This window comes from Protopterus annectens, chromosome 1.part2 (assembly GCF_019279795.1).
Source record: "Protopterus annectens isolate FY-2018-M chromosome 1.part2, PAN1.0, whole genome shotgun sequence".
In the NCBI taxonomy this organism is placed as follows: domain Eukaryota; kingdom Metazoa; phylum Chordata; order Ceratodontiformes; family Protopteridae; genus Protopterus; species Protopterus annectens.
This window is the reverse complement of record NC_056727.1, coordinates 498,083,674-498,227,852: the sequence shown is the minus strand read 5'-3', so window position 1 is coordinate 498,227,852 and position 144,179 is coordinate 498,083,674.

Sequence of the window (144,179 nt, the reverse complement as noted above, 5' to 3'; positions counted from 1 at the left end):
GGTTGAGGTTTAGATGAAATGACAAATATTCCTCAAGCCACTCTAGCCCTATGTTGTGCGGTATAGAATTAAACAAGTCTTTCACATCTGTTGTTATGAAAACAGGATTGAATGCCAAATCTAAATCCCTACATTTTGTTAAAAAGTCCCAGGAATCTTTGCAAAGATAAAATATAGCCATTATATATTTTTTGAGAAGGTGATCTATTGTTCTAGCTATGCAATAGGTTTTAGAATTGCCAGCACTGACAATCGGTCTAAGAGGAGGGTCAGATAAATTCTTATGAATTCTGGGCACACCGAATATCTTAGGTATCCTTAGAGTTTCAGTGTGCATGAATTTGTACTGACTGGAAGTTATCTGGCCCGGCATGGGCATATCATACAAGATAACATCAATTTTATGATATGCTATATTGATCTCATTGATGGAAGCCTCAGAGTATGAGCCATCATATAGTATGTTCCTTAACCATTGTTCATAGTCCAATTGGTCAATGGTGACCAGGCCTCCCCTTTATCAGGTTGTATTACTCTCAAGTTGGCAGTTGTCATAATTTCATTCAGTAATGACCATGGTTACGGTCCACATTGTAATGCATATCTTTATGATGCTTTAAAAGGTATTGAATGTCAAGTTCACAAATCCCCTCAAATGTAACTAAAAATGGGATGTAGTTCTGGGTTCATAATAATCAGATCCCGGAAACCCACCTGTGACTGAATCTGGATATGTTCATTGAACAATAACCTTAAATTCAGATTACGTGTAAGTAATTTCAATTCAGTAACTACTTTTGTGATATCAACCCACTTGGTGGGGACAAGGGAATGTCCCTCACTCAATAATGCAGCATGTTCACTAGTAAAAATAAAGGTACTTTAGTTGCAGATGTGAAAGTCATGTGAACTGTTAGAAATAATACTGAAGGTACCTGTATGATTCAGAGCATCTACCATAACTGACCTTTCTGTCTCCCTCTGTATGATTTCTTCCTCCAATGTTGATGTTCCCTCCAATTGGAGTTTGGGTAGGGGTTGTAGCTGTTCTGTCTTTTGTTGCAAAGATGCTCCAATCTTCTGGGTTCTAAAGTGGGATCCCTCACCTCATGTGCATCTTTCCCTTCCTGATGAACATCCATATGGAAATCATTACTATTTCCAGCATGGGAGAAAGTGCTTTGCTGACTTTGCAGATGGGTTGGATTAGCTACACCCTTAGTGTAATCAGTTTGATCCCTTTGCAATTTATTGGATTTTCACTGGAGGATTACACTATAAGTTTTATCTATATTGAGGAAGATGAACTGGTATCTGTTTTTGAAATCCTGAAAAAAATTATCTTGTAAAGTATTATTATCCAGTTGCTTGATCTCATTGTATAAAGAATCCATCTCTTTGTGGTTATGTTTGACCAGCAATTCCATCATCTCACAACCATGCCAGTCAAACATTGCCAGAAACTCCTGATGTAAAAGAGAATATTGGACTAACCCATATGGGTACTCCTGACATCTAAGGCCCTTTGGTACTTGATGGAATTTTATACACTCAAAGTACAAGTTCTCAATCTGCTGTTTTTGGTATTTGAGAAGCTTCTGCTGGAACATGGTACCTGGTTGACTTGTTTGTGGCCTGGGTAGGTCCATCTTAGCTTACTGAGGAATTTATCTGTTATATTAATATAACTATACATCAATCTGAACAAGTCATCTCATCAAAGATCTACAGGAAGCCATCCTATTCTAATGTTTTTTTTAAATTTCAGCAGTATCCACCCTTATCACCATAAGTGAGTAGTGATCAAAGGGCAGATGGTAAGGGTGGCAAGGATGGTTTTCAGGTGGGATGACTTCATAGAGGAATTCTTTATATTGAAGGACATGTTCCTCAACAGGGGATACCCTACAACCATGGTTTTATCTGTCATGGAGGAGGTTATAAACAAGCAAAATTCCCAGTTTTACATACCACTGCTGGGACCTAAACAATCAGTGTTGGGCCCCATTAATTCCAAGGTCAATGGACCATTATTGATTGTTGCATTGAAATCCACTGATCTCTCTCAGTCCCTTATTCATGCAGATGTTACAATAAATCCAAGACATTCTTTCATCACCACATATAATGCAGATAGCAAACAGATAGCTACTATTTATTATTATTTATTTATTTACATTTGTTGACCGGGAGTGACCGACTGGACGTAGGGCCATTTTCAGCAGAAGCCTGGGGAGAAAAGCTCCACAGTTAAAATAAACAGACAGTAGTTGCATTGGATTACATAGCAATTAACAATTTAACATAGCAATTAATTACAAACATATTTACAGATGAAGAACATAGTACATCAGTAGACAACTAGAATCTTTATCTGCGAAGTACATAACAGACATTAACAAATGTTACAATAAGAAGTTCCTACTGTATAACAAGTACTAGGCTTATGAGCATCTGAGCTTGCTATAGTCAAGGTAGTTAGTGGGGTGGAAAGAAAGGTAGTGGTTGGATGAGAGAGGTGATATTAGAGTGGGAGTTGCAAGGGCTTAGCCAGCATGTTTTTAGGTGTGCTTTTAGTAAAGTTTTGAAGTGGGTGCATGATGGTATGGAGGTAATTGTGGGTGGGATGGAGTTCCATAATTTGGCTATGGCGCAAGAGAATAGTGCTTCGCCAGCAGAGTTACTGGCTTTAGTGATCTGCAAGTGATTTTTGTTGCTGGATCTTAGTGGTCTGGTGGTGCGATAGGGTTGGAGTAGATTCTGGAGGGATGGGACATTTAGTGGATGGTTTACTAGTTTGTGGGTGAGTGATAGTTGATACCATTGAAGGAGGTGAGGGAATTCAAGCCAGCCCAGTTCAGCAAGTGAGAGACAGGGTTAATATAGTAGGATGCCCCTGTGGCGAATTTGGCGATTTTGTTGTAGCAGGTCTCTAGCTTGTTTAGATTGCATTGCCTTAGGTTGGTATATATTGGAGAGGCATAAATTAGGGTGGATATAAGGTGGGAATTTGCTATTGAAATCTTTGCTGCTTTGGAGAGAAGTTGCTTATTTCTGTATAACGCTCCTAGTTTTTTGTGGACTTTTTTATGGTTATGGATATGTGAATGTCAAATTTTACTTTATTGTCTATTTCCACTCCTAGCAATTTGGTGTGTTCAGTTGGGTATATAGTATAGGTGGTTTCAAATTGTTTTATCATGGTGTGGATGGGAGGAGAAATGGCGTAGGCATTATCCTGAAGGAACAGTATGCTAAGAGTGTTTTGGAGGTGAAAAGAGTGTCAGATAGAGTGATGTTTATGAAGCTGGAAATTGATGGTGTAATGATGAATGTTGTTAGTGCATATGCTCCACAAGTTGGGTGTGCGATAGATGAGAAAGAAAAATTTTGGAGTGAGTTGGATAAAGTGGTGATGACTGTACCCAAGGGTGAGAGAGCGGTGATTGGAGCAGATTTCAATGGGCATGTTGGTGAAGGGAACAGAGAGGATGAGGAAGTGATGGGTAGGTATGGTGTTAAGAAATGGAATGCAGAAGGTCAGATGGTAGTGGATTTTGTGAAAAGAATGGACATGGCTGTGATGAATACGTATTTTAACAAGAGGAAGGAGCATAGGGTGACATACAAGAGTGGAGGAAGATGCACACAGGTGGATTATATCTTATGTAGAAGGGCCAGTCTGAAGGAGATTTGAGACTGTAAAGTGGTGGCAGGGGAAAGTGTAGTTAGGCATCATAGGATGGTGGTTTGTAGGATGAAATTGGTGATCAAGAAGAGGAGGATGAGTGTGAGGGCAGCACCAAGGATCAAATGGTGGAAATTGAAAAAGGGTAATTGTGAGGTGATGTTCAGGGAAGAGTTAAGACAGGCACTGGGTGGCAGTGAAGAGTTACCGAATAGCTGGGTAACTACAGCAGAACTAGTAAGAGAGATGGCTAGAAAGGTGCTTGGTGTGACATCTGGAAAGAGGAAGGAGGACAAGGAGACATGGTGGTGGAATGAAGAAGTCTAAGAGAGTATACAGAGAAAGAGGTTGGCGAAGAAGAAGTGGGATTGTCAACGAGATGAAGAAAGTAGACAAGAGTATCAGGATATGAGGTGCATGACAAAGAGAGAGGTGGTGAAGGCTAAGGATACAGTGTATGAAGAGTTGTATAAAAGGTTGAACACTAAGGACGGAGAAAATTACATGTACCGATTGGCTAGACAGAGGGACCGAGCTAGTAAAGATGTGCAGCAGGTAAGGGTGATAAAGGATAATGAGGGAAACATACTCACAAGCAAGGAGAGTATGTTGAGCAGATGGAAAGAGTACTTTGAGGGGTTGATGAATGAAGAGAATGAGAGGGAGAGAAGGTTGGATGATGTGCAGATAGTGAATCATGAAGTGCAGTGGATTAGCAAGGAGGAAGTAAGGATAGCTATGAAGAGGATGAAGAACAGAAAGGCTGTTGGTCCAGATGACATACCTGTGGAAGCATGGAGGTGTTTAGGTGAAATGGCAGTGGAGTTTTTAACTAGATTGTTTAATGAAATCTTGGAAAGTGAGAGGATGCCTGAGGAATGGAGAAAAAGTGTTTTGGTACCGATTTTTAAGAATAAGGGTGATGTGCAGAGCTGTAGTAACTACAGAGGGATTAAACTGATCAGTCACAGAATGAAGTTATGGGAAAAAGTAGTGGAAGCTAGGTTAAGAAGGGAGGTGATGATTAGTGATCAGCAGTGTGATTTCATGCCAGGAAAGAGCACTACAGATGCGATGTTTGCTCTGAGAGTGTTGATGGAGAAGTACAGAGAAGGTCAGAAGAAGTTGCATTGTGTCTTTGTGGATTTAGAGAAAGCATATGACAGGGTGCCTAGAGAGGAGTTGTGGTATTGTATGAGGAAGTCGGGAGTGTCAGAGAAGTATGTAAGTGTGGTACAGGATATGTACGAGGGTAGTGTGACAGCGGTGAGGTCTGCGGTGGGAATGACAGATGCATTTAAGGTGGAGGTGGGATTACATCAAGGATCAGCTCTGAGCCCTTTCATATTTGCAATGGTGATGGACAAGTTGACAGATGAGATCAGACAGGAGTCCCCGTGGACTATGATGTTTGCAGATGACATTGTGATCTGAAGTGAGAGTAGGGAACAGGTGGAGGAGACCCTGGAGAGGTGGAGATATGCTCTAGAGAGAAGAGGAATGAAGGTCAGCAGGACTAAGACAGAATATATGTGTGTGAATGAGAGGGAGGACAGAGGAATGGGGAGGATGCAGGGAGTAGAGGTGGCGAAGGTGGATGAGTTTAAGTACTTGGGATTAACAGTTCAGAGTAATGGTGAATGTGGAAGAGAGGTGAAGAAGAGAGTACAGGCAGGATGGAGTGGGTGGAGAAGAGAGTCAGGAGTGATTTGTGACAAAGGAGTACCAGTAAGAGTGAAAGGGAAGGTCTACAAGAGGGTAGTGAGACCAGCTATGTTATATGGGTTGGAGACAGTGGCATTGACAAAAAGGCAGGAGTCAGAGCTTGACGTGGCAGAGTTGAAGATGTTGTGACGAGGATGGACAGGATTAGGAATAAGTATATTAGAGGCTCAGCCCAGGTTGGAAGGTTTGGAGACAAAGCCAGAGAGGCAAGATTACGTTGGTTTGGACATGTGCTGAGTAGGGATGCAGAGTATATTGGGAAAAATATGCTAAGGATGAAGCTGCCAGGTACAGGAAAAGAGGGAGGTCTAAGATAAGGTTTATGGATGTGGTGAGAGAGGACATGCAGGTGGTTGGTGTGACAGAGCAAGATGCAGAGGACAGGAAGAAATGGAAACAGTTAATCTGCTGTGGTGACCCCTGATGGGAGCAGCTGAAAGAAGAAGAAGAAGTTGGGTATATAGTGGTGTTGTCTTTTACTGTGATGTTAAAGTGAGAATTGTTTTGAGTATGTTTGGTGGGTTGGAAGATGAGCAGTTTAGTTTTGTTTGGGTTGAGTATTAATTGGGCATTGGATAACCAAGTTTTAACAGAGGAAAAGGCTTCCTGTGTGACTTTTTGCAGTTTGGGTAGGGACTGGGCTGAGTAGATGATGGTTGAGTCATCTGCGTATTGTATGAGTGTTCCATGTTTGGTGGCAGAGGCTAGATTATTGATGAAAACAGAGAAGAGTAGGGGTCCAAGGATGGATCCTTGGGGAACCCCTATGGAGACAGATAGTTGGGGAGATATGTCATTCTGCCATATAACGGATTGTTGATGGTCAGACAGGTAACTCTGAAACCAGTTGGTGACTGATTGAGAGAAGGATAGGTTATTGAGGACAGAGATGAGTTGTTTGTGTGGGACCATGTCAAATGCTTTAGATAGGTCTAGGAAAGTAGCAGAAGACAGATAGCCATTGTTTTTATGCTATCATATCAAAGAACTAGGAATTAGTCTCTCACAAGAAAGATGTCTATGAAAAACTAGGAGCATGTTCTAAAATAATTTATAAATGTGGGAGATCATTTAAAAACCACTTTGATAGTCATTTAAAAACTACTTTGATATTATGTCCAGTGGCAATGGTGGTATGCTAGGTAAAATGGTCAAGTGCGGTACATACAGTATACACATTGTCATATAATCTGGCAAGGGGATGATATCAAGGTGAATAATAAGATCATTAGACTTAAGGGGCATTATAATTGTCATATGCAGGGTGTTGTTTATATTGCTCATTGTAACCAACACCTTGCATTTTTTGTGGGCAAAATGGAGCATAAATTAAAACAGAGCATTTATGATCAATATTATGAAATAAAGAAACAAAAGCCCACTGATGCATTATAGAAACATTTAGCAAAATTTTGTGATCATAACTTTGGGTTTTCCATCCTGGAACAAGTTGAACATCATCCCAGAGTGGCCCATGCTCAATTATCATGGAGAAAAGGGAGTTACGGTAGCAGATTTTTTTTAAATGCCTCTGTTCCACACGGTTTGAATGAAGTCATTAGTATTAACAGCCTGCTAAAATTGAAGTTTATGAAAAATGATCAGAGTATTCTATCCAAATATATTTTTATCTTTTTCTTCATTACTACATTTACATGATTTTTGTTTGTCCATATTCCTATTAACTCATTTTATTTTAATCTATTGTGGTTTTTAAGTGTTTATTTTCCTATATATTATTGTGTAGCATTGAGTATATGCACTAACTATAGATGCTGTCACTTTAATTTTTAAATATTGATTGTATTGTGTGATTTGCAGAGAGTTTATAGCTGATTAACCACCTCCTTAAGCCTGGGAAAGCCTTCACCCTTACTCCTTCCACATCTAATTCCTCTGAGCCCTTAGCTTCACAGTTCAACTCTCACTTTATCAACTCAATCACATCCCTCCTAGACAACAAACAAGACCTACTCCTCTCAGTCCCCATCCCTACCACTGAGAACACAAACTCTTTCTCCTTTAAACCTATTCAAACATCTTACATAAAAAACTCCTAAGTAAACCAAAACCCTGCTGTCTTGCTGCCAATGAATTTCTAAAAGTAGACGCTCCTTCCATTCCCTATCCCATATCCATTCTAATCTGTATCTCAGAATAGTATATATCTCATCTCTGGAAGATTTCTCACATCATACCTCTCCATAAGGGAGGCCCCTCTAAAGATATTTCAAACTACCGATCCATTGCCATCCTCTCTCCCATAGCAAAAATCCTAGAAAAATGTATACACCAACAACTCATGTTCCATCTCACCACTAACAATTTACTATTCATTTCTTAGCATGGTTTCAGACCTAAACATAGCAATAACACAGCTCTAATAACCTTTACTGATAGTGTTCATTACCTGAAGAATGAAGGCCAGCTAGTCTCTGCAATTTTCCTGGACATGTCAAAAGCCTTTGACACCATATCCCACCAACTGCTACTCAACAAACTTGCAACTTATAATCTAAGTTCATTATCCCTTACATGGTTGCACAGCTATTTGTCTAACTGAAAACAAGCTACAAAATGGGAGAACAAACTCTCCCTTCTACTACCAGTAACCACTGGAGTACCCCAAGGTTCCATACTTGGTTCCCTCCTTTTTGTCTTATTTCCAACAACCTACATTCTGCCACCCAGCTTGCCACCGTCATCCAATGTGCAGATGATTTTTCTCTTATCTGCTCAGCCTTTTTCATGCAATAATTTCAACAATAAATGCAAAAAGCTTTCCTAGATATTGAAAATTACCTCTGCAACCATCAACTCATTTTAAATCCAAACAAAACTAAATTAATGATTTTCACAAACAAATCATCCAAGCACAGCTCTCCACCTCTCTATATTCCCTCCTCTAATTGCACTAAGATTGGACCTACAAATGAGACCAAGATCCTAGGAGTTACTATAGATAACAGACTAAAATTTTACAAACACATCTCGCTATCAATCAAGAACTTTCACACAAAACGTGGAGCTCTATATAGGACCAAACCATACAAACCAAGCCAGACTAACCACAGCTAGATCTCATTTACTTTCTAGCCTACTCTACTGCTCACAAATTTTCACCAATCTATGTAAGACTGACATTAATCACCTAAAGTTCTGCTATAACAAAATAGCTAAGTTTGCCACTGATCAACCCCCATAAAACTTATCATTGTTTTGTTCTTCATCTACTTAACTGGTTGGAATTACCAAACCTATTAAAACTAAACCAACTTACTTTTGCCCACAAAGTAATACATTACCCAAGCAATTGCCCTGCACTCTCATGCCTGGTTCAGCCAAACTTTAACCGTAGATCTTTTAGATCTTCTGACAGACTAATGCTAAAAGTTACCCAGTCTCATAACTATCATGGCAACTCCCTCTACAGCCATAAAATAGCTAAGGACTGGGATGCTCTTCATCAGCACATCCAAAACAAACCCAACATATCCTAATTTAAAAAATGCCTAAGAGTTTATCTCAATAGCAAATGGCTCTACACCTGTAATGCTCCTAGCTAGTTGGCTTTCTCCTACTACTTCCCATCCCTCTTTCCCGCATACCACTTTTCTCATTTAAGCATCTAGTGCTTACAAACCCTTGTTGTTTTCCTTTTTCAGATGGACACAGTTCTTTCTCTGCTAGAGCTTGCACACTTCTATATTGTTATTAATATGTGCCTAAATGACTATTGCTCCCATATGTAACTATGTTTCATCTTTTTAATTACTGCCAATTTTTTGTACTTTATGATTACTTGTTCCATCTTATTTAACTTTGTTAAATTTTGTTTGTAAATGTTAACTATTTGCACTGTTCTGGAGAGTTTCTCCCTGGGTCTCTGCTGAAAATGGGGTACTTGCCCAGTCGGACACTACCCACTTAACAAATGTAAATAACTAACTAACTAAATAAATAAATAAATCACATGACCATGGTTTATTGTCTGAAGAAGTCTATCATTAAGTGGACAAAAGCTCTCACCATTTGTTATTTTTATCATTTTTACCAGTGTTTCTTGTGCCATTAAATATTTTCTGGACATCAGCCTGCCTGTTTGCTAGTCTTAGTAGTTTGCCATATTAAATTATCATTTATGTAATATCACTAGCTGTCAATACTATTCTGAATAATAAACTACTGACCATTAATGATATTATATCTCATTGGATTTAATGATGATGGACAGGATTAAGAAATTTCTTAAAACTGGCAAGCAGCCTTGCATACAAAAACCTAGGATGGTATCTCATCTGACTAAAAAGTTTATGATGCAGATGGCAGATGAGAGAGGTAAAACAGTGGTAAGATGGAAGGACAGGATCCGACACATTTCTTATCCAGCATAGAACAGCTCAGAGGAATGTTTTCATAAGGGATAGCAAAAATAAGTAAGCTTTGACAGCTAGACCTTTGCTTACAAAAGTTTGTGTAATAGGCAGAAAATTATTAAATTTTGCCACTTGGTATAGTCACAGACAAGATTTTTAGAATGGTATTTTTGTCAAGGGAGAAGAAAATATGCAGCTGTAAATTCCTGAGTTCAAAGATTTTCTTTTACAAAAACTTTGAGTTCACATTTTTTTCTTTTTCTTATAACATTTTCTTTTGCAGAAGCTGTTTTTTATTGAATTCATATTTTTTCTTGTCATAAGATGGATATCACTGGTAAACTGACAGCAGTAGTAGATTAAGTTGATCAATAGTACAAGAGGGACATTTTTTCCTATTATGGTTATTTTCCAATATGCTTTCACAGGGTGAAGCGATAAAGATAAGAGAGGCAGATTTTGCAGAGTCATGTAAAAAGTAATCACACACAAACTATAAGAAATGCTTCAGTGTTCCCTGAGTGAAGTGAAAAAGTCATGGACTGACACATAATACTGACAAAAAGCTAAAAGGTTATCACTGTTTCAGATTCTAGCCAAAGTTAAGTCATGTTAAACAGATCCATAGTGACTGAGGAAAAAAGAAGGTTATAGTAGGAGGAAATTTCTATTGCTTCTGTTATATGATAGTTTAAAGTTAAGGTCATTACCAGATAAAGTGAACCTTGGCCCCAGGCTGTTTTCAAACCATGGGTCCCCCTGCACACATTTTTTAGGACCATGCATAAATGTATGTGTTCTTTGATTCACTTTCCTGATTGTTTTAAATTATATTTTTGTTTAATACAGCAGCACCTGTTTGAGTGTGTTTTAAATTTGTTTTTTTGAACTTTTTTCCAGTAAACAGTAAAACAAAATGTATGAACCAATAATGGAAAAATACCCATTTCAAAACATTTAACCATAAAAATCCACTCAAACTGCTTTCATTATAATCCATTAATAAATGTTGCTTTACACAAATGCACACTAGTCCTGCAAAGACAGACTAATGACCTTTTCACTCTATCACCCAGCAAAGTCAGTCATTTTTATATGCAGACATCCAAAAAAACCAGCAATTATAGCTACATTGTTGTCTGCATACTTCTCAAATGTTGGTGTCAAAAAATTAATAACAATAATAATGACCAAAGTCACAAATTTCAATTTCTCTCTCACTCTCTCACACAAACACACACATACACATGGACACTAGTCTTGCAAAGCCAGATTAAAGACTATTCAGAAATGACCAGATGATAAAAGCATAAAGTACTTCCATCCACAAATAGCCCCAACCAGCAGCTCAGGCCACTTTAACTGCCTACAACCCTTATTCTTATGAAGAAATATTTACATGTATTTTATGTTTGCTCCCCCACATCATCCTAGTTGCATTTGTACCTAGTCTCCCATGTCCATGCCGGGTCTACCAGCTACTACTAACCTCCTGGACTTGGTTAATATCCAGCTGGGGTTGGTTGTGGAACTTAAGGACATCCTAGTGGTCTCAAGCATCCTCATTCTATTTGGGGGCATTTTTATTGTTATGCCCTACTCACTTTTCCTCCCCCTTCTCTGTATTCACTGACTTTTGTACAAGGGCTACTCCTCTCATTGGACCATGCCTCCCCTTAGGGAGCATCATCAGTTAACACCCTTCCTCTCTGGGTGGGCCTGTGCATCACTTCCCACTAGGACCTCAGTTGCCTGAGATGCTAATCAGACATGGGCCTCCTTGACCATAGTTTGGGATTCATCTATGCTATGCCATGGTGCTGGAAATTGCATGTATTTTGTTGGTAGCTTTGGATGAACTACATGAAATTGTATAAAGATCACTAGCATCATACCACGAGACCCAGAAATGTGCATCACAGTTTAAACAGAAGAGTATTTAAGAGAAAATAAGAAATATTAATGCAGTCAATATGCACATTCTCTGCAGAAGTAAAAGTCATCTGAATAATTCCACATTAAAGAGAACTATTAATAATGCAGAGGTTGCTGTTGGCAAACAACTTTGAATTTTAGTGCTTCATCTATGAAAACGGTGCCTTCTGGCATTGGAGAATGTATTGGCTATATTACATTAAAAAAGCAGTGTACTGTTGTTATTGCCATAACATTCCCTGAACTAGATCAGCTATGGAATGAGGACTGGTTTGCAAATAACTATAACAGGTTCATAGCTGCTAGGCGTGCAGTCAAGAAGACCATTAAAGAGCCTAGTAAAATTCTCAGTTGCTCCAAAGCACTGTCTAGCTAAGTGAATTGCTTATTGTCATACAGTAGGTAAATGAGGGTGAAAACTTTCAAACCCTCTACCCTTGTTACAGGAATCAGCTCATCAAGAAGTTAGAGCTTTAGTCATCTGATCTTACACCCAGAGTAACAGCTTTTTAAATAAATGCAGAAATCCTTTACAATCTGATCTTGTAGCAAAGACTGTAACATTAATAAGAAATAATAACTACATAATGGATGCTCAAGATCAGATCGATCTGATCATCACTCCAAGTAATGTAGACTGTATGACAAATGTTAATCCCTTTGCAGTTGCTGGAGGCTGTAAAGAAGGTACTGCAAAAATATATTATTGAAATGTAGGATGTTTAGACTACTAAACTACATGTTTAGAATATGTTACACAGTCCAGGCTTATTAATTAATTCATTCATTCTTTAGTGCAATGAATAAAGCAAAACAATTAAAGATGCTATAAATGCTGCAGCAACTTTTGTTCAACAACCCCAAAGTCATATAAAAATCAGAAATATTACTGCCTAGAACATTCTGTTTGTTTGGGGACCAAAGGTTACATGTTTGCAGAATATATATAATACATATATTGATCTCTCTGTCTTCTCTGTCATCAAGAGTACCTATCCCCTCTGACATTATTTAGTACAGATCTGACTTACATGAAAAACTGATAAGGCTGTATTGTTGCAGCATTCATCTCCAGAGTTAACAAAGCTGGCTTATGGACAAATGGTGTCCTTTGCAAGGTAGTGAATCATGCCCCTGGCAACCATACCAATATACCATTATTTGACTGTTCCCAGTTACCATAAATGCTGTTCAAACTTGACAAAATGTCAGTGTATATACTATTTTCTTTTACAATTATCACAGAGATTTGGATTTCTTTTAAAACTTTTAATTCAAATTTTACAAAAAAAAAAAAAAACACTGATAGCCATTTTCTAAACAAAACATTCTCACATTGAAAACAGACTTAGTATGAGAAACAATAAACTTCTCTTCAGTTGAAACTCACATTTAGTGAAAATGCATATGGCAACCCATTAAACTGCAAGCAATGTGCTGGAATTTATACTCAAATAGCAGATAATAAAGTACTAATTATCAACAACGTGAAGGGCAGAGGAAATCAAAAAAAATTGTAGCGCATTTTTTAACAGCCTGGGAAAGTCCACTGGACACAAGTGTCCCTTTTCAAGAGCAGTCCAGCAGTACTGTCTGGTGAAACAACTTGGTCAGAATCACATAGAAGACAAATGAAGGCTGAGGAAATCCAACCATGTACTACAGGAAGCAGTTTAACAGTTCATCTGCAATAAGTGCAAGATAAAGTGTTGTAACCCAAATACAGTTGATTTCACACTTGTATCCACGAATAAACAAGCTAAATTAAAATGTATTAATAATTAACATATTAAATTTAATTCATAGACTTCAACCTGTCCAATTTATTCATAGCAAAATGATAAACACACTGCCAACATTCAACAGAACAAGGAAACCAAGGATCACATCCAAAGAACATGGCTCCTATGATGATGCTCCTATTTACTACAATCAATTTCCTTTCTTTACACTTTATTAGTGTCAGTGACTCAACAGGTAGTACCCTTACCTTTCAGAATGGAAGACTGTGGGTTCTATTCCCACACCAGGTACTTGATACTGACATTGTAGTGCAGCTTAAGGGGGTTGCTGTCCTTCAGATTATATGTGTAAACCGAAGTCCTATATACCTAAGTTGGTGGTAGCTTAGGTAGATATAAAAGATCCCACAGCACTTACCGGAAAAACAAAATAAACAAAAAAAAAAATGGGGAAGTGCACCGTCCAAATTTTGCTTAGTCAGTATGACTACCACCTCAGGTGTCCCTTGAAAATAAATGCTATTAAGGTACAATCAAGATAATGTTAGAATTCTATCAAAAGAAAATAGCTATTTTAATGCTCAGTATGATATAATTACATTTATCAGACAGTTTTTACAGTGTGCACATTAAAAGTATATGAATATGTATATGAATATGTATATGATTTTCACAGTATGTACAACATGTTCATGTAAGTAAGCATGTTTTCCAGTACAGCATTACAAGTGATACTATTGAAGCATTTCATCGCAAAGTGGTGTGATATGTATATTGTGACATTTTGGTCAAAATTAATTGTATGACTACCTGAAAAATAAGCAGTAAAGTTATTTAATGAAAATCAAGATATCATAAATAAGGCTTCAAGACTGTGAGGTTTTTAATAGTCAATGATCTTGGAATATGGGAGATAAAAGGAAAGTAACAGGGCATTTTGCTTAGAGAAACAGTTACAAAATACATGATTTTAATACGTCAGGACAAAAAGAGGGGAAAAATATAAGCTGTGGATTGTCTTGTGAAAGTGCAATGAGAGCAGTGAATGTGTGTGGGGTAAATACAAAATGGCTGTTATATGCAGCATAATTCATGAAGGTAAAAACCTGACCATTGAGCCATAAAGTTAAACAGACAGGTATTCCAGAAATTGGCACAGGTAAATGTGAGATGTATATATTCTCAATGAAAAAAACAGAGAATGTGTAATGTACAAATACTGCACAGTCATTCCCAATAGTAAAATGAAGTTAAAATAATTTGGGTACACCTTATCACCTTTATATGCCGAAGGAGCCGAAAGCTCACCATGGGCAGGGATACTGAATGTGATTCCAGGTTGGGGAAGAAGAAAAGGGTCTCAGTAGCATTTTAATATATGTTGTGTGTCGGACATTAATGCTAAAAAAGAACAAAACAGGTACTAAGGAATTAATGATAAACATAGATTATGTATGAATATAAATGCTTAGAGTGCTATCATTCAAACACCCATGCCTATGGGTGAAGTTTCTTAGTGTTCATTTTTCCTGCACCTCATGTCTATCCTACTGAGTTATTTCTTAGTACAAATCTGAAGATAAACTAATCACATGGTTATCTGATATAGCGCAGTAGATTAAAGTTTAATTAATGTATTAATGAACTAATTAAAGAGCAAATTGTTAATATATTGAAGTACCAAAATAAAAAGTATCAGAATAGGTTTTCTGAATTATTTCAGACATTGCGGTAGTCAAAATGGATTTATGCAGGTTAGATATAGCTTCTGAGCAAGCTAGGCCAGAATATGTTTCTGTTCTGTATATACTACAGCTACATGTTGCAGGTTTAGATAAGCAGACCAGCTCTGTTTTGTTATAGGCAAAGAAATACTATGGAACATTGTTTACCTAGGAGAAGCAGTTAGAAACATGGACAAACTGAATTCTAATTCGACCTTACTTTTATTAGAAGTTCTATGCAGCATTGTTTGTGTAAAAGCAAATTGCAGGTGCAGAGTATGAGAGCATTTTAAAATGTAATTGTCTGATTTAGCGCTAAATGATTCTATTATTTTACTTTCAGTTTAGAGAGTGAGAATTATGATCAGAAAGAATATTCCAGAAGGTGCCATGTAAACCAGTCAGTGTTTGTTTCATGTACTTGTTAGTCTTTGCAGTTTGCCATATTAGATTTGCCTATGTGTGATCTCAGTAGCTTGAAATCCTAAACATACATCGTGCCTTCATTGTGTTAATACAGCAAGCACTAGCGTCATTTCCTTTTTCATTCTATACTGTTCCAATGAAATGTGTTACTTCTGAAAGCGTTCACTTCCTTTGACTGTGAAGAAGTTGCCTAATTATAGTGGGCCATAGTTACTATAGACTTCATCTGGTTGCATTCAGAGACATAAAATGAGCCATAGCAGTGATCATTTAATAGTGATCATGCAAATGCCCTTTGCTTTTACACATAGTTGTTCCCCAAAAAGAGAGAGATAGAGGCTTTCTGTGTGCTTACGATGCCTCACTCTAAAGAAAGCGAAAGACTTAATGGCCATGGTAAAGTAATTAAGTCGTTGTTCTCACAGATGTGCACACGTGCTGCCTTCCAAAAAGCCAGTAATCATTTAACAGTGATCGTGTAACTGACCCTTGTTTTTTTATTCACAGCTGCCTCTGAAAAAGGTAGCCACTTTGTATGCTTCTAATGTCACATTATGAAGCAAATGAAAAGCATAATGGCCACAGATACATAAACATATACTGTCCATTGCTTCTAATACATAACACATCTCCTCATCCCAACTCATGAACATAGACACCTTCTATGTACATTACAGAATCAAACAAATGATGTAAGTGAAATAAAGAATTGTGGCAGGGCAGTAATTGAAATGCAAACAAGGCTGAGCAACCATGTTAATGCAACATTTAGACACTTTAACCTGAACTTAAAAGTTTCAAAATATTTTAAAATCACTCACCAGTTATAATCAATACAAAGTAAACACAGCAGATTTCAAATGGTTTTGAAAGTGACTGTTTTTGAATCTATAAAACATCACTTGCTTTTATCACAGACCCTAGTTTTCTTTCATTAAGTCTTGTTGCCAATGTCAGTTTACTCGATTTTCAAAAGTGTTATGTATACCAAGAAATTCTAGGGACAATTACTTAAAGTTACATGACAGCAAATCTGATAAATAAAAAATACATTTTAAAGTATGGCATCAAAAGGAAAGGATTTCTAGTCACAGGTTTGCAAAAGCAATGTATCCATGCTGATGAGAAGAAAGAAAATGTAATCTCCAAATATGACAAACATTCTTTGCTTCAAGTGTACAGAACTGTGATTAGAAGTCTTACTAGAATATTGGCACCATACATCTCTTATTATTCTTTTTACTGTATCATTACATTTGCTGAAACCACCATTCTAATTTAAGTTTATTACTGCATGGGAATATTATCCTGTCAGCTAGCACAAGAACAAGTTAAAAAGGAATGAACCCTTAACCAGGACATATGTAGTAATAGCTGCCAATATTATTCACACAGAATTCATACCCTCTGAATGATCACGGTCTGAACCTACCAGCTGAAAAAGATGATGTAAATAAAAATTGTCTCAGGCATCAATAAATGCATAAAAGAGATTTTCTTTGATAGTCTGAGTGCAAAAAAAAAATCCTTATCGTTTTCAGATCTCCTCATCCTGTACCTGCAAGCTACTCTGTCAGATAACAGTAACAATTTTTTCTCTGAGCGACTACTACATCTGACAGCCTTAGTATTCTGGCCCCATAACAATATTATTTTAAATCAATACACCACAGCATCAGTAATGACAACAGACATATTTACCTTGTTTCGGATGTATATCACTGTTATTGGCTGTTCAAGAAATACATGCGTGCATAGTAGGATTTATCAGCTGCTTGAGTTCAACAGCTGCAAAGGAAAAAAAGATAAATTACAGAAAATGTGGTTGGACTGCAGCCCTGCAGGTGAGTTAGACAAACTTCTGTCACACAGTTCTGTAAATTCATATCAGATTCAGGAGATAGCAACAATGTGCTTCTATAACAAAATGCCACATAAGGTGAAATTAATTCAGAAACAAGAGATACAGTACAGGTGAGATATGCACCTTAGCTTTACAATAATGCAGACAAAAATAATAAAAACAGAACAGGTGCTGTGACTGTAATCGAACATAAACAAGGCCCAATTTCTGAAAGTTATATTTCACCTTGTCATACTTCCTATGGTTGAAATTATAAGGTTGTGAATACTTCTTGGTTACATATAATATGATCAAGTAGCCAGGTGGCAGTTTTTATACTTTATTTAAACTTCTGTAATAGCTTTAAGGGTTGATTAGCCCCTGGCTTAAGTGGTTTACTTAACATCAAGTGTCTCCTTTAATACAAATTGTTTTATTAACATTTATTATTAATTAATTGTGTTTTTTATTGATTGAATATTTCTATTGGATTGTTCATTAACATTTTTAATATATATTAAGATGTGTTTTTCGTGTTGTCTTATTCTGAAGAAGTTTGTTGTATTAAATGAACAAAAGGGCTTAACTTTATTATTTTCATGTGTAGATTTTGAGAATCCTAGCATTTTTTGCTTTTTATAGTTCTTTCTGTGTACCTTAAATGTTTTGTTACTCATAGTTTTCAAAGTAAGTTAAAATTTGCTTCAGAGCCCACTATTAAGTCTAAAGAGATGCACAAATGCTATGATTGTAACTATTGCAAATACTGAAAAATCGGGGAAAGACTGATTTTTATACTAGGTTGTTTTCATGCAAATCATGGTATGTTGTTTATGCAGCCCTTTATACACAATGCCCTGAATTTTATATAGCCAAAACTATAAGAGCATTATAGGATTTATGAGCACATGTATGTCACAGATATCAAGGATTCTTGGAAAGCCTTAGCAGAGCCCCCCTACCCACCTTGGTAATGGGTGTTAACCCCAGCACTAACCGTATACCTTACCTTAAAAAGAAAAAATAAACTTTCCATAATACTACCACTCTTGAGACAAAATGGAGGCTATTGTTATGAGGAGGTTTAGTGTGAAGATAAGGAAAGGAGATATTTTTACTTTCTCAATCCTTTGCAGATTCAGTGTTTAGGGTGTTTGATATTATGTTTATTTGAACTTCTTAGCAATGCTATTTTATGCATGACATTAAGTAAGTTTGGTCATACATAATGGAAGTGTGTGTGTGTGTGCGGGTGGCCACAGTGGTGCAGCAGTTAACATTTCCTCCGGGTGCTCTGGTTTCCTCCTACATCCCAAAGACATCCTGTAGGTGGATTGGACACTCTAATTTGGCCCTAGGCATGCGTGCGTGTGCCTGCTGTGGAAGGTTGGGTGCCAGGCAGGCAACTCGACACTGTAAAACTCCACTGCCAGTCATGAATGGACAGGTTATCTGCTGTGGTGACCCCTAGCCGGGAAAAGCCGAAAGAAGAAGAATATATACATATCATCATCTTCTTTCAGCTGATTCCCATTAGGGGTTGCCACAGCAGATCACCTGTTTCCATTTCTTCCTGTCCTCTGCATCTTGCTCTGTCACACCAACCATCTGCATGTCCTGTCTCACCACATCCATAAACCTTATCTTAGGCCTTCCTCTTTTCCTGTTACCTGGTAGCTTCATCCTTAGCATTTTTTTCCCAATATACTCAGCATCCCTCCTCAGCACATTTCCAAACCAACGTAATCGTGCCTCTCTGGCTTTGTCTCCAAACCTTCCAACCTGGGCTGACCCTCTAATATACTTATTCCTAATCCTGTCCACCCTCATCACACCCAGTGCAAATCTTAACATCTTTAATTCTGCCACATCCAGCTCAAACTCCTGCCTTTTGTTAATGCCACTGTCTCCAACCCATATAACATAGCTGGTCTCACTAACCTCTTGTAGACCTTCCCTTTCACTCTTACAGGTACTCGTCTGTCACAAATCACTCCTGACACTCTTCTCCACCCACTCCATCCTGCCTGTACTCTCTTCTTCATCTCTCTTCCACACTCACCATTACTCTGAACTATTGACCCCAAGTATTTAAACTCATCCACCTTTGCCACCTCTACTCCTTGCATCCTCACCATTCCTCTATCCTCTCTCTCATTCACACACATATATTCTGTCTTAGTCCTGCTGACCTTCATTCCTCTTCTCTCTAGAGCATATCTCCATCTCTCCAGGGTCTCTTCCACCTGTTCCCTACTCTCACTACAGATCACAATGTCATCTGCAAACATCATAGTCCACGGGGACTCCTGTCTGATCTCGTCTGTCAACCTGTCCATCACCATTGCAAATAAGAAAGGGCTCAGAGCTGATCCTTGATGTAACCCCACCTCCACCTTAAACGCATCCATCACTCCCACCGCAGACCTCATCGCTGTCACACTACCCTCGTACATATCCTGTACCACTCTTACATACTTTTCTGACATGCCTGACTTCCTCATACAATACCACAACTCCTCTCTAGGCACCCTGTCATATGCTTTCTCTAAGTCTATAAACACACAATGCAACTCCTTCTGACATTCTCTGTACTTCTCCATCAACACTCTCAGAGCAAAGATCACATCTGTAGTGCTCTTTCCCGGCATGAAACCATACTGCTGATCACTAATCATCACGTCCCTTCTTAACCTAGCTTCCACTACTCTTTCCCATAACTTCATGCTGTGACTGATCAATTTAATCCCTCTGTAGTTACTACAGCTCTGCACATCACCCTTATTCTTAAAAATCGGTACCAAAACACTTTTTCTCCATTCCTCAGGCATCCTCTCACTTTCCAAGATTTCATTAAACAATCTGGTTTAAAACTCCACTGCCATGTCACCTAGACACCTCCATGCTTCCACAGGTATATCATCTGGGCCAACAGCCTTTCCATTCTTCATTCTCTTCATAGCTATCCTTACTTCCTCCTTGCTAATACATTGCACTTCATGATTCACTATCCCTGCATCATCCAACCTTCTCTCCCTCTCATTCTCTTCATTCATCAACCCCTCAAAGTACTCTTTCCATCTCCTCAACACACACTCCTCGCTTGTGAGTATGTTTCCCTCATTATCCTTTATCACCTTTGCCTGCTGCACATCTTTCCTAGCTTGGTCCGTCTGGCTAGCCAATCGGTACAGGTCCTTTTCTCCATCCTTAGTGTCCAACCTTTCATACAACTCTTCATATGCCTTATCCTTAGCCTTCACCACCTCTCTCTTTGCCATGCACCTCATCTCCTTATACTCCTGTCTACTTTCTTCATCTCTCTGACATTCCCACTTCTTCTTTGCCAACCTCTTTCTCTGTATACGCTCCTGTACTTCCTCATTCCACCACTATGTCTCCTTGTTATCCTTCCTCTGTCCAGATGTGATACCAAGCACCTTTCTATCCGTCTCCCTTACTAGCTCTGCTGTAGTTACCCAGCTATTTGGTAACTCATCACTGTCACCCAGTGCCTGCCTTAGCTCATCCCTGAACTCCACCTCACAGTTACCCTTTTTCAATTTCCACCATTTGATCCTTGGTGCTGCCCTCACACTCCTCCTCCTCTTCTTGATCACCAACGTCATCCTACAAATCACCATCCTATGCTGCCTAACTAACACTTTCTCTGTTCACAACTTTACAGTCTCCACTCTCCTTCAAACTGGCCCTCCTACATAAGATATAATCCACCTGTGTGCATCTTCCTTCACTCTTGTATGTCACCCTATGCTCCTCCCTCTTGTTAAAATACGTATTCAACACAGCCATGTCCATCCTTTTCGCAAAATCCACTACCATCTGACCTTCTGTATTCTTTTGTTTAGCACCATACCTACCCATCACTTCCTCAATCCCTCTGTTCCTTTCACCAACATGCCCATTGAAATCTGCTCCAATCACCACTCTCTCACCCTTGGGTACAGTCATCACCACTTCATCCAATTCACTCCAAAATTTTTCTTTCTCATCCATTGCACACCCAACTTGTGGAGCATATGCACTAACAACATTCATCATTACACCATCAATTTCCATCTTCATAAACATCACTCTATCCGACACTCTTTTCACCTCCAAAACACTTTTCGCATACTGTTCCTTCAGAATAACTCCTACGCCATTTCTCCTCCCATCCACACCATGATAAAACAATATGAACCCACCATCGATACACCTAGCCTTACTCCCCTTCCATCTTGTCTCTTGCATACACAATGTACCAACCTTCCTTCTGTCCATCATATCAGCTTGCTCTCTCCCAATACCAGTCATACTACCAACATTCAAAGTTCCGACCCTCACTACCACAGTCCTAGACTTTCTCCTCTCTTCCTGCCTTCGGCCATGCCTTCCACCTCTTCTCCTCCTTCGGCTAACAGTAGCCCAATTTCTGCCAGCACCCTGTTGGCTAACAGTACTGGTGGCGGTTGTTGTTAACCCGGGCCTCGACTGATCCGGTATGTAAATAGTAACTGGTGACTGCTTGGCGAAGTTTTACACCGGATGCCCTTCCTGACGCAACCCTCTCCATTTATCCAGGGGATGCACTGGCTTGTGCATCCCCAGTGGCTGGGTTAAGAAGAATATATACATATATATATATATATATATATATATATATATATATATATATATATATATATAAGTCTACATCACTATATAAAAATACCAAATCCTTGAATTTTAATTTGAGACCAGTTTAACTAAACCAAACTATATCAAAATCTCAAATCAAGAAGTCAAATTTCATGGAATCTACTATCGAAATCATACAGGACGCTGCAGTCAGAGCACCACCTCAACTGACAAACATAATTTAACAAAAAAAACTATAGCTGTGTCAACAGTTATGCATGCAGGCAAGCCCCCCCCATTTGGGAGACTATACCCCACACACCCCCTGTATATTTTATATACTAACTCAGACATCACACTACAATGGGGTAAGGGTAAATTTCCCAATCCCACTGTACCGTGATCTCCATTCTAAATGTTAAACAGTAATAACATTTTTCTTACATACTGTTTTGCAGTTCAGAAGCTGCTCTTATAACTGCAGTGCGATCATCCATAACTGACTAACATAAAAGGCACAGTAGCGATGCAGGCAGTAAACACAGCACTAACCAAAATGCAGGAAACAAAGCTGAAAAAAACGCTGCTTCAAGAACTTTAAAATTTGGATTTATTGTTACACAAACAGAAGACGTGGTAAGTGCTTTCACCTGGATAGGCTTCTTCAGACCAAAAGAACCCCCTCTAGTACACTCTTAATATATCAAAAAGGCGCCAAAAACAGGTAAACCATTAAAGGCAAAGTACAACCATCATGGTATACAACATAAATGAAATGCTTACTCTAAAACACATTAACCATAATAAAATAAGAACACCTACAACACTCATAAGACATAAATAAAGATATACAAAAGCATGACTAACTACATCAATTCATACTACTACACAATGCTAACAATAAATCCTCTCATAAAAATGTGCTTATCCATATATAAAAACCCAATTATGCGTATCACTTCAATCTCCTGGACTTCAGGAAAGGTCTTAGTGGTACTTTCTCATTCAGTCCATAACTGACTGCTATAGTGCCAGTAATGAAACTGTAAGTAAAGTTACGTCTTTTTGACTACTACCTATTTATTTGCACAATCCTTTCTGAGAACATCTGCAAGAATAGTTTGATGAAATGGGACATGATGATTTGCTTTGTTGATATAGTGGGGTTTCAATGAACTGGTCTTGATGACTTAAAATTCGATGATGTGGTGTTTCAATATAGTGATGTAGACCCATATATATATATATATATATATATATATATATTTATATATATATCTATATCTATATATATATATCCATGTGTGTGTGTGTGCATGTGTGTGTGTGTGTGTGTGTGGGTGTATATATATATATATATATATATATATATATATATATATATATATATATATATATACACACATACATACACTTACACAAAACACACAGACGCACGCACACAACACACAAAGCACACACACACACACACACACACACACACACACACACACACACACACACACACACACACACACACACATGTACATGGTTGTAATTCAAAGAGCTGAATACTCTGATTGAAAGCTTTTCTGATGCATGTAAAATGTCTGAAATATACTTTGTGTGAATCATATATGGTTGAATTTAGTTTTGTATAGTGCAGGAGAGTAGGTGTGTGCAGGTTAATTAATGTTTGAAAGAAAAAGTGGGGGTTGTGAAGAAGCAACAGACTGTGTTATAGCGGTTGGTGTGTGTATAAAGTGTTCACGGGTTAGAGTCAGAGTGAGAGTTAGGTAAAAGGATATATTCAGTGTTTTGCACATAAGATGCAGTGTGTATTCTGTGCCTTTTGATTTGTGTAGTGGTGCTGTTAAGGTAAAGGCTTTTTTGTAACGTGTAGGGTTAGGGTTAGCATACGTGAGTAAATTGGTGTAAGAGTGTGAAGACAAAGTTTTTTGTTAAAAACATGTGAAGTTTGTGTAAAACATAACTGCCTACATAGAGGGAGCAACTGCATTCTTCAGATGTACACAGGTAGTTTAGGTGAATATAGTTCATGAATCTATGCTTGTTTTCAGAGATGTTTCAACCACTGAGCCCAAGTTACCAAATAGGTGTTTGTTAAAACATTGGGACAGGCCCTTCACACAGCACAAGCCCCCTAATCTAATATAACTAACTCCTGGTTTGTAAAGCCTTTGGCAACCTAAACATATTTTAGCAACTTCCAATTTGATTTATTGGACTGGTTCATTCAGATGAAGTTGAAAAGCAATTGAAAAGACATGGTATTATCTGCTGATTAGCAAGGATTACTGCAAAGATCCCCTTTTTTTTGTTTCCATCACATGCTCATCCAAAACAGAGCAGATTAGAAAGTGATAAAATGGAATTTGCAAATTTAGCTTACAAGTTGGGCATAGTGTGTGTGTGTGTGTGTGTGTGTGTGTGTTGAAAGTTGTACAAACTGCAGACAAATTGGATATGCAATTTTCCAGTGACTCTGTTTGATCTCTAGCCTATTTTGTTTTCTGTTTTGATACTTCTTCCTCACTATTGTAATTTCTTTCACCACTTCTGAAGGAGAAAACCATGGTCTTCCTCTTGATTTTCACTTTTGGTGTCAAAATAAAACTTGATACTTCTTCCTCACTATTATAATTTCTTTCACCACTTCCAAAGGTGAAAACCCTAGTCTTCCTCTTGATTTTCACTTCTGGTGTCAAAAATAAGACTTGAGGTCTATCCTTTCACCTCTGATTCCATTTCATCTGAGGATATCTCACTGATATTCACATTTAGTGGCTTCTTTTGCTGTGGTGAGGCTATAACCTCTACTACTGTTGAATGACTCCTGCCATACTTTTCAACCTTTTAGCTTATGAAATCTGGACAAAGCCTGACATCACTGGGGGACAAAGGCCCAAAAATAAGGACAGATTTTAAATATTGCTCTTATAAATTTAGAAAGTTGATAGAATAAGAGGATTTGGAGTAAGATGCATTTTTCTGGAGAATATGTAGTCTGAAACTCAAATGTATGTTATTATTTACTGACTTTAGTCCTCAGATTATCCAAATGATTTACCAGAAAACCACAGATTTTATGAGAAACAGACCAAAAACATGAGGCAAAAATCTGGACATTCTAAGAAAACCTGGACAGTTGAGAGGTACAACTCATGTCTATACCATGTTTAAGGTTTATAAAGCTGTGCATGTAGCCATCAGTTTACAAAAAGTCCTTTCTGTGCTTTCTAGGGTAGTCATCATTCCTACACCCATCTGGGAATCTTATATCAAAGTGGGGAATACATATACAGCTGAACAGCATTATGCTGAATAAAAATTGCTGAAACTCCAGAAAGCCAAAAAACATGACAAACTTTCTGTGTAAAGGGACTTGTTTCCCTACACCCACATGGGGGGGGGGGTGCTGCACCCTCATTACCCCTGTTAATTAAATATACTAACTCCAGATTGCACTACAGCAGGGAAAGGGCAAATTCCATGACCCTTGCACAGTACTCTCATTGAGTTTCCTGTTGTCAGTGTTTTCTGTTTGGTGCAAGGCTGTTTAGAGTTTTGGTCATTCTGAATCATAAATGTCTCCCCATAGTGGTATGCAGGCTCACTTGTTTTGTACCCAAGCAGTTTATTTTGGAAGATAGTCACTTGACTTTATCAACTACACAGCCATTGGCCATATGGTTTATCATCTGGGACTTACTTAAAGGAATTGGTTTATATACAGTATCTATGGATTTTGCATTTGGCTGTCAGTTAAAGGCTTTGGTTTAGAAACTGGAAATATGGATTGATCATTTGGCACTCAGATTACGATTTTGATTCAGATACTGGTCATATGGGTTTATCATTTAACACTCAGTTAAAGGCTTTGGTTCAGATGCTGTACATGTAGATTTATCACTGGGCACTCAGTTAAAGGTTTTGATTGAAATAGTGGTCATATGGGTTTATCATTTAACACTCAGTTAAAAGCTTTGGTTGAGATGCTGGACATGTAGATTTATCACTGGGCACTCAGTTAAAGACTTTGGTTCAGATGCTGGACATGCAGATTTATCATTGGGCACTCAGTTAAAGGTTTTGATTGAAATACTGGTCATATGGGTTTATCATTTAACACTCAGTTAAAGGTTTTGATTCAGATACTGGTCATATGGGTTTATCATTTAACACTCAGTTAAAGGTTTTGATTCAGATACTGGTCATATGGGTTGATCATTTGGCTGCCTGTTATAGGCTTTGGGTCAGGTAGTGAGTCCATGTTATTTTTAGCATCCTGACTTGTTGCTTCATTACTTGTTCTGTTATTACCTGGATGCCTCTTTTCTAGGGGGCTTAACTCACCTTTTTAAGATGAAAGAAGATTTCTGCTGCTGATCTTGCATTTTTGCATGCAGCTTGCACCCAGGACTTTCCTTCTTTAGTAGCTCTTTAAATCTGTTTTTCCAGACCATCTCCATATCCCGGTCATGCTGACAGTCTTTACCTTTGGTGAGTGCTGAACATGTAGTTGCATCTTCAATCCTTTCCAAGATCACTGTATCATGGCACACATTTAATGACACAGTTTATTCCTGCAGTGTTCAACTTTCTGGATGTAATTACTGGTGCTTTTGTAGCCCTTTTTGCTGTTTGCTGCACTCTGTCTCCATATGCATGTCTGGCCTTATCTTTTCTTGAGACACTGCATCACTTAGCAGAACGGTATAATATTTTCTCTACCTTTTCAGCCTTAAAAGGTTATCTACATATTATCTGCTGCTTTCTGTCATGCCACATGTGAATAACATAATTTTATTATGTAATCTATTTCCGTTATTTCAATACCCACAGTCTATTAAGCTGTCAAATTAATTTTATTGGTTACTGTACAAATTCTCAGTGTTTTAACTTGTGTACTGCATACATCTGTGCTGTATGTTATATGTATTACATTGTCATATTGTACTGTTCATGTTCCCTGGTTCTCTCTGAAAATGGGTTATACCCAGTATAGTTAACCTGGTAAACAAAATGTAAATAAATAAAATAAAATGACATAAAATAAAATAAAATAAATAAATGTTTGCCCTTTCTCACCCTCAGGTAATACAATATCCTGTACAGTATACAGTGTCTCTTTTTGAAGAGATGCACACCGTGTGTTGTGCTTACTGTAGCTTCATTATACATTGCTTTTGTGAATTCAGTGTGAATGGCAAAGACTGAAAATTCCTTATTGTCATAGACAGCTGTATTTTTTTTACTGGCATTACAGCTAACTTTAGTATCATCATTTTCTATGTGAGCAGCTAGCATTACCAGAAACTTTTAAGGGGTCTGTTTCAAGCATCATACTAACTATACCTTTCTGATTTAGCACGTGTTCTGGTATGCTCTCAAAACAACTTCACTTTACAGTGTTATATTTGTATTTGATGTTATAGTATGCTGAAACATTCACTTATATTCTCAAATCACTTCATTATCAGTTTTATTTTTGCTATTACAACTCATACTGCCATTAGAACTCACAGCTTCAAATAATTTCAGATCATTATCCATTTTGCAATTAGAACTCTACATTTGGGCTTAAAGATTCTACTTTTAAAGGTGCCACTTAAGTTTAAAAATTTTGTTTTTCATTACATTTTCTTGAGACATGTCTTGCAATATTGTTGTTACGCTTCAAAAGTTATTGAGACAGACTCTATATTTCTAAACGTTGTTCCACATTACAGATTGTTAAGACAGACTTCAGAATGCTAAATTCTGGGTCTCCTTTGACATTTATAGACCACACATATTTGTTGATAAGTCAAGAGGTGACACAAAATAAGACAAAAAACAGAATGTCCACAGACTGTAAAAGAACATTGGTTCATTCTCCCATACCCGCTTAATCCTGTTTAGGGTTATGGAAGAGCCCTATCCTCTCCTCTCCCCACAACCAATGGGTATAAGGCAGAGAATCATTCTTGGATGAGATGCTAATCCATAGCAGGATGCATACATACATGCTCTCTCTAACATACTGCATGCATACTACATGCAGTTTAGAATTCACCTGTTAGCAGGATCTGGGAAGAAACAGAAAACCCATGTTTAAACAGGCAGTCTATGCAAACTGTGCAGAGAAGTCACCTAAACAAGGCACTGAAAAGGTGAGCCCCCCAAAAAATACAAATCCATTTATGTGTGTGTGTGTGTGTGTGTGTGTGTGTGTGTGTGTGTGTGTGTGTGTGTGTGTTTCTGTGCATGCGTCTGTGTATATTCAACATCTATGGAAAGAATTTCAGAACAGCAGCAGGGACCAGGGCCTGTCATACTATAGAAGTACGACAACTTGATTATGCCCCACTTGTTTGATATAATCAATGGGAGAAGCATGACCGTGTCCATCTACGAGCAGCCTGCAAATATCAAACCTTAAAAGTGCCTGTGAGGTACATACCCTTTGTCTCCAGATGGACCGCCAGAAAGCACAAATCCCAAATTCATCTGTAAGAGATGAGAGCTGACCTAAAGTTACTTCATGTATTACAGTCTGGCTGGCCTTCTAGCACAGATACAGCTAAATGAATCTGAATTATTCACTGCCTACTCTTCTGTGATATAGGGGTGGCTAAAATCTATAATTGAATCTGATTTATACACAAGTGACTGCAAAAAAGTATGCAGATATCTGCTTACCATTACCTTATACTCAACATGCTGATGTTAGAGGTTCCAAGGAAAATGCTATCATGTCATGTGAGTAGGTGCGAGGGATATGTTTCAGGTGTGATCAATACATTTTTGAACTGATCAGCTGATGTCTGTTAGTGTTTGTTCATTAGTGCAACATTAAAATGTGTTGCTTATATACAGATCCCTGCTAACATTAAACTGATAGAAGATAGAGAAAAACATATATTGGAGGTCGAGGCTGTACTAGTTATCCTTTTACCAGCTCCTTGTTTGGGATCCATTTTATTGCTTATGTTTGTGTTTTTTCCCCTATTGGCATTATTTGCTGTTTATCAGATTAGACACTTTGGTTCCTTATATGCCTTAAGGTATTTCTAAGTATTAGTAATAGCAAGAAAAGAGACACTCAGGAAAGCATGGAGTCACCTTCGTTGACTGCTGCATGCATAAGACAGCAGTCTCAGATACTGCATAATACTGCATCACTAGAAGAGAAGTTCCTTAATATGCCATTTCTTGTCTAGTTCAGTTCTAATACTAATAGCTGTTGCAAATGATTTTTCCCTTTTTTCTGATTAATAGCCATGGTCATTTTTTTAACAAAGTGTTAAATTTCAGGATACCTCTTGTTTATATAGACATCACCTTGTGAACTGTATAAGGTAATAATGGGCTTCTTCACAAAACATTCTGACCATGTTTGGAAGAAACAGCTAGTGCACTTTTAGAACGGATTTATTTTTGAGACATTCTCAGTACAGCACTCAAGAAAGTCCATTCATACGAAGGCATGCTGATATCTTTATAATCACCTTTCCCCTTCAGCAATGTCTTCTTTGTGTTCTAATCCCATGCAGAGACGTCTGAAAGGTTTTAAGCATATAAATATAATTTCATAATAATTTCATAATATTTAACTCTATTGATACATATGCATTTCTTGGTTCCTCTACAGCTAAATGAAATAACATAATGCTAGAAAATGTTTTCCTTTATCAAATAAGGTTCCTGTTAAAAATATTTATTTCTTATAGAAGCTGTTCACATCATTTTGTTACTTGGTTCTGTTTTGCCATTGGCTGTGATATTCAGGTTTGAAATAAAGCATTTTAAATGCTACATTGAATGTAAAACATGCAATTGCCTGACTACAACTAAATGAAAACATACAACTACTGTAAATAGTTTATAAAAAAGAAAGTATGTAAAGCTAAATCCTTACATTAAGGAAAAACACAGCATATGTAATTCTACCAGAATCTTACTCATCAGATTTCTGATGAATAGCCTTCAAGGGAAATTAGTATCATAAATGCACATACTTGCAGAAGTGTCCATATGAAATTGAATTAGATGATTAATTGCTATATTGTGATCTGATAGAAATGCCTTAGCCACCTGCATGAGTCAAATAAAAGAGTTTTGGACTGAATTCAGTCTAAACTCTCGAAAGCAAAATGTTCTTTGAAGGATGAGTCACAAGAAAGTGATGAGCAAACTTTGCAGGATACTGCTGTCTGTTAACAGGTAGGGAAACTACAAAGCACAATGAGGTAACACCTGTGTGTTTACATGTTAGTGCAGGTGGGTTGTCACTGTGTTAGGGGGAAAAATGACCTTCGGTTCACCTGCTGTGTCGCAGAACCTTAGTATTTTCAATCTGATTTGGAATGAGCATGACAGTGAAACATTGCAAGTGAGAAGTTATACTTTCTGTGAAGTCACGCTACTTTCAAAGCAGGAAAGTGAACCACTTTCAGTTCCACTGTGCAGCAATGAGAAAGAATAAGCAGCTTACCCCAATCATGTTTTTCTGAGTTTTGTGGATTTGTGTTTTGGTTGCCAGTCTCTTTTGACTAAAAAGGCTTTTTCTTGTTAAATGAGGTTTGGAACAGACCAATTTGTCCAGGGACATCTTCAAGTGGGTCTAGATATGTAGAGTAGCAGGAATTAAGAGGATGGGGGGAGGATAGGGTTAAATAGGAATGAGGGATGATTAGGAGGAAATGAGGTAAGGGTAGGGAGGGGCTTAAAGGCTTTTAGGCAAGCGTAACTGGAGTAGGAGTCACATTTTTGGCATGAACTTGCTAAGGCAAGTTACGCCCGTGAGGACTTGTAGGTATTCCAGGAGAAAAGGCATGCCTCGGGGCACTGGTTGGTGGCAAGTGGTACGTAACATATATATATTAGTATAAGTTAGATATGTATATATACAATTTTTTTCTTTTTCTCTTTCTTGGAGAATTTGGGTATAGGCAGGGGGTATTTGTGCTATACTTAGCGGTCTGGTTTTCACAATGATCATGTTACCCCAGTACCCTATAGGTTACATCTCTGTTCAGTTTTGGACTTATAGCAGACTATGTATCATTGGCTGGGAAACAACAAGTGTTTAGTTTAGCAGTATTAAGGAGAAGGTCGTGGAGGATATGCTGGAGTGAGATTGGATGCTCAGTTGGGTTGGTTTAGGCTGTAGGTTGCCTTAGAATCATTGATGGTGTTTGTGGTCCTTCACCTCATGGACAATTGTTTCATGGGGTTTTTGGATGGCATTTAGGCAGTTCATGTGCAGAGCTTGCTCGTTGGCTGGCTACTTCCCTTGCTTTGTAACTGGGCTGAAAAGCCCTGCTGACTAGATTATTGTGTTGTCCATCATAGGATTATTAGCTTTTAGTCTATGGTTGCCTTTGGTGGTTCCTGCTTTGTCTCCACACACTGGGCACTACCTGTGGGTAGAGGAGTATTGGCTTTGCAGCAGCAGTGGTCGTGCATGCGTGTGGCATGTTAGACAGCCCATGGGGAGCACTGCTTTTGTTTTGTTGCCAGCACATAGCTCGGAATAATGTGGTTTATGGATCTTACTAAGTTTCTGCTGCCCGGTAGATTGCTCTGGACCAAGCTGCTAAATAATGATATGCTTGAGTTTTGGACTCACTAGTGATTAGGGACTTACTAAGTTTCTAAGCACAATACTTAAGATCTGTCATTATGTAGGCTTTTGTCCAACCCCCTCCTCCCCTACTTTATGTTCCCTCAGATTTCCTGCATTAAGAGGTGATCCATATTATAGTCTGCTTATTTAATGGAGAAAATAAAAGGCTGTTGTGGGAATCAGTTATGTTACTTGAGAAATGGATGGATATATTTAGCAGCCATGGGGAGAAAAGGTTGCAGCTACTGTTCGGGGGCTTTAAGGCCCAAGAGTAACGATTGTGACTGCATATGTGAGGGCGGGCTAAGGGAAGCATTTCACTTATCCGCAGTACTTTGACATTGTTTTAGTGGGATGTTGTAGCTAGAGTGCTGCGAAGGTCCTTATTATGCTGAATGTCTGGATTTGCAGAGGCAGGCAAGGTGCCTCACAGAACTTGGACTGTCTAGTTTAACCTCACTTTCCAAGCTACAAGACAAAAATGTAAGATGTCCTCATTTGAGGTTTTTGTTTCTCTATTTTGTCTCACTGAAGGGTTGCGAGGCATGATCAGTTATCTCATACAATTGTGGTTTTCTGAAATTGTTGGCAAATCATTGAGGGTGAATTCCCCAGTTAGCACTTGGCAGTCAATAAATAATTAGACGGTTCATTGTGAAAGTCAGGGGAGCAAGTCAGTGCTTATGTTGCGTTGTTTGATGATGCTGGAGGTGGACACGGGGCAGTTACACTTCCATGAACTACCCTATTTGGGAAGCTGGGTTATGAAACTGGCTTTGGTTTATATGGGACACTTCCCCCTCTGTGAAGCTATTATGTGCAGCTGGTAGACAGTTGTATTGGGAGTTGTGTACTATTGCTATTTTATTCTAGGTGCTGACTAATGCTACCGTCCCTTTGGATTGGTGAAAGTTCAGAGCAGTTTTGTGTTTGATACAATGAGGTTGTTAGACACTTATACAGCCAGCAGTTCATTTGTGAGGAATAGCCATTTTGGACCATACCACATTACAGGGGTAGTGCTTTAATGTGTGTTTTTCTTTTCTTTTTTTTTTTTTATGCCAGCGTAGGTATGATTGTATACTGTCATTAGGGTATACTCCTTGTTAAATAATGACAATGACTACAGTTTTAGATCTGTTTTTTACCACAGACTGTATATTACTTTACATTACTTTATCCTGTTGGTATTTTTAAGTTACCAGTATTAAGGGCTGGAGGTGTCACTGTTTGTTCCTGATTATTTCTGGAGTTGCCCTTGATTTTGAGGTTTGTCCCTGTTTATTTGAGAACTAGTTTGTGGTGTTTACCTTTGCCAATACAAGAATGCAGAATTAACTTTAATGTTAGCAACTGCTTTATCTTGTGTTCCAAATAATAGCGAGATGGGGGAATCTTCAGAAAGGTATGCAAAACATGTTTCAAGTTATCAGCAAACAAGGTGGAGTTACAACTTGCAATATTGTACAAAGGATGCCTTTCAGTTGTACTAGTTCATTCCTCGTGGGTGCTTTGCGTGCTTTGTGGTGTCCATTCCAGTCTAACTGTGGCTGGTTTTCTCAGGCTGTAGGTGGTTGGTCGGAGGGTCTCATTGTATGTGTGGGGTAGATTTTAAGGTTGTTGAAGGGGGGGGCAGAGTTTGCCCATAAGGTTGGGATTTCATAAATGGTTTGTTCTAGCAAATTGGTGCAGGCATGGAGGAACGACATTTGAAAGTGATGGCTTTCACTTGTGTTTCAGACTTCATGCCATTTGGGATTTCATGTTCACACCTAATTTTTCTGTTGGAGTCAAGTTTTTGGGAGCCATTTGAAGGTGGTTGTTTCAGGTGGACAGTCTGCGGGATTGTGATTTTGTCTGGATTCTTGCTCTAAGAGGTTAGGAAGTATGTGCCGATCATCCAGAAATTTGTCTCATATTCGGTTCTTTTTCTCTGCTGGAATATTGGCACATCTTTAAAGCCTGAAATTAGGTGGGTATAATGGGAGTTTGAGTTTCAGACTTCCTATCCTTCAGAAATTCATATTAATTTGTTTTTCTTTTACAGATTGTGGAAATATGGAATTTCAGTGCACATCGGTCGGAGCTGAAGGAAGCAGGCTCAAAAGGTGATGGAGAGTGTTTCATAGGATGTCCCGGTTGCTAGAGTGGTATGTAACGAGGCCAGATGTGGGACCGCAGAGTGTACAATGGTCCTGGCATGACGGAAATGGATTTGAAAGGTAATGGATTCAGCTGGGGTGGATGTTTCTGGTTGCTTGTGTGGTGCACAATGAGGGCGCAGGTAATTTTACTTTATTCAGTATTCATTAAGGAACGCTGGATTTGGAGCAGTTTGGGGTAATGTAGGGGAAGGGAGGCAAGTGAGACGGAGATAGGTTGGGGGTGGGGTAAAGCAGGGTTGGGGATTGCTTAAGGAGAGTTTAGGGGTTCCCCAGGTGGGGTAGGTTCAAAACATCCTAGGTGCATAGTAAGTTATTAGGCTAAGGGTTCTAGGGCTCTTACAAGTTAGCCAAATTCGACCCTTATTTTCAGGTGCAGCACAGTGTCCTTAATGAAGGACATGGGTGGAACCTTAGTGGTGAATTTACAGTTACCTATCCAGTTAATCAAATGGTGTTGGAAGAGGGCCTATGAGGTGTTCTGTGTTGGAGTTTGTTCCAAGAGTCCTATGAGGTGTTCTGTGTTGGAGTTTGTTCCAAGAGTATGGTATCTTCTGGGAAACAAATCTGTCTTTCAAGCAGGTTCTAATGTCACATACCAGATTAAGATTGTTAGAGCGAATAACACGTGTACCCTTTGACTGTCACCTTGGCCTGGTAGGAGGTGGTTTGTTATAGGTATGACTTTTAAGAGTAGGTAGGGTGAGGGAGCATGGTAGGTATGTGGGGTTTTAGGGGATAAGTGATTAACTAGATGTTTCGCTGGCTATGCAGAAGTTAGAAGGCTTAAGCAAGGCATTGCTATGGGCTTCCTTGCAGGTATAGGACATGTTTTATTACTTACCAGATGCAAAGTTAACATATAGCTGAGGACAACCAGCAGATTAAGTATGTTCACCTTTTTGGGCTGTTGAAGTTGTATGTCGTCCAGTTTACATGAGCTGTTTTGGATGGGGGTTAATAAGTTGGTGCATGGTTTTATCATTGTAGTGCTTTTGGCACATTTCATTGGGATGGCCTTTTGGCAAATGGCTAGGGTTGTCATGGGGATTTGCATTTGTTTATGAAGGTGGCAGGTTTTGGGCTTGGGGGCATAATTTGGGGGGGTTGGTTTGTTGGATGGAAGGACAACTGGTGGATGTTGAATGAGTCCAAATTAATCTGGCATAGTCCAAATTAATCAGGTGCAGGTGGTTTAGTGAGAAGTTGTTGGGGATTAGGATTCAATTTCATCTGTTTAATATGGCAGTGCATGGGTTCTGTTAGTGTTAGATGAGGTTTATCAGGTTGTGTTAGGGTACAGGCCCACTGTAGGAGTTGGAGGAACCTCTTATAAGGAAGGCATATGGTGGGGCATTGCCAGATTGGTTATATTTGTCTTCCAGCTGCCTGTGGAAAAGATTTTCATGGGAAAAACTTAGTTGTTTGTCAGGCTTGGGAACAAGGTAAGGCAGTTCAGTGGGGCAAGGAGGATTTAGCTGCGAGTAATAGTTGTATGGGTGACAAGGCTATGTGAACTTACAGAATCTTGGTTGGTGGTTCATTGGCTTGAGGGATTGCGGTAGGCTTGATAGTGTTAAGATTGATAGACGCTGGCTATTGTAAAGATAGGTTTGTTGTGTGGGTTGGTGTTGGTAGATGGAGGTTCATTGGGTACCTCCATGTGGCATTTATTTTATGGATGTATTGAAGTTATTCAGAAGGTGGTTTGTTGACTAGCAAATGCTATGCCATTAAATGTTTTCTTGTTAAGGTTGGAACTTGTGGTGATAACAGTATTACTATTAATATGATTTTGGAAAGGAAATCTCAGGTTGGCCATTGTGTAGACAGGGCAGTTAAATAGGGCTTCAGTTAGGCATGAGGGTATGCAATTGCCCTTGCATGGTTTTTGCATGGCATTAGGCCTAGTGTTGGTTGTACATTTGGTAGGTAATAAACTGGGAATCAGTATGAAGTTACTATTGGTAGTTAGGATAAGGGAGAATTTAGTCAGTATACAGAGATTCTACAAGGTTATTGGTTATTTAGCACTGCGGAGTGATTATTGGTTTAATTTGAGTCATTTTAGTTGATTTGCTGCTTTGGGTACTTATATTATATGTCTTTGAGAGTTTGACAGGGATCCAGTTTGGTTTAGAGAGGATGGAGTACATTGAATGATGCCACTTTATGAGGTTATGGTTTGTTAAGTTAGTACTGGAGAGGGATCAGTGGTTTGCTTTCACCTTTTAGGCATCTGGCTAATTTTGTTATTTATGGGATAAGGATTTGAGAGGTGAAGGCATGGACACAGTTTAGTTAGGCAGGATGGGGTACACTAAATGATGTTTGGCCTAACACACACACACACACACACACACACACACACACACACACACACACACACACACACACACACACACACACACACACTCACACACATGAATGCACACAGTTTTATTGGCCATTTTGGGTTAATTCTAAACTCCTTGATCTGTCTCTCTTAAAACCAGGCTGCCTCGTGGTTTTGGCGTCTTTTCAGGCTTGCTAGTTGTTGCTGAAGCACCTACCAAGGGGAGAAAACGCTGAGAGAAGAAAAGAAGCCACTTTTGTGATTTTAAGTATTTTCTTCTGATTTTTTGTTAAGTTTTACTGCTTTGCCACCTACTTTTTGGCATTTTCCGGCTTGCTAAAGTTTATATCTGTAACAGTAACAGTACTTGGAACACATCTAGAGCCTGGTTACTGCATTTCCTGTGTTGCACTTAATTTAAAATCGTTTTTTTCTTTAAAAACTGCATTTTACCTGGTTTTGGCCTAGCAGTCAAGTGTGGGGTCATTTATTGCACTGTTGTGATTATTTTGCTGCTTGTGTATCTCTGCTACCTTTAAACTACAACAAAAAGAAAAAAAACAAAAAATCTTGCTTTTTTCCCACTTTCTGAAAGTTAAAGTTCAGTTACAGATTTGCTGTTCTGAACTGTTTGGAAGTTTCTAGAAGGCCAGTGCTTGCTTGGGCTAAAGGGAAGTCTCTGTGTTCACCAGTGGGAGTGGTTAACACTGAACAGCCTGCCTGTCCCTGGAGGAGTGGTTACTACCTAGAAGCTGTAGTTTTATTTGCCATTTTGGGTCAATTCTAAACTCTTTGATCTGTCTATCTTAAAACCAGGCTGCCTCGTGGTTTTGGCGTCTTTTCAGACTTGCTAGTTGTTGCTGAATCACCTACCAAGGGGAGAAAATGCTGAGAGAAGAAAAGGAGCCACTTTTGTGATTTTAAGTATTTTCTTCTGATTTTTTGTTAAGTTTTACTGCTTTGCTGTCTACTTTTATGGCATTTTTCTGTCTTGCTAAAGTTTATATCTGTAACAGTAACAGTACCTGGAACACATCTAGAGCCTGTTTACTGCATTTCCTGTGTTGCACTTAATTTAAAATTGTTTTTTTCTCTAAAAACTGCATTTTACCTGATTTTGGCCTAGCACTCAAGTGTGGGGTCATTTATTGCACTGTTGTGATTATTTTGCTGCTTGTGTATCTCTGCTACCTTTAAACTACAACAAAAAGAAAAAAAAAAAAAAACAAACAAATCTTGCTTTTTTCCCACTTTCTGAAAGTTAAGAAAGTTCAGTTACAGATTTGTTGTTCTGAACTGTTTGGAAGTTTCTAGAAGGCCGATGCTTGCTTGGGCTAAAGGAAAGTCTCTGTGTTCACCAGTGGGAGTGGTTAACACTGAACAGCCTGCCTGTCCCTGGAGGAGTGGTTACTACCTAGAAGCTGTAGTTTTATTGGCCATTTTGGGTCAATTCTAAACGCCTTGATCTCTCTCTCTTAAAACCCTACAACTCTCTTTTTGTGCGGTTTTGCTCACTGAGCAGCGTCGGGCAGCGCCGCCTAAACAGGTTTAAACTATTCCAGGCTCCACAAAGTCTGCTCTTCACTTTTTCCCTTAGAACTGTTCAAACTCTCAAAGTAATCACTCTATTCTCTTTCTAAAGCCCTGCACTTGCTCAGCTCTTATAAGGAAACACTAACTAACTAAAGCACTACACCCTCCTTGACTTCTCATAAGTATTAGGCTCTCGATTGGTCCTTCCTGATCAAGTGAAAAATCAGTTCCCTTCCCTAATCTGATCAGTAAAAAAACAGTTCCCTATACTAATCTGGTATGTCCAAGGGTCAGTTTCAAGGTTACTCTCCAGTCCAGCTGGTGAATCTGGGAATTTTGAGGCAATGTTACAATTGCCTTATGTACACAGACAACCCTCTCCTCCTTCCAACAAACTCTAATACATGTGAGAGATGCAGTTACACAGACAAACTGGAGGCAGAGCTCTCTCAACCCAAGACTGGCACAGTCAGTCAGGAGGAAAAGGTAACCACCCACACCACAAATCCAGTCTCACACAGACCTATTGCATTTGCATACCCAACACATAAACACACAAAAACATACTCAGAGGCTCTAAATAAAAATCTGCCTAAACAGCAAAGACCTCCTAAGTAGATATCCAAGCAACAGCCACCCCTCAACAATACCCACGAATCACATATCTCACAAAATCAGTGTGCCTCACAGTCACAGCCCTTAAGGCCAAACAACACACCAAATACACTTGTTATAGGGGACTCTATTATCTGGCACACTGACGTCCCGCTCACCAGACTGAACAAGGAGAAGGTCACTATAAGCTGCCTGTCGGGTGCCAGGATCCGCCACATAATGCAAGCACTCAGGTCACTCCAAAGCAAGTACAAGTATGACTCCATCATTGTCCATGCTGGTGTGAATGACCTGAGACATACCTCCCTGGACTACATGAAAAGAGACATAGAGGAGCTCTCTGACCATGTAGCCCAGGCTGGTATGACCCTGACCTTGACTAGCATCTTGCCCTCACCAAGAATGATGCCACAGTATAAAGACAAAATGATCAGTTTCAACAATTGGCTAAAGTATTGGTGTCATTCAAAGGGGATCCAGTGTCTGTCAGCCTGGGATGACATGCTCGACAAGCCATGTTGCTTCGCTAGGGACGGCTTGCACCTGTCACCCTTAGGCTTTCGTATACTGGCCATGGCTCTTGCCACCCCCATAGTGCTTTAGGCAAGGCTCAAAGGACAAACCCACCTCTATAGACAACCCAAGGATAAAAAAACTAAAGGTAATGCTACTCAATGCCAGAAGTCTAAACCTCAAGATGCACGCACTCGAGGCTCTCCTCAGTATGGAGAAAATCGATGTCTGTGCAGTAACAGAAACCTGGTTCAAGGCTCCTGAGAGCACCCCAGCACTACCAGGTTATAACTCATACCATGCGTTTCGGCCCCAAAACTCGGACCGAAGCACAAAAGGAGGGGGAGTATCTATATTCATCAAAGATACCTACACCTCCAGGTTAGTGGCACTGCACGAAGCATCAGAAAAAAACATGCATGTGCAACTAACAGCAGGCAAAACTGCCTTTCAGTTTGTAGCCTGCTACAGAACACCCTCCCTATTACAGGAACCCCACTTGGCATTCCTGAGAACACTGGAGAATATGAAGGTCTCTCCAAACACTATGTTATTGGGTGACTTCAACTACCCAAACATTGACTGGGAAAACTACTCAAGCCCATTGAATTTATAAACTCTAACACAATGGAACAACTGGTCACCACTCCCACAAGAGGGAACAACATATTGGACCTGGTCATCACCAACATGGGGACTCTATGTTCCACACCAGAGGTAAACCACTCATTGGTAACATCAGACCATAAACAAATTTCCCTGGACATCCATATCCCATCCCCACCCCCAGCCAAGGAAATCACTCTAAAGTATTTCTCAAAAGCCAACTTTGCACTTCTCAAGACTGAGGTGGAATCCTTCAAAGCCCCTGGGCCCCCAAGGTGGTTGGTCGGAGGGTCTCATTGTATGTGTGGGGTAGATTTTAAGGTTGTTGAAGGGGGGGGCAGAGTTTGCCCATAAGGTTGGGATTTCATAAATGGTTTGTTCTAGCAAATTGGTGCAGGCATGGAGGAACGACATTTGAAAGTGATGGCTTTCACTTGTGTTTCAGACTTCATTCCATTTGGGATTTCATGTTCACACCTAATTTTTCTGTTGGAGTCAAGTTTTTGGGAGCCATTTGAAGGTGGTTGTTTCAGGTGGACAGTCAGCGGGATTGTGATTTTGTCTGGATTCTTGCTCTAAGAGGTTAGGAAGTATGTGCCGATCATTCAGAAATTTGTCTCATATTCGGTTCTTTTTCTCTGCTGGAATATTGGCACATCTTTAAAGCCTGAAATTAGGTGGGTATAATGGGAGTTTGAGTTTTAGGCTTCCTATCCTTCAGAAATTCATATTAATTTGTTTTTCTTTTTTTCTTTTACAGATTGTGGAAATATGGAATTTCAGTGCACATCGGTCGGAGCTGAAGGAAGCAGGCTCAAAAGGTGATGGAGAGTGTTTCATAGGATGTCCCGGTTGCTAGAGTGGTATGTAACGAGGCCAGATGTGGGACCGCAGAGTGTACAATGGTCCTGGCATGACGGAAATGGATTTGAAAGGTAATGGATTCAGCTGGGGTGGATGTTTCTGGTTGCTTGTGTGGCGCACAATGAGGGTGCAGGTAATTTTACTTTATTCAGTATTTATTAAAAAACACTGGATTTGCAGCAGTTTGGGGTAATGTAGGGGAAGGGAGGCAAGTGAGGCGGAGATAGGTTGGGGGTGGGGTAAAGCAGGGTTGGGGATTGCTTAAGGATAGTTTAGGGATTCCCCAGGTGGGGTAGGGTCAAAACATCCTAGGTGCATAGTAAGTTATTAGGCTAAGGGTTCTAGGGCTCTTACAAGTTAGCCAAATTCGACCCTTATTTTCAGGTGCAGCACAGTGTCCTTAATGAAGGAGATGGGTGGAACCTTAGTGGTGAATTTACAGTTACCTATCCAGTTAATCAAATGGTGTTGGAAGAGGGCCTATGAGGTGTTCTGTGTTGGAGTTTGTTCCAAGAGTCCTATGAGGTGTTCTGTGTTGAGTTGTTCAGAGTAGCGGTATCTTCTGGGAAAACAAATCTGTCTTTCAAGCAGGTTCTAATGTCATATACCAGATTAAGATTGTTAGAGCGGTCAACACGCAATCTTTGACTGTCAAATTTTGGCCTGGTAGGAGGTGGTTTGTTATAGGTATGGACCTTTAAGAGAGGAAGAGGGAGGTGGTAGGTATGTGGGTCGAGATAAGTTGGATTAACTAGATGTTTCATTATTATGCAGAAGAAGGCTTAAGCACACTGCTATGTATTTGCAGTATAGGACATGTTTTATTACTACCAGATGCAAGTTAACATATAGTATTGAGGACAACCAGTAGATTGCTATGTTCACCTTGGGCTGTCAGTTGTGGCGTCATTCCAGCTTACATGAGCTGTTTTGATGAAGAATAAGTTGCGCATGGTTTTATCATTGTAGTGCTTTTGGTACATTTCATTGGGATGGCCTTTTGGCAATGGCTAGGGTTTGCCGCGCGGATTTGCATTGTTTATGAAGGTGGCAGGGCTTTGGCTTGGGGGTACAATTTGGGGGGGACTGGTTTGCCGGATGAAGGACAACTGGTGGATGCTGAATGAGTCCAAATTAATCTGCATAGTCCAAATTAATCAGGTGCAGTGGTGGTCAGTGAGAAGTTGTTGGGATTAGGATCCAATTTCATCTGTTTAATATGGTGTAATGGGTCTAAGAAAAGTTAGATGAGGCTTTATCAGGGTTGTGTTAGGCAATAGCCCACTGTAGGGAAAGCTGAGGAACTCTTTATATGAAGGCATGGTGGGCATTGCCAGACTTGGTTATATTTGTCTTCCAGCTGCCTGTGAAAAAGATTTCGGAAAACTTAGTTGCTCTGTCAGGTCGGGAATGCAAGGCAGTTCAGTGGGGCAAGGAGGATTTAGCTGCGAGTAATAGTTGTATGGGTGACAAGGCTATGTGAACTTACCGAATCTTGGTTGGTGGTTCATTGGCTTGAGGGATTGGGGTAGGCTTGATAGTGTTAAGATTGATAGACGCTGGCTATTGTAAAGATAGGTTTATTGTGTGGGTTGGTGTTGGTAGATGGAGGTTCATTGGGTACCTCCATGTGGCATTTATTTTATGGATGTATTGAAGTTATTCAGAAGGTGGTTTGTTGACTAGCAAATGCTATGCCATTAAATGTTTTCTTGTTAAGGTTGGAACTTGTGGTGATAACAGTATTACTATTAATATGATTGGAAGGAAATCTCAGTGGCCATTGTGTAGACAGGGCAGTTAAATAGGGCCAGTTAGCAAGGAGTATAAGCGCTTGCCGGGCTGGATTAGGCCTAGTGTTGGTTGTAATTTTAGCTAAGTCTGGGAACAGTATGAATTACTGGTAGTTAGGAAGAGAATTTGTCAGTACAGAATTCTACAGGTTATTGGTATCTCCACAGGGTATATTGGTTATTGAGTCAGTGATTTGCTGCTTGGTATTAAGTGCATAGTCATCCCTTTGGGAAAAACAAAGTGCCCACAAATTACCACATAGGTGGTAATCCATTAAGTACGGAAGAAGTAATTAGAGATTTGGGGACCAACGTAGATAGTAATCTCTCCTTTGATAATCACGTTGCCAAAGTGGTTAGAAAGGCCTTCTATATGGCCCACCTTATCATGAAAGAGTTCGCATCTAGATCAAGAGAGGTCATTGTGCCCCTCTACTCATCACTCAGCAGGCCCATAATTGAATACAATGCCCCTTTTGGGATGTACCTTACCTGACACCTGCAGCAACTGGAGAGACCCCAAAAGTACCTCACCAAGAGGATCATGGGCTACAAACAGATGTCCTATGCAGCTCGACTAAAGAAACTCCAGCTCTACTCAGTTGCTTACCGCCTACTCAGAGGCGATCTATGCCTGACGTAGAAAGCCATGTCAAACCCAGAATTAATGGACATGCTCCACCTCAAAAAATCCAAGTCCCTTAGGGCTACACACTCCAGGGACCTAAACCTCAGCACAAAAATAAATAGGACATGCTGGAGGGACAGATTCATTTCCCAGAAGCTCCCCTCACTCTGGAATAGAATCCCAATTCATGTTAGACATAGCCCCTCACTGACCCTCTTCAAGTGAAATTTGGATGCGTGAATGGGAAATCACAAATTCACCCCTGGGATCTCTCCTGTGTCCCTGCTAGACAGAGGCACAGTAAACTAATCTTAAAAGAGTACCTTCTGTGACCTACTTTACAGGGGCACAGTAGGCTAATCTAATAGGGAGGCGGAAGCCAAATACACTCTGGCTAGGCTTATAAATGCCCTAGGGCAGATAGCTTAGTATCTATCTATGAACCTATGAACCTATACATGCATACACACACACGAGTGCATGCATACATGCATAGACACATACACACACATACACATACACAGAAAAATGTGCACATATATGCGCACACACACACACACACACACACACACACACACACACACACACACACACACACACACACACACACACACACACACACACACACACACACAGGCAATTTAGGGGAGCCAACATGTGTTATGGATGTATAAAGACCCTGTGTTTCTAAAATATAGCCAAACAATCCACTTATGCTGTGCTGATGAAGTCATAAGAAGGACAAAACATGCATGTCAACAGCTAGTGGGGTTTGGCTTTATTGGCCTGAATATATCCACACAGACTTAAAAAGAAAGAGTAAACAGTTATGGGTATTCAAAAGCCATATAGCTGAAACACTTGATGTCCTAAAAGGGTCATTTGCATATACCCCATGGACCTCTATTACAGGAGGTTTAAGGTAACACACAGTGAAAACTCTAGCTTGGCTAGGAATTTCTTGTAGATTTTACTAACTGGTTTGGCTGTGTGACCTTTCCACTCTTTAATCATGCTAAAATAATGCAAACATCACTATATACAAGATCACACTAACATAAACAGAATCTTGTATGCATTGTCCCAAAAAGGGGAGGAGAGCTTTTTTGCTATAGCCTGAGTGTTTTACAGTGAGTTTTAACTATAGTTTAACTAACTGTCTGACTGCCAACAATCTTTTGTATGGCAGAATGACATATCTCCCCAACTACCTGTCTCCATAGGGGTTCCCCAAGGATCCATCCTTGGACCCCTACTCTTCTCTGTTTTTACTGATAATCTAGCCTCTGCCACCAAACATGGCACACTCATACAATACACAGATGACTCAACCATCATCTGCTCAGCCCAGTCTCTACCCAAACTGCAAAAAGTCACACAGGAAGCCTTTTCCTCTGTTAAAACTTGGTTATCCAATGCCCAATTAATACTCAACCCAAACAAAACTAAACTACTCATCTTCCAACCCACCAAACATACTCAAAACAACTCTCACTTTAACATCACAGCAAAAGACAATGCCACTATATACCCAACTGAAAGACAATGCCACTATATACCCAACTGAACACACCAAAATCAACCTCCATAAAAAACAAAAATGGAAAAAAATAAGGGTAATGCTGCTCAACGCCAGAAGTCTAAATCTCAAGATGCAGGCACTCGAAGCACTTCTCAGTATGGAGAACATCGATGTCTGTGCAGTAACTGAAACCTGGTTCAAGGCTCCTGAGAGCACTCAAGCGCTACCAGGCTATACCTCATATCATGCTTTTCGGCCTCAAGTTCCAGGCCGAACCACAAAGGGAGGGGGAGTGTCCATTTTCATAAAGGACACCTACACCTCTCGATTGGTGGCTACCCATGAAGCATCAGAAACCATACAAGTTTTACTCACCATAGGCAAAACTGCCATACAACTGGTCGCATGTTATAGGACACCCTCCCAATCCCAGGAATCCCATCAAGCATTCCTGAAAACACTGGAGGATATGAATGTCACACCAAACACCATCATATTGGGTGACTTCAACTACCCCAACATAGACTGGGCCCACTATTCTAGCCCTAACACCCTAGCCCAAAGATTCCTGGAATTCATTAACTCAAATGCTATGGAGCAACTGGTCACTTCTCCTATGAGGAGAGATAATATACTTGACCTGATTATCACAAACATGGGGTCCAAATGCTCCACACCGGATATAAACCCCTCACTAGTAAGATCTGATCATAAACTGATCACGTTGGATGTACATATCCCACCCCCACCCCCAGAACAAAAGACTACAGTGAAAAACTTTTCAAAAGCTGACTTTGCACCCCTTAAGTCAGAAATGATATCCTTTAAGCCTACTGGGTTAATGGAAACCACATCCCAAAATGCTGAATCCTTCACAAAAGCCTTCTACGGACATCTCCAAGAATGCATGGATCAAGCAATCCCAACTAAAACCAAGACCCTTTCCACCAAGGGAAAACGCCCAGTTTGGTGGACCCCAGCTATAAACAAACTGTACAACAAAAGAAGGAAGCTACTGCAGGACAAAGCCAAATCCCACAAGGGAAAGGCTTCCCTGATCAGCACAAGTAAAAAACTACGTTCTCTCATAAAAACATCTAAAGCAAACTTTGAGAGAAAGATTGCCAAGGATACCAAAGACAATCACAAGGCCTTCTTCAATTATGTCAGAACCTTGGGAGGAAATTCTCAGATATGCTCTGAGTTAGTACACAACGACAAAAAATTCACTGACCCTACCGACATTGCCAATATTCTGGCAGATAGGTTCAGTGCAAATTTCTCCCCTCCCTCACCCCTAAAGATGAAGTAATTATCCCTGCTGAATGTAACCTACCTGTCATCACAGACATACAGGTGAAATCAGCACTCAACAAAGCAAAAAACACAGCATCTATGGGACCCGATGGTATCGGTTGCGTGTTACGTGGACTTCAAGATGAACTAAACCCGCACCTAAGAACGCTATTCAATCTTAGCCTCACTACAGGATATGTACCTGAACACTGGCGCACAGCAACAGTGGTCCCACTCCACAAAGGGGGAAATTCTACTGACCCTGGTAACTACCACCCCATAAGTCTGACCAGCCTGGTCTGCAAGGCTATGGAAAGAATCATCATGGAACTCATAAATGGCGACATTGGGGATCTGCAGACCCTTGATCCCACCCAGTTCGGTTTTGTAAAAGGCAGATCCTGCCTCTTAAACCTGGTTGACTTTTTCGAGACAGTCACTAGTGCCATCGATGAGGGCAAGGCTGTCCACACTGCCTACTTGGACTTGGCTAAAGCCTTTGACACGATACCACACCCTGGCATCATAGACAAGCTCAGCAGCCTAAATGTAAATCCATATGTCACAAGATGGGTAGCAAACTGGCTAAAAAACAGAACCCATAAGGTCAAAATTGCTGGAGCCATGTCAGACTCAAAACCAGTCACGAGTGGTGTCCCACAGGGCTCAGTCTTGGGACCACTCTTATTCGGCATTTACTTCTCAGATGTGAAATCAAATATGGGAGGATTATGGCTGACAAAGTTTGCAGATGACTGCAAACTGGGTGCCATAGTTGATTCACCTGCTGACACACACATCCTACAGAAAGGCCTCACTGAAACGGACAACTGGTGCCGAAATCATGGCCTCAAACTTAACGCCAAAAAATGTATAGTCATCCCCTTTGGGAAAAACAAAGTACCCACAAATTATAGACAATAACCCACTGAGTACGGAAGAAGTAATCAGAGACCTGGGGACTCAAGTCGATAGTGACCTCTCCTTTGACAACCATGTTGCCAAAGTGGTCAGAAAGACATTCTACCTTGCCCATCTCATCATGAAGGGATTCTCATCCAGATCAAAGGAGGTCATTGTACCTCTATATTCCTCCCTTGTCAGGCCCATGATTGAATATAATGCTCCATTTGGGATGTATCTCACCCGGCACATGCAACAACTGGAAAGACCCCAGAAGTACCTCACCAAGAGGATCATAGATCTCAAACATGTGCCTTATCCAGCTAGATTAAAGAAACTCCAGCTCTATTCAGTAGCATACCGCCTGCTCAGAGGTGATTTTTGCCTAACATATAGGGCCATGTCCAACCAAGAACTGATGGACATGCTCCATCTCAAAAAATCCAAATCCACCAGAACCACGCAAGCTAAAGATTTCAACCTCTGCACAAATATGAATAGGACATGCTGGAGGGATAGATTCATAACACAAAGGTTACCCGTACTCTGGAACAAAATCCCAGTTCATGTGAGACAGAGCCCTTCATTGGCACTGTTCAAGAAAAATCTCGATGCATGGATGGGAGATCGCAAGTTTACAGTCACCTCAGTGTCACTACTAGACAGAGGTATAGTTTACTAAATAATGGGGTCCCACATGTGTCACTACTAGAGAGGCGCAACTATATAATACGGGGTGGCGGAAGCCACATCACTGTTGGCTAGGCTTATAAATGCCCCCGGGCAGATAGCCTAGTACACTACTATGAAACTATGAAACTATGAATTGCTAGGAGTGGAAATAGACAGTAAACTAAAATTTGACATTCACATATGCATGACCATAAAAAAGTCCACAAAAAACTAGGAGCATTATACAGAAATAAGCAACTTCTCACCAAAGCAGCAAAGATTTCAATAGCAAATTCCCACCTTATCTCCACCCTACTTTATGCCTCTCCAATATATACCAACCTAAGGCAATGCAATCTAAACAAGCTAGAGACCTGCTACAACAAAATCACCAAATTCGCCACAGGGGCATCCTACTGTAGTCACCACTGTCTCTCTCTTGCTGAGCTGGGCTGGCTTGAACTCCCTCACCTCCTTCAATGGTATCAACTGTCACTCACCCACAAACTAGTAAACCATCCACTAAATGTCCCATCCCTCCAGAATCTACTCCCTACCCTATCGCACCACCAGACCACTAAGATCCAGCAACAAAAATCACTTGCATATCACTAAAGCCAATAACTCTGCTGGTGAAGCACTATTCTCTTGCGCCATAGCCAAATTATGGAACTCCCTCCCACCCACAATTACCTCCATACCATCATGCACCCACTTCAAAACTTTACTAAAAGCGCACCTAAAAACATGATGGCTATGCCCTTGCAACTCCCACTCTAATATCACCCACCCCATCCAACCACTACCTTTCTTTCCACTCCTCTAATTACCTTGATTATAGCAAGCTCAGATGCTCATAAGCCTAGTACTTATTATACAGCAGGAACTTCTTATTGTAATTTGTTAATGTCTGTTATGTGCTTCACAGATAAAGATTCTAGTTGTCTACTGATGTACTATGTTCTGTAAATATGTTGTAAGTAATTGCTATGTAAATTGTTAATCACTATGTAATCCAATGTAACTACTGCCTGTTTATTTTAACTGTGGAGCTTTTCTCCCCGGGCCTCTGCTGAAAATGGACCTATGTCCAGTTGGACACTTCCGGTCAACAAATATAAATAAATAAATAAATAAACTAAGAGGATGGTAACTTCAAGGAGAAATAATTTTAGTGCTTTTTCTTTTTGGATGCTTTTTACACTAGTAAATAGTATGGGTTGTGGAGAAGATTAGGACCCATGCAGTAAATCTGAAGATGAGGTATACTGATAAGAGATGAGGGAACATGAAGCAAAAGAAACAGATGAAAGAAAATGACCAAAATGTTAAACTGATTGAATAGCAGTAGATAAAGTAGATCTAATTTAAGACTAAGGTGTATAGTTTAGGATAGTTTATTCTCAGAGAGTTCAGTCTTCAGTGGAAGAAGATGAGATGTACAGGCATGAATTACTTGAAAAGACATGAAGAGAAAGATCATTGATAACCAGCTTTAGAGCTACTAGTATCATAGTTACATTACTAATTGGTGAACAGATGGAAAAAGTGACTTTTCTTAAAATGAGCTTTCAGACTGAATTGACATAGTGATAGAAATAGTTTCTTCCACAGTGTATCTTAAAATAAGCTTTTAGACTGAATTTATACAGTGATAGAAATAGTTTCTTCCACAGTTTTGAAGCTGCCACCAGGAATATCTGTCTTTGGCTTCAAATTTTTTGTACAGGTTCACAGTCTTACTTGCCTATAAGTCTTGTTTTGTGGCACTTAATGTTTTTTCTGAGCCCTACAGATGTGACCTTTTTGGTTGAGTGTACAAACAACACTAATATTTCTGATTGTTGAACAGACTGTATTGTCTCCACAGTATATCATTTCAGGATGCCACTCAGCAGTATTCATTGTTTTCCTGGGAACTATAGATGTGACCTTTAGGGGCATTTGCAGTGTTAGTGGCACAACAGATAGCACACTTACCTTTGGCGCAGAAATATGTGGTTTCTATTCTCACACCAGGTAGATGGATTAATAATACTGCAGTGTACTGCATAAGGGGGCGCTGCACTCCCTAGTGTGTCATCTTTTGGATGACATGCTCAATCAAGATCCCATCTGCTTGAGTTGGCAGTAGCTCAGGGGAATATGAAATATCCCACAGCACCTATTGAAAAGAGTAGGGTTTTTTTATTTATACAAAGAAGGCATTATTTACAACAGTTTTACATATTTAGAAATGTTTACACATTTACAAAATTACAATTCTCCGCCGCCCTTTTATGCTATACATTCATACTTTGTTGTGTCAACTTTTTACTGTTACTAGACCCACATACTTTTTTCTATAAAAGGCATCTGATTGTACTCAACATCACTGCCAAAATAATTTCATTTATCACATCATTCCATATAATCCATATAGCATAACACATTTTATCTATGCTTTTGACATATTCTTTGTTTCTATTCTTATAATATCCACATTTAATCATGTCCATATTTATCTTTTCCACTTTTTATATATTTAAAGACATTTTCCTTACATAACTTTCTCATAATTTCACTACTCTTTTACATGTCAAAAACACATGTTCAGTACTTTCCTGATTCCCTCACAATGTAGACATATTATTTCACTTTTCTTTTTATATGGCATGTTTGCTTTCACTAGTAATTTATCTGTTAACAATCTCCATAAAAAATCTTGGCATTCTACTTTTTTATTGCACCATTTATTACACCATTTATTTCTTATTTTATAGCTATAATTTTACCACCTGCTAGCTTTTCCAGTGGTTTGACACAATAATATTGTATTATTATATTCTTATACCACAGGTTTCTCTCATTTTCTAGTCAATTTTTATTTTAAACATTAATATTTTTCCAGATAACATTTTATTTCTTCATTTATGATTTCTTTTTTCTTTTACTCCTTTTTTTGCTGTATCCTAAAATTTGTCATACTTACATTTAAACATTTTTACAACTAATCTTTCATCTTTTTCATTTATCCACTTTAACAGTTTAAATAAATTTAGTAATGCAACATATACCACTGGGTTAATTGACCCTAAGCCTCCTTCTTCTTTATTTACATATACATTTCATTTTAATGCTTTTATTCTAGAACTCCATATAAATTAAAATATATTTACAATAATGATTTTTCAAATACTGTTGGCAACATAAATATACTTGCTAAATATGCTATTTTTACCATTACAGCTGAATTTATCTAATGAAACTTTTTCCTAAATGATAATCTATGCTTTTCAGAAAAAAAAATCTTCTATTATTTTCCCCATTGAAACCTACTTACATTCTTTTTCCTAAATTTTATACCTAAGTCAGAGATTTCATTCATTGTAAAATATATTGCCCTATCTTAATTACATCTCCTAATTCTTTATTTTTCTCTTTGTTTAAATACATCCCTATTGTTTCTAAACATTCATTTAAATAAAATATTACTTCTTTTATACACATCCTACCATGTGCTATTGTGATACCTGTAATATAAACTTTTTTACTTCCTATATTGTTTTCAATTTATTTTTTCTTTAAAAATGTCCTGTACATATTCTATTACATTCATAATCAATTCCTGCATTCTTTCTCTTTTTCCTTTTGTGTTTTTCATTTCTCTCATTACACTAGCTTCTTATTTTACTAGTCTACTTAAGTATGCCGATACTTCTTCCCTTTTTCCTAGTAAAAAAATACATTTGTTCAAATAATGCCTCTTTAAATTTTCTTTTGATTTTTTCTATATAATTATTTTTCTTTATCAAAATACTATCATTATTTTGATAGAGATAGATCATTATTTGATCTCTTAGAGCTAAACAGCACCCAAGTTCAACTTTGTAAATATTGTAAATAGCTTCTTATTTTACATGAGCACAAGTAAAGTGTTATCACTATTACTAATATGCATGTATGTTAAGGTGTTTTTCAAGTTTATAGAGCTAAGTATATTTTCTGTGTTATTCTGTATTATAGAGCTAAATTGTCTGCTTGATATCTGTGTCTTACTGCTCTGCAAATCTATAGAAAACAGTATATATATTTTTTATAATTTGCACATTCCTTACATCTGTGTTGAAACTGCCCCCACCCCCTCATTTCCTGCCTTGTCTTTCAGCTGATATAATTTAGCTAGTGCTGTGTCTCCTTTTAATTAACAACCTGTATTCAAACTGGAACCTTAGTTTGAGAGACAGCCTTACAGAACTATATTCAAGTTTATAGAGCTAAGTATATTTTCTGTGTTATTCTGTATTATAGAGCTAAATTGTCTGCTTGATATCTGTGTCTTACTGCTCTGCAAATCTATAGAAAACAGTATATATATTTTTTATAATTTGCACATTCCTTACATCTGTGTTGAAACTGTCCCCCACCCCCCTCATTTCCTGCCTTGTCTTTCAGCTGATATAATTTAGCTAGTGCTGTGTCTCCTTTTAATTAACAACCTGTATTCAAACTGGAACCTTAGTTTGAGAGACAGCCTTACAGAACTATATTCAAGTTTATAGAGCTAAGTATATTTTCTGTGTTATTCTGTATTATAGAGCTAAATTGTCTGCTTGATATCTGTGTCTTACTGCTCTGCAAATCTATAGAAAACAGTATATATATTTTTTATAATTTGCACATTCCTTACATCTGTGTTGAAACTGCCCCCACCCCCTCATTTCCTGCCTTGTCTTTCAGCTGATATAATTTAGCTAGTGCTGTGTCTCCTTTTAATTAACAACCTGTATTCAAACTGGAACCTTAGTTTGAGAGACAGCCTTACAGAACTATATTCAAGTTTATAGAGCTAAGTATATTTTCTGTGTTATTCTGTATTATAGAGCTAAATTGTCTGCTTGATATCTGTGTCTTACTGCTCTGCAAATCTATAGAAAACAGTATATATATTTTTTATAATTTGCACATTCCTTACATCTGTGTTGAAACTGCCCCCACCCCTCATTTCCTGCCTTGTCTTTCAGCTGATATAATTTAGCTAGTGCTGTGTCTCCTTTTAATTAACAACCTGTATTCAAACTGGAACCTTAGTTTGAGAGACAGCCTTACAGAACTATATTCAAGTTTATAGAGCTAAGTATATTTTCTGTGTTATTCTGTATTATAGAGCTAAATTGTCTGCTTGATATCTGTGTCTTACTGCTCTGCAAATCTATAGAAAACAGTATATATATTTTTTATAATTTGCACATTCCTTACATCTGTGTTGAAACTGCCCCCACCCCCTCATTTCCTGCCTTGTCTTTCAGCTGATATAATTTAGCTAGTGCTGTGTCTCCTTTTAATTAACAACCTGTATTCAAACTGGAACCTTAGTTTGAGAGACAGCCTTACAGAACTATATTCAAGTTTATAGAGCTAAGTATATTTTCTGTGTTATTCTGTATTATAGAGCTAAATTGTCTGCTTGATATCTGTGTCTTACTGCTCTGCAAATCTATAGAAAACAGTATATATATTTTTTATAATTTGCACATTCCTTACATCTGTGTTGAAACTGCCCCCACCCCCTCATTTCCTGCCTTGTCTTTCAGCTGATATAATTTAGCTAGTGCTGTGTCTCCTTTTAATTAACAACCTGTATTCAAACTGGAACCTTAGTTTGAGAGACAGCCTTACAGAACTATATTCAAGTTTATAGAGCTAAGTATATTTTCTGTGTTATTCTGTATTATAGAGCTAAATTGTCTGCTTGATATCTGTGTCTTACTGCTCTGCAAATCTATAGAAAACAGTATATATATTTTTTATAATTTGCACATTCCTTACATCTGTGTTGAAACTGCCCCCACCCCCTCATTTCCTGCCTTGTCTTTCAGCTGATATAATTTAGCTAGTGCTGTGTCTCCTTTTAATTAACAACCTGTATTCAAACTGGAACCTTAGTTTGAGAGACAGCCTTACAGAACTATATTCAAGTTTATAGAGCTAAGTATATTTTCTGTGTTATTCTGTATTATAGAGCTAAATTGTCTGCTTGATATCTGTGTCTTACTGCTCTGCAAATCTATAGAAAACAGTATATATATTTTTTATAATTTGCACATTCCTTACATCTGTGTTGAAACTGCCCCCTCATTTCCTGCCTTGTCTTTCAGCTGATATAATTTAGCTAGTGCTGTGTCTCCTTTTAATTAACAACCTGTATTCAAACTGGAACCTTAGTTTGAGAGACAGCCTTACAGAACTATATTCAAGTTTATAGAGCTAAGTATATTTTCTGTGTTATTCTGTATTATAGAGCTAAATTGTCTGCTTGATATCTGTGTCTTACTGCTCTGCAAATCTATAGAAAACAGTATATATATTTTTTATAATTTGCACATTCCTTACATCTGTGTTGAAACTGCCCCCACCCCTCATTTCCTGCCTTGTCTTTCAGCTGATATAATTTAGCTAGTGCTGTGTCTCCTTTTAATTAACAACCTGTATTCAAACTGGAACCTTAGTTTGAGAGACAGCCTTACAGAACTATATTCAAGTTTATAGAGCTAAGTATATTTTCTGTGTTATTCTGTATTATAGAGCTAAATTGTCTGCTTGATATCTGTGTCTTACTGCTCTGCAAATCTATAGAAAACAGTATATATATTTTTTATAATTTGCACATTCCTTACATCTGTGTTGAAACTGCCCCCACCCCCTCATTTCCTGCCTTGTCTTTCAGCTGATATAATTTAGCTAGTGCTGTGTCTCCTTTTAATTAACAACCTGTATTCAAACTGGAACCTTAGTTTGAGAGACAGCCTTACAGAACTATATTCAAGTTTATAGAGCTAAGTATATTTTCTGTGTTATTCTGTATTATAGAGCTAAATTGTCTGCTTGATATCTGTGTCTTACTGCTCTGCAAATCTATAGAAAACAGTATATATATTTTTATAATTTGCACATTCCTTACATCTGTGTTGAAACTGCCCCCACCCCCTCATTTCCTGCCTTGTCTTTCAGCTGATATAATTTAGCTAGTGCTGTGTCTCCTTTTAATTAACAACCTGTATTCAAACTGGAACCTTAGTTTGAGAGACAGCCTTACAGAACTATATTCAAGTTTATAGAGCTAAGTATATTTTCTGTGTTATTCTGTATTATAGAGCTAAATTGTCTGCTTGATATCTGTGTCTTACTGCTCTGCAAATCTATAGAAAACAGTATATATATTTTTTATAATTTGCACATTCCTTACATCTGTGTTGAAACTGCCCCCACCCCCTCATTTCCTGCCTTGTCTTTCAGCTGATATAATTTAGCTAGTGCTGTGTCTCCTTTTAATTAACAACCTGTATTCAAACTGGAACCTTAGTTTGAGAGACAGCCTTACAGAACTATATTCAAGTTTATAGAGCTAAGTATATTTTCTGTGTTATTCTGTATTATAGAGCTAAATTGTCTGCTTGATATCTGTGTCTTACTGCTCTGCAAATCTATAGAAAACAGTATATATATTTTTTTATAATTTGCACATTCCTTACATCTGTGTTGAAACTGCCCCCTCATTTCCTGCCTTGTCTTTCAGCTGATATAATTTAGCTAGTGCTGTGTCTCCTTTTAATTAACAACCTGTATTCAAACTGGAACCTTAGTTTGAGAGACAGCCTTACAGAACTATATTCAAGTTTATAGAGCTAAGTATATTTTCTGTGTTATTCTGTATTATAGAGCTAAATTGTCTGCTTGATATCTGTGTCTTACTGCTCTGCAAATCTATAGAAAACAGTATATATATTTTTTTATAATTTGCACATTCCTTACATCTGTGTTGAAACTGCCCCCTCATTTCCTGCCTTGTCTTTCAGCTGATATAATTTAGCTAGTGCTGTGTCTCCTTTTAATTAACAACCTGTATTCAAACTGGAACCTTAGTTTGAGAGACAGCCTTACAGAACTATATTCAAGTTTATAGAGCTAAGTATATTTTCTGTGTTATTCTGTATTATAGAGCTAAATTGTCTGCTTGATATCTGTGTCTTACTGCTCTGCAAATCTATAGAAAACAGTATATATATTTTTTATAATTTGCACATTCCTTACATCTGTGTTGAAACTGCCCCCACCCCTCATTTCCTGCCTTGTCTTTCAGCTGATATAATTTAGCTAGTGCTGTGTCTCCTTTTAATTAACAACCTGTATTCAAACTGGAACCTTAGTTTGAGAGACAGCCTTACAGAACTATATTCAAGTTTATAGAGCTAAGTATATTTTCTGTGTTATTCTGTATTATAGAGCTAAATTGTCTGCTTGATATCTGTGTCTTACTGCTCTGCAAATCTATAGAAAACAGTATATATATTTTTTATAATTTGCACATTCCTTACATCTGTGTTGAAACTGCCCCCACCCCCTCATTTCCTGCCTTGTCTTTCAGCTGATATAATTTAGCTAGTGCTGTGTCTCCTTTTAATTAACAACCTGTATTCAAACTGGAACCTTAGTTTGAGAGACAGCCTTACAGAACTATATTCAAGTTTATAGAGCTAAGTATATTTTCTGTGTTATTCTGTATTATAGAGCTAAATTGTCTGCTTGATATCTGTGTCTTACTGCTCTGCAAATCTATAGAAAACAGTATATATATTTTTTATAATTTGCACATTCCTTACATCTGTGTTGAAACTGCCCCCTCATTTCCTGCCTTGTCTTTCAGCTGATATAATTTAGCTAGTGCTGTGTCTCCTTTTAATTAACAACCTGTATTCAAACTGGAACCTTAGTTTGAGAGACAGCCTTACAGAACTATATTCAAGTTTATAGAGCTAAGTATATTTTCTGTGTTATTCTGTATTATAGAGCTAAATTGTCTGCTTGATATCTGTGTCTTACTGCTCTGCAAATCTATAGAAAACAGTATATATATTTTTTATAATTTGCACATTCCTTACATCTGTGTTGAAACTGCCCCCACCCCTCATTTCCTGCCTTGTCTTTCAGCTGATATAATTTAGCTAGTGCTGTGTCTCCTTTTAATTAACAACCTGTATTCAAACTGGAACCTTAGTTTGAGAGACAGCCTTACAGAACTATATTCAAGTTTATAGAGCTAAGTATATTTTCTGTGTTATTCTGTATTATAGAGCTAAATTGTCTGCTTGATATCTGTGTCTTACTGCTCTGCAAATCTATAGAAAACAGTATATATATTTTTTATAATTTGCACATTCCTTACATCTGTGTTGAAACTGCCCCCACCCCCTCATTTCCTGCCTTGTCTTTCAGCTGATATAATTTAGCTAGTGCTGTGTCTCCTTTTAATTAACAACCTGTATTCAAACTGGAACCTTAGTTTGAGAGACAGCCTTACAGAACTATATTCAAGTTTATAGAGCTAAGTATATTTTCTGTGTTATTCTGTATTATAGAGCTAAATTGTCTGCTTGATATCTGTGTCTTACTGCTCTGCAAATCTATAGAAAACAGTATATATATTTTTTATAATTTGCACATTCCTTACATCTGTGTTGAAACTGCCCCCACCCCCTCATTTCCTGCCTTGTCTTTCAGCTGATATAATTTAGCTAGTGCTGTGTCTCCTTTTAATTAACAACCTGTATTCAAACTGGAACCTTAGTTTGAGAGACAGCCTTACAGAACTATATTCAAGTTTATAGAGCTAAGTATATTTTCTGTGTTATTCTGTATTATAGAGCTAAATTGTCTGCTTGATATCTGTGTCTTACTGCTCTGCAAATCTATAGAAAACAGTATATATATTTTTTATAATTTGCACATTCCTTACATCTGTGTTGAAACTGCCCCCACCCCCTCATTTCCTGCCTTGTCTTTCAGCTGATATAATTTAGCTAGTGCTGTGTCTCCTTTTAATTAACAACCTGTATTCAAACTGGAACCTTAGTTTGAGAGACAGCCTTACAGAACTATATTCAAGTTTATAGAGCTAAGTATATTTTCTGTGTTATTCTGTATTATAGAGCTAAATTGTCTGCTTGATATCTGTGTCTTACTGCTCTGCAAATCTATAGAAAACAGTATATATATTTTTTATAATTTGCACATTCCTTACATCTGTGTTGAAACTGTCCCCCACCCCCCTCATTTCCTGCCTTGTCTTTCAGCTGATATAATTTAGCTAGTGCTGTGTCTCCTTTTAATTAACAACCTGTATTCAAACTGGAACCTTAGTTTGAGAGACAGCCTTACAGAACTATATTCAAGTTTATAGAGCTAAGTATATTTTCTGTGTTATTCTGTATTATAGAGCTAAATTGTCTGCTTGATATCTGTGTCTTACTGCTCTGCAAATCTATAGAAAACAGTATATATATTTTTTATAATTTGCACATTCCTTACATCTGTGTTGAAACTGCCCCCACCCCCTCATTTCCTGCCTTGTCTTTCAGCTGATATAATTTAGCTAGTGCTGTGTCTCCTTTTAATTAACAACCTGTATTCAAACTGGAACCTTAGTTTGAGAGACAGCCTTACAGAACTATATTCAAGTTTATAGAGCTAAGTATATTTTCTGTGTTATTCTGTATTATAGAGCTAAATTGTCTGCTTGATATCTGTGTCTTACTGCTCTGCAAATCTATAGAAAACAGTATATATATTTTTTATAATTTGCACATTCCTTACATCTGTGTTGAAACTGCCCCCACCCCCTCATTTCCTGCCTTGTCTTTCAGCTGATATAATTTAGCTAGTGCTGTGTCTCCTTTTAATTAACAACCTGTATTCAAACTGGAACCTTAGTTTGAGAGACAGCCTTACAGAACTATATTCAAGTTTATAGAGCTAAGTATATTTTCTGTGTTATTCTGTATTATAGAGCTAAATTGTCTGCTTGATATCTGTGTCTTACTGCTCTGCAAATCTATAGAAAACAGTATATATATTTTTTATAATTTGCACATTCCTTACATCTGTGTTGAAACTGCCCCACCCCCTCATTTCCTGCCTTGTCTTTCAGCTGATATAATTTAGCTAGTGCTGTGTCTCCTTTTAATTAACAACCTGTATTCAAACTGGAACCTTAGTTTGAGAGACAGCCTTACAGAACTATATTCAAGTTTATAGAGCTAAGTATATTTTCTGTGTTATTCTGTATTATAGAGCTAAATTGTCTGCTTGATATCTGTGTCTTACTGCTCTGCAAATCTATAGAAAACAGTATATATATTTTTTATAATTTGCACATTCCTTACATCTGTGTTGAAACTGCCCCCACCCCCTCATTTCCTGCCTTGTCTTTCAGCTGATATAATTTAGCTAGTGCTGTGTCTCCTTTTAATTAACAACCTGTATTCAAACTGGAACCTTAGTTTGAGAGACAGCCTTACAGAACTATATTCAAGTTTATAGAGCTAAGTATATTTTCTGTGTTATTCTGTATTATAGAGCTAAATTGTCTGCTTGATATCTGTGTCTTACTGCTCTGCAAATCTATAGAAAACAGTATATATATTTTTTATAATTTGCACATTCCTTACATCTGTGTTGAAACTGTTCCCCCCCCCTCCCTATTCTTGGTTGTAGTTTAAATTTGGTGGCTTTTGCAGTGCCCGCCCACTGTAGATTTGATCTAAGACACTCCCCTAGGACATCTCTTTACCGCATTCTACCTAATAAACCCTTTCTGCACTTGCTTTTAGTCCTTTTTAATTTAATTACATTTTTTCAAACTGTGTGTGGACGAATATTGCTACATATTCAAGTGTGCCAGCTTGCACTGCATGAGAATTGTATTTACTACTTTACTACTGCTTTTGCTACTTTTCTAAAAAAAAAAAAATTTCTTCTGCTTTTACTGTACTTGTGTTTCTTCCTACTTTATTTTGCTTTTGCGTCATCTTAAACGTTCTCAATTGTATTTATTACTGCTTGGTGTAACTCATTCTAAGCCTTTTAGTTTAAACACTTGGGCTTCAGACCAGTTTTACATTGAGAGGGTTTGTGGTCTGCACTGTAGTGGCAGAACAGGTAGCTTACATCCTTCTAAGTTGGGAACTGCTGATTGAGGGCTCAGTGTCTGTTATTCTAAAAGTGTATTAATTCTGGTTTAAGCACTTGGGCTTTCAGGCCAGTTATTTTACATTAAGAGGGTTCGTGGTCTGCACTCTTGTGGGAGGAGAGGCTGGACTCTGCCCTTCTGAGCTGGGAATTTCTGGTTAAAGGCTTATAGTGCATGTATATCTGAACTGCTTCTTACTGAAATTGGTACACCTTGTTTGCTGTAGCATAGACTAGATCCAGGCCTGCTGAATCTAGCTTTGTTTGTATAACTTGAGCACTAATCCAGGCATTATTTAAAGTATTCAGTTGTATTTATTACTGCTTGGTAGTAACTTGGTTAAAGTGTAGCTATCATTCTAAGTCTTTTGGATTAAGCACTTGGGCTTCAGACCAGTTGTTCTACATTAGGAAGGTTTGTGGCATGCACTGTGGTGGCAGGACAGGTAGCTTTCATCCTTCTAAGTTGGGAACTGCTGATTGAGAGCTCAGTGTCTGTTATTCTTAAAGTGTATTAGCTCTGGTTTAAGCACTTGGGCTTCAGGCCAGTTATTTTACATTAAGAAGGTTTGTGGTCTGCACTCTTGTGGGAGGAGAGGCTGGACTCTGCCCTTCTGAGCTGGGAATTTCTGGTTAAAGGTTTATAGTGCCTGAATATTTGAACTGTATCTTACTGAAATTGGTACACCTTGTTTGCTGTAGCATAGACTAGATCCAGGCCTGCTGAATCTAGCTTTGTTTGTATGCTTGTTATTTCCCTGGAACGCTAATTCCACCTAAAACGCGGCTTCTCAGCGCTTCTGTGGATCCCTAGTGATATCTGCATTGCTTACTGTACTTATTTCCTTGCTTCGCTTGAAAGAAAGTTACTGTTTGTCGTTTTGCATTTAAGTTACCTGTAACACATTGCACTTGTTACCTGGCACTTGCTCACTAAAGCAATTATAAGTCAGCACTAAAAATTAAAAGCACTACACCCTCGCTCCCCATTGGCCCTTGTTTTCAATTATAAAGGAATTCCCAATATTATTCTAGCATGTCCAAAGGTCAGTTGTCAATCTCCTCTCTGGTCCAGCTGGTGAATATGGGAATCTTGAGGCAATGTTACAACTGCCTCATGTACACAGACAACCCTCTCCTCCTCCCAACAAATTCCAACACATGTGAGAGATGCAACCATATAGCCAAACTGGAGGCTAAGCTCTCTCAACTCAGTACTGGCAAAACCAGTCAGGAGGAGAAGGAAACCACACTCACTACAATTCCAGTCTCACATAGACCTACCATGACAGCAAACCAAACACATAATCACACAAAACATACTCGGAGGCTCTAAATAAAGATCTGCCTAAGCAGCAGAGACCTCCAAAGCAGACACCCAAGCAACCGCTACCCCAAAAAAAACACGTGCAACACATATCTCACAAAGCCAGTGTGGCCAACAGTCACAGCCCTTAAGGCTAAACAACACATCTGATACACTTGTAATACGTGACTCTATCATCAGGCACACTGACGCCCGCTCACCAGGCTGAACAAGGAGAAGGTCACGGTGAGCAGCCTGTCTGGCGCTAGGATCCGCCACATAACACAAGCACTCAGGTCACTCCAAGGCAAGTACAAATATGACTCAGTCATTGTCCATGCTGGTGTGAATGACCTGAGACGTACCTCCCTGGACTACATGAAAAGAGACATAGAGGAGCTCTCTGAGCATGTAGCCCAGGCTGGTATGACCCTGACCTTGAGTAGCATCTTACCCTCACCAAGAATGATGCCACAGTATGAAGACAAGATGATCAATTTCAACAATTGGCTTAAGTATTGGTGTCATTCAAAGGGGATCCAATGCCTATCAGCTTGGGATGATATGCACGACAAGCCACGATGCTTTGCTAGGGACGGCTTGCACCTGTCACCCCTGGGCTTTCGGATATTGGCAAAGGCTCTTGCTACCCGCATAGTGCCTTTTTTAGGCAAGGCTCAAAAGACAAACCCACCTCCATAGGTATCACAAGAGATAAGAAACTAAGAGTAATGCTACTCAACGCTAGAAGTCTAAACCTCAAGATGCACGCACTTAAAACTCTCCTTAGCATGGAGAACATCGATATCTGTGCAGTAACAGAAACCTGGTTCAGGGGTCCCGAGAGCACCCCAGCACTACCAGGTTATACCTCATACCATGCTTTTCGGCCCCAAAACTTGGACCGAACCACAAAAGGAGGGGGAGTATCGATATTCATCAAAGATACCCACACCTCCAGGTTGGTGGCAAAGCATGAAGCATCAGAGACTATCCATGTGCAACTAACAGTGGGTAAAACTGCCTTCCAGTTTATAGCCTGCTACAGACCACCCTCCCAAACCCAGGAACCCCACTCGGCCTTCCTGAGAACACTGGAAAATATGAAGGTCTCTCTGAACACCATTATATTGGGCGACTTCAACTACCCAAACATAGATTGGGAGCATTACTCTAGCTCCAACACCCTTGCCCAAAGGTTCCTAGAATTCATAAACTCAAATGCTATGGAACAACTTGTTACCACTCCCACAAGAGGGGAAAACATACTGGACCTGATCATCACCAACATGGGGACTCTATGCTCCAGACCAGAAGTGTATCCCTCACTGGTAAGATCAGACCATAAACTGATCTCACTGGATATTCACATCCCGACCCCACCCCCTGCCCAGAAAACCACAGTGAAAAACTTCTCTAAAGCAAATTTCACACTCCTCAAAACCGAGGTGGAATCCTTCAAAGCCCCGGCCTGTGGAAAATACGCCCAGACCGCAGAATCCTTTATAAATGCATTCTATGAACACCTTCAGGACTGCATGGATCATGCAATCCCAAATAAAACCAAGACCCAATCCTCCAAAGGCAGACGACCTGTCTGGTGGACCCCAGCCATAAACAAACTATACAATAGAAGGAGGAAGCTACTACATGATAGAGCAAAATCCCAAAAGGGAAGGCATCTCTGATCAGTATTAGCAAAAAACTAAGGGCACTCATAAAATCGTCAAAGGCCAGCTTCGAGAGAAAAATTGCACAGGACACTAAGGATAATCACAAGGCTTTCTTTAGTTATGTTAGGAACCTGGGTGGGAATTCCCAGATATGCTCAGAATTAGTCCAAAATGACAAAAATACACTGATCCCACAGACATTGCCAACATCCTAGCTGACAGGATCAGCGCAAACTTCTCCCTCCCCACCAAAAGGGCAAATATCTATCCCAGCAGAGTGCTGCCCCTGACATCTCAGATGCTCAGGTGGGAGCCGCCCTCCAAAGCAAAAACACAGCATCAATGGGACCAGACGGTGTCCCAGGCTGCGCCTACATGAACTCCAAGAAGAGCTAAACCCAAACATAAAACTACTGTTCAATCTCAGCCTTACTACAGGATATGTACCCAAAGAGTGGCGTACAGCAACAGTGGTCCCTCTCCACAAAGGTGGTGCCTCAACGGACCCTGGAAACTATCGCCCCATAAGCCTGACTAGCTTGGTCTGCAAAGCTATGGAAAGGATCATCATGGACCTCATAAATAAAGATATTGGGGACCTACAGACACTGGATCCTACCCAGTTTGGCTTTGTTAAGGGCAGATCCTGCCTCTTAAACCTGGTTGACTTCTTTGAAACAGTCACCAAGGCCATTGACGAAGGGAAGGTGGTCCACACAGCCTATCTGGACCTCGCAAAAGCCTTCGATACAATACCCCACTCAGGCATTATAGATAAGCTCACCAGCTTAAATATAAACCCCTATGTCACTAGATGGGTTGCAAACTGGCTCAAGGACAGAACCCACATGGTTAGAATTGCTGGAGCCATGTCAGACTCCAAACCAGTTACAAGTGGCATCCCACAAGGCTCAGTCCTGGGACCTCTCTTGTTTGGTATATATTTCTCGGAGGTACAGGCCAACACGGAAGGACTGTGGCTGACCAAGTTCGCAGATGACTGCAAACTGGGAGCCATAATTGACTCTCCAGCCGACACAAGCATCCTCCAAAAGGGCCTCACAGAAACAGACAACTGGTGCCAGAGCCATGGCCTCAAGCTAAACGCCAAAAGTGTATAGTCATCCCTTTGGAAAAACAAAGTGCCCACAAATTACCACATAGGTGGTAATCCATTAAGTACAGAAGAAGTAATTAGGGACCTGGGGACCCAAGTTGATAGCAATCTCTCATTTGACAACCACGTGGCCAAAGTGGTTAGAAAAACATTTTATATAGCCCACCTAATCATGAAGGGATTCACATCTAGATTAGGGGAGGTCATCGTGCCTCTTTACTCATCCCTCATCAGGCCCATAATTGAGTACAATGCCCCTTTTGGGATGTACCTTACCAAACACCTGCAGCAACTGGAAAGACCCCAAAAGTACCTCACCAAGAGGATCAAAGGGCTCAAACAGATGCCATATGCTGCCCGGTTAAAGAAACTCCAGCTCTACTCAGTGGCATACCGCCTGCTCAGAGGTGACCTGTGCCTGACATATAAGGCCATGTCCAACCCGGAATTAAGGGACATGCTGCACCTCAAAAAATCCAAATCCCATCGAGCTACACGCTCGAGAGACTTGAACCTCAGCTGGAGGGACAGATTCATAACCCAGAGGCTCCCTTCACTCTGGAATAAAATCCCAGTCCAGGTTATGCAGAGTCCCTCATTGACTCTTTTCAAGAGGAATCTTGATGAGTGGATGGGAGATCATAGGTTTACCCGGGTATCACTTCTCTGTCACTGTTAGACAGAGGCACAGTATACTAACCTCGAAAAAGGGCATAGCAAAATTAATTTAAAATGGGTGGCGAAAGCCAAACATACTCTGGCTAGGCTTATAAATGCCCTAGGGCAGATAGCCTAGTATGAACCTATGAACCTATGAACCTATGAACCACAACACAAGTGGTTTACTCAAATGGAAACTTATTGCAAAATTCATTAATAACAATTCACATTGATTCCTGAATAATATGCCTAACACTGAATGTACATAAGTTGTAACCTATACAATTTGATTCCTGCTGAATATGCATGGCACTGAATGTACATAATTGTAACCTATTACTATACAATGTTTCTTGTATACTACTACTTTATTTGTATTTGCTTGTTTTTGTATATTCTTTCTTTTTTTTGCATTTCTTTATCCTGGAGCTTTTCTCCATGGGCCTTCACTGAAAATGGGTCTTCTGGACCCAGTGAACTTCCCCGGTAATCAAACTAGAAATAAAATAAATAAATAAATACATTTTCTAAGTATTTCAATACATCTTTATGTGCTCTCTTATACTATTGTTTATCCACTTTTCTTAAATGATACTGCCATTGTAAATAAAATTTTTTACATTTCATCTTAAAAAAAACATCCACCACTCAGGCCAATTTTTATATAATGTTCTCATTGTTATATGATCCCTCCATAGCTGCATTATTATTTTCCTAGTTCATCCCATGTTTTTCACATTTATCTCTTTCATTTACCCTTTTATTCCTTTGCCTATTTTTACATATTCCTTATAGATGATCTGAAAAAAAAAAACAGTTTCAAATGGTTCCCCCTCCCGTGTATTTAATCTTTTTGATATTATGAAATAATATATTTTGGTTGTGTAAATACCCCTTCTGAAAGTCCATTAATTTTTATTCCAAAGTATAGATTTACCATATCTCATAACTTCTAACATTTCTCTTACATTGTTTCCTTTCTTTTCACGTTTTCCTCTTAAATTACAATTAAAATCTCCTGTCACTATAATATTTATATTTAACACTACATAATCTAAAATCTGGTTAAATAAACTTTTCTTTCTTTACAAGTAACATAAGTATATAATGCTGTAATTGTATGTATTTGTTTTTTTTTCATTTTAAATCCACAGTAGTTAATCTACCCAGTCTTACTAAAGTTATATCTAATATTTGTACTGTATTTTTACAAAATATTCCTATTCCAAAACACTGATCATTTCCCAAATTCCAAATTATCTTAAACCCCAATAATTTTTACGTTTGTAATCTTTCTTCAATTGTTAAGAATTGTGTATCTTCTAAAACAATTACATGGCCATCACATTTATTACACCATTCCAAAACTCTTATTCTTCTTAGTATATTCTTAATACTGTTCATGTTCACAGAAAGTACTCTAAAGTGATTTCTTTCCCTTTTCCTTAATGTTCTAGAGAGTATAATCTTATTTTATTTTTCATCCATTTCTTTTCATTTTTTGTTTATACCTATCCCTTTAAAATTTACTTTCCTACCTTTTGCACTTTTATCAATAGAATTATTTTATTTTCCTTTTACTACTTTCAAATTGATATCTTCTTCATTGCTTACTTCAGAACTTCCTCCATTACTTCTTTTTTCTCCTTCTTTGTCTTCTTTATCTTCTATTTCCCATACTTCTAATGTTTCTTCTCTTTGTTCTTTTTTGTCTTTTTTTTCTCCACTCTCATTATTATTATTTTCAATAATCCATCCATAAATTCCCAATTTTGTTACATTTATAACATTTCATTTCACATTTTCTTGCATCATAACCCAGTTCCCCACATATATAAAATTCTCTTTGTCACATTTATCAAGTGTCCTTCTTTAAAAAAAAAAAAGAAAAACAAAAGGGTCTTATAGAAACAGATAACTGGTGCCAGAGCCATGGCCTCAAGCTAAACGCCAAAAAGTGTATAGTCATCTCCTTTGGCAAAAACAAAGTTCCCACAAATTACCACATAGGTAGTAATCCATTAAGTACGGAAGAAGTAATTAGAGACCTGGGGACCCAAGTTGATAGCAATCTCTCATTTGACAACCACGTGGCCAAAGTGGTTAGAAAAACCTTCGATATAGCCCACCTAATCATGAAGGGATTCACATCTAGAGCAAGGGAGGTCATTGTGCCTCTTTACTCATCCCTCATCAGGCCCATAATTGAATACAATGCCCCTTTTGGGATGTACCTTACCCGACACCTGCAGCAACTGGAAAGACCCCAAAAGTACCTCACCAAGAGGATCAAAGGGCTCAAACAGATGCCATATGCTGCTCGGTTAAAGAAACTCCAGCTCTAATCGGTTGCATACCGCCTGCTTAGAGGCGATCTGTGCCTGACGTATAAAGCCATGTCCAACCCAGAATTAATGTACATGCTGCACCTCAGAAAATCCAAATCCCATCAAGCTACGTGCTTGAGAGACTTGAACCTCAGCACTGAAATAAATAGGACATGCTGGAGGGAACAATTCATAACCCAGAGGCTCCCTTCACTCTGGAATAGAATCCCAGTCCAAGTTAGGCAGAGTCCCTCACTGACTCTCTTCAAAAGAAATCTTGATGAGTGGATGGGAGATTGTAGGTTTACCCCGGGTATCACTTCTGTGTCACTGCTAAACAGAGGCACAGTAAACTAACCTCGAAAAAGGGCATAGTAAAACATTTAAAATGGGTGGCGAAAGCCAAACACACTCTGGCTAGGCTTACAAATGCCCTAGGGCAGATAGCCTAGTATGAACCTATGAACCTATGAACCTATGTTTTGGGTTATCCCCAGTATTTTACTACACCCTTATTTCCTTCCACATTTATCGTACTTGGAATATGTATAATGTTGTCCTTTTCTATCTTTAGCACAACATTACATTCACATCTACCAGTTCATCAATCCCTTTTGTCATAAACCTTTGCAATGTCCAGTACTTCTTTGCATAAGCAATTCAAACTTTTTTTTAAAGTCTCTCTTTCTACTTCTGTTCAAAATTGTACATGAATCTTTTTTTTGTTTCCTTGTTAAATGCTTTTATTACATATAAGTTCCAAGGATTACAGTTCTTTTTTCATATTCCCCAAGGAAAGTTTCCATTGAAAAAACAGTCTTTAATATAATGTCACAAAATGTCTCTTTGTTTATAAGAATTAAAGCACTTACCTCTTAGGCTTTAACACCCAAAGGAACTATTAAGTTTTCCCAAATGTGTGTCTGTCCAGTACTTTTTGTTCTTTATTTTCAATCCTCACCATGTACTTCTGCCTCACATTCTCTTCTGTTTTTTTTTTTTTTTGTACTCTTAGGACCTTCTTTCACTTTCTCTGCATAGAACATTATTTCCTTTTCACCATCATTTTTCAGGATAGACTCTGCTTCATCTTTTTGTATTTTATCCATAATGTCACCCCAGGAAACATCTCCTTCATTTTCTGGCTCACTCTACATCTGCATCTCTTTCAACATATCATCCTGCAATCCTCTGGACTGGTGGGTTGTAATAACACAAGACACTTATCGACTCCTCTTTTTCAGATTCAGCAAACAAGTTTTGCTGAAAAATGACTTCAGAATCCTTCACAATTTTACTGGCACTCTCCACAGCACTGGTGTTTGCCTCCATGCCTTCTACCATCTTTTCCACATTACTCACCATCCTTCCAGCTGCCATTGCACTAGGAATGGGAAGTTCATGCTTACTCATTGCCTCCAGAGTTATGAGTAGGGGTCCTTTATTATATATAAAAATAACTGTTATTTACAAAATATTTACATATTTACGAATATTTGCATATGTACAAACACATATTCATAGTTGCCTATTCAGTCATGCTAACTTTTCATCCATATTAGACCCCCCCACGTTTTTCCATAACCACCATCTGATTTTCCCTAATATTGTTGCTAAAATTCCTTTACTATAAACATAATTTCATTTATTCTTTCATTCCATATAACCCATATAACATAAAACAACATTTTGGTTATTCTTTTAACATATTCTTTACTGCTGTTCTTATAATATCCATATTTAATCATATGCATGTTTATTTTATCCACTTCTTTTATATCTTCAAAAAATCTCGTTTACATAGTTTCCTCATAACTTTTTTATTCTTTTGCATTTCAAAAACACATTTTCCATAGCTTCTACTTCCTGACAATGTAAATATATTCTATCACTTTTCTTTTTATATGGCATAATTCCATTGACTATGTATCTATTACCAGTCTCCACAAAAAAATATCTTGATATTCTGCTTTCTGATTACACCATTTGCTTCTTATTTTTATAGCTTAATTTTTTTTCATCTTTTAGATTTTCCCATGGTTTTACATAGCAATGTTTTATCATTACATACTTATAGCACACTTTTCTTTTTCTATATCATCAATTTTTATTTACCACAAAAATATTTTTCTTGGTAACATTTTATATCTTCATTTATATACACTTTTTCTGTTTTACTCTTTTTTTACCATACCCCAAAATTTATCATACTTACATTTATACAGTTTTACTACTAATCTCTCATCTTTTTCATTTATCCACTTTAACACTTTGTACAAAATTAATGAAGCAGTGTATACCACTGGGTTAATTAACCCTAAGCCTCCTTCTTCTTTATTTGCAAACAAAACTCCTTATTTTACTAGGATTTAATGTAGAACCCCATATAAATGCAAGAATTATCTGCAATAATTCCTTTTCAATACTGTTGTGAACATAAATACACTTGCTAAGTATGCTTTTTTCCCCATCAGTACTGAATGTATCAAATAAGCCTTTTTTCTGAATGACTTCTGTAATTTATTTCACATATGTTCTCCAGGGAAACACATTTACTTTATATTCTTCTGTTGTTTTCCCCATTGAATTCTAGTTATATCTTTATTCCCAAATGTAATACCTATCACAGACATTTCATTCATTGTAAAATATAGTTGCTGATCCTTATGACATCACCTAAACCTTTACTTTTCTCTTCGTTTTAAGCCATGTCTATCATCTCTAAACACCCATTTGTGCAAATTATTGCTTCTTTTATCCAGATTATGTTTTTCTTTGCAAATATTATAATATGATTTGCATACATTCCAGAAGAACTGGAATTCTTAACACTTCAAGTGTTATATACCCACCTCCTTCATTTTGTAATTTATTTCACATACTATGACATTCATAATTAATGCAAAGAGTATGCAACTTATTGGGCATCCCTGTCTTACACCACTCTTCATATGTACCTCTTGGCTTAACCAGACATTTATAAGTATTTTTAATTTATTATTACTACGGCCTGACATACATAACTTTCTCACTCATATTATATTCTTTCATTAATACCCATAACATTTCATGTCCAATCGTTTCAACTGCCTTATTAAGGTCTCCTATCATGATTTTTGCTTCTTCTTTTCTGTTCATAATATCATCCACAATTTCTCTATCATTAATAATTCTTGACAATCCTTCCCCTTTATATTATATATGCTATCTTCCATAATACTTCCCATTTTAATTTCAAATCAGATCTTATAATCATTATTATTCAGTACTATCGGTCTCCATTTTTTATTTCTCTTATATCTTCCTTCTTGCATATGAATTTAAGTATTCCACTACATAATTCTTTATATATTTATTTATTTGTTTATTTATTTATTGGCATTTCTTTACTAGGATAGTCCACTGGGCCAAGAAGAGCCCATTTTCAGTGGAGGCCAAGTGAGAAAAGCTTTACAAAAACAAGATTAGAATATACAAAGCACAAAGGTAACATATTACAAAGTAGCACATTTAGAATATGTAAAGCACAAAGTATAAACTTATTACAAACTAGTTCAAAAATAGTTGATATAGAAGTATGGGTTAGCATTGTATCAAATGCTTAGCAGGCATATTATAGTAGAGGTATAAGCTTCAACTACATTAAGAGATCACTAGCAGCCAAGCTAAGGGGAGTAATGGAGTATAAAAAAGAAAAGTGGGGATGATGTAATGGGCATAAGGTGAGGAATTAATACTAATTGTAGTAAGGATGATAAGGTGAGAGTAATAAAGAACTAGAGATGGAGGACAGGGGAGAGAGTTGTTAAATAGTAAAGGAAAAAGATAGTGAGAGTGAGTAGTGGGTAGTATCATTCTAATGAGCAGAGAGTGGGATGTAGTAAAGTGGAAGATATGGAGAGGATAGGAGGGTGCTAAAGAGCTAGTTTGTGAGAGGGAGTGGCTTAGTACAATTACAGATCCAGGTAGAGTGGAAGTAGTTATGCAGAGCTGTTTTGAAGGAATCAGTCCTTTGGATGGTGTGAATGGCTAGAGGAAGGTTGTTTCAGGTTTTAGTTGTTGTCCAGGAGTATAGTAGTTGGCCAGCACACAGTTTAGGTTTATGAATTTGGAGGAGATGATTGCAGGGATCTGACATGATTGTAGTAGGAGAATAAGGAATTTAGGGCAGGGCAATCCTGGGATTTTGTAAGTAATTTGTGTGTGGTGGTTAGTTGAAGATAGGTGAGGTTGTTGGGGAATTTGAGCCAGTTTAATGCTTTTAGGGGTGTACAATGATGGGTGGAATGGCGGTGTTTGTTGCAAATTTAGCCAGGAAACATATTTCTAATTTAGTTTTGAGTGAGGATACGAGGTTAGTTAGTAATGGAGAACCATAGAGAAACAAAGGAAGTAGATAGATGGAAACAAGTACTTGTCTTATAAGAGGAGAAAGGAAATGTTTATATCTGTAAAGAAGTCCAGGTTTTTTGTGAGTCTTACTGTTGTTAATTTAAATGTGTAGGTCGAATTTTAAGCTTTCATCAGTTATGACACCCACCAGTTTAGTATGGGTAACTAATTCAATTTTAGTGTGGTTCAGAGACAGTATGTTAATTTGAAATTTATTGACTGGAGTATTTTTCTTTGGAGTGAATATTATGATTTTGATTTTATTTAAGCTTAGAGACAGATGGTTGTTGTGGAGCCATGTGTCTATGCAGATTGAGTGATGTGTTGTAGCTGAGTTGAATTTTCAGCAGTGAAGATGATAGTGGAGTTATCCGGGTATTGAACAAGAGATCCTTGATGAAATGATAAGTGAAGGTTATTAATAAAAATATTAAATAGTAGAGGTCCTAATATGGAGCCCTCAGGGACACTGGTGGGGTTGTGTATATATGGGGATTTTGAGTGTTGCCATTTTACAGTATGTTCTCTGTCACATAGGTAGCTTTTGAACCAGTTGAGAGATGGAGTAGATAGTCTATTATTAGAAAGCTGGGAAAGAAGGAGTGAGTGAGAGATAGTATGAAAGGTTTTGTATAAGTCTAGAAATAGAGTCGAGACAATCTTCCCGGAGTAACTGGCTTTATTAACTAGGTCCATAAAGGATATTAGGGCAGTAAAAGTACTGTGGCCTGGTCTGAAACCATGTTGGGTTTGTGAAAGGATTTGATTGTTCAGAAGGAATGGTAGAAGTTGCATGTGCACACATTTTTCTAGGTATTTGGATATGCGGGATAGAATAGTTATGGGGCAAAAGTTGGAAATATTGGTAGAGGTACCCCTTTGTGGAGAGGTAGAATGTATGTTTTTTTCCAATGGCTGGGAATTAATGCTTTTCAGGATGTTGTCAAATATGTGTGGGTTGAAGTTGGATAGGTTCCTGACATATTTAAGTAATGTGTTTTTACTATAGGAGTTCAAGTAACAAAGGCAGGAAGGTGATCACTTAATGTGCTGGGAAGGGTACCAGGTGAAGAGATTTTTGTGAGGTCAGAGACTAGGATCTGATCTAAGATGGCTTCTTCATTAATTCTATTATTATACCTGGTGGGGGTGGAGATAAGTTGGGTGTAGTGAAACAGGTTAATGTTGTTGTCTGGGGTTTTGAACTAAGGTTTGACTATAAAACCTTAATTTAACCATTCATTCAAAATCTTTAAAAAAATATTTGATTTGCCAATCCCTTAAATTTTTATACATTTCATATCTTTTTACTTTTTTACTTTCCACATTTTTTCACTACCTTCTTTTTGTTCTTTAAACATTTCTTGCACATATTGTACTACATCATTCATAATCTTTTCCTGATTTTTTTCTATTTCTCATTTTACATTTTTATTTCTCTAATTACACTACCATCTTCCTTTTCTAATCTGCTTAAGTAACTTGATACTTCTCTTTTTACTTGTAAAAAATATATTTGCTTATATAACAATTTTTGTATTGTTTTATTTCTTTCATATAATTCTTTTTGTCAAAGTACTTTTTATCATTATGTTCTAAATCTTCTAATGCATTGCTATATGCTCTTTTATATTTTTCTTTCTCCACTTTTCTCACATCATATTGCCACTGTAAAAAAAAAAACATTTTTTTCTATTTTCCTTAAATATCACCCACCATTCAAACCATTTTTATGAAATGTTCTCATAGTAATATATTTCCATGAGTGTATTACTGATCTCTTTCCTTCTTCATTCATTGCTTTCTCATTTATCTTTTTTATTCCTTTGCCTATTTAATATATTCCTTGTTTTCTTTTATATCTAGCCATTTTGCAAGATGATCAGAAAATTCTGTTTCAACTACCTCCCCCTTCTCCTATAAGTAAACATTCAGATACTGTAAAATAATCTATTTCAATGCCCCTTTTGTAGGTCCATGAATTTTTGTCCCAAAGTTTTAACTTACCACATATTATAATGTCTAACACTCTTCCTATATCATTTCCTTTCTTTTTATGCTTGCCTCTTAAATCACAAAGTTTCCTGTTATTATAATATTCATATTTATCACTACATAGTCTAAAATCTGATTAAATGAGCTTTCCCTTTCTTTACAGTTAGTATAGGCATACAACGTAATAATTCTGTAGACTTGTTCTTTCCATTTTAAATCTACAATTGTTAATCTTCCCATTTTTGCTAAAGTTACATTTAAATCATTACTGTATTTCTACAGAATACATCTATTCCAGTTAGTATAGGCATACAACGTAATAATTCTGTAGACTTGTTCTTTCTATTTTAATTCTACAATTGTTAATCTTCCCATTTTTGCTAAAGTTACATTTAAAAAATTACTGTATTTCTACAGAATACATCTATTCCAGAATATCTCTCATTCCCCAAGTTCCATATTATCTTTCTCCCCATAGTTTCTCTGTTTGTAATCCTTCTTCATTTGTTAAAATCATGTCTTATAATATAATTACATCTATATCACATGTATTACACCACTCCAAAATTCCTGTATTTTTTACTATATTCTTAATACTCTTCACATTTACAGAAAGCACTCAAAAATTTTCATTTTCCTTTTATGGATGGTCTCATAAATTCACAGCTAATTACTGATCTAGCTTTCTTAATAGACCATTCTAGGCCTAATAAATTTCCTTCCCAAATGTGGGGATCAAATACTGTATTTCGTGTCTATAAGTCAAGCACCTTAACCATTATACCAGGCCCCAATCTTTAGGTGGTTATATAACTTTTCATCAATTTCCTTTCTTTTTCTTTTGTACTTATCCAAATTTTCTTTTTCTGTATATACCTTTTTACCCATAGAATTCCTTTTTCCTGTTTACTACCTCTCGGTTTGTCTTCTTCATCAGTTATTTCAGAACCTTCTTCTAGTCCTCTTTATTATTTTTTTCTCATCCAATATTTCTTCTATTTCTATTACTGCTAAAATTTCTTCTCTTTGTTTAATTTAGTTCATTTTCTTTTTCCTTACTGTTACTTTCATTTTTTAAATCCATCCATAAATGACCAATTTTGTTACATTTATAACAGTTCAATTCACAATTTTGCACTGTCTCCCATTTACCTATAAATACAACATTTTCTTTTGTCACAGTAACTTAGCAAATATCCTTCTTTTCAACAAAAAACATGTTTTGGGTTGTCCCCAGTATTTTACAACACACCTATTCCCCTCTACATTTATCATGCTTGGTATATGTATATTTTTCTCTTTCTATTTTTAACACAATATGACAATCCCAGCCACCAGTCCATAAACCCCTTTTTGTCATAAACTTTTGCAGTGTCTAGTACTTCTTTACATAAAGCTTTAAAATGTCCTTTCAAATTCTCTCTTTCTACCTCTGAAATTGTACACAGATTTTCTTTTTTCTTTCCCTGTTAAATGTTTTTATCACATAAAGATTCCATGGGTAACAGTTTTTTATTTTTTTTTATTATTCTCCAAGAAAATTTTCCATTGATAAAACAGTCTCAAATATAATGTCACAAAATGTCTCTTTGTTAATAAGAATAAATGCATTTTCCTGATGTACTTTTACACCCAAAGGAGCTATTAAATTTTCACACTCTTCATACCTGTTCATTTCTTTGTCTTCTTTACTTTGAATCCTTAAAGCGTTCTTCTGTTTTTCATTTTCTTCTGTCTTTATTTCTGCTATTCAACCTTTGCCTTCTTTTACTTTCTCTGCATATGTTTTGTTTTCCATCTCACTACAATTCTTCAGGATTGCCTCTGCATCCTCGTTTTGTATTTTCTCCATATTGTCCCCTAGGAAACATCTCCTTCATTTTTGTCTCACTCTGCACCACCATTTCTTTATGTAAATCATCTGTAACCCTCCTGACTAGAGGGTTGTAATTATATATCCATCATTTGCTGAGTCATCTCCATCAAACAGGTTTCTTTGAAGCATTTCCTCAGAATCATGCACACATTATTCAATGTCAATATTTGTTTTCTGCTTCATTTCGTTCATTATTCAACTATCCTGCCTAGCCTGCCTGAGGAACCTATCAGCCACCTTATCAATACCCAGCCCTAGTCTCCACGGAGTGACTGTGTATTACCTGGAGCTGCTACAGAGCAATCCATCTCAACTAAAGACTCCAGCCAACAAAACGCCATCTATAAAACAAGGTTAATAGTAGTACTTTTATTTTTCCCTGTAAGCCCACCTGAAGGCAGGTGGCAGGTATAGTTTCCACCCTCACCCTCCCTAATTAAAGCAAACCTAATCTGTATTTATCTATAGGTCTTACAATTTAAACGTATCCTCTCAGGCCATTTTTCCTACCTTTGTTACTACACCTATGGAATCTACAAAAAGATCCTGTCTACAGTGAGGCTTAAGCTGCTGAAATAAAAATAGCCCTAGCTGAAGATATAAACTGCTACAGAACAGGAAAACTAATCATAAGTTATATTTAAGCTAGAAAAGAACAAAACCTTGTAACATAATCAACTTACTCTTGTGCTCAGTTCTAACTGATAGTTTTTTGTGGACTTACCTGCCAGCTTAGTTGCCCCCACTCCATTCGCCCTTGCTACGCTCGGGCTCACTCCGCTCCCCTACCCTACCCCCAATTCCCACCCACTCCCACATCAACTACATTTATACCTATCCAATTCCCACCCCCTTTCAACCTACACCCAATCTACATCCTTCCCGCCTCTTGCAATTCCAGAAACCAGTCACATTCCTAACTAGCCCTACACATTCAGTCACACCACCCATACATATTCCTGGCAATTAACTATCCCCTTTAACTATGAAAAACTTCCTCCAGCAAATGCTCCTACTACTCTTCCTAGCATTTACCTACCATGCCACTTCCTACAACTACTCTGTACAAAACAACCCCCTCACCCATAAATCCACATCCATTATCACACCCATCCCACTCAGTTACCCCCTAACAATAAGCCATACCCTATTCATTACTACAGCCATAAGCCATACCCTTCTGAAACACATCAACACCTACCCAAAATCAACTGCAACCAACAAATACATAATAATACTACAAATAGTAGTGAAACTATTGCAAACAAACCAACAACAACTATTAAAGGATGGTGATATCCACCCCAAACCCAGGCCCCTGTGATACAAATCCCCTAAGTAAAACACAACAGCTTCCTAAACTCACCCAAATTAACATCAGGCCAGCAAATAGTCTACTCCTCCTAAATCTAAACATCAGGAGCTTAAACAATAAAATACACAAACTTCATAGTCTAATCACACAATATCACCCTGAAATAATCTGTTTAACAGAAACATGGCTAAAACCAACTACCAAAGATACCGAAATCCTGTCACCTGGATACAGTATCCTTAGACAAGATAGACTGAAAAAGAAGGGTGGTGGCATTGCCCTGCTTTACAAAAATACACTAACAATAGCTAAAACTGAGTTACCAATACCCCCCTTGGACAAAGCAGAAATACTATTAACTAATCTCAAGATAGGCAACAACAAAACTATCAACTTAGTAATGGGTTATATTCCCCCCAGGCAATAATATCCCTATCATGGAAAGTTTATTACAATGGCTATCACAATCTTTTCCACAGGTGACTATTGTATTAGTGGGCTTTAATATTGACTGGCTCACATGCTCTTCCCAAGCTCCCACTAATCATATCAACCTAGTTTCCTTCTCTCAACTAATCAAAGAACCCACTAGAGTAAACAACAACAGAAAAAAATAAACTATTCTAGACTGGATTTTAGTAAATAAAATCCCTTCTTCCTACCTAGCAGGCACACTTCCTGACTCACTAAGCAACCATCAGGCTACCTTCTTACTTAAACATAACTCCCACCACCCCCAAACCCCTATACTCCAAACAATTAGGAACAAAAAACACTTTAACCAATCAAACTTCTTACATGATCTAAAACTCTACAACTGGTCCCAACTGTATTTCCTGCCCCTAGATGAAGCCACCAATCACTTTAACTCCACATTTCTAGAAATACTAAATAGGCATGCTCCTGAAAGAACTACCAGAGTTAAGGCCAAAGCAGTTCCATGGTTAACTAGGGAAACACGACAAAAAATAACAGAAAGGAATAAAGCCTGGAAAACCTGGAGGTCCAACAAAACTCCAAGTACATAGCAAGCCTACCAACAGATTAGAAATCTAACCAAAAAACTAGTCATGCAAGATAAAAGAAATTACTTTATCAGCCACCAAAATCAACACATGAACAACCCAAAAAATTCTGGGCAAGTTTAAACAGGTTACTATACCTTGGAAAAATCACCACTCCATACCCAACAACAGGGTTAATGAAAGAAAACATAGCTGAATCATTCAATGCTTTCTTTACTGAGACCATACTTGCCCTTTCACAAAAACAACCTCATATCAAAAGCAATACTGTTGACCCCAAACCTAATAACAGCCCCACCTTTAAGCTACAACCCACCCCAACTTCCTACATAAGAAAATTACTCTCTCAATTAAAACCAACAACACTAGGAGCAGACTCCCTCCCCAACTAATTCTTAAAACTGGCAGCAACTGAAATAGCCATACCAGTCTCTATCCTAATAAACAGATCCATCTCTGAAAGCTCAGTACCCTTGATCTGGAAAACGTCCTATATTATACCCCTTCATAATTCTTATGATTCATCTAACTACAGACCAATAGCTATCCTATCCCCATTTGCTAAAATACTGGAGAAATGTATTCACAGACAATTAATGACCCACCTTATTAATCAAGAACTCATATCCCAAACCCAACACGGGTTCAGTCCAGGTCATAGTACAACGATTGTCCTGCTAGCATTCACAGATACCATTAACCACAACAGAAATCATGGTAAGCTTTCTGCAGCCCTCTTCCTAGACCTATTAAAGGCATTTGACATGGTTAATCATGAAAACTTAATCTCCCACCTTACTATCTTAGGCCTAGATAAATTGTCAATCTCCTGGTTTAAAAACTACCTCAACAATAGGCAACAGGCAGTACTATGGAACAATAACTTGTCTCCACTCTTACCTGTGACACTTGGCGTACCTCAGGGATCTATACTGAGCCCCCTGCTGTTCTTAATTTTTACTAACAATCTCACTCAGCTGTAAATAGTTCAAACCTTATCCAATACGCAGATGATTCTACTATAATATGCAGTGCCCCTACTCTAGCAGATCTACACAAAATAACCCAGGAAAATTTTCACTCAGTCAAAAGCTGGCTTACTGAGAATGCCTTGATACTCAACCCCAAAAAACTAAGCTCCTCATATTTCATTCCTCAATCACTACTGCCCCCACCTCCTCCTTTACTATCCACTCAGTAAATGGGACCCCTATTTCACCTGACTCCCAGACAAAACTTCTAGGTATTACTATTGATAACAAGCTCAAGTATGATGCACAGATTAATCTGCCATAAAAAATACTAACAAAAAGCTGGGAAGTCTCTACAAACACAAATCATTCCTGACCCAGAATGCTCAAACTACAATAGCACAAACACACCTTCTCTCAACTCTACTGTATGCATCACCAGTGTTGACCAACCTATCCAAAACAGAAACCAATAAAATGTCCTCCTGCTATAATCAGATAGCCACATTTGCCAACAACAGCTCCTTCAGAACACATCACTGCCAAAACCTAAAGCAATTGGGTTGGCTTGAACTACCAAACCCACTAACCTATAACCAGCTGGTTATCACACACAAGCTACTCAATTTTCCAAGCATAACACCTTCATTAAGAAACATAATTCAACAGTATTCCTGTCCTAGGCAACTCTGCTCCACAGACAAGTTACTGTTAGCAGTTACCAGATCTCACAACCATGCCGGTGACTCCTTATACTCTTCTTATATAGCCAAAATCTGGAACTCCCTGCCTACATCCTTAACCCTAGAAGCATGCATCCCTTTCTAAATTTAAAATAACTATCAAATCTTACCTCAGCATAAAATGGCTATGTCCCTGTTCCTCACCAGACTAATACTTGCACCACGTCTGTACTATTGTAACTCTTGGCTTAACAAAAATCTCATGTTTTACCTTCATAAAATTGTATACCACAACTGAAGAATGATGGCATATCTGTGTTAGTCTGCACTATGCATTGTTGTTTATAGACCTATTGTCAACTGTATCTGACTGATGCTTAATACCTTTATGTGTGCCCAACTACATACCTAATGGGCCTAGTTGAAATATGTATCCTATAATTATCTATTTGTCTGTAAATTTGTCTCCTTGGAGCTTTTCTCCCTGGGCCTCCACTGAAAATAGACATGTATCCAGTTGGACTATCACGGTCAACAAATGTAAAATAAATAAATAAATAAAATTTCCTTCTCTCTCCAACAGCTTTCCTGTTCCTTTGGGTTGCTTCTGCACCTGGAATGGAAACAGTAAGTGCTCCTCAAAAATGGGTCCCACTCACAACAATGATGAGTTGGGGAAGTTCCCTGATGCCACGACCAAATTTCCCCCAAGTAGTAACATGCAGCCTTGCATTTCCCCTAGAAGGAGGCCACTAGCGTAGTGGGACTAACCCAGTCAACAAATTCTAAATAAATAAATATCACTACAGTTTCTGGTGCTTGAGTGGCTTGCATTGTCTTCACATAGTAATTCCTACACTATTGGATTTGATAGTCTAATGCTGCAGATGTAATCTGTATCATTGCTTAGAGTGCCATCTTTTGATATATGGTACAGTAATGCACCATTGCTCAGCAGAAGATTAACAGCATTTTCAAATACAGTCATTTTTGCCTCTGTGTCTATTGATTATTAGCCCCCCTCTTCTTGGGTCAGCCATCCTTGCCATCACAGGAGTATGTATGCTTTTTGTCTCCAACAGACTGTGCTGCTGGGTCACTTAGTGTGTGTTTGTGTTTGTGTGAGAGTGATTGTTGTAAGACTGGGCCTATGTTCCTTGTGCAGTGTCTTGCATAAGACAGCAATGCTGTGGGTCAGGCAGCTTCCCTTCCCCCAAGATAAGTGAGACAGAGTTGTTTGTTCACTTCCATCCATCTTGGTGACACTTCATTGACTAAATTGTAGTTGATCCTGGGTTGTTTGGGTCATATTCAGGCTTTATCCTTCTTTATCATGGAGTCAGCAAGATTACCAAGCTGTTTTAAATCTTAATTTTATGACCTAATTGATATCTCCTCCTCTCTTCTCACTCCCTACAGCATCTTCCTTTACAAAGCCTTCTTTTTTCCCACACCTCTGTCCCTTCCACTACCTCAACATATCCTCCTTGTTCTACATCTCCGTGCATTATATCCATCCTTAGCAGCTTGCCTCCCCCTCCTAGAATCTCATAGGCAATTCTACTTACCAAATGACTATAGGAACAAACAGTGATCTCATACAATACTTTTCACAAGTACAGTTCATTATGCTTTCAGGCGCAAACTGCTATTTGTCACAAATTTTCAAACCTCTGTTCCAATGTGCACCTTATTATCTGTACTTGGCTTCATTATGTAAATATTCATATACTATCTTGGTAATATGTTTTTGTAAACTCTTGTAAATTTTGTTCTGTGTAATAGTCTATAAAACTCTTTTTTGTAAAATTCTTTCTTTTTCTTTTCTTTTTTTAAAAGTTTTTTGAGAAGTATTTCTTGTAATAGTTTGATAACCTTTCTCTGGAGTTTTTCTACTCAGGCCTCCACTGAAAATGGGCTCCCACTCAGTTGGACTATCCTGTGAAACAAAAGTAAAATAAATAAATAATGTTCAGTGGTTTCCTGTCAGTTAACTATTGCAGTCACTTTTTTGGCTCTGCATGACCACCATCAGGAGCTATTTTTCCTCCCAGTCAGACTGTTTATTCTTTTTATAGGGGTGTCAAACCAGACACAATTGTTCCCCAACTAAGACCTTATGGTCCAGTCATTCCTTGATTGAGATGAGAGTCTTATCATCCCATTCACTCAACAGGAGGTGAGAGGTGGGAGTTAGGAAGTGAGCCATTCCATCATCATGTGGGTCCTCCCAGACCTAACCCTTCCCTTGGCACTTGGTGGCTTCCATATATGCCACTGCTCTTGAGAGATTCTCTGCATGCTTTCTGCATACACATGCATACCTCCCTGTCTGATGCACATAGTCATACTGACCAATGGCTACTCCTGACATTAGCTACACTTCTGTAGAGATAGATGTGCTGGAAGCCATATGGCTTCTCACCCCCCCCCCCTCCAGACTGGCCAGTGACCATTCATCTCTATCCTCTTTGCGGTATACCTTCCAGAAACTGAAATGCTAATTGAAATTTGATCATCAGGGCCATGGCAAGAAAAATTGCGATCACTTTCTAATTACTTGAATAAACATTCTCATTTTATGCCACCAGAAGCAAATTCTTTCTTGCCTATTTTCTGCTAAATCATGTCTATAAATCTAGAGGGATCCACTTCTTACACAATGACAAGCCAAGACTTTTAAATGAGATCCCTAAATTCTAGTGAATAATTATATTCCAATTTTATAAATTAACATTCTGGATTTGAACCGTGATTTCAAGTTCAGTTTTAAGGATGTACCTGGATGCTGTTAAGGATTTTTTAGTCATGTAAACATAAATATAATTTCTTGGTATGTTTTAAATCATTTGAATAAAGTGAAGGCAATTCACCTCAAATTAAGCTAATAGAACATAAAATAGAACACAGCTGCATGAAAAGATATATTTTGAGCTGATTGGCTAAAGCCATCCATAATGCAAAATTCCATTAATTTCACAACACATATTGGTACACAGGCTGTCTATTCCTATGATTTCTCAGGTTTTACATGTGCTATTTATATGTAATTCATTGGTTTGCTGCTCTCTGTGTCTTCCGGACTGGTATGTAGAAGTGTGCAAGTTATTTCTGAACGTGGAGGGAAGGATGAGGAAGTTTAATGTTTTTTTCTTAAATAAATTGTTATAAAATTATTTTACTTTTGTGTCAAGGATGGGAACATGTACATGTGAAAATAATAAAGCTTGCTCTTCTAAATCACTTTTATTCACTTTTTTCTACTGCCATTAATGGTGGCTGTATATGACAAACAACAGGGGTACCCATCCTGAAACAGCATTTTATCATCTAACAGTATATGTTCATACTTGTAAAATGAATCCTAGACTTCCATATGTAAACAGAGAAAATCTTTGTTTCTTCCCTTCTGTGGCATTTTTGTGATCTTCAACTTCCTTAGTGTACAACATACTGGGTCTGGGTGGATGCCTTTTATCTTTCTTTAGGAATTTGTCTCCCTTGCTCTCATATAATATTTGAAATCATACTGTAAAGGACACTTCTGCCCCAAATCTTAGATTTCCAAAATGTTTATTTTGTTTAATCAAGCCCCAATAGTTCTACATACTAAAGGAAACATAATTTAGGTTGCACTTATTTTTCTAGACACTAATCCATCTCTCTGTAAAACCTCACACAATTTCCTCCTGATGTTTGTCACATAATGTGTGATGTCATGTAGTCCAGCAGAAGTAGGTGCATTTCAGACTTTTTCAACCTTAAGAAAAGAAAATAATTAGGCAAGTCACTGAATCTGGCTAAAAGATCATTCAGACGTTTTAAACCCCTGGTACTAGGATCTTTTTATGTAAGTTATCAGTCACAGGTGACTGCCTTCACACATCAGATAGAAAGTGAGACTTGGACCTGTAATTCTCAGTCTGAAGAGAAAATAACTATTTTTTTGAACTAACATTCAGAAAACGTTGAAATGTAACTTGATATGTTGTTTAATAAATGGCCACTAGAAAGTATAATTTCAAAAGACAGACTGATGCTCTTGCCAGGAGCTGTTAATATATATTCCCATTACACGCAGTTGGAGAGACATTACCAGAATACATTTTCTTCTTACTAAACTGAATTCTATATCCTCATAGAAATTCACCATGGAGGCAAAAACCTTGACTCATGCAACAACACTGCAACCTTCCATTAGGCCAATTTGTACCATAGCAAATATATTAAGAAATACCAATAACCACTTAGAGTGAAGCAGGGACATTAGTACTTTTGTAAAGATCAAACTATGGCAAAAATGTAGTTTCTTTTCAGTTCTGGGTGCAGTTGTCTAAGATTTTTAACCCAGGAAAAGTCCACATAGTAAGGTACTCATTGCACTTACCTTCTATCTCACAGGGTTATAAAACTATAGATTTTCTGGGATTAACAGCTCTTTTACTCTACAGTGTCATTCACAGTTATTGTCTTTCCTAACCACTGGTCCCATAAACCAGTTGAAGTTTTGAAGACTCACAGCTCTTTAGTGTGTAATGTCAAATAGCTGATACCACCGACACCAATGTACCCACATAGGCCACCTTTCTGTCCCTCACAATGGGTCATAAATCCACTGAGTCTTTGGGATTCATAACGCTTATAATATCACACATGACTCTGTTCTTTTCTTCCCAATGGTGGCATACATTTATTGAGGATTTGGGGAGTTGTCACATTTCACTGTGGCTAAAATTGGACTAAAACCACATCCTTGCACTGCACCTAACTTCATTGATCTCCTCCCCTTTCCATACCACACAGCCCATGCCCATTTTGTGATGTAATGGGCATATTTGGGGTGGAAGAATGTCTTCCCTTCCTGGTCATGGATCCAGTTGCAATGTGTCAGCAATACTTTTATTTAAAAAAAAAAAAAAAGGTTCTATTGGAGATTTAACAAACTCCAGCATTCTCTGTTTTTTTAAACAGAATACAAGCGGTTGTACGGTGTTTTGTGGACTACTGGGCAATCCCTCTGATTTCAAGATAGTCAAAAAAATGAACAGATGTCAGCCCTAATTCCGAGATGTTTTACTGTGTAGTAACAGACAACTCAGTCCTGGCTGGTTATGGGTGAGGGTTATACTGTAGCTGAAGAACAAAATACATATTACAGTGTGCATAAATCATGAAAAAGAAAACAGTTGAGACTGTCAGTAAAAAATGTTACTGACACTTTGCTGGAATTCTGGAAAATCAACAGTAATTTTCCATACTGACAGTCTTAGAGCTAGGACAGTAGAGTTAGACAGAGGGAACTTTTGGAAAAAAAGTAACTCTCTAAGGACAATGAGTGCATTGACTGAATGAGAAATACTAGCCAAAAAGCCAAATAGTGTCATTATGTCCAACCCTTCAGCCCATTTTAGGAAAAGTATTTATGAAAACATAGTACTGACTACTTAATATACTATAGGAAGATACTTGTCATCTGAAGAACATCAAAACAAGATTAAAAAAAATTCAGTGTTTGATCATAGTGGGAACTAAATATTAATACAGTTTCTGAGATTGCTTTTAAACCTTTTTTTTGCATTAGATACATATATGTTGAGTCTTTCGGCTTTTCCCGGTTAGGGGTTGCCACAGCGGAACTCCGGTCCGCTAATGATTGGCAGTGGATTTTTACGTTCGGAGTTGCCAGCCCTGATGCACAACCTTCAACGAAGGTACACCCATTCATGCATGTCTTCACACAGAAGACGCTCTAGCTGAGAATCAAACAGGACAACGTCTTACTGTGAGGCGACAACGCTACAGCAGCACCACCACCGCAGTCTGCATTAGATACATATATGATGATGATATAATAAAAATATACAAAGTTGAATACTTTCTGGCATCGTTTTACAAACTTGGCAATAACAGATATTTCATGATGTGCTTGTGCTTAATTACAAAACATATAATTATTTTCAAGAGCAGACATCTCTGTAACATCCTTTTCACGCAGCAAGTATTTTTATCTTTGTTGCTCTGTTCACTTTGATTTATGTTTGATAAAGATTATATTTATTTTACAAAAGCTGCCATTCTGGTAATGAAACAAGGTACACTTTGATGTAATGAAAGTACTGCAGTTTTATAAATGATTGTACTTGCTTAAGATTTGCTTGCAGAAGACAGCAGAAGGACTGAAACCATACTTTATTGCTGCATTCAAGATAATCTGATACTAAATACGATATGATATGACCAAACCTATGTAGGAGTAGGCAGAGCAGGGGAATCCTATGTTGTTCTGACTGTGTTATAAGATGTTGTTTCTTAAATCTAAATGTTTTTTCTGAGGGTTTGGAGGTTAGGGCGTCAGTGCTCTTTTAAGCAAGCAATGTTTTGCATTATTGCTGAGTTTGCATTGCTTGTAAAAAGAAAACAGGCATGGCAAAATGCAGCTGCAAAACTGTTACAACATTAAATGTTCATTAATCTCCAATTTGTTGCTAATCTTGTCTTAAAGATCTGAAATATAGTTAAATTTAAGATTTATAATTTTGTCATTTTCTGGCTGCTCCTACCATTGTTCCTTCTGTCATCTTCTGTCTTTAAGTGCCATTTCTATCCTGAAGAAGAATTACTCACACACACACACACACACACACACACACACACACACACACACACACACACACACACACACACACAAACATATATATTGTGTGTGTGTGTTTATATATGGTTTCAGTTTAGAATGTTGAATGCTTTTTTGATCGACATGGGATTGATAATCACAATTTGGTCTACTTCCATTTGGTTAACTATTTGAATGCTGTGAGATAGCTTCTTGATCCCATGCAGGACTTTCCCTGAGTTTTTTTATCCAATATTTAAGGGGATAAGTTTGTGGATTGGTATATGTATATGTATATATATATATATATATATATATATATATATATATATATATATATATATATGATTATAGTTGCTGTTGTTGTCATTCATGTTAGTTGACATCCCAAATAGTCAGCACAATTTGCCAAAAACACAAATGTCAATCTGCTACTATACATGTGCTGTAAAATACTCAAAGGGATAGGCACAAACATAAGCCATTCTCTAGTTCTTAGGGAATCAAAAGTTGGGTAAATCCAGGTAATAATGGCTAGGCACACAAAACTCAATACAAATTTTTTCCCCCCACAGCCTGGTAATTATATATACTAACTCCAAGATCACACCTCATTGGAGAAAGGGAATATTCCCAAACCCCAAGAACTGTGCGATCTTGCATACCTGTTGACCATTTGTTAAGTCAACCAAAAGCAGTCGACTAAACAGATAATGACCATTCACACTATTGACCAAAGCATCTGTATCCATATAGAAATATATTTATATTTGCAAAGCAACAAATAACAAAGTATGTCCTTCCCACAGTTTCACCTTCTCCTACATCTCCAGCACTGTTGCCTGTCAGTTTCAGCTTTGGCCTGTACTATCCATTCCTTCTTCTTACCCTTGCATACTCTTTGTCTTAATCCTTCATCCTTTTATCTGCTTAGTTTTAAGTTCCTTCCTTCTTTCTAATTTACATCAACTCATTCAAACTGTAAGTGTTAAACATTCGCCATCTGCAGGTGGATGGTTCTATAGATTCATAGGTTCATAGGAGATTACTAGGCTAACAGTTCAAGAACCCTTATCTCGTGATGTAGGGATTTATGCCGAATTTCACATACAGTTTCTAATAGACAACAGAAAGAACTGAGTAAAGTATTGAGTATTACATGTCTCATAGGTTCTCAGGTTAGTGCTAGGCTAACTACCCTGGTAGGCTATTTTAAGCCTAGCCAATTATCTCATTTGGTGGTTAAAATTAACCTATCCTGTTGAAGTTTAGCTTCACCTAACCCTTTCCAAGATCTGTATTTATATATTACGTTGATGATAATTACTAGATCAAAACATAGATATTTGGAAGGGACTCATGCATTGGGATAAAGCATTTAGGAGCTGCCACTGTCTATTAATACTACTGGAGGGAGTGATGGAGTTCTGAATCAAATTAACTACGCTGTGTTTATGATAAGCTAAATAGTACATTCCCCTCAGCTTGCACTGACTCACTGATTTGAAAGGCTGAGAATCACTGCTTATTCATTCATTCATTCATTTAGGGGTTAAGTAACAGATCTAATTTATTCTTGTTGCAAGTTATTGTACATGTATTATTCCCATTTAAAATGATCTGAAGAAAAAAAACCCACCAGGACTTTAATAAATACTAGTAACTACTGTTTGTATATTGTGTTCGGTAAGTTTCTGTATTTGCATTATATTCTGCTCCCTCCTCCCCCGAATTAAGCTGCTTATACTGGAGTCTTTTCTAGTTAATTTTTCAAGAAGGTATTTCAGTAGTTAGTGATGTGATACTGAGCTATGTTATGCTACGTTGCTTCTTTATGTGTTCACTTTATTTAGGTTCTCAAAATATATCTAAAGATCAAAAGCAACCAAAACAGAGGTGTCTGAGCATCTGCAAAGGTTGTTATTGTAGTTTGGGTTAGCCAATAGGCACAGTTGCCTGTTTTCAGGGGTGACAAGACTATCTGGCTAACTGACATGCTCAAAACCACATAAAAGGCAATTAGATATCGAGGAAAACTTGCATTATCTTTTAATGTATTATGCAATACTGAAGTTTTTTTTTTTAGTTTTTCAAAGTTTACCACTTACTTCATCTATACAAAGAACATTCATTGTTTTTTCCTGTGTCACTTGAATCAATATACTGTGTTACATTTTAAATTTATATCATTGTGAAACTTCATTAAGAAAGAGAAATTTGTATTGGAATTACTAGATTTTAATACATTAACTGAGCATTAATAAATATGCGTGTAAAAACATTGTCCTTGAAAACTCAGTACTAAAAGATCAATATATGCTTCCAAAGTTTGCAACACAGTTGTGTAACATCCCTGTATTATGTCTGTATTTGTATGGCTGTTTTATAGTCTGATGTACCTATCTCAGTATGGTTAGTTTATTAGTGACATCAAGTATTTAGTTGAAGCCCCATAAAAGGTGACTCTGAATGCTTAAAAGAATTTGGTAAATCTGAAGAAATTCCCTGTGTAGTTTCATTATTTGAATGCTAGCTGTTTTTTACCACAGAATAATTTGATATAAATGTGAGCAGCATTCTTTGTGTATTTAAATTTGAGAATGCAGTACACTATAATTTGTATTGTATAATCTATGTTGTCATGGCAAATAAAGCATGAAATAGTCAGTCCTGTCAGCTGAGCTATTCAGTCTGCCTGGGTTCATCTTGTAGGAGCTGTTTTTTTCAGGAAACTGCACTCATATCTCTCAACTATACCAAATTCCTCTGTATTTACTGCTTTTGAGCTCAAAATAATAGGGTGCCACAAATTCTTGAGTGGCCTCTTTAAATCCTGATTCTGTTTTATTTTTATTTTATGCTCATTCTGATATCATCAAGCACGAACAGCATATCCCTTAGCATTATCAGCACCCAGGGTGTGCATAACCTGCATGCCCTTTGAGCCTGCAAGCATGAGCATTCTGGTGGCGATGGGGATCAAAGAAAATAGAAAATAAATCGAATCATTCTCTGGAAAACTTACTCTTTTTTTCTTTTTTAGTGATTGAAGTTATGTGATTGCCCCCTACAGTATACTTATTTAACCTGGATCTGAATCTTCCATAGCAACTGCTTAGCAACGTAACACCTTGGAGAAAAGACTGGACAGCAAATTTTGCATGTTGATAGTCTGGAAGCAATAAAATGCCATCTGTTGCCTTGTCCCCTTCAAGTAAGATCTAAAGGTGCAGTGAGGAGTCTTTTTACTCTTTGCTGCCTTATTATAAAACATGCTGAGTGTTGACTTAGTGCCTTTTTAAAGTTGGTAAACCAAGCTCACTGAGCCACAAGTTTACATGCTTTGTGGGCGCAGTATTGTTAACAGAGTAGATGCATACTTAGAAAACCGACCACAGAGACAAAATATTTTAATTTAGGGATTTTAAACAGCTAGAATATGTGGTTGCTGCCTGCCAGATATTCAGGTCTCTTATTACCTCCTTCAAAGCTGGTAAACCAAGCTCATTGAAGCTGTAACATTACATGCATTTGTCAGGAAATTAAGGTCTCTATTAGAAAATCTGGTTTTGATAAGTGCTTGCCAGATTATTTTGAGTTATTCTCAGATCTGATACTGAATTACCTGTCGGAGTTGGGCTCCTGGTTTTGGCATCCACTTTCAACTCCTGTGCCCTTTTTCTCTTCCACCTACATTTCCCACACCCTGGAATGTCTTGGTCAGGAGCCATTAACTAATCCACAAACCATCTCTGCACACAGTTAAATGTACAAAAGTAAGAGTGGGAATATCCAATGGGAAGAGTTTGACAGGCACTAAAGTTAATCTCTGGGGTAGACAAGCTGCACACCGAAAGGACTAAACACCTTTAGAGTATATTTATTTTTGGCTTTGCTCACCCCTACTGTTGGTTGGAAACTAGTGACAAGTAAGTAGACAAGCACTGTACACAAGCAAGTCAACAAGCTGTTAACTGCTTTCTCCTTACTTTATGTATTTATCTAAGTCATGTATAACTTATTGGAGCACCAGTAAACATTTCTGGACACTAATTGATCTTTGTCTTACCTGATTAGCTGGCGTATGTGACTTCAGAACATGGAATATTAAAGAAAAGATAGGAACCTGGAAAATGGTCACTGCATGCTACAAAGTAGGGAAGGTAATCAAAAGACCTTCAAAAACCATGGAGTCCAGTCATACTGGCCTTTTATTAACAGAGAAGCCTCCCATGGGGTAAGAATTCACAGTGAAATATCCAGTGTTATATGCGGAGGTGGGTCTTGGCATTAGCTGTCAGTCTACAATGGCTCTTGCCAGTGTGTTAATCTCAACTAGTGAATAACTTGCCATTACAACTTAGTGTTTTTTTTACTTTGTGAAGTGATGACAGGGGACAAGAAGTGAATTGGATGCCTTTTCAGACCTGTTGCAGGGCAATGCAGGCAAGTTGTCATGGGCTTGGGATTGTGCTTCTGGTTTCCCCAGTAACTCAGTGCAGGTCTTTAGCGGACTGCATTTTGAGTATTGATATCACAGCTATCTTGGGCCGTTCAGGCTGTATATTGTCTGTGGGAGCATGCTCAACATCTGCTGTCTTTGGAGTTGTACCTTTTTTGTCTTCCTTCACAGAAACAAGTAACACCCTTCAGTGACAGGTTGGCAGCTGTGCTTGATCGAATTTAAGAGTGGAAGTGCAAAAAACATGGGAGTGTAATCAGTGTGCTGGTAGACTCGGCTCAGAAGTAATAACAGGCATTGTGGAATATTGTCTTCTTAATGGAAACAATATTTTTGAGAGCTTGAATGAGTGATGTATCTAATAGAATGAATGTGGCTGATGACATGTCCGCTTGGTATCCCAACATTCCACTGGAGTGGGTGGTGTTGCATAATTATGCATGCAAATTTTATGTTAATCACATCCCGATTTTTGGCTAGGTGTACCTACTTTTCATGAGCTTTTGTCCAGATTTTTGATGTTTACAGGTACATATGCACCGTGATCCCTGGCTCAAGCTGCAAGTTGGAATTTGGATCTTTCAAGTTATTTTTAAATCTCAGAAGCCCAACCAAACATACTTATTGTGCATGTATTTTATTAAGTCTTTCATTTATGCTATCTCTTATTATAGACTTTCAAGAAAGGTTTTAACTTCTGCCTTTTAAAATGTGCTTCTTGTCTAACTGATATTGTTGTAAATTCCTGTAAAACCTAAAAATACTGATTATATTACTACTTTGTTACCAACACCATAGTTTCTTTCCATGACAATAACAAGTCACAGTGGCTATAGACTGCATATTTGTTTATCATTGCAGAATATTTGTTTTCTTTGTATGCAGTATTGTATATCTTCTGCTTATTTTTGATAATATATTTCATTACAAATCATTGTATACCTAGGTTATACTTGGAAATAACAAAATACTGGTATTCCCTTCTTGGTTACAAACAGAAATATGTAAATAATACATTAAACAGGTATGCTTAGTTTCATTTCTTTTTTTTTTTGCTCTAAGAAATAGCTTACAAAATTGATTTTTTTACTCTATCTTAACTGTCAAAGTTCAGTAACATCAGTCAGGCCACATTAATGACTCCCACACTTTGATTTTCAGTTAATTTTATGTTTCTAAATTTTAATCCAACCCCCAGATTTAATAAAATCTATGTAGGCATAGTGTAGAGCCTACCTGGAAGGTACTGTGGCCATGTATGCGGTTCTCCCTTGGTAGCGTGCCATGCATATTAATTATGCCACATTACTGAGGGAAAGCCATGGAACACGGTCATTAAATCAATGTGGGGAGTGTGTTACTAACTGTGTCTGCAGATGAGTAACACATCCCCTGCACTGTCAAAGTATATTATATCAATGTTGTTAAATTTATTATTTGTTTTTTTTTTAAGTTTGCGTGGCACAGCTCTCAGCAATTGACACGTGCTAGACATCTAAAAATAGAAACTGGATACATTTAATTATTAATGTAAAGGTCAGGTTTAAACATAGCTGAGTGGATTTGAGCAGTGTGGAGCAGTGCTTAGCAGTGCTTAAACATAGCTGAGAGGTATATCTAAACTTATAGAGCATTCTACACATTCACATAACCAAATTGTTAGAGTGACAACCTTATGTGCAGTAGGAGCAGGATTTGAATACACAGAAGGGCTATTAAGCATTTATTTTCCAATTACAAACTATGCCAATTATTTTTAAATCCTGATGCACTGTGTTCAGCTAAGCCCTACTAAGCCATGCCAAGCACTGCTTAAACAAAATCCATTTTAGCACTGCTCAGCACTGCTTGGCTCCATGCAGCTTTGCACACTGCTAAGCATTGCAAAGCATTGGTAAGCGTTACCAGTTTAAGCACTGCTCAGCTCAGCCACGCTGGTTTGTGCAGTGCTAAGCGACTCACTGCATTTTTAAAAATTTCCCATTGGGGTGCGAGGGCAGGAAAACAGGCTATATTAATTGCAATAGGCAGAAATACTGCAAAATCCATTGGAGTTCAACCTGTGAAGATACTATGGCAGGTGTTGTAAAGGGTTTGCGCTTTTGGGCACAGCAGTAGGGCATTGAGGAGTCCAGGGTCATGGTTGGACTCCTAGTGAAAAAACATAAAGACCGTCTCATGAAGGGTGGTTACTGTAGCTCCAAGTGTAAAATAGAGGCCAGGGACCAGCTGACAAGAGACCTCACCAGTACAACTTGTATCCCCCACACAGGTGAGCAGTGTTGTCACCACCATGATGACCTGAAAAGACAAAAGGAGGCTCTCTTGGACACCTGGATCCAAGAATTCTGGGCGGGCAATGTTCCACAAGTGTGTAAGTATGTTTACCTGTATTTTACCAATATTTAACCTTGAATGTCTGCTAAACTGGTATTCATAATGGTGTGCTTCTCTCTCAACAGCTGCAGAAGTGAGAGATTGCAACTCGAAGTGCATGCAGGGTGCCTGGCCAGGTTGCACCATGCTTGTGGTAAGTACGGATTATCTTCCAATCTATAGTCATATAAGCAAGAAAGATTAAAGCATTGACTGCCATTAGGTATATACAGTTTTGATTGTATTGCAATGAATGTGGTCATAGACCTGGACTTCAATAAGTGACTACTGTCAAATGTACTGCAATAAGCAGGAAAGAGTAAAGCATTAACCTTAATAAAGTAAAGGAAATAAAGTTTCTATTGCAATAACTGTGGAATTATCTCTGTATTGCAACACCTGTATTACATTAGCTGTTGTTCAATAAAAACTTAAAACTATACCACTAAATGCATGAAGGTATCTGTAACAAACTGATGTGCAGTACTTGTGGAATGACAGCTGATATTTCAACCCAGTACCAATATATTGTGTACACCTGCATTTTATTTAGTAATGTATAGATTACCTAGTATCTCTGCCATGATTGCATGTCATGCAGGTGTGTCCAACTGTCACTGCAGTGTATTATAACACTGTAGTAGTAGTACCAGGTCATATTTTGTTTCCAGGTGAGGTCTAGGAAGAAATCAGTCAGTCAGCTATCAGTAGTGATTCAGTAGTTCAGTTTGCTAAATGCTGTGTACGAAGTATGTTTTGCTACACACAGACCAGGGTTCAAATCCAGTTCCATGTGCTAATAACTATTACTGATTCAGATATGTTATGATGACAGATATTCTCTCCATAGGGACTACTGTTAAATGGGTGAGGTAACCCATATTATGTGTAAATAATTGTTTGTTCAGATGTCATAGACTGTTAAAATCATTATCATGAATGTGCTGTTTATGCAAGCACTAAAGGAAACAGGCTCAATAATAACAAAATATAATAAAATAAAATAAATAAAATGTGTAATTACAGATATCATTCTCTCCACAAGGACACAGGTAAGTACATGAGATAGCTCATAGTATGTATAAATAATTATTTGTTCAGATGTCACAGACTGTTAAAATCATTATCATGAATGTGCTGTTTATGCAAACAATAAAGGAAACAGGTTCAATAATAACAAAATGTAATCAAATAAAATAAATAAAATGTGTAATTACAGATATTTTCTCCACAATGACACATGTAAATGGGTGAGATAGCTCATAGTATGTGTAAATAATTGTTTGTTCAGATGTCACAGACTGCTAAAATCATTTTATCATGAACGTGCTATTTATGCAACCAATAAAGGAAACAGGTTCAATAATAACAAAATATAATAAAGTAAAAGAAATAAAATGTGTAATCAAGGTATGGCTGTATTTCTGGAGTGTCTTGTAAAGATTGAGGCACTTAATTACTATATGTGATGCACATGTCCCCTGCAGTCACTGCTATTAGGTATGATCCCTATGCCTGCCAAGCAAGCCATGATAGTTGTGTTCTCTCTGTACTGTACACATGCATGTCTCTCAAGTGTCCCACTGTCATGGGATGTAATTACTGTTGCGTAATCCCTCTGTCACAGATGTATCATCAACATGATTATAGGTCAATATCAATTTAACAGTACATTAGCCCACAGTACTCCTTGGTAGTTATATAGGTCCACTTGATGTGCAAGTGTTTTTTGTAGTTGTGTACCTGCAGGTGTTACTGCTTGGCCCATAGTGTCCCATGTGGATAGCTTGAAAAATATTTTTGTGCTACAGCAGCTATAGGGCACATTTACACATAAAGAAAGGACAGACCTGTAGAGTGGATAGCATTATTGTTGTCAACTATATAGCTCATGATGGTATTAATGGACTTTATTTCTCTCTATTCCCACCCCTTATCTTCCTATATTTATTATTGTTATATATTGGTTATGGTTTACTATTAACATATGTTGTTACATAAACTTTATTTTTGGGCATATGTGTTATTAATGTTATGTATTACTATGGTTACATATTAATATATCTTGTTGAATTACCTATTCTGTTGGCCTTCTGCATAACTGTTACTGGCATGTTGTTAATATACTGACTGTTCTGTTATTTATTGTTGTGTTTCACATAATATGCATTTAACTGTAATGGGGCTATTTACAATGTTCTGGTATGCTGTTATTACTAGCAATTGTTTTGCTCATAACTCACTTATGTTTATTGCTTTACCTCCATACTCACAGCATGTCTGGGTAGACCGGTTCCTGCTAATCTGCCTACCCCACCTCAGCCGTTTATGGCACCGGGTACCAGCTACCCTGGGACCCAAGCCAGTGGTGCCCCCTCTGCTGGCCCTACACCACCTTTGGGTAGAACTGCCTCAGGGGACAGGGACAGAGGGGGGTTGTCACACAGGATCAACTACTGGCCATGGTGTGCAGGATTGTAAATAGGAGCTATGAATGTTATCTGTGCTGGATTGAGGGTAGACTGAACAACCTGGTGTGGTCTGAGGGCCCCGGCACCCAGCCCCAGCATAGCCACCTATGGGTCAGTGAAGGGGCAGTGTTGACTGCCTATGGGTGGAGAGCTCAGTCACACTGCTGCCACCTGGAGGCACATGCACTTCTGAATCCATGACACCTTCCCCATCCAAGTTGTTTACCCCCTCATGTGTCACACACCACCCCTGTATGCTGTCTTGTTTGTCATGTCTGTCTGCAAATGCAACCTCTTCTACCCAACTTACCTCCCCACACATATCTACATCCCTTCCCCAACATTCCATTATCTCCTTAAAAAAATGGTCACCTGTCCCACAAAAAAAAATCACCCTATTCATAGCTCTCCATTTCACACATGTGTCCACTGGACACAATGAATTAGGTTTGACTGGCTTGACAACACATTTCTGTTGCCCTCACCCCTCTCTCTGGGGTTTGAGGGTCCAAATTCATATACAAAATCTGTAAAAATGCACATATTTTGCTGTATAAGAAATGGAGAGCTATGGTCCTTTCCTTCACCCATCCTACAAATCCCTACCTGCCTTTCAGTATGTTTTCCCCTGCTTGCCCCAATTTCACTGCTTTCCTATCACCTCCTTTTTCTTTTCTTTTTTTTCTTTTTAGTGTGGGTTTGCATGGAGCTAGGCAGTGTGCCGCAATGTGTTGCACCACACAAAACCAAGCAAACCGCTTAAATGTCCCTTAATGGTCTTATGTGTTTCTGACAGTGTTAGGCACATCTGCAAAATAATCACCCCTGCAACATCTTGAACCCTGGTCCCTGTCAACTACAGCACAGTGCATTAGCCCACTAGGTCACTCAGCTCTGAATTAAAATAGGTGTTGCCAGCAACATATACTGATTGCCACTGATAGACTGCAAGTACATATAATAGGAAAATGGCAGTGTACTTGGGATTGTGATGCAAACACTACACCAGTACACAGCCAAATAAATAATGGATGTATATGAGGCCTGGGATAGCAGGTGCAGCCATCAACTGTACAGACTGTTGCAGAATGTCCACAGATTTGTCCCCATGTTTGGCCTGTTTTATAAAAATGTATGTTTCTGGCAAAGTAGTGGCAAATCATTAAAGATTGAGGTTAGGAAATCACGACAGACATTTGAGTGTCACACTTCATACCCTTCAGAAAACACAGAAAACACATGCTAATGCAAATCCTGATATTCTATCGACATTCTATGTTTGTAAGAGCAATATGTAAAGATTGTCACTCGTTTTGGGCCTTTGTCCCACTTGTATCTATGACTTTGTCCAGAGTTCTTGTTCTAACAGGTTGACAGGTATGATAACAGGTAATAATCCCCTTTCATCAGCAACATCTTTAAACACACCTGCTAAGGCAGCAATGGCAAAGTACAAATGTCTACAACTGGGATCCTGCTGCACAGCAATTACCTTTGAAAGTGATGCTCATAATGATGGATGCAGACAGCATGTGTCACAGACTGTATGCATGCACATATGTCTTGCAAATACACCTCTTGCAGCACTGGCTCAGTAGCTCAGTCTGTTAAATGTCTTGCATGCAGTACATTTTGCCACCCACAGTCCTGGGTTAGAATCCAGCATGCTGCACTTCAATTACATTCTTGTGAATACAGCAAATAATGACTGAGTCATGCAATTTTAACCCACACAGGTTAGGGACACACTGCACATATTTGTGTAGTCTAACTGTATGTCATCTACTACTCTGTGATTGACACTGTTATATAACAGATGTGCCTTAAGCACATCCCTCGAGTGGACTGTAAAGAGTACCCTCATCCTAGCTCTGCTGTAATGACAGAGCTGACACTGCTGCCTCAGTTACACATACAGCCTGCTGTCCTCCAAATTGTTCACACTGCCCCCTATGTGTCCTAGGCTGCAGCAGCAGCTGCAGCCTGCAACATATGCCACTGTATGTTAAGCTACCTGCAATAGACCTACCATACCTCATACCCCAGAACAAGGGATCCAGACAAAACCATACATACAGGGGGGGCAAAGGTCCAGGGACAGGGTTCACAGTTTGCCCCTACAAAGATAGTGAGCTGATAGAATAGCAGCTACTTCATCAGCATGCATATTCTGACTGGCATGATGTCTGACACTCACGTCTCTCCCCCCTTACTGACCTCAACCCACAATATTTAATACTGAACTGCTAGATAATCACAGTGTCATGGGACAATGGCCAAATTTTATGAAAATCTGTTGACATACCTCATAAATCTCAACAGTGGACAGTATTTGTACCTACACTTTGCAATGCTGTAGTCTCCACACCTCACTAATGTCCATCTCAAAGACTAGGAAAGGGGCCAAGGGCTACGTGAAAGCCTTAAATATTGTACTGTGGAACCATGTCATTGGCTAATGAAAGTGCAACCCAGCTGTTTTGGATGCAGTAAGCAAGTCTGAACTACAGATTGGTGCACATGGAAATACCTGTTAATAACCATTACCTACAAAAGCCTATCAACTGTCTATGAGAAACAGGATTGTATGTTGTTTTACCAAGACAGACTATGATTTAGCAAGCTTTTTATTGAGGATTTGTCCACAAAAGGATTACATCACTCTACAATGTATGTAATACATGTCCCCACATAATGTGATGCAGATGGGAAGATGGAGGCATGGGGAGTTGGGATTACAACAGTAGGCCTGTAGTACATCTATGGGAATTACATATTGGTGATACTCTGCTGTCCAACAGCTACAGGCATGCCTCTCAGCTGTGCCTACTTTGGATCAAATCACAGCTGTGGCCCTCTTACTCCCTCCTAAAGTGGTCGGCTCCTGTATGAAAGGTAGTGGATTATGAGATAGACATATTAACAGTAAGTAAGGGTGGACATAGCTGTAATATCACATGATGTACTGTTATTCAGCTCCTCTTAGTCTGTGAATGTCACACAGGAATAGTTCAGACATTGTAAAGGTGTCCCTGACTGTCCTGATGTAGTCTGGCTAGGTCACTCTTTTGTTGATATTTGTACCTCATCACTTGAGAGCTATAGCTAACATACCTGACAACCCACTACAGCAGGAATTCCAGTCATAGCCATTATTACTGGGGGGACACAGGCCCAGCCTCAGTGACATTGTGTACATATTGGTCATACAAAGTAATACTAAGAATAGGCTAACATATATTACTGTAGCATAAGTGAATACTGAGGGGTCTGGCATATGACATCCAGATTTTCTATATTCTGACAACAACCATTGATTATTGGCCAACCGCTTGCCAGACATCCACGTTTGTGCCAAAAGGACCACATGTATCAGGCACACTTACACATTATGCAAACATCTGTGTACTGGAGAGGTATGATGCCTACAGGAAAGATATATCACAGCAGGTTTGCATTGCTGTCATTGTGGCACACTGGTGTAGCCGGACTGTCCCCATATAGTTGTAATAACACATATCTATTTGTCTGTCATTGGCTGTATGACATAGTAGGGGACTTTTCTCATAGGGGACACACCACATTAGATGGCATTGGTGGGTGTGGAGATATACAGCACACTCTCTCATGGCACAGAAGAACATAACCAATATTGCTACTATGTTGGTGATAGCCACACAAGTAGTGTGTTAATAGACTGTGGAGTATGACATGTGAGGTAGCAGTGGATAGTGCAGGCCATTTTGGTTGTGCAGAGTCTGAATGTAGTGGATGTCCATGTATCTGGTCCTGTGATGTGCTACTCTCTTGTTGTCTTTCAGAAGGATGTATCAAAGGAGGCAGCCACCATTTTCAGCCACTGAAAATAATGTTATCCTGGATGGCCTCAGACTGCATCATAACGTTCTGCTGTCCACGGGTCACCAGCATCATGAACATCGTGCAGCACTGTGGGCTGACCTCATCACAACAGTCAACCAAATGGACAGAACCTATGAGCAGGTCCAACACTGGGCCACAGATATGGTCAATGCTGCATGGCAAAGGGCAGCTGCTGTGGCCAGGGACCATGCTGCTACCGGTGGAAGGCCTGCAGCAGAACAACACTGTTGGCCACAAAGAAATTCCTGGTGAACCTGGGAAAAACCATCAGCTCACAAGCAGCAATCACCCCATACATCCTGGAGGTGGGTGCCCCAGCATCCACATCAGAGAAGCGTCTAGGTAAGCTTCCTGTGTTCATCACTGTAATACTTTATTAGTCATTGTGGCAGCCTCTGCATACCAGTACATGGGTGTCAGGTCAGTCTGCATGGGGGGGTAGATTTTAATGCACAGCTGTGCACACATACGCAAATGCCAGCAATGTAGGCATCACATTAGCTCTTGCATATGTGGATATATGCACATATTACCCTGTAACAATGCCACATTTGGTATTGCTGACAATACCTCTCCCTCACATTTCCATAGGTCCATCAGGTGTGATTGTAGTCCAAGAACCTGTACCTTGTAAGTGTAATACTGTTGTTTTAAGGATCATATATACCCTAAGAATGTTAAGGACTGCCATTTTGACTTGAGCACAACTGTTATGCTTAGCCAGAGTTGACTAGGTTGTATGTTCAATTGTGGATCAGTTAACTGGAGTGCAGTGAATGGGTAATCACAGTTGTGTATTTGCAGGAACATTAACACATTTGCACTTAATTTTGTGAAGGACTATGCAGCTTGCTATACAGTAGGCAATCACTCACAGATGCCTGTTCACCAACAATATAGAGATTGTATATACCAGAGACAGTGATACTATAACTGGCATAGTATGGTAACAAAGGATGCACTTTGTTTTAGCAGTAGGCCTGTCACATACACTGACATATTGCTTATCTCACAGGTGTATCGTACTGGCAACAGTAACCGGATGTGGCTGCAGTGCATGTTATAAAGGGCCTGTCTTCTATGTGTATGTTGTGGGTTTGTGTGTTGTGCCTGGGATCAGAAATAAGATGTATGATGTGTAATGCAGTTATGGCTCCTCACCTGAATGTGTCTGTGCGGATTACCATATAGTGCAGGTAGTAATGGACTTATCTTGTCTTCCTACTCACAGATGAATGTGGGGGTTGGAGTCTGTCCCCCTTAAAGCCTGATGTCAGTGTCTCATTGGACTTTGATGATGATGGTGGCCATAGTGAGGCACAGGTGGGTTTGTTGGGTGCTGAATATGTCCCATGCATTGACATCCCACTTCCTCTTCCATTGTCCCCACACACAGTCAGTATGCCCACACATACCCAGTTGCCTGAGGTCAAAGATATAGGGCAGTTAGAGTGTGGCAACATCGAACAGGATAGTGTGGCAACTATGGCATCAGTGAGTGTAGACACTGGCCATAGCCAGAGAGCTGGCAAGGTCTCACACAGGCAGATTGACAGGGGTGCTTGGAGGAGTACTGCTGCCCATCCACCACCTGTCACAGGTGTCACATCATGGCTCACCAACCGCATGTTTCAGTCCATCATGGAGGCACAGGCACATTCCAAATGCAACACCAGATGGATGCCCAGGATTATGGATGCAGCACAGTCTGACATCCATGACTGCCTCCACTGCATTGGTGATGCCATGGATCATTTCACTGATGTAGTGGGCAGACGGTGGGCTGAGACAGTGTCAGTGTTTCACCGCATGTTGTCTGTGCTGGAACATCTGGTTGGAGTAGGACATCAGACATGTGGACGTAGGTCAGCAACACCATCTGCTGGAAAGCCACATCACCATGCACACTCACAGCATAGTGGCAGTAAGTCCAGCACCACAAAAGGAAGTGTGCTGTCCAAACCATGACATGGCAGGCCATGGGCACATGGTAATAGGTGGTCCCATGGGGGACACAGGCCCAGCAGACAGCAGTCACCATAAGCTAATAGCAACATATTTGACCCTGGGCAGAGCCAGTTCTCGTGTTCATGGCCAGAGACAATGAACTCTCCACTCTGCCATGTATGGTCCACAGTTGTCCAGCATACACTCATGTAGGGCTAGCACTGGGCTTGACTGTGTACATGCACACACTCAAACATCACTGTCACATGCAGTTTACCAACAGACACACACGGCACCTCTCCATGGCCCACCTAACCAGCACCCCCTTCCTGACTCACACACATGCTGTCAATTGTTTGGCACAGCCTAGGCCTCTGGCAACTGCACATGCCACCCCACCCTGTGCATGTGATGATACTTGTGCCACATCCCGCCATCCATACCATTGATGCAGGGACATGCAAATATGTGTCAGATGCACAGGGTGACTATATATTACTTTACATGTAGGTTTTGGAATGCAGTAGTGTTTTGCCCTGCAAGCTGTTGTGGACATGACAGCTGCTGTATGCTGGAATGTGTCATGTGTAGACATCACAGTTTATGTATCTTTGTTGCATGATGTTAGACTGACAGTAGTGTTGCAGACTGACAGGGTTCATTCCATTCATCCATCTGCATGTTAGTCCATTCAGTACAGGTGACAGCTCCATTCAGGGAGGGTGTGGTGGGTGGATTGATTCTGTTATGCTGCCTTGATCTGTTACCATCAGACATCTGTTTTGTGTTGACTACTATTTCAGTTTAGCGCTTGTTGTTTGTGTTGTGTGTGTGTTTGTTTGTGTGTGTGTGTGTGTGTGTGTGTGTGTATATATATATATATATATATATATATATATATATATATATATATATATATATATATATCAGGAATGTATAGCAGTATGCCCAGTGTGACTATCAGCACTTACAAGGTGACTCCAGGCCAGGCCTAATTGTACTCCAGTCTGAGATTTTGTGTGCTGCAGCCAATTAGCTGCTGCACCTGCTTCAACACTCCACCACCTCCATGATATTTTGTCCAAGGCATTCCCCGGCTGTGTGCTGACTGTAATATATGTCTCACACTTATTAACTGTACAGATTGTAATAGAATGTACAGAGTTTTGCATCATATGTATGTTATGTTGTACATAGCATTGTGATTTTCTGGTACATTATTGGCAAAACATTATAGATTGACATTAGGAAATCCTGACAGACATTTGAGTTACTGACTCCATACATGTCAGGAAACCCATGCTAATGCATGACCTGTTATTCTCTGAACTTTCTACATTTGTCTGGCCAGTAGTTAATCCTTCTTCTTATATTTGGGCCTTTGCCCCACTACTGCTCATGGCTTTGTCCAGATTTACTATTCTTAGCAATTGTAGGTATGATGTGACTGGGGTACATGATGTAACACCACACACAGGGTGACAGTCTACATACCTCTCACTGTACATGTTTTTGCAGGATGTGCAGCATTCTGCTCCATATGTCTGCTCTCTTCCTCATACAGTTGCGTTTTTCTGGTAATATACTACTAAATGGAGCCCACTGAATTGTTGTTAGCACTGACACAGTTAAGTGATGGCCTTTACATCCTGCTGATAATCTGAACTATTGCAACCTGCTGTTATACTAGCCACCTACTAGGTGGCTCAGAGCATGTATAATGTCTGTAGGTTTGGCCCTCTGTTGCCCATTGTCTCTGGCTTTGTCTAGCTTTCTTGCCGTAACAGATTGTGGCTTATTGACAGTCTTTGGGATGCCTACCATACGAGTACCTCACATGCAAAAGTTGTAGGTGCAGCCAGCTTTGCACCATCAACACCATCAACCATGCTAATGTACTTAGCCCAGTGAGCCACACCAGTCACCAAAAAGTGAGGTTTAATTCCTCACACTATTAACAGTAGACAGACATGCACTGTGACCCCTGCATTTTGTGGAAAATAGAACATGTGGCCAGGTTCTTTGTGAGAGCCCTGGGATTGTGTGGTCTGCTGATATATCCTTGCAAACATACTGTTAATGCAGTTGTATGGGAACATTGATGTGTTGGGGTAGGGGTCTCCAGCATTGACAGTTGTGCATCTGTCCTATGACCCCGCTGTTTGGCATTTCCCTTGCATCCTGCAGTCAGTTTTTCAGCCATGTGGCCTAATGCATATTATGGGATGCTCAATATTGGACAGAGTACCTGTTGCCCCATGTAGCTGTTACTTCTCTGCAAGTAGCCCAGCAGCCCACTCTATTCCCTTGCATACATGCAGCAAGCCCATACATATGCTACCATAGTCTAGTACTCTGTACATTTGTTGTAAAGGAGAATGACTAACTTTGTGAATGCAGTGGTTGGGAGACCTGTATTTCAGGGCTGACTCCGTCTGATGCATACAGTACACAGCCAATACATAGTAAGGTACAGGTTGTGTGGTGTGGCTGGCATCCTTTTTATGTATGTGAGTCAGAGTAAGGTGTTAGTCCCTAGGACCTTAGGTTGTCAGTGCATGTACTATGCATTGCCTCTTTGCCAAGGCCAGGGCATACTGGGCATGCCTACGTCTTCCTACAGGGATAGCCTTAGGAGGTTCCTCCTCTGAGTCCCCCTGTGGGTGCGGCTGTGGGAACCAAGGCACTGGTGGAGGGCTGTGTGTCCCTTCCCAGTGATAATTCTGCCACAGCTGTTTCCACAGGATCATATTGTGTAGCATGGCACATACTGTGAACATCTGTGCACATGTGGCTGGAGAGTACTACAGGGCTCCACCAGATATAGTGATGCACTGGAACCATGACTTGAGCAGCCCAGACACATGCACTATGATGTCCCTAGTTTGTGCATGTGCCTTATTATGGGATTCTTCTGTGGGTGTGTGTGCATTTCTGATAGATGTCATCATCCACAGTTGCAGTGCATAGCCAGCATCCACAAGTAGATGGCCATACGGGATGTTCCCCCTAGCAAACATCTGGTACAGCTGTGATGCATGCCAGATATTGGAGTTGTGATAACTGCCAGGGCTGCCAGCACACACATTCATGATAATGCCCTGGGCATTGCACAGGACCTGGCAGTTGATGGAGTGATACCCCTTGCAGTTGACATAGAATCTAATCTATCCTCCTCACCAGGTGGTGCTTTGATGTGCATATGAGTGCAGCCTATGGTACCCAGTACCTCAAGGCAGTGTGCTACATGGTAGAAGGGATGCATACAGCTGGCCCTCTCCTCAGGTGTGTGGGGTAAATAAATGTGCTCACTGGCATGTGGTAACATGGCATCCAGGAAATGGTCGAGTACCTTGTATGCTGATGCCTGTGAGACCCCCATTATGTCCCCAGCTGGTCTTTGGAAAGTGCCTGTAGTTAGTATCCTAAGGGCTACACATATCTTTGTTTCCACTGGATTCCTCTCTGTTGGCTCTGGGTCAGAGTTGAGGGCAGCAGAGCTTGGTGAGTTCTTGTAGTGTCCCTGTCCACCCTGGAGCTCTCTACAATCTTCAGCTCATGTAGCTCCTGGAAGGTTACCTTGGGCCTGAACACTCTTCTCCTTCTCGGTCTAGACCTATTGTCAGCAGCAGCATCAGCAGTGACCTCAGAATCTAGCACATACAGATATAGCAGAGCTGCAGCAGCTCCTAGTATTCTGTCAGTTAAAATTCCCAAGTCTGTACTCCAATAGCCTGATGACCTAAACATCATGTTCAATCATAGCCTCACATCAGGCTTTGTTCCCACTGAATGGCATACAGCAACAATTTTCCCACTCCACAAAGGGGGAGTCACCACTGATCACAGGAACTATCGCCCTGTTAGCCTGATGAGCCTGGTCTGCAAGGCCATGGAACGTATCATCATGGAACTCATAAACAAAGACATTGGTAACCTCCAAACTCTGGATCCCACCCAGTTCGGGTTTGTTAAAGGCAGATCATGCCTCCTGAACCTGATCGACTTCTTTGAGGTAGTCATCAAAGCCGTAGATGAGGGTAAGGTGGTTCACAAAGCCTATCCTGACCTCGCCACGGCTTTCGACACCATCCCCCATTCTGGAATTATAGCTAAACTCACTAAACTAGGTATAAGTCCCTACATCACAAGATGGGTTACCAGCTGGCTCACTGACAGAACCCACACTGTAAAAGTTGCAGACTCCAAATCTGATCTCAAACCAGTGACAAGTGGAGTACCACAGGGTTCAGTCCTGGGACCTCTCCTGTTTGGTATCTACTTCTCTGAAGTACAGTATAACAGAGAAGGCCTCTGGCTAACGAAGTTCGCAGATGACTGCAAACTAGAAGCCATAGTTGAGTCCCCAAATGATGTGGAAATCCTACAGAAGGGTCTTACTGAGACAGGTGTCTGGTGTCAGAGCCATAGCTTCAGGCTCAATGCCAAAAAGTGCATTGCCATTCCCTTTGATAAAATCTCTGTACCCATGAACTACTACATAGACAGCAGATTACTTAACACTGAATGTGTGATAAGGGACCTTGGGACCCAGGTGGACAGTAGTCTGTTCTTTGATAGTCACATCGCCACAGTAGTCAGGAAGTCCTTCTACATGACACACCTTATCATAAAAGGGTTCTCATCTAGGAAAAAAGAGGTCATTGTTCCCCTCTACTCGACACTCATTAGACCCATTATAGAGTACAATGCCCCTTTTGGAATGTACCTCACAAGACATCTGCAGCAGCTGGAAAGGCCATAGAAGTACCTCACAAAGAGGATTACTGGCCTCAAACAGATGCCCTACACTGACCATCTCAAAAAACTCCAGCTTTACTCCATAGTATATCGCCTACTCCGAGGTGATCTCTGCCTAACATATAAAGCCATGTCAAACCCATAGCTGTTGGACATGCTACACCTAAAGAAATCCAAATCCCTCCGAGCTACATGCTCTAGGGACATAAACCTTGTCACCACAATAAACAGGACATGCTGGAGGGATAGATTCCTGTCCCAGAGACTTCCCATACTCTGGAACAGGCTACCCATCTATGTCAAGCAAAGTTCTTCATTAGCACTCTTCAAGAAAAATTGATGAGTGGATGGGAAATAGGAAATACACCCCAGGGATCACTTCTGTGTCTCTGCTTGACAGTGGCACAGGAAAATAACTTTCTTGGGTGGCATAAGCCAGGGAACCTTGTTGGCTAGGCTTACATAGGCCCTCGGGCTGATAGCCTAGTACCTACCTATGAACCTATGAATGGTGCAGAGTATGGGAGAAAAATCAGATTGTAGGGTGTATGCATACTTTATAGTGCTCTGCTGCAGATACAGCCTGTGTGATTGGCTACCTATGATGCATTCCACCTGCTAAGTACATCATTGCTGGGTTTTAATGACTCAGTTTAAGTGGAACAGGGGTCATCAGTAATTTATACATGATTTGCTTTCCCAGGAAATTTTCTTTTCTTTTTTTTTTTTTAAACTGCCTTCCCTGCTAAGCACTTCGGCACAGTGCGCAAACATGTGCAGCAGGTATAAACAATTCTTAGCAGTCTGGAAACCGTCCCACTGACAGACATGCTCAGCACAGTGGCGTGCCATGGAAACATGCTCAAACCAGCTAAAACATGTGCTCCAAAGCTAAACAAAACTTAGCAGCGCTGGACACCCCCCCCCCTGCTTAGCTGAGAGGTGTTCCACACAAACGGGCACCGCTGAGCTCCAATGTGCAACAGATAATGACACACCCCTTTTTGAGGTCAGCAAGTTCTCCTGTGGACACCAACATGGTTTTTGGGCTACAAGGATTTTATCTGTGGATATGGTGACTCATCTTTGCTAATCAGTAACCCCAGCTCATTTGCATACAGATCTGTGCACATAATCTGGATACTACACTATTGCAGGGCCTGCCCCCTTAGCAACCACAGAAATCTACAATTGTACATACTCCATGTAAGGCCCTAGAATGCATTATTGTCACATATTTATTATTTTCCGTTTTTACACTTTTCAATATTTTTTTTGCATAATGACATGTTTGCAAATCGCTGCGTGCTGCACACATGTAATATGGGTATTAAAAAAATATTTATATTAAATTATTTTTCATTACGTTTTGGACACACAGGGCATAGTTTTGCACATATCTGTGCCTGCTATGCTATTTCTGACTTTCTAACTGGGCTTTTACAGCCCCTGTTCCCTTTTTAATTTCTTGTACACGGAAATTTTCCATGTATGCTTTGGACATAAAACAGAGGGTTTGCATGACTGCCTATCTGCTTGCTGGATCACTCCAGCACCCTCATTTGCATGCAATTCATCTGCTTATGAGGTGAATTGCATGCCACAGACACTTCCGTGTTCGCATGCTCATGTACTCCCCTCTGCTCCGTTTACTGGATTGCATAGCTGTTTATTTCCATGTAAGCTCCATGCCACTACGCCTACATGGAAAATCACTCCATATAGGCTTTATTGAATTCCCCATCAAATTTTTCGGGAGTTTCTTTCTGATAGGCATGACTGAGGGGGAAACTTTGGTCTTGTTGACCCAGTATCATATTTTTTATAGTAAATTATTCCCATGAGGATGGAACTATAAAATATCAGGTGTCTGAAGGAAGACAACTGTCAAGTTTTTTTTGAAGTTCAGAAAGTTGATGGAGAGTGGAGACTTAGCTGTGTATGACTAAAGGACAGATTTTAAGTGTTGCAAAACACTGGAACTGTGCTCATCCCTGGCACAATCATTTCAGTGTTCTTTTGCAGATTTACTCTTCATTCATTTATCCATTTTGATTGCCCAGAATTGGAGCCGATCCTCACAAACAGTGGGATTCAACCTACATTTTTAGAGTTCAGCACCTCTGTGCCTTCTCATGTTCTATATAGGTGCTGTTAATGGATTACATTTATCTGTGACAGATTTGAATTCTGGTTATTTAACCAAGAAGGAGTTTGCTTTATTTGTAAAGCTGTAATCCAAAAAACAGGAACAACTGGAGATAGAACCACAACACTATAAACAAATTAACTCCAGTGAAAGCAGCAAGTCCCAATGAAGGCAGTCTCATACCAACAAGTCACGGGAGCCCAAAATAATATTCCAAAAATGTATTAAAAGAGAACAAACAAAGGATTGAGCACTTTTGTAGCCCTAAAAACAGGAAACTTCATCAGAATCTGATTATATCATTTCCTCGTAGGTTTAAATATTCGCTCCTGCACACACATTGGATCAAATAAAAGTGCCTCATAATTAAAACGTATATAAAATGCTTGTGAATACCATATTGTAACGTAACCATTAAAAACTGTGTATATAACCATTCTCTCCACATATCTTTGTACAAAAAAATTGTGTAACATTTATGAATATATAGGCAACTACTGTGTGTAATAAATATCTTTTATAACACTATCATGATATTCATACATTCATGAATATATAGGCAACTGCTGTGTGTAATAAATATCTTTTATAACACTATCATGATATTCATACAAAATCTAGACCATGTTAACACATGCATCACAAGGTGTTTGCTCTTATTTTTAGTGCTGGGATCAGGGATATATGGTCGTTAAGACCCGGGTATGTACATGAGTCTAACTGCAACTGTCATACTAATTACCTAAACTCTAATTTTGTTTCCTAGTCCCCCCTCTGTCCTGATGTTGTGCCTTTTCAATAACCCAAAACTTGAAATCTGCTTTTTCACATTTTAATACGTGTTGATAAAGAGAGTTCATATCTCTTCTCCTTGTGATGTCATATATGTGTTCATAGATTCTTTGTTTTAGTGTCCGCTCCATTTTTCCCACATAATATGCCGAGCATGCCATACAAAATGCTAAATATACCACCCCTCTTGTCATACCATAATGTTTGTTGATTGTGTGTAATCATTGGAATCCATAAACCACTACCATGTGCTATAAATGGGGTGAGCTCAGCTGGATCTAAAACTGAACCACTAGCGATTTATGCTAACCACAAGCTAAAAACTGTCCTCATAAAGTACCCACATATTTTAATAGACTCGTGGGATTTTTTACAGAAAGTTGGAGCATTAGTATTTAACACAAACTTTTTATTTATAACCATAGACGTGAAAGATTTATTTTCGGTCATCCCCCACGAGCTAGGACTGAGGTGGTTTGAAGAAATGTTGATAGAATTTGGTGACCTTAAGGCAAACAATTTCAGATTGGTGTTAGAAAGTATTGAATTAGTCTTAAAAAACAATTTTATTTACTTTGAAGGGGAGTATTACCAGCAACGAGATTGGGTATCTATGGGAGCATCCTGTGCCCCGATATTTGCTAATATTATTATGTTATATTGGGAAACACAATTTGTTTTTGAGTCCACGTATTGGGGAAACATAGAAACGTATTATAGATTTTTGGATTAAATTTTTATTGTATGGAAGAGACTTCACAAAAACACTATTCCCTTTATTGAGTATATAAATAATACAATGGATTTTTTAAGATTTATGTATGAGTTGAGTAAGGATGAAGTCCACTATTTAGATGTGAATATCAGGAAAGATGTCGAGAACTTGAAATATGTATCATCAGTTTACAAAAAAGAATGTTTCTCGGATTCATACCTCCAGTATGATAGTAATCACCCCATAAGACAAAAGAAAAATATTGTTAGGGGTCAAATGATAAGAATAGCTAGAATGACATCAAATTATGAAAATTTAAGGGATGAACTGGAATACATGGACAAGTTATTTTTGGAACAGGGTTACCCAGATGACCTGGTGGAAAGTATCAAAACAGAGGTTATAGATGGGTGGGGTTCAAAATTTGTACCCCTACTCTATAGACAAGAGTTAATAGATGAAAACACATCATACATAGGGAGGGGTAGTAAACCCATTAAGAGGAAGGATAGAGATACAACAGTGTTAACATATAACAGAGATATAGGATTAGTTCAAAAGATTATCAACAAGTATTGGCAGATGTTTAACATTATGCCCAATAGTTGTAATGTTTTTAAGAAACCCATTAAATTCAGTTATAAGAAAACTTTAAATATGAAGGAAATACTGGAGAAAAGTCAAAGTAGGACAGTTAAAGCAGATCTGAAGCAAGGGGGGGTGTTTAAGTGTGGCAGATGCCCATAATGTCCATTTATAGCACATGGTAGTGATTTATGGATTCGAACGATTACAATAAGACTTCACACAGTTGACAAATATTAGTGTATGACAAAATAGATGGTACATTTAGCATTTTGTATGGCATGCTGGGCATATTATGTGGGAAAAACAGAGCAGACACTAAAACAAATAATCTATGATCACATGTATGACATCACAAGGAGAAGAGATACGAATGCTCTTTATCGACATGTATTAAAATGTGAAAAAGCAGATCTTAAGTTTTGGATAATTGAAAATGTACAAAATAAGGACAGAGGGGGGATTGGGAAACAAAATTAGAGTTTAGGGAATTAGTATGGCAGTTGCGGTTAGACGCATGTACATACCTGGGTCTTAATGACCATATATCCCTGATCCCAGCAGTAAAAATAAGAGCAGACACCTTGTGATGGATGTGTTAACATGGTCTAGATTTTGTATGAATATCATGATAGTGTTATAAAAGGTATTTATGAATGTTACACAATTTTTTGTACAAATATATGTGGAGAGAATGGTTGTATACAGTTTTTAACGGTTATGTTACAATATGGTATTCACAAGCATTTTATGTACGTTTTATTTATGAGACACTTTTATTTGATCCAATGTGTGTGTGCAGGAGCGAATATTTAAACCTATGAGGAAATGATGTAATCAGATTCTGATGAAGTTTCCTGTTTTTAAGGATACGAAAGCGCTCAATCGATTGTTTATTCTTTTTTAATAAATTTTTGGAATATTATTTTGGGCTCCCGTGACTTGTTGGTTTAAGACTGCCTTCATTGGGACTCACTGCTTTCGCTGGAGTTAATTCATTTATATTATTTGTAAAGCTTCTTGATTACATTACTGGGATTTTATAGCCGGGATTTGGACACTACCTGTATTATTTACAGCCAGCTGAACTGGTGTGCAACTGGTGTGTATTCATTACGTTTCTGCTCAAGATCTTCATTCCTTCATGTCATTATGGAGCATATGGAGAAGAAGAAGAAAATATTTCACTTCAGTGCTGTTTCTTCTTACTTATTTTTCATTACTGTTGCACAGTAAGCATGTTTCCCTGGAGATAGAGAGCCAGAAACAGTACCTGATTGTGATTTAAAAAATTAGAATCAGCAGCTTTGTTGTATTCTAGTTGGCAGACTCAATTATATAATTGCATCAGAACATTCACACACACACACACACACACACACACACACACACACACACACACACACACACACACACACACACACACACACACACTGTGCAAAATTGAAGCAAGCGGTTGAAATAAGTGGAAGTGATTATTTTAAGAATAATTTTTTGGTTTTAAAGTAGGATGTGGAATCATAAAGAAAGAACCCTGAAAAAGATCGTCATCATGATTATTTTTTTATTTCAGCCACAAATTATTACCCCTTAATGGTTACACACAACACTGATGTTTTGGTAGGATGCTTCTAGAATCTGCTTTGGAAAGAAAATGATAGGGACTGCATATCCAAACAAGACTACTTTGTTAAGGTACAGATATTTTTTTAAAATCTTGTGCTTTGTATCTGTTTAATAAAACAACGAATGCCATAGACATTTTAGGAGGCATGTGTGCCACTTATGAGATGCCACTTTAGATGTCTTTGTGTTATTTTCTAGCTTCTTCTTTACAAAGTGACACATGAAAGATGTCACCAAGGGGAACAGTACATAGGTATATTTCTGACTGTGCCAACTATCTCCATATATAACAAAAAGTAGGAACTTTTAGACTGGACTAATTTATCCACACCATCCAGATATCTAGAATTCTTTTCATGACCAAGCCATGATCAAAAGATTGGAGTTTGACTCCCACTGCTGCCACAAAACTTATGTCATGGACCCAAGTTTTCTAGCCCAAATCCACGTAGGTGCCGCTAATGTGACAAGTAGATAGGCGTTAGGGAGCCCAATTCTGCATCACTGCCCCCCCCAAAATGTGTACATAAGGGAATAATTGGCCTTAAAAACTTCTGGCAAATGCACACTGAGGCTTTGGGTTATGACCAACCCCCGTATCACCCAAATAAATTCTACACCATTAGACCAGGGTTACAATCACTGACTTCCCAGAATTTCAACCAGCTTTTTTTCATCCCAGTGGCTTCCCCTGCTACTTATCAACAATAATTGAGATTTAACCAAACTGTTTTTCATACACATATAAACTCACAATATTTCCCAAGAGGAGGTCCTTATACCGTTCCACTGATTGTATCCCTTACCTATTCATAGTACATTGCCATGTGTCAGATTACTAATCTGATGCCAAGACCTCAGCTGCTGATCAATCTTTTAATCAGCCAAGCAATACTACATTATGATGACTAATAGCTAAACAGTCAATAGCAACAGTCAGTGCAATACTGTGAGGATAATCCTCACTGGAAAAATAAGACTGCAACCACAATCTTTGTCAAATTCAAGTTCAACTTTATTTAGGTGCTTTGTAAAAAGATACTAGTTACAGAGAAAAGTAAAACATTAAAACACAACCACAAAACTTGGTAATATAATATAACATCCACCATAGATACAGTAATAACAGTATAAGCCACAAAACATAAAACTATGCAAGTATAAAATTGGTCCACTCCATTATGCACCAATTCAAACAAATAAGTGTTTAAAGCATGTTAAAAGCTATCCAAGGATGAGCATTCATAGAGCCTGCAAGGCAGCAATTTCCAGAGGTAAGGATTCTTGATTCTGAAATTTACAAAAAATTGAACTCGTCAAATTAACCCACAGAACTGTGAACAGCTCCTCAGATGATGAGCACACTACCTGCATGGGCATAGTAGGGCACAGTAAGGTCTGTCACATACCAATGAACAAGGTCACGAATGACCAAATACACTACTACCAAGATCTTAAAGATGACCTTATATCAGACAGGGAGCCAATACAATCTGTTCTGTGAAAAATAGGTAGCATTTGTTAGTAACAAAACATACCAGTAAATAGTCTAGCCAGACTATAGTACAACTGAGAGATCTGAATGAGGAATTAGGTACATAATCCTGACCAATATGTCTTAGCTTGAAACAGGATGACATTACAACAGCCAATAACTGGTCCCAAAGTGTAAGCCAAGAATCAGATATAATGCCAGATTCCATACCATATGAACAACTTCGAAATTATCACCAAAGATAATTGGGCCAAGGTATGAAATAAGAATCCCTTGGAGTTGCATTTACCTCCAACACCTCAGTCTTTATAGCTTTCAGTTTTAAATGTTTTTTGATAAGCCAAGTATCACTGGCTTCAAGGCATACATCTTGACCTCTTTGTGCTAGAAATTTGGACAAAGCCTGCCATAACTGGGGGATAAACACCCAAAAATAGGGACAGATTTTAAATATTGCTTTTATAAACTTAGAAAACTGTTAGAATAACAGGGTTTATATTAGCATGCATTTTCTGAAAGATTTGAAGTCTGAAACTCACATGTAAGTCATTATTTAGTGACTTCAATACTCAGATCATTCCATTGATTTGCCAGAAAACCACAAATGTTATGAGGAATAGAGCAAAAATAAGAGGCAAAAATCTGGACATTCTGTGAAAATCTGGACAGTTCAGAGTTATACTTCAAAGTCATCATATGCACAGCTATGGTACACTGATTCCGTTTTCCTGGGTAGATCTTCTAGAGGAAACATATACATGATAAACAATAAGGGGTCCAAAGTAGAACCCTGTGAAATACCACACTCAAGGGTCTAGGCAGATGAGGAATTGAATACATAACAAACACTTTGCATATGGTTAGATAGGTAAGACATGAACTCAACCAAGAGCATACCAGAGGAAATGAACAAATAAAAAACTATTTACTTGTAAAAATGATATTGTTGCACATACGATGCAGCATTTCAGTTGCACAGAGAAAATAAAATAATTTCATAAGTGGCAGTCTACTGACAGAAAAATTATCTGCATCAGTAGTTTTCATTTCCAAATACTTGTGGTTGATGACTGAAGTGTCAGGATGCAAATGTCCGAGTGTACAATCCATGCATCTTCATATCCCTTCTTCTGCCAGTTAGAATTCCAAATATTTAACTTATAATCCCAGACAAATAAAGGAAAAGGGGGTAGAAGTCAGATGTTAAATATCAAACACAAATCAAATCAGTCTTTCCTTTTGCATCAAGTGGCAGCATTCTCAGAAGGTTCTATTTCATGTTAATGTAATGTAGCTTCTTAGAAAGCAGTGACTAAACACTGATAATTAACTTCACATAAAAGCAAACAGTTCTGCATTCTACATATCAATGAAACACACAGCTGTTTATATGTTTATATCAAAGACAATATGTATTATTTTGTTTTGCCTTTTTGGTCACTTTGCCTCCACTGCCTATCGATAATCTCTCCTCTCTTCTCCAACTGGCATCATATTCATTCCCCATCACCAGGGTGAGGGTCGATCAGGAGAGGCCATCATTCAGATAGCGCTTGGGGTGATTGTTCACATTTTTTTTTTGGCCGCAACTTCACTGCATGCACTTGGGGTAGAATGGAGAATGGGATGTACAATAAGCCCTTGTGCGACAGTCATCTCACTTTCATAAGGGCCATTACCTTTATGCAGTCCCACCTCATCCCATGAAACATGGAAAATGGTTCTCTAGTCTCCACCAGGGAAATAGTAACTCCCAATGTTTTTCCAAATGCTTGCACCTTCCACGTCCCTCTGGGAGAGGCAAGTAGTCCATGTCCCTTCACTTCTTCTCCTTCCTGATTGGCTCAGACAGTACAGGTCCCTACTGATTCATCAAAAGAAAACATCATCAAACAGCACTTCATCGAAAATGCCATTCATCAAAGCCCACATACGGGGGACGGGGCTGCCCCCCCCAATTATATATACCAACTCTGAGATTGCATTACACTGGAAAAAGGGCAAATTTGCTGATCCCTACTGTAATACGATCTCAGTCAGAATGGTTCTATGAATGGCATTTCTGATGAAATGAAGTTTGATGTTTTCATTCGATAAATGAACAGTACTGGGGTCTCTAACTGAACTCCAGTCACCTGGGCTGCAGTCAGGGTTCCATTCCTCTGTACCACAGAACAAGTCAAGATAATATGTCTAGCAGTTTGCAGATGATTAAGACTCTGAGCTATTAAAAAGGCGATTCCTGTATTCTGGGGTTCTGGGTTTGATTCCTTCCACATCCATTTGCATACTGTGTGATTCTGAGCAAGCCACCTGACCAGACAATGCACTCAGGTTATCCCTGGAAAGGAATACTTGTGTCCAATGTGCTTACTCAGTTAACCAATGCATGTAAAACATTATTACAAGCTTGCAGTTTTTTCTACAGTTGGAGAAGCAATAGTATGAGTAAGACATATGGACTATTTCTATCCATTTAAGATAGAATTCAAGCAAACAGTAAAAGGATCTGTAGTAGGTGATTCTATACTTTGGCTGATAATGGATTATGTCTTGACAAAGTAGTCTAAGCTTGCAGGTTAGCTATTAGCTGTGCTGTTCTTTGGAAGATGTATTTCTTCTGGGCTATTGTCAATGTGGTTACCGCACCAAGACATGCTCCAAGCTGAATAGTCTACATCAATAGGGATGCAGTTGTCCCTTTTTTGATTTTTTCACACTGAGTTCACTTAAGTGATTTTGACCCATTACTCAGTATCTGCTATATTTTTTCACAGAAATGCTATTTCTTTATCCTCCTTCCCCACAGGTCATGCCATATGTGATTCTTACAAATGAATAGCTATCTATCCATATATAAATGTTGCATTGATGGGCTCTGACAATATCCCTGGATGCACCTTAAATAGCATGAAGCACAATTAGCTACACCCCTATTAGCACTGTTCAGTCTCAGCCTCCACTGAGGTTTTGTGCCAAGTGAATAGAGAACAGCTGCAGTCATTCCCCTGCATAAAGAAGGACCTTTCATGGACCCTAGCAATTACAGACTCATAGGTCTGACCAGCCTCATATGGAAAGCCATGCAAAAGCTTATCAATCATGGAAATAATCAATCAGGACACAGGGAACCTCCAAACAATGGAACCATCTCAGTTTGGATTAATTAAGGGTAGGTTATGCTTATTCAACATGATGGTACTTTTGAAAAGATTAGCAAAACAATAGATGAAGGCAAAATGGTAGACACTGCATACCTTGATCTGGCCAAAGCTTGTGACATAATTTCCCACTCAGGCATAGTAGAAAAGCTAAATAAACTAGATATAAACTCGTTTGTCATCTGCTGGATTGCCAACTAGCTGACAGATAGGACACAGATAATCAAACAGGGGAAGTTACCTTCCCAAATAGACAAGTCACCAGTGGAGTCCCCCAGGGTTCTGTGCTGGAACTTCTCCTGTTTGGCATCTACTTATATGAAGTAAAAGCCAAAGCCAATACCAAGGGGCTTTGGCTTACTAAGTTTGCAGATGACTGTAAGCTAGGAGCAGTCATTTAATTCCTAAATGACTTAGTCATGCCGCAGAAAAGTTTGTCTCAAATAAATAGCTGGTGTCAAAATCATGGTCTGACACTAAATGACAAAAATGCATTCTTATATCCTTTGGGAAATCATCTACACAAAGGAACTATCACATTGACAATACTCCCCTAAGAGTTGACCCAGTTGTTTGGGATTTGAAAACTTATCTTAGACAGTGACCTAACATTTGACAAACAATGTGTCTATTGTTGTAAGAAAATAATTTTAGATTGCACAGCTTATAAACAAGTGGATTGTGTCCATATCTACGGATTTCATTGTCCCCTTTTACTCAGCCCTCATTAGGCCAATCATTGAATATAATGCCCCCTTCAGCATGCATCTTTCCAGATCCATGCAATAAGTGGAATGACCACAGAGATACCTTACTAAAAGGATATAAGGCCTAAACAAATGTTCTACATGGATTGACACAAAGCTCTGTCACTATACTCAGTATCCTACAGACTGCTAAGAGTTGACCTGTGTCTGGCATTAAGGGCATCCTCTGACCCATTACTGATGAACGTACTGCAAATCAGCAAGTCAAATAACATCAGAAATACTCAGTCTAGGGATCTGAACCTCTTTTATAACATCAACAGAACAGTTAGGAGGGACAAGTATATTTCCTTGAGGATAACAGACAGCTCATTGACATAAAACAAAGTTCATTCCTGTCCATTTTCAAGTGCAACTTGGATCTATCAATGGAAAACATAAAATTTACCCCCGGACTGCCCATTTTATTACTAATAGACAGGGGCAGCTCCTAAATGCTTTATCCCATGCATGGATCCCCACAAATTATCTATGTTATGATCCTAACTTTTCTTATTAGGAGTAATATATAATCATCAATTAAAGGATAGGTAAGGCCAATTTATAACAAATGGGATGGGTTAATTCAAACACAGAAAGGGAAACTGCCTAGACTTAAAATGGCCCAGAAGGGAAACTAGCCTAGTACTTACCAATGAACCCATGATTATATAGGTTCATAGGTTCATAGGTTCATACTAGGCTATCTGCCCTGGGGCAATTATAAGCCTAGCCCTATTCTGTATGGCTTACACCACCCCTTGATTTGAGTATACTGTGCCCTTTTTAAGGTTTAGTTTACTGTGCCTATGTCTAATAGTGACACGGGAGTAATCCCTGGGACAAACCTACGATCCCCCATCCACTTATCGAGATTCTTCTTGAAGAGATTCAGTGAGGTGCTCTGCCTCACATGAACTGAAATTCTATTCCAGAGCGAAGGGAGCCTCTGGGTTATGAACCTGTCCCTCCAGCAAGTTCTATTTATTTCTGTGCTGAGATTCAAGTCCCTCGAGCATGTGACTGTAAGGGATTTAGATTTACTGAGGTGGAGCATGTCCATTAATTCTGGATTTGACATAGCTTTGTATGTCAGGCATAGATCGCCTCGAAGTAGGCAGTATGCAACTGAGTAGAGCTGGAGTTTTTTTAACCGAGCAGCATATGGCATCTGTTTGAGACCCTTGATCCTCTTGGTGAGATACTTTGGGGTCTTTCTAATTGCTGCAGGTGTCGGGTAAGGTACATCCCAAAAGGGCATTGTATTCTATGATGGGCCTGATGAGGGATGAATAAAAGGACACGATTACCTCTCTTGATCTAGATGTGAAACCCTTCGTGATGAGGTGGGCTATGTAGAAGGTCTTTCTAACCACTTTGGCAATGTGGTTTTCAAAGGAGAGATTGCTATCAACTTGGGTCCCCAGGTCCCTAATAACTTTCTCTGTACTTAATGGGTTTCTGCCTATGTGGTAATTTGTGGGCACATTGTTTTTGCCAAAGGGTATGACTATACATTTTTTGGCATTTAGCTTTAAACCATGGCACTGGCACCAGTTATCTGTCTCTGTGAGACCTTTTGAAGGATGTTTGTGTCAGCTGGAGAGTTGATTATGGCGCCCAGTTTGCAGTCGTCTGTGAACTTGGTGAGCCATAGTCCTCCCACGCTTGCCTGTACCTCAGAAAAGTATATACCGAACAAGAGTGGTCCCAGGACAGAACCCTGTGGGATGCCACTTGTGACCGGTTTCGAGTCTGACATGGCTCCAGCAACTCTCACTCTGTGGGTTCTGTCTTTGAGCCAGTTTGCGACCCATCTTGTGACATAGGGGTTTATATTTAAGCTGGATAGCTTATCTATGATGCCCGAGTGGGGTATTGTGTCAAATGCCTTTGCAAGGTCCAGATTGGCTGTGTGGACTACCTTCCCTTCATCTATGGCTTTGGTGACTGTTTCAAAGAAGTCAACCAGGTTCAAAAGGCAGGATATAGTTCTCTTAATCAAATATTTTCTAAATATTCACCCTGGCTGTCTGGTGAATAAATAAATTGTGCTGATAAAGAGTAGATGGTGAAATGTTGCTTCACTATGTGGATATAACCTGACTTCTTGGATGTTCAGAGGAAAACTCTGAGTATTATAGAAGGAGAACAGCCTACCTGCACTTACACTGTTCCTTGGTTGCCAAGCTCCCATTAACCTTTAAATCTTCCGTTGAAAAGAACAAGTGATACTGAGGTTTTTCTGGGTTCTTCTGGGTTGTTGCTGTGCATATGCTGTAAGGGATAGTTCCCAGTTATAAATGTTATGTGCAGCTTGACACATTTTTATAGCAGCTTGTGTCCCAAAATGTTCTGTTTCTAAAAGTGTGGACTTCGTAGGCTTGCTGTCATATCTCTGTCTATGCTATGTGGGCTCAGTGCATATTCAAGATGATAGTAGTTTTTGAGATATTGACTTGAAACTTTTTGTTTCATTAATAAGAACGATTTCACTTGCCTTTGGTGCCAACTCTCTTCCTTGGGCACTGGCTTTATATTTACTATTGTAAGGTTTTAAATATTTTATTAATTTAGTGATCAGGTTTTTGCAGTGATCCTACTGGATATTTTTCTGCTGTTTTTTGTCACTTCTCTACATTATCCTATGACCTTCTACTCCTGTGCATCCATGTATTGCCAGGTGTGCCAGCTACTCCTTAACTCCCCTGGCCAACCTGATTCAAGTATGGACCAGTCATGGAGCCTAAGGGCGTCCAGGGGAGTCTTTCCTTCACCTTCTACCAGGTGATGACCTACACGTCTCCCCCCCCTTTGTAGGTTGTATGATTACACCCAAGGGACAGGTATGCAGTGGGGACATGGACATTTGTTCCCCTTATGCAGCAGCTCAGCTATGTTCCCACCATTTTCCCTGTTTGGACTACCCTATTATGTTGGTGTCTCCAACCTCCACCAGAGATCACTTAACAGAAATGCCCACACAATCATTCCCCCACCTCAGGATGGGAAAACCCATCTCTCTCTAAAAGTGCCTCAGACACTAGAGTTGCTAACTGAGCCTGGGTCACCTAGGCTGTTGTCAAAGGAAAAATATACTTTAAAATGATCAAAACATGGTAGGTTCAGGTTAAGGCACTTTAATCTTGCAGCAAGGAGACAAAAACGTGCTATTACAGAGTTTGTCTAACTAGAAACAGGAAATACATTCATTTTTATACACTTTCTAATAAGACATTGCCTACCAAGCTGACGTAGCAAATTACAAGTCTTTTCATCATCACTTGTTGACCATCAGTCTCATGAATTTCTGCTGATTTATCGATTTTGTGAGAAACTTCCTAAGGAAAACAACGTGGCCTTGGTTACCACCGGTTAGATACATGTTATGTTACCATTCAAGGTACTATGGCTAATTCAAGCACAAAGCTAGCAGTTCATTTCTCTAATAATCCTTTGTCTACATTATCTCTAAGCTTCTGCAGCTGTACATGTTCTCATACTTCGAACAGAGCTGATTGTTTAGAATCATTACATTTACAGAATATAGCATTGTTCATTCATTCGTTCCTGACCTAGCAGATAAGCACCTGCTTCTCAAGTACATTTCCAAAAGGCATAAACATGAATATTGCTGTGCTAGCAGTTACTAGGTCAGAGGGCATCTTGCAAGTTTCAGAAAGCACACTGCAGTTTCAAAAAGCATCTTTTCAGTTCTCATATGAAACTCAATTTATATATATAAAACAGTGCATATAAAATAGAATGAAAAACGTGTTAACCCTTTTAACTACTAATTAGCATTAAGCATACACACCTTAATACATATTTTTCTGACAGCTGTAGTCAGGGCTTTATCCCTCTCCACTATGGTGCTGACTGATCCCATTACACATTTGTAGGTATCACCTTCTTTTTAGTTGGTCTGCTTGTTGCACCAGAAACATCTTTAACTGTACCAGCACCACTTGTGGCCTTGTATACATCCGTTAAATGTATTGTTTTAATGTTGTCCTCCTCAGTGCCACCATTTAGGGTATTACTTTTACACCATTTCTCACAGCTGCATTCCCTGCCAAAAGATCCTTCTCAGCATTGCCTGTTTTGAGTTGTGCACAACTTATTTCTGGTTCCCACTTCTATTAACTGTACATTCTTAGGACCACTATATCCCATGTGTCACAATATTTTATACCTTTACTGAAAGTTTGATAAGCATCATTTACTCATGATGTATCAGTAAGATTTATTGCTGATCTCACTAGCTCTTCATGTCTTCCTGGGTGGGGGTGGGGGGGGGGGAACTTTTAGTAATCATCTGCAATTAACTAATTTTACTTTCTAAGAAGCATAACCTGTTTAAGGCAATTTTCCTTGACTTCCAAGCAGTCCTGCTTCTTCGGACTACCACAGAGGTGGGAGTACATCCTTAGCATTTCACTCTGTTGTACTTATACTGCTTGTTTTGAGACTGTACCTTATCAGATGTCGGTGAGCCCAAATTAATTTATTTTAGTTTTCTGCCTTTTCCAGCTACAAAGAGCACTAACTCTGTACAGTGTGTACAATGTCTGCACCCCTGATCTCTTACTTTTTACTTGTTGGATTTTATCTGTTTTTAACTGACGTTCTGACAAGTTCATGAATCCAGGGAAACAAAGAATGTAACTCCTTTTTCACTGTTGGTTTAATGGATAGATTCTGTACTGAACTGAAATACTTTGCAGTTAAGATTTTATCTTATCTTCCTGCATTATTTTTTATTTGTTCACCAGATAAACTCACTAGAAACAAACTTCTTTTCAGGGATGATCTTGGAGCACTGTCTTGTTAAACTGCTCAGAACCGCGGACTAGGCAAATGTAAACTGAAGGACTGACCTCATGACATACGTTGTGAAATTCATTGGCAAACATAGTCTTAAGTCTCTGCTCTAAAGCACTATCTTGCTTTGGATCAACCCATGCCGTTTGGAAGAGATAAGGAATGTATTATTTTTCAAATTAAGGATTTATTGAGCACAGTATGGCAGCCTTCTTTCCACAACAGTCACGTGTAACTTGTTTAGGTTCTAATCATTCTGCTAAATTCTATCAAAATTTAAGGACCCTCCCCAAAAAATAAATGTTCCTGGCCCTGGTAGCTCAGATGGAATCAAATCAGTCCTGCACATTCTCTGATTAGCCAGTTCTCTCCACCATCTCTGGTTTCCAGTAAAACAGCATCTGAGCCTGGGTCATTGGTGCTAGGTCACCTAAAAATGAAAGTAAAACAAGGAATATTCTTTTGCTTAGACTGCCAGTACCTTACTCAAGCAGATAGTTTCTTCTGGGCCTTATTAACTGGCTTCACATGTTTTGCTTTGGGTTACAGACTTATTGTGGCCACCTTGAGACTCAGATCTTCTACCTTTTTATATCCATTGCAACAGGGTCCAGGAACTCCTTCATTATGCAAATGGAGACATTAATGCTGAGTTTGTGAAATTTTAGGTGAAACTAGAGGTCATGGTTTACAACTAGAGATCACACAGGGTGAATAGTTTCATAGTTTCATAGTATAGTATTAGGCTATCTGCCCTGGGGCATTTGTAAGCCTAGCCATAGTGATGTGGCTTTTGCCACCCCATGAAATGGTACAAAAATGTACAGAATAAATCTAGAATACTGTGCCTCTGTCTAGTAGTGACACAATGAAGGTCCCCTTATATAACAGAATTAGTTTACTGTGCCCCTGTCTAGCAGTGACACAGATGTGACCCCTGGGGTAAACTTACGATCTCCCATCCACTCATCAAGATTTCTCTTGAAGAGAGTCAAGTGAGGGGCTCTGCCTAATATGAACTGGGATCCTGTTCCAAAGCATGGGAAGCCTCTGGGTTATGAATCTATCCCTCCAGCATGTCCTATTCATACTTGTGCCGAGGTTTAAGTCTTTAGCTCTCATGGTCCTGATGGATTTGGATTTTTTTGAGGTGGAGCATGTCCATCAGATCCTGATTGGACATGGCCTTGTACGTCAGGCAGAGATCACCTCTGAGCAGGTGGTATGCTACTGAATAGAGCTGAAGTTTCTTTAGTCTGGCAGAATAAGACATATGTTGGAGACCCTTGATCCTTTTGGTGAGGTACTTTTGTGGTCTCTCCAGCTGTTGCAAATGCCGGGTGAGGTACATACCAAATGGGGCATTGTACTCAATCATTGGTCTGATGAGGGAGGAATATAGGGGTACAATGACATCCTTGGATCTGGATGTGAATCCCTTCATGATGAGGTGTGCAAGGTAGAATGTTTTTCTAACCACTTTGGCAACGTGGGTGTCAAATGAGAGGTCGCTGTCTACTTGGGTCCCTAGGTCTCTGATTACTTTTTCTGTACTCAGTGGGTTGCTGTCTATGTGATAATTTGTGGGTACTTTGTTTTTTCCAAAGGGAATGACTATACATTTTTGGCATTTAGTTTAAGGCCGTGACTACGGCACCAGTTGTCCGTTTCAGTGAGGCCTTTTTGTAGGATGTGTGTGTCTGCTGGTGTATCGACTATGGCGCCTAGTTTGCAGTCATCTGCAAACTTTGTCAGCCACAGCCCTCCCATGTTTGCTTTAACATCTGAGAAATAAATGCCGAACAAGAGGGGTCCCAGGACAGATCCCTGTGGGACACCACTTGTGACTGGCTTTGAGTCTGACATTGCTCCAGTGATTTTAACTTTATGGGTTCTGTCCTTTAGCCAGTTTGCAACCCATCTAGTGACATAAGGGTTTACTTTCAAGCTGTTTAGCTTATCTATGATGCCTGAGTGGGGTATTGTGTCGAAGGGCTTAGCTAAGTCCAGATATGCTGTATGGACTGCTTTGCCCTCATCAATGGCTCTAGTGACTGTTTTGAAAAAGTCAACCAGGTTTAAAAGGCAGGATCTGCCCTTTACAAAGCCGAACTGGGTGGGGTCAAGTGTCTGTAGGTCCCTTATGTCTCTGTTTATGAGTTCCATAATGATTCTTTCCATAGCTTTGCAGACCAGGCTAGTTAAGCTTATGGGGCGGTAGTTTCCAGGGTCTGTAGAGGCACCCCATTTGTGGAGTGGGACCACTGTTGCTGTACGCCAGTGTTCAGCTACATATCCCAAAGTAAGGCTAAGGTTAAATAGCATTTTTATGTGTGGGTTTAGCTCCTCTTGGAGTTCACGTAACACGCACCCCGGGATACCGTCAGGTCCCATTGATGCTTTGTTTTTGCTTTGTTTGGCGGTTCTCACTTGGACATCTGAGATGACAGGGAGATTACATTCAGCTGGGATAAGTATTTCTTCTTTTGAGGGTGAAGGAGGGGAGAAATTTGCACTGAACTTGTCAGCCAGAATGTTAGCAATATCTGTGGGTTCAGTGTATTTTTGTTGTTGTGAACCAACTCTGAGCATATCTGAGGGTTTCCATCAGGTTTCTAACATAGCTGAAGAAGGCTTTGTGGTTATCTTTAGTGTCCTTAGCGATTTTTCTCTCAAAGTTTGCCTTGGATGTTTTATGAGAGAATGTAGTTTTCTGCTAATGTTGATCAGAGATGTCTTCCCTTCATGGGATTTCGCTCTGACGTGCAGTAGCTTCCTTCTTTGTTATACAATTTGTTTATGGCTGAGGTCCACCAGACAGGACGCTTACATTTGGTGGAGAGGGACTTGGATTTGTTTGGGATTGCATGATCCATGCATTCTTGGAGATGTCCATAGAAAGCATTTGTGAAGGATTCGGCATTGTGGGATGTGGTATCCACTGGCACAGTGGGCTTAAAGGATACCATCTCAGTCTTAAGAAGAGTGAAGTCTGCTTTTGAGAAGTTTTCACTGTGGTCTTTTGTGCTGGGGTGGAGGTGGGATATGTATATCCAGGGTGATTAGTTTGTGGTCAGATCTCACTAGTGAGGGGTATACTTCTGGTGTGGAGCATTTTGTCCCCATGTTTGTGATGATCAGGTCTAGTATATTATCTCCCTAGTGGGAGAGGTGACTAGTTGTTCCAGTGCATTTGAATTTATGAATTCCAGGAACCTTTGGGCTAGGGTATTAGGGCTAGAATAATGTACCCAATCTATGTTTGGGTAGTTGAAGTCTCCCAGTATGATGGTATTTTGTGATACATTCATATCCTCCAATGTCTTCAGGAAGGCTGAGTGGGGTTCTTGAGATTGGGAGGGTGGTCTGTAACATGCTACCAGTTGTATAGCAGTTTTGCCTATGGTTAGTTGCACCTGTATGGTCTCTGATGCTTCATGTGTTGCTACTAACCTGGAGGTGTGGGTGTCCTTTATGAATATGGACACTCCCCCTCCATTTGTGGTTCAGCCCGGGTTTTGGGGCCGAAAAGCATGATATGAGGTATAGCCTGGTAGTGCTGGGGTGCTCTCAGGAGCCTTGAACCAGGTTTCAGTTACTGCACAGACGTCGATGTTCTCCATGCTGAGGAGTGCATCAAGTGACTGCATCTTGAGATTTAGACTTCTGGCGCTGAGCAGCATTACCCTTAGTATTTTAACATTTTTGTTTTCTAAGGAGGTGGGTTTGTCTTTTGAGCCTTGCCTAAATAAGGCACTATGGGAGTGGCAAGAGCCTTAGCCAATATCCGGAAGCCCAGTGGTGACAGGTGTAAGCCATCCCTTGCGAAGCAGTGTGGCTTGTCTAAAATATCATCCCAGGCAGACAGACATTGGATCCCCTTAGAATGACACCAGTACTTGAGCCAATTGTTAAAGCTGATCATCTTGTCTTTGTATTGTGGTATCATTCTTGGTGAGGGCAAAATGCTGCTCAGGGTCAGGGTCATACCAGCCTGGGCTACATAATCGGAGAGCTCCTCTATGTCTCTTTTCATGTAGTCCAGGGAGGTATGTCTCAGGTCATTCACACCAGCATGGACAATGACGGAGTCATATTTGTACTTGCTTTGGAGTGACCTGAGTGCGTGTGTTATGTGGCGGATCCTAGCTCCCGATAGACAGCTCACAGTCACCTTCTCCTTGTTCAGCCTGGTCAGTGGGACATCAGTGTGTCTGACTATGGAGTCACCTATTACTAGTGTATCAGGCAAGGTGTTTGGCCTTAAAGGCTGCGATTGGTCGACACACTGATTTATTGAAGTATGTGTTGCATGTGTTTTGTTTTGAGGTGGTGGATTTTTGGATGTCTGCTTTGGGAGCCTCTGTTGTTTTGGTAAATTTTTATTAGAGCCTCAGAGTATGTCTTTGTGTTTTTATGTGTTTGGTTTGCAGTTGTGGTAGGTCTATGTTGGACTGGGATTGTTGTGTGTGTGGTTGCCATCTCCTCCTGTCTGGTCATGCCAGCCCTGAGTTGAGAGAGTTCAGCCTCCAGTTTGGCTATATAGTTGCATCTCTCACATGTATTTGTGTTTGTTGGGAGGAGGAGAGGGTTGTCTGTGTACATGAGACAATTGTAGCATTGTCTCAAGATACCCAGATTGACCAGCTGAACTGGAGACAATGCCAGTAATCTACCACTTGACATGCTAGAACAGTATAAGGGAGTGGTATACCTTTAAGGGAAGTGGATATTCACAGGGGTGGTAAGTAGATGTAGTGCTTTACTTAGTACCAGAGTGCTTACTTAGTAGAGAAGTATTGAGAACAAGTGCTAGGCTTATAATACAGTGAGTAGTCTGGTTATACTAAGAGTAGAGCTTCCTTAAGGGAAAATTTGAAGAGCACACTTGGCGGAGCCAGAAAAAGTTTAACCTTGTTTAACCAGCGCTGCGCTATGCGCACGACCGCTCAAAGCTGCTCAAATGCGGATTTTAAACAGTGAACTACAAAAGAGCTAGAAATGGTCCAAAACAACCAATTACTACAGCTTCTTGTGCTGAGGTCACTTCCCCCAAGGACAGGTAGGCTGCTCAAGGCTCCCCACTCCCACTGGTGAGCAAAGAAACTTCCTTCTATCCAAGTAAGGTAATGGACAACACAGGAACTACACCACAGCCCAGAATACAGCAATGCCTGTAAACTGGTCTAAACTAGTCGAGGAAGGCGGGAAAACAAGGATTATTTTTTGTTTTTGGTAGAAACACACAGAAAATGCAGAAACAGTGATAAATTAGTTACACAGGCTAGCACACTTTAGTGGGCAGCTTCCACAGTTAAATTAAACAAACAAACAAGCAAACTTTCGATCAAATTCGACTAAAATGTAACTTTCAGTGCAGATTTTAAAATAATGCAGCAATCAGTTAAAAAACAGTTCAGGCTAGTTCAAGGTAAGCTACAGAAGCTATTCCAAGTGAAAAAAAAAGCAAAGATACTTAAATCCAGAAGGTAGTCGCTTCTGGATTTAAGTATCTTTGCTTTTTTTTCACTTGGAATAGCTTCTGTAGCTTACCTTGAACTAGCCTGAACTGTTTCGATATCTGCCTCTTCTTTACAGTTGAACGGTAGGTAAGTAAGGAGGACTGCTGTGTTTCTTAAGGGAGACCATCCTTTTTTACCTGTTGTCATAACTTACCAGTTCATCTTACATTTAACTTGCATTTAGTTTTAGGACAAAAAGGAGCAGCACAGGGAAACAGATTTTTTTTGCTACCTTACTGCATTTACTTCTCCAGTTTGGTTCTTGGCTGAGATGTCTTCTGTGCAGAGTCTGTATGTCCTCCCTGTATCTATTTAGGTGGGTGCTCTGGCTTCTTCCCACATTCCAATGACATGGTTAAGTGAACTGGAAATCTACCATTTTTTGCCTCTAGGTATGCATGCAGTGTAAATTAGTGTGTGTGTGTGTGTGTGTGTGTGTGTGTATATCTATCCATGAAAGACTGTTGTCATATGCAGAATTAGTTTTTCTGCTTTGTGCCCAATGAATGCCATAAGAGCCTGTGGCTCGAACATGACCCTGAACTGGCCTGAACTCCTAATCATAAATGAATGAATAATATGTCTGGTGGAGGGATTATACTATATGACGTACAGGTTCCATTACCTGTGTTTGAGATTTTATACCTATTCCCAAGGCCCTATCTCAAACTCAGACAGCTAGACATGTGGCTTATTTGTTCTTGCTGGGAAGACAACTAATAGGTTAGATACTAAATAAGATCCTGTAATAAGTTACACACAATGAATATTCCCATAGTTAACCCATCTAACATGACTTATTTGTGATAATTCTGGTGCAAAATAACACATGCAATGCAATTGCCATCTGACTGAAAAGGTCGGCACCACCCAAAAAAATCATCCATTCCAGAATCCTACACTGTAAAATCCAAAATTTTTTTTTGCAAGTAAATCAATTTTTCAGTAAAGGGTGTGCCAACATTAAAGTAATGAAGCTTATATAGCCATTTCAGTCAATCGCCATCAGTTGCCTACTTAAATTCTGTATTTGAAAAATCTGAAATACTTAACTGCACGCCTCTCAACCTCTTAAAGCAGGAAATCTGTACAAAACAATACATAATGGGGGGGGGGGTCAAAGACCCCAAAATAGTGACAATTTTTAAATATTGTTCTTACAAACTTAGAAAATTTATAGACTAACAGGTTTTGCATTAACATACATTTTCTGAAGGGCATGAAGTCTGAAACTCAAATGTCTGTCATTATTTCCTGACTTCAATTCTCAATTATTTGCCAGGAAAAACATAATTTTATGAGAAATAGACCAAAATTGTGAGGCAGAAATCTGGATGTTTTGCAAAAATCTGTATGCTGGAAGGTATGCTTAACTGTGATGGTTACCAATCACAAATTCGTATCTGTTGCATTAATGACATTTGCTTCACTGGAACATAGGGGAGTGCAAGAAATGTCTATTTTGCATTTGTAGCTTCTTAGTAAAGTTCTCCAGCCAAACCTGCAGAATATGTAGACATCTGTCCAAATCCTACTCCATTTACACATACAAATATGCACTCATATATTTTAAACACCTTTATTAAGGCAGTTTTCAGATAATAATCTTATCTGTAAGCACATGCAGATAAAAGTTGTATGCCAACATCTATTCAGTCACAGACTCTTCTGTCTTCTTAAAGCCATGTTGTCCCTGACACAGCTCAAAAATACATGCAGCTAGTGCTTGAGTCATAGTAGGCCTTAGGCATAGGCCAGCTAGACGGCCACCTAGGGCACCACTCTAGTAGGGGCACTTTTTCAGTATTTATTTATTTTTTTGTAGTAAAAAAATGATTTCTTTAAAATATGTTGAATGAATACTAGAAAAACTGAAGAGTAAAAGAAACTGTAAGAAAAAAATAAGAACAAAGTAATCTGGATGGTGTAGGTAAACCAGGATGGGGGCACTGGGTGGTGTGTGTGTTTGTGTGTGTGTGTGTGTGTGTGTGTGTATGTGTGTGTGTGTGTGTGGGGGGGCTGTGGAGCTGACCAAAGGCTGACCCTGGCTCGATTATTCCTTCAGTCCTCCTTCCTTCTCACACTGCTTGTTAACTTTCAGTAATCTAATATGACTATTTTCAGGTTTTTTTCATCTTTTGCTGCTGCTGTGACTTTTGTATAACTCTACTTCTTTCCTGGGAACTTTGAACTCTTTTTCTGTGAAGTTGCTTTGAAAATGAATTATTTATACTGAATGATATATATGAGAAGGAAAAACAAGAATACACTCCACAGCTGGTTCATCATGATATCACAACAGTAAGTATTGTCTGGTGGTTGCTCCTGTATGTACTGTTTAACTAGGGTTGCAGAGGGGTCTTGTTTATGTAATTGTTGCTGAATGCTGTTTTCTTATTTGACAAAATGTTGATTTATGTATTTTAGATGAAATGCGATTCACTGAAAAGCAATTTGTCATTGTTATCAAAGAATCAAAGCAGAGCCATTTGCAAGAAAGTCACTGACAAAGCAGTGAGACTTTCTACCAGATAATCTGCAGGCTTTGAGTTTGGATCTAGGGCAAGTAATCATATGAAATGCAGTCAGGAGTTAAAACCTTTCATCCTAACTACTTGAAGAATACACAAACAGGAAAATCTGATCACCAGAAATTACTATACACACCAAAGAAACCCACTCATTCAACAACCCCAAGAATTGCCCAACAGTGAACACATTTAAAACACTACAACAAGCATTTTTTCAAGGAGGGCAACCCCTGCACCCCCACCTTTGATGACACAACTCCCACACCCCCTGTTGTTTGTGAATACTCTCATACAGTGTACAAACACAAAGAAAGGGAAACTGCTGGTAGTACGTAAAACTTTTCCTTTCTCCATGCTTAGATGATCTCCAGATGCTTCATGATCATGAGTCATGAACAAAGGTAGCACTTGTGCACCAGTGTCCACCCCATGAACTGTCATTCATTTCTTGAGCCTGCAGTCAAGTGTCCCACTCCCTTCAGAAATATATTATTTCAAATAAAATATCTGACGTTGGTGTTAGTTACAGTGACATTAAGATGGGTTTCTGATTCATAAAAAATTGCAGCCAAACGTGAGCTCTTTTTATGTCACAGTTTATCTCCAGGAAACTAAACCAGTCACTGTACACCCAGCCTACAATATCAGTCCTCTTTTCAATTGTTGTTCAGGAAAACTCTTTGGCTTAGATTCAGGTAAAAAACAGTGCTACATCTGCTATCTGTCCAATATGGTTGGTCTCAGAATTACTGCTTTCAAACTCATTGCCCTGGTATCACTTTTAAAATTTGCTATCATACTTATTCAATGTTGTACTAGAGCCAAATGACAGGTAAGTGAGTGAAATGTTGCTGGTATAAACACTTGGTGATAAGCTGGTTTACTGCTACTTCTTAATAATTATGATGATTGCATTAGTCAGATGTGATGTAAATGGATAGGATCTTGGGTCATAAGCATTCCATTCACTTACAGCATCTCTCTGTCTTTGACCATAATTAAAGCAATCCTTATGTAGTACTAGCAGACCGGAATATCAGTGTGTTGTACCCCTTCACTACTTTTACCCTTTTATAGAAAACTTCACAAATGCAAGCCTAGACCTGGAACCACAATGCTTAAACCGCATGACTAATGCACATTAATCAGAGCAGCATCCTGTGGTGATAAGTCAAATACATGAACTGTCATCACTCACTGTTTCCTCAAAAAGTACAAACACTGACAAATCTGAGTTTTAAATAAGAATAAAGATAATGTAAATGTCTATTTTGTGTCCCAACAAGTTTCAGGGTTCATATCCTACCTAGCTTCCTTTTTCTTGTTCGTTTCAGTTATTTTATAGCTGTTTATGTTGCACTTCTCAGAAATTGTATATTACCTCATTATTCACATCCTCTTCCACTGGCACAATGAACTTATAAAAATACTGTTTGCATATATCAGCAGAAAGAAAATATGGATAACCTACCTGCCAGCTTTCTGTGATTAAATTAGGCAGGCCAGTCATAGTATGGATTGGATGGTCTTTTATTTTATGATATAAATGGCTGAACAAACATTTGCTTGGTGAACAAATACATGTTAATCTGACTTACTTTGCACAGCTGGCATTTATTTTTGGTATGAAATCCTTGTTTTATTTTAACAGATTCCATTTTCTTGCAGCATCCAACATGAATGGGGAATTTGGATGTTCTTGAACAGAAAATAATGGTGCTCATCACTGAGGGGCTATACCTTAGCTTGCTAAATATACCTGGAATATCTGACAGCTGTCCAGATTTTTGCAGAATGTCCAGGTTTTCGCCTCATATTTTTGATCTGTTCCTCAAACAAATTGTGGTTTTCTGGATTTTTGTGGCAAATCATTAAGGACTGAATTCACTAAATAGTGAGTTTCAGACTTCATATCCATCAGAAAATGCATGGAAACACAAGACCTTTTATTTTAGCAACTTTCTAAGTTTATAAGGCCCCTTATTCAGCTTGCAGCATGACTGCCTCTGAGCAGTCTTCTGCACTAAGCTCTGGAAAGAAGTCCCTATTTTTGGGGCTTTGTCCCCTATTATTTTTGTCTTTGTCCTGATTTTTGTACTAAGAGGTTGAGAGCTATGACATTTGAGTGTGGTAAAAAACTGGCGTGAAACTGCTTGGAGTGATTCACAGAATCTTCCTCCTCAACAAATTCTTTATCATCATTAAGAAGACCCCAAAATAAGGTACAATCTTTCCAAGGCTCTGTGACTGCAGCATTGGTTATAGACAGTTACATGTACATATGATGTCTCTGTTCCACAATTATAGGGTTCAGAGTAGTTTCCCTATGTGCTCAATTAACTTTTTTGTGACCGAATAATTTATTGAAGTAGCTTCAGTGGGTCACATTTTGGCTGATTTTGCTTTGGTCATTTGTATTGGATCAATGTACATATGAATCCTGAACTTCCAGAAATTATTAGCTGTTTCCTTTAGCTAATCACAGATAAAATAATGCTCACAAAATCCATGATGTTGCTGGCTACTCCCATTTTATCTCAACTTTCTGACAGGATGCTTAAAGGCTAGGAAAATGTTAGATGCTGGTTAAAGGAAGGGGGAATTTTGTGAGCAATACCTCTACTGTTGATGTTTTTCAGATGTTAGTACACATGAATGGAAACTAGTTAATACTGTTAATTCCCTAAAGAAGGATAAAGTCCAGTTGTGTAAAATCTTACCATAATGGTAGATGTCCTTGCCTTCACTGCTGCGGTATTCTTTACTAATGGGATTCCCTGCTGTGAAGCTCTCTGTCCGGTCAGTTTACAAAAGATTTCCATTGCTTTAAGGTACGCAGAACGTCACCTGCTTACTCCTTGCGTAAGGAAGGGCATAAAGATGACGTTCAGGTGTACCATCCTCAGAACCGATTACCCCAGTAGGAACAGCAGTCCAAGGAAAACTAAGGAGAATCTGCACAGCCAGGAAGGGAAAAAGACCAGGGGGATGGAGGGAGGTAGTGAATACTGCAGCGGTGAAGGCAAGGACATCTACCATTATGGTAAGATTTTACACAACTGTACTATGTCTTTACATTCACCACTGCAGTATTCTTTACTAATGGGAGAGTGGTAAAGCTCAAGAAGAAACCAGGGAGAAGGAAGCCACAGAGCCATCTAAGAAGCCATGAAGTATGGCAGCAGCAAAACCAGCTCTGGCTCTGGAGATACCATCCAGCTGGTAATGTTTGGTAAAGGTATGCACAGAAGTAAGGAAGAATGGCAGCAGCAAAACCAGCTGTAGGCCTGGAGATACCATCCAACTGGTAATGTTTGGTAAAGGTATGCACAGAAGTAAGGAAGAATGGCAGCAGCAAAACCAGCTCTAGCTCTGGAGATACCATCCAGCTGGTAATGTTTGGTAAAGGTATGCACAGAAGTCCAGGTAGCAGCTTCAAGAATAGAATTAGCATCTAAACCCCTGACAAAGGCAACAAAAGAAGCCACAGCTCTAGTGGAATGAGCCTTAACAAAAGAAGGAAGGCGCTCGCCATGAAAAGTGTAACAAAAGGAAATAGCCTTTGAAATCCAAGTAGAAATAGTATGCTTGGAAACAGCCAAACCCAAAGACCTAGGATGAAAGGAAACAAACAACTGGTCAGACTTCCCGATAGCCTTAGTTTTATTCAAGTAAAATCTGAGCTGCCTATGCACATCTAAAGTATGTAGCACCTTCTCGCTGTCAGATTGCGGAGAGGGAAAAAGGTAGGCAAATTAATAGACTGATTGACTGACAACTCATTAGCCACCTTGGGCATAAAAGAAGGATTAGTACGTAAGGACACCCTGTCCTCATGAACTATCAAAAAAGGTGGACAAGTCTAAGGGCTTCCAACTCAGACACCTGTCTGGCAGAAGTAAGGGCTAACAAAAGAACTGTCTTCCAAGAACAATGTTGCAAGGAAGCAGAAACAACAGGCGCAAAAGGAGCCTGGGTCAATGCCCTTTGGGATGTACCTTACTAGAACACCTGCAGCAATTAAGATCCCAGGAGCCCTCACCAAGAGGATCAAAGGGCTTCCCAGGAGGCCTAATATTGAGGACGCATTTAAGAAATTGCTTAGCATCAAATCTAGAAGCTAATGGGGGAGCTAAAGGCAGACAAGTAGAAAGAGCTGATAAGTGGGCCTTAACAGAAGAATAGGCCAAACCAGCATTGAGCAACTCACACAAATAAGAAAGAACCAAAGGAACATCCAAAAAAAGCTGGTCCAGGTCATGAGAAAGACACCAAATAGGAAACCTCTTCCATTTAGACAAGGAGGATTTCCTAGTAGTAGGTTTCCTGGCCGCCTGCAGGACCTGCAGCACGTCCTCAGAAAAAAGGTGTCTATGAGGAATCAAAACCATATCACCCACAGTGTCAGTTGAAGCACGGACAGGCGGGGATGGATGAGAGACCCTTTGTCTTGTGTGAGGAGATCCACTCTGCGAGGTAACTTGTGATGATTGCCCCTGGCGAGATGCAGAAGTAGAGGGAACCAGTGCTGTAGCGGTCAAAAGGGAGTCAACAACAAGATTTTGGGAGCATCCTGTTGAATCTTGAACAGGACTCTCAGAATGAGGGGAAGGGGAGGGAATGCATAAAAAAATCCCCTTTCAAGAAAATGAGAGGGCATCCTCCTTTCAGACCAGAGGACCTGGGAATGTGGCACAAAACAGAGGAAGTTGTCTGTTCAAAGAGGATACAAAAAGAGATCTACTTGAGTAATACCCCACTGGTGAACAATGCCCAGAAACACATCCCTGTGAAGCATCCATTCATGGGATTGAGTGAAAGACCTGCTCAGATTGTCTGCCACAACATTCTGATCTGAAGGAATGTAAACTGCCTGAAGAGTCACACGATACTGGCTAGCTAGATCCCATACCAGAAGTGCCAGCCGGCAAAGACGTTATGATCTCGTACCCCCCTGTTTGTTGATATACCACATGACTGTGGTATTGTCTGTGAATACCTTGAGAGGCTCTGCAGAGAAGAGGGGATAAAAGGCCTGAAGAGCCAGGAGAAGAGCCCTCATCTCTTTGATGTTGATGTGCTCCTTTTGCTGACGAGGTGACCACACTCCCTGAACCCTCAGGGAACCAAATGTTGCTCCCCATCCCACATCTGAAGCATCTGTGAACAGAGCCTGAAAGGGAATTAGAGGCTGAAATGGAAGCCCTGGATTCAGATACAACTGATGAATCCACCACAAAAGTTTGATTTTGAGACATGGGAAAAGAGGAACAGGAAAATCTAGAGGATGTGCATGCTGAAGGCACACTGAGTTCAGAAACCACTGGAACTTCCTCATGTGGAGCCTGGCCAGAGGAAGCATCAGAATGGTGGAAGCCATGAACCCTAGAGCCCTCAGAAACTCCCTGGCTGAAATGGAGGCCAGGGGAAGAAGAGCTTGAGAGAAAGAAATGAGAGTTAATGCCTTTGGAAGAGGTAGAGATGCCAGCACTGGCACCGTTTGAAACCTGTAACCCAGAAAGACAAGATTTTGAAAAGCAGACAGGGAAGACTTGTTGAAGTTTATTGTGAACCCCAGGGTCTGAAGAAGAGAAATGGTAAAATGAAGATTTTTCAAAAGGACCCCTGGAGAAGGTGGCTGAAGCAGCAGGTCATCCAAATAAGGAAAGATTTGGATCCCTTGAAGCCTGCAAAAGGCAATTACAGGAGCAAGGCATTTGGTGAACACACTTGGGGCAGTAGAAAGGCCAAAGGGCAAAGCACAGAACTGAAAATACCAGGAAGCAACAGAGAAATGCAAAAATCTCCTGAAAAGAAGATGGAGCGGAATATGACGATAAACATCCTTGAGATGTAAAGACACTAAAAAGGCTTGAGGTAGCAAGAGAGGAAAAAGGGAATGAAGGGACAACATCCAAAAGGAAGGCACCTTCAGAAAGGTGTTCAGATGGGAAAGGTCTAGAATAGGTCTCCAAGTACCTTCTTTTCTGGGCACTAGAAACAGTCTGGAATAAAACCCCTTCCCCCTTTGGGACAAAGGCACTTCTTGAATAGTACCCTGAAACAAGAGCTCCTGAAGAACCTCTGGGAAAAAAGGAAGCTCTTCCCAATGAGGCTGAGGAATGCCCATAAAAGGAGGATGGGAAATCCAGACCATGAAGTACCCTTGACGAATGATTGATCCGGGTGATCCGGAGCCATACAGGAAGAGAAAGAGAAAGGCGAAGATACAGAGGAATGTGGCTGGGAATGAGGGGATAGTCAGACAGCACCTGGTTTGTCAGGAAAGGAAGGCTTAGGAAACCCAGCAGTCTGAGTGGCTTTAGCAGGAGAAGTCTGTTTACCACCCTTTTTACCTTTAAAAGGAGGGTGAGACTGCCTACGAACAAAGGCTGGGTTAGAAGGGTAGTTACACTGAAATTTAGGCACAGGAGAAACAAAGACATTCTTAATCTCCTGTAAAGCCTTCCCCTTGTCCTGAAGACACTTAAATAAACCAGTAGCCACGTCCCCAAACAAAAAAGTATTATCCAGTGGACCATCCAGCAACTTAGCCTTAATATCATTAGGCAGAGGCTGAAGCCGAAGCCAGGAATATCTCCTCAGAACCGAGCCAGAGGCAGCAGCCCTGGAAGAGGCATCTGCAGCATCATAACTACACTTGATAGAATGACAAACAACCTGAGAGGAAGACCCAAGCAAGGAAAGAGATGAAGATTTACCCTCAGAGTCAAGAAGAATGGAAAGAACCTCACAGGCCTGAGAAAGAAGAGCCAAGACATACCTAGAAATATGGGTCTGATAATTAATAGCCCTAAAAGCCAGGGTAGAGGAAAAATAAACCTTCTTACCCAGCCTATCCATGGTCCTGCTGTCCTTGTCAGAAGGCAGTAATTTGGATGAAGGAAGCAATTGAGATGGCTTATCAGAGGCTACAGACACCACAGAGGGGTCAGCAGCAGGACATTTAAATAAAAAGGAACAATACTCAGGCACCCTGTAAATCAGACTTCCTAGGAGCAGGGGGGAAGAATCCGGCACTTTAGAGGCAGTGGAAAAAACATCCAATAAAGCAGGCAAGACAGGAGGAATGGATGCAGGTTTAGGAGATTCCAGTTGCAGTAACTCATAGTATCTCTTATGGATATTCGAAACCTGGGCACAATCCCACTTAAACAAGTCCATCATCCTAGAGAGCATATCCACAAAAGAAATTTCCTCACAGTGATTATCAAGAGAATGAGAATCCTCCTCGTCAGATCCATAGTCTAAAGGAGAAGGAATCTGGGCAGAATAAGCAAGGGAGTCATCATCAGAAGCCACCTCAGAAGAGTGGAAGTCTCTGGGCCTTTTTAGGGGAAGAGGCAGACCAAGGAGGAGCAGGAACTGCAACCCCTTGAGGGGGCCGCAATGACAGTAAAGCATTAAATAGCCCATGAGTAAAGGTCTGTCACTCACTTTGTAGATCCCTAGGAGCAGAAGAAACATGGTTAGTTTTCTGTTTCTTCTTCAAAGGGACATCCGTTCTGGAAACCTGAGAAGGCCTAGACTCAGGACAGCATTCCTCAACAGCAGTAGGACCATCTTCCTGAAAGAGAAACCACGGAACCCAATAGACTCCTTGGAAACAGTCAACCATGATTCCCTCTGAATGCTCAAAACAGATGCCTGCTAAGCTTTATCAAACATGCTGCCTGTCAAATCCTCACCGGCCTCCAACCCAGATGCAGTAGAAGAATCTGACAAAACAACTGGGTGAGCCTCTGGGTGCATAATAACCTCAGGAGAAACACCCGCCAGAGGCTGGACAGCGCAAGATTCCGGGTTTACCTTATGTACCTTCGTCTTCCCAGATGGCTGACCCTCAGGGCAGGAAGTTCGATCCATAGTACCCACAGCAAGAAGCTTAAGTTGCTGGTTCTCAAGGTACAAGGAAAGGGAAGAAAGCCTACTATGAAGAGTTTTGGGGACAAACGCCTGACAAATTGAACAAGATGCATGGTTGTGAACAGCACCAAGGCAAAAAAGACACTTATGGTGACTGTCTTTATGGGGAATCAGTCTTCCACACTGGCATTTACCCTTCCTGGATGACATTAACTCCAAACAATACTAAACAAAACAGAAAAGTAATCAAAAACCCAACTGGGTACTTATCTACAACTGTGAGGGCTCCAGCAACAGGAGCAAGCACAAAAAAGCCAGCAAACAGAAAAACTGATGTATGCAACAGACTGGCAGTTAAAACAGTATTCGGACTGGTGGCAAAAAAGTTCTGAGGATGGTACACCTGAACGTCACCTTTATGCCCTTCCTTATGCAAGGAGTAAGCAGGTGACATTCTGCGTACCTTAAAGCAATGGAAATCTTTTATAAACTGGCCAGACAGAGGGCTTCATGGAGGACTTCACGGCAGGGAATCCCATTAGTAAAGAATACTGCAGTGGTGAATGTAAGGACATCATTTGCTGTTTTTTTAGGAAGTGGATTGAGCTGTTTTGCAATTAAGTCTGATGACATTTTAAAGTTTTCCAATCTTATAAACATTATGGAATGCAGTCTACACATTTCTTTCAAACTTTAATTGAAGTCTTAAAGAAAGAAATGGTGCAAATTTTAAGAATACTAAAATAAAGAAAGAATTATGATGCCACTACTTTGCAGCCCTACACAAGTTTGGCTAACCCAGGACTTTTAAAATTTGAAAACTGATAAACAGATCAGGTCTCTTGATGTACTTTATAACTCTCTTTCTTCTCTGGGGAAAATGTTTCATTTTGAAAAGATTTGCAGAAATAATCTTACTAGTGTTAATTAATTTTTTGGTGAGGAGGGCTACAACCTTCTTTTCCCTTACGCTATTTCAGTATCAGTTCTCAGAGCTATATTCTTCCTTTCCAGAGCTGAGTGCAGAAGACTGGTCAGAGGCAGTCATGTTGCAGGCTGAGTAAGAGGCCTAGAAACTAAGTCACAGCCTGCACAGTGCACGCATTTTCCTGGAACTGTAGTTGTTATCACTTTAGGGGTGTGTTGTTTGTGTGTCAGTGCATGTGCATGTGAGTGTCTGTGTATATTTGTGCATGCATGAGTGTGCATGTGTCTGTATGTGCACGAGCGCTATATTTGTTTGTTTGGAGAAAGGCCTGTCGCTCTTTTAGTAAGAGGGTTCCTGTATCTCAAATATGTGGATACTAGAGTTTGTGGCAGTAACTGTATTTCATGTCTAACCCTGCAGATAATACCTACAATTTTCTCAGCCTACAGAGAACTTTCCATCTGGCTAGGTTTCATTTAGTGGGGACTTTATGTATTTTACAAAGTGCCTTTTAATTGTTGTGCTTAGGCTAAGCAGCTTAGCTATACAACAGGGTGACACCATATGTCCTTCTGCACATTAACAGTTATTCTTAGCTGAAGAAACAGTTCCTTGTGATGGTATCTCAGTCTGAGCAAGGCCTAGAGGATCTGGGAGAAGCTGTCACTGAACATTCTCATTTGTACCTTATATGGAAGTGCTCAGTTTTAGGCATACTGCTCAAGAGTTGCTGCCTTTATTAATAATAGATATACTAGAAACAGTATGAGCCTTTCATCAGGTCCTCTCAGTCTGGTTAGATATTTTCCAGCTGTCTGAGTACATCTCTCTATCACAAGGTACAGCTCAATTTGCAAAACTACAAACTACATAATTTCAGATTCATTTGGCTAATTGCTAGAGAAAGAAAACGTTTTCTTCTCAATACAGTAGCCTTTAGTCTTTCACCCTGCCTGTAAAAGACCTAGGTGAGACCAGGCTCCTGTTTTAAACAAGAATTAAAGTAATGATACATTGTAAAGAACACAGTGATTAAAAACTACCCTTCTGAGTGGAAATGACTTTCATATCGACTTGCGTACAATAATGTTGTTCTGCATCTGCCATTATGGCTGAATGATCTATTTGTTTAACAAAGGCATATCTGTTATATTATTCATTGATATTTTATTAACCACATAGTTTCACTAGATCTTTTAAAGCTTTTCTTAGGATCAACTTGGACAGTATTTATTCACAATGAATTTGACCAGACAAATGAAGAGTCTTGCCTACTCTTTCCAGACAAGTGCCATCAGGATCATTAACAGCTATTTAATTTATGACCATATCAAGTACGTAAAACTTTGTTCTAGCATCCCCTCAGAAAAATGTCACCTCAGGAGTGCAGAGTTTAAATAACATTGTACTTCATTGTCAGTACTCGAGTATGAAACAGAGTCTGAGATGTGAGGATAAAAACTACAACTTTCTGATCTTGTGATACTGAAGGACAACATGGAACTTACAAACCCACTGATGCCACAATGAAGGATCAATGCTTGCAGTAATGCTTGCAGTCTCTAGTAGAGGCTATCAGTTCTGCAAACAACTGTGGTCTCTAAAGCTAAAAACACGGCTTCAGTGTGGTCTGACAATATACCAGGTATCCTTTTCAACAGCTTAAATCAGGACTTATCAGGCCCATTAGGATCTCTATTTAAACACAGCCTCCAGAGTGGCTTTGTCCCAATAGTGTGGAGGACAGCAACATTCATCCCCCTGCATAAAGGAGGACCATCTACTGACCTGGGAAATTACAGACCAATATGTTTGACTAGTCTTATATGTAAGACCATGTAAAGAATAATCATGGACCTGATAAATAATGACATAAGAGACCTCCAAATAATGGAACCGAACCAATTTAACTTTGTCAAGGGCAGATCATGCTTACTTAATCTGGTAGATTTCTTTGAGAAAGTCTCTAAGACCATGGATAAGGGTAAAACAGTACATATTGCCTACCTGGACCTGGCCAAGGCATTTGACACAGTTTCCCACTCAGGCATTGTAAATAAACTCATAAAACTGGGCATAAATCCCTATTTCACCAGATGAATAGCCAACTGGCTCACTGACAGGACATGTGGTTAAAGTGGGTGAATCCAGATCCAGTAAGGGGCCAGTTACTAGTGGTGTGCCACAGGACTCAGTACTGAGATGACTCATGTTAAGAATGTATTTCTCTACAGTCAAGGCAAATGTGGAAGGCCTTTGGATAAGAATGTTTGCCGATGGCTGCAAGCTGGGGTCAATCAATGAATCCTTCATTGATGCAGATATCCTTCAGGAGGGTTTAGATCAGACAAATGATAGGTGCCAGAACCATGGCCTAAAACTGAAAGCAAAAAATGGGGTCTATATCATGTTATCAAAAACATGTTCATCGAACAGGTTTTTGTCTACCAATATACAATGAAAACACTAATCTCCGAATGGCCACTTCAGTAAATCTTTTCCCAAGGCAAAAAATTGCTTGGCCAAACAAAAACAAAATAAACTTTCAAACTCTAAAAACTGGGGGGCTTCACCACCCACACCACCCCCCTAACTAAATATACCAACTCCAAGATCACACTACAGTGGGGAAAAGGACATCTCCCCAACAATGACCAAGTGTTTTTTTACCTCTTGGAAAAAATTCACTGAAGTTGCCATTCGAAGATTGGAGGTTTTGCTGTATAGTGGTTGACAAAAACTTGTTTGATGAACATGTTTTTCAAAAGCATAATATGGACTCCAAAAAAATGCATTATCATACCCTTTGGGAAGTCAAATATCCCTGCATATTGCAACACTAATAGCACACCACTTTGAGTAGACTCTGAGGTGAGAGATCTAGGTACACAGATAGACAGCAGCCTGAACTTTAACTGCTATGTGTCCACAGTTGTGAGGAAATCCTTTTATGTGGTACAATGTATAACTAAAGGTATGGCATCTGGATCCAAGGAAATTATAGTTGCACTGTGCTCAGCCCTCAATAGATGAATAATCATGTACAGTGTATTTGGCATGTACTTCACTAGGCACTTACAGCAGCTGGATCAATCTCAGATGTTCCTCACAAAGAAAATACAGGGTGTAAACAACATGAACTATGTGGATAGACTAAAAGCCATATCCCTCTACTCTCTCTCCTACTGACTATTAAGGGGTGACCTATGCCTGACCTACAAAGCACTTACAAATCCAGCCCTGATGGAGCTGCTATGAAGGTCACTAGATCCAGGGATCAAAACTTAATCAGTGACTCAAACAAAACATGCTGAAGAGACAAATATGTGTCTCAGAGATTGTCCCTTCTTTGGAACAGGCTTCTTATTCACATTAACAGAGCACTGCTCTGGCCCTTTTTAAATACAATTTAGCTCATTAGATGGGGAATCGCAAATTTACACCTGGAGTAACACGTATGTACCTTATGGACAAGGGCAATCTGTAAGATACTTAATGCACAGGCACAGATCTATGCCATCGTCTTTATCCTAGGGGCCATATATTGGGTAAAAGTGGTTTATATTGGCTAGGGTTAGCCAATTAGCCCAGTAATCACCTATGAAACTATGAACCTATGAACTCCTTTTCTGATGGTAGAAGGCTATGCACAGACTTGTTGCATGTCAGCTGAATGCTTGTGCTTCCTAGTTGATGACTTCCCTGTGCAAGGCATTGCCTACTGAAGAGGTGAAGTAATTGACTTAGAAGTCTTTTTTTTCTTTTCCTGGTAGAATTTCTCTCTAATGGGTGCACAGATAAATTACCAACCTTGTGTATGGATAAGAAATATCTTGTCTTTCAGTGGCAAGGTAAATTTCAAAAGTGAGTCTGGTTTCTTTCCTAAAACATTGTCTGGTTCCTCTTCATTAGCTCCACTATCCTGCATGTTTTAATGTCTTTAATGGTCATTTCTCTGAAATGATTATATTACAAGGATGTAAAAATATGTAAAGACAATGTAAACTGTGTGGACTAGAGGGCTAAAGTTCTATGACTCAGATGACCTGGGATTGATTAGTGACTTTGGCAAGGAAGGAGCTAATTTAGAAGGATGAGAATAGCTGCTGATGTTAGCTGATTCATCCTGAGGGAAGGGAGGCAGTCAAGTCTGCTACAAGACTGACTTATGCAATGAAGTAAGAGCACAGTTTTCATAGCGGCTGAAAATGTAGACTTTGATCTGCCAAGCTGGTGTGATACAGTAGCCTTGTTGGGGATTGCGGGAGTGCATGTGGGGAACATGCATGCTGGTGCTGGTGGGAGAAGACATAGCATTGCCCATGCATTGTGAGCATACATGCCAGACAATGGGGAAGAACTTAGTCCCTAAACAGAAAGTGATGGCTGAATAGATGATGACTTCTTGTGATTGGCATTTGCCTTAAAGGAGAATGAAAGGCCTTATCAACTGCAAGGGAGTTTAAAAAGATTAAAAAATATCTGTCTATCTATCTGTCCAAACACACACACATGCATACATATAAATGCGCATACACATCTATGTGTGTATATGTGTGCACATGTATACATATATATATATATATATATATATATATATATATATATATATATATATATATCTATATGGGATTACTACGGAATACTGAAATTCCACAATCCCGAAATTCTGAATCCCGAGGACCAGAATCTTGGATTGCGGAATCTCGAACGTAGTGAATGAGGATTGCTGTACAGTGCGGAATGGGGACTTTGCCATTTACTCCACTGTAGTGCGATCTCAGAGTTGGTATATTTAAGTTGCAGGGGGTGAGGGGGTGCAGGGGGGGCTTTCCCCCTGCATACATGTTAAAATAGTTTGTTGTATGTTTTACTTTTTTTTTTTTTTTTTTTTTTTTAAGTTTTGAGATTCCGCAATCTCGAGATTCTGGTCTTCGGGATTCAGAGTCTCAGGATTGTGGAATTTCAGTATTCCATTGTGATTTTATTTATGGGATCACTACGGAATACCGAAATTCCACAATCCTGAAATTCAGAATCCCAAGGACCAGTATATAAACACACACACACACACACACACACACACACACACACACACACACACACACACACACACACTGAAAGAGGGCAGCATCCTGGAAATATGGTGAGCATTTCTGCCTTAGCAACCCTTTGGTTCTCCACTTCAGTACAGCTTGGTTTTCAGCTGCAGTGCCTTCTGTGACTAGTGTCTGCATGTCCTCTTTTTGAATACGTGGCTTCCTACCTGGTACTTCAGTTCTTTACACATTACAAATATGTACCATAGGTGAATATTTGCCACTTGTGTGTATGTATTGGTGTGTGTGTGTGTGTGTGTGTGTGTGTGTGTGTGTGTGTGTGTGTGTGTCTCTCTCTGTTTACATGTATACATCTGCATGCACTTGCATTTATAATTTAGTGGGCTGTCACTGTGCTCAGAATTAGTTTATTTGCCTTGTGCACACTGAGTGCTGGGATGGCCTCAGGCTTTGAGATTCCATATTGTATTAAGTGCGTAATCAGGGAATGAATAACTGAATCCTGACAGAGCCAAGGATATCAGAGGTGACCATTTTCAACTGTTCTAGTAAGGCCTGCAGTTGTTTGACTGATATTCAGAATAAATTCTGATATCGTACAAGAGTCAAATTGTTGTCCTTTCATGCAGTGACACTACTCATTTGTAGATGGGGCTGAGTTTTATTTTTGATGGTGCGTTTCATCTATGAAGGTAAAGCTAAGTGGGAAAATGATACTAAGATGCAGCTGTTGCCCTGGATAAGAAAAGTGCTTACTGTTTTATACACCAGCTTTATTTTAAAATGTAAGTCTGTTTCTGCTGCCCAAAATGGAGATTGCACATTGTGTGCTTGCAGGTGCTGTTTGCCTGTACACATTGACAGTTGACAGTGGTGGATTGCATGAACTGCTATCTGAGATGCTGCAGCTTGTTTTTATAGTCATATCTCATAGCCATATCCAGTTTTATTTATTTATTTGTTACTATGTTTAGAAATTGTAATGCTATATTGTGTGAGCAGTGACCATTTTTATTGCAATTTGTTTAGGTATTTCTCTAGCATTAATACCAGGGCTGTTATAGGATCTTAGCAATTGTGGAAATAGTAAAGCTTGCTGCAGTTCATTTTTGAGTGTTTGATATGTCATCTGCATTATGTGGCTTTGCACTTTCTTTTTTCTGGTGGCA